The 122796-nt window shown below is 48.1% G+C and overlaps 17 protein-coding genes and 2 long non-coding RNA genes across 29 annotated transcripts; 5 read left to right on the forward strand and 14 right to left on the reverse strand.

The window, feature by feature from the left end:
* Positions 1–14136: 14136 nt before the first annotated feature.
* Positions 14137–26652, reverse strand: LOC137610099 (integrin alpha-3-like). The gene is made up of 29 exons (XM_068337548.1): positions 26534–26652; positions 25938–26101; positions 23754–23881; positions 23139–23224; positions 22427–22563; positions 22254–22360; positions 22066–22158; positions 21932–21991; positions 21691–21844; positions 21428–21621; positions 21266–21354; positions 21054–21187; positions 20902–20979; positions 20742–20809; positions 19436–19569; positions 18923–19066; positions 18751–18848; positions 18403–18583; positions 18041–18127; positions 17879–17958; positions 17606–17683; positions 17421–17523; positions 17177–17353; positions 16913–17041; positions 16725–16835; positions 16374–16472; positions 16137–16262; positions 15849–15991; positions 14137–14275 (listed from the first exon to the last, which is right to left on the reverse strand). The coding sequence occupies exons 2-28, from the start codon at positions 26087–26089 to the stop codon at positions 15881–15883; spliced, it is 3138 nt and encodes a 1045-aa protein (XP_068193649.1). The 5' UTR covers positions 26090–26101; positions 26534–26652; the 3' UTR covers positions 14137–14275; positions 15849–15880.
* A 1615-nt stretch (positions 26653–28267) lies between these two features.
* LOC137610119 (globoside alpha-1,3-N-acetylgalactosaminyltransferase 1-like) lies at positions 28268–34589 on the reverse strand. 3 transcript variants are annotated; one of them, XM_068337580.1, is made up of 11 exons: positions 34453–34589; positions 33906–34026; positions 31598–31627; positions 31294–31338; positions 30290–30343; positions 29854–29886; positions 29645–29779; positions 29429–29561; positions 29153–29348; positions 28819–29038; positions 28268–28735 (listed from the first exon to the last, which is right to left on the reverse strand). In XM_068337580.1, exons 1-11 carry the CDS (start codon positions 34514–34516, stop codon positions 28594–28596), a joined length of 1173 nt encoding a protein of 390 aa, XP_068193681.1. In that variant the 5' UTR covers positions 34517–34589; the 3' UTR covers positions 28268–28593. The 3 variants fall into 3 exon arrangements, 2 of the variants coding, with proteins under 2 accessions (XP_068193681.1, XP_068193682.1); XR_011038414.1 differs by having other exon boundaries at positions 28596–28735; positions 28819–29064; XM_068337581.1 differs by lacking the exon at positions 30290–30343.
* Positions 34590–37232: 2643 nt separating this feature from the next.
* On the forward strand, positions 37233–40344 carry LOC137609324 (interferon alpha-17-like). Its single transcript, XM_068336295.1, has 6 exons — positions 37233–37364; positions 39047–39226; positions 39313–39405; positions 39504–39665; positions 39933–40004; positions 40237–40344. Exons 2-6 carry the CDS (start codon positions 39101–39103, stop codon positions 40342–40344), a joined length of 561 nt encoding a protein of 186 aa, XP_068192396.1. The 5' UTR covers positions 37233–37364; positions 39047–39100.
* A 1928-nt stretch (positions 40345–42272) lies between these two features.
* Positions 42273–45412, reverse strand: LOC137610136 (synaptogyrin-1-like). 3 transcript variants are annotated; one of them, XR_011038422.1, is made up of 5 exons: positions 44922–45402; positions 44066–44303; positions 43844–43989; positions 42979–43229; positions 42395–42506 (listed from the first exon to the last, which is right to left on the reverse strand). XR_011038422.1 is itself a non-coding variant. In XM_068337608.1 (4 exons), the coding sequence occupies exons 1-4, from the start codon at positions 45021–45023 to the stop codon at positions 42360–42362; spliced, it is 633 nt and encodes a 210-aa protein (XP_068193709.1). In that variant the 5' UTR covers positions 45024–45412; the 3' UTR covers positions 42273–42359. The 3 variants fall into 3 exon arrangements, 2 of the variants coding, with proteins under 2 accessions (XP_068193709.1, XP_068193710.1); XM_068337608.1 differs by lacking the exon at positions 42979–43229 and having other exon boundaries at positions 42273–42506; positions 44922–45412; XM_068337609.1 differs by having other exon boundaries at positions 42273–43229.
* A 311-nt stretch (positions 45413–45723) lies between these two features.
* On the forward strand, positions 45724–54749 carry sgf29 (SAGA complex associated factor 29). Its single transcript, XM_068337595.1, has 11 exons — positions 45724–45848; positions 46362–46448; positions 46523–46598; positions 46681–46753; positions 47533–47597; positions 47662–47791; positions 47874–48020; positions 48085–48120; positions 48241–48403; positions 48488–48882; positions 54731–54749. Exons 2-10 carry the CDS (start codon positions 46383–46385, stop codon positions 48602–48604), a joined length of 873 nt encoding a protein of 290 aa, XP_068193696.1. The 5' UTR covers positions 45724–45848; positions 46362–46382; the 3' UTR covers positions 48605–48882; positions 54731–54749.
* Positions 48923–54023, reverse strand: spns1 (SPNS lysolipid transporter 1, lysophospholipid). 3 transcript variants are annotated; one of them, XM_068337570.1, is made up of 13 exons: positions 53835–54018; positions 52239–52453; positions 52042–52107; positions 51546–51682; positions 51322–51473; positions 51162–51228; positions 50948–51090; positions 50697–50849; positions 50433–50622; positions 50269–50334; positions 50091–50189; positions 49798–49966; positions 48930–49710 (listed from the first exon to the last, which is right to left on the reverse strand). In XM_068337570.1, the coding sequence occupies exons 2-13, from the start codon at positions 52444–52446 to the stop codon at positions 49640–49642; spliced, it is 1521 nt and encodes a 506-aa protein (XP_068193671.1). In that variant the 5' UTR covers positions 52447–52453; positions 53835–54018; the 3' UTR covers positions 48930–49639. The 3 variants fall into 3 exon arrangements, with proteins under 3 accessions (XP_068193670.1, XP_068193668.1, XP_068193671.1); XM_068337569.1 differs by having other exon boundaries at positions 48923–49966; positions 53738–54023; XM_068337567.1 differs by having other exon boundaries at positions 48925–49966; positions 53835–54022.
* nfatc2ip (nuclear factor of activated T cells 2 interacting protein) lies at positions 54165–58366 on the reverse strand. Of its 2 annotated transcripts, XM_068337584.1 has the most exons (9): positions 57930–58366; positions 57138–57236; positions 56924–56984; positions 56720–56834; positions 56553–56633; positions 56226–56472; positions 55983–56127; positions 55020–55138; positions 54165–54935 (listed from the first exon to the last, which is right to left on the reverse strand). In XM_068337584.1, the coding sequence occupies exons 1-9, from the start codon at positions 57939–57941 to the stop codon at positions 54774–54776; spliced, it is 1041 nt and encodes a 346-aa protein (XP_068193685.1). In that variant the 5' UTR covers positions 57942–58366; the 3' UTR covers positions 54165–54773. The 2 variants fall into 2 exon arrangements, with proteins under 2 accessions (XP_068193685.1, XP_068193684.1); XM_068337583.1 differs by lacking the exon at positions 57930–58366 and having other exon boundaries at positions 57138–57394.
* A 533-nt stretch (positions 58367–58899) lies between these two features.
* On the forward strand, positions 58900–62836 carry LOC137610134 (uncharacterized). The gene is made up of 13 exons (XM_068337605.1): positions 58900–59037; positions 60096–60196; positions 60282–60309; positions 60411–60439; positions 60791–60845; positions 61043–61104; positions 61216–61248; positions 61355–61400; positions 61477–61541; positions 61615–61650; positions 61742–61807; positions 61878–61919; positions 61983–62836. The coding sequence occupies exons 2-13, from the start codon at positions 60103–60105 to the stop codon at positions 62099–62101; spliced, it is 675 nt and encodes a 224-aa protein (XP_068193706.1). The 5' UTR covers positions 58900–59037; positions 60096–60102; the 3' UTR covers positions 62102–62836.
* A 95-nt stretch (positions 62837–62931) lies between these two features.
* atxn2l (ataxin 2-like) lies at positions 62932–69228 on the reverse strand. The gene is made up of 22 exons (XM_068337551.1): positions 69044–69228; positions 68653–68716; positions 67672–67728; positions 67524–67595; positions 67273–67444; positions 67078–67196; positions 66910–67001; positions 66571–66771; positions 66181–66491; positions 65985–66068; positions 65744–65884; positions 65530–65607; positions 65389–65450; positions 65036–65304; positions 64884–64953; positions 64568–64808; positions 64310–64476; positions 64088–64220; positions 63897–64006; positions 63632–63814; positions 63396–63546; positions 62932–63260 (listed from the first exon to the last, which is right to left on the reverse strand). The coding sequence occupies exons 1-22, from the start codon at positions 69058–69060 to the stop codon at positions 63202–63204; spliced, it is 2853 nt and encodes a 950-aa protein (XP_068193652.1). The 5' UTR covers positions 69061–69228; the 3' UTR covers positions 62932–63201.
* Positions 69229–71565: 2337 nt separating this feature from the next.
* Positions 71566–79479, reverse strand: sh2b1 (SH2B adaptor protein 1). The gene is made up of 9 exons (XM_068337553.1): positions 79169–79479; positions 75496–77504; positions 74814–74915; positions 74619–74710; positions 74304–74542; positions 74014–74225; positions 73757–73931; positions 72373–72463; positions 71566–71729 (listed from the first exon to the last, which is right to left on the reverse strand). Exons 2-9 carry the CDS (start codon positions 77185–77187, stop codon positions 71708–71710), a joined length of 2625 nt encoding a protein of 874 aa, XP_068193654.1. The 5' UTR covers positions 77188–77504; positions 79169–79479; the 3' UTR covers positions 71566–71707.
* An 11-nt stretch (positions 79480–79490) lies between these two features.
* Positions 79491–82886, reverse strand: LOC137610130 (ceramide synthase-like). The gene is made up of 6 exons (XM_068337597.1): positions 82758–82886; positions 82123–82206; positions 81436–81661; positions 81229–81324; positions 80444–80553; positions 79491–80322 (listed from the first exon to the last, which is right to left on the reverse strand). Exons 1-6 carry the CDS (start codon positions 82874–82876, stop codon positions 80148–80150), a joined length of 810 nt encoding a protein of 269 aa, XP_068193698.1. The 5' UTR covers positions 82877–82886; the 3' UTR covers positions 79491–80147.
* Positions 82887–83219: 333 nt separating this feature from the next.
* Positions 83220–89430, reverse strand: nlk1 (nemo-like kinase, type 1). Its single transcript, XM_068337575.1, has 12 exons — positions 88742–89430; positions 88241–88637; positions 88022–88151; positions 87871–87926; positions 87670–87776; positions 87308–87393; positions 86956–87165; positions 86779–86880; positions 86478–86564; positions 86198–86396; positions 86007–86100; positions 83220–85896 (listed from the first exon to the last, which is right to left on the reverse strand). The coding sequence occupies exons 2-12, from the start codon at positions 88546–88548 to the stop codon at positions 85848–85850; spliced, it is 1428 nt and encodes a 475-aa protein (XP_068193676.1). The 5' UTR covers positions 88549–88637; positions 88742–89430; the 3' UTR covers positions 83220–85847.
* Positions 89431–89715: 285 nt separating this feature from the next.
* LOC137610147 (uncharacterized) lies at positions 89716–90870 on the reverse strand. The gene is made up of 2 exons (XR_011038429.1): positions 90801–90870; positions 89716–90411 (listed from the first exon to the last, which is right to left on the reverse strand). It is a non-coding gene; the product is annotated as an uncharacterized lncRNA (long non-coding RNA).
* A 29-nt stretch (positions 90871–90899) lies between these two features.
* Positions 90900–94586, reverse strand: LOC137610116 (myc-associated zinc finger protein). 2 transcript variants are annotated; one of them, XM_068337577.1, is made up of 7 exons: positions 94445–94586; positions 93678–93828; positions 92185–92570; positions 91816–92072; positions 91663–91726; positions 91331–91502; positions 90900–91248 (listed from the first exon to the last, which is right to left on the reverse strand). In XM_068337577.1, the coding sequence occupies exons 1-7, from the start codon at positions 94475–94477 to the stop codon at positions 90917–90919; spliced, it is 1395 nt and encodes a 464-aa protein (XP_068193678.1). In that variant the 5' UTR covers positions 94478–94586; the 3' UTR covers positions 90900–90916. The 2 variants fall into 2 exon arrangements, with proteins under 2 accessions (XP_068193678.1, XP_068193677.1); XM_068337576.1 differs by having other exon boundaries at positions 91657–91726.
* Positions 94587–94604: 18 nt separating this feature from the next.
* On the forward strand, positions 94605–96000 carry LOC137610146 (uncharacterized). Its single transcript, XR_011038428.1, has 2 exons — positions 94605–94741; positions 95131–96000. It is a non-coding gene; the product is annotated as an uncharacterized lncRNA (long non-coding RNA).
* A 351-nt stretch (positions 96001–96351) lies between these two features.
* Positions 96352–99071, reverse strand: LOC137610138 (CDP-diacylglycerol--inositol 3-phosphatidyltransferase-like). The gene is made up of 6 exons (XM_068337612.1): positions 99014–99071; positions 97423–97557; positions 97199–97352; positions 97038–97119; positions 96837–96918; positions 96352–96510 (listed from the first exon to the last, which is right to left on the reverse strand). The coding sequence occupies exons 1-6, from the start codon at positions 99054–99056 to the stop codon at positions 96377–96379; spliced, it is 630 nt and encodes a 209-aa protein (XP_068193713.1). The 5' UTR covers positions 99057–99071; the 3' UTR covers positions 96352–96376.
* A 313-nt stretch (positions 99072–99384) lies between these two features.
* LOC137610137 (CDP-diacylglycerol--inositol 3-phosphatidyltransferase-like) lies at positions 99385–102662 on the reverse strand. 2 transcript variants are annotated; one of them, XM_068337611.1, is made up of 6 exons: positions 102536–102662; positions 101145–101279; positions 100801–100954; positions 100641–100722; positions 100464–100545; positions 99385–100207 (listed from the first exon to the last, which is right to left on the reverse strand). In XM_068337611.1, exons 2-6 carry the CDS (start codon positions 101236–101238, stop codon positions 100074–100076), a joined length of 546 nt encoding a protein of 181 aa, XP_068193712.1. In that variant the 5' UTR covers positions 101239–101279; positions 102536–102662; the 3' UTR covers positions 99385–100073. The 2 variants fall into 2 exon arrangements, with proteins under 2 accessions (XP_068193712.1, XP_068193711.1); XM_068337610.1 differs by lacking the exon at positions 102536–102662 and adding an exon at positions 101830–102013.
* Positions 102633–104983, forward strand: dcp2 (decapping mRNA 2). The gene has a single exon (XM_068337582.1). The coding sequence runs from the start codon at positions 102792–102794 to the stop codon at positions 103872–103874; it is 1083 nt and encodes a 360-aa protein (XP_068193683.1). The 5' UTR covers positions 102633–102791; the 3' UTR covers positions 103875–104983.
* A 148-nt stretch (positions 104984–105131) lies between these two features.
* taok2a (TAO kinase 2a) lies at positions 105132–119805 on the reverse strand. Of its 2 annotated transcripts, none has more exons than XM_068337546.1 (20): positions 119345–119805; positions 115854–115994; positions 113978–114049; positions 113761–113862; positions 113639–113684; positions 113459–113555; positions 113180–113293; positions 113008–113099; positions 112836–112929; positions 112447–112528; positions 112183–112353; positions 111870–112079; positions 111660–111788; positions 111297–111533; positions 111088–111216; positions 110797–111000; positions 109680–109919; positions 109381–109593; positions 109007–109189; positions 105132–108932 (listed from the first exon to the last, which is right to left on the reverse strand). In XM_068337546.1, exons 2-20 carry the CDS (start codon positions 115983–115985, stop codon positions 108048–108050), a joined length of 3432 nt encoding a protein of 1143 aa, XP_068193647.1. In that variant the 5' UTR covers positions 115986–115994; positions 119345–119805; the 3' UTR covers positions 105132–108047. The 2 variants fall into 2 exon arrangements, with proteins under 2 accessions (XP_068193647.1, XP_068193646.1); XM_068337545.1 differs by having other exon boundaries at positions 109372–109593.
* Between the last annotated feature and the right edge of the window lie 2991 nt (positions 119806–122796).

Consider the following 122796-nt stretch of genomic DNA (forward strand, 5'->3'; position numbering starts at 1 on the left):
GTTTGGTTTTTGTCTTCAGTTTTACACTTATGTTTGCTTAAGTTGACTCACAAATAAGGCAATGAAGGAAAGATGAACATGAAATAAAATATCGTGACTTTTGGCTCTGTCTTTGTGCTTCACTGTCCAAACACCAGGGGGCAGTACGAGGCAACCGTTATAGACTATTGTTGCATCCTAAATGTACTTCCAGGTGTCAAACTCGATAGACAAACATGTCAGCTGTTTGACTTTTGTGTACTTTTGTCTTGTTATTGTAAATTAAAAGATCTCACCTCAAGGTACTCACCTTGACGATCTGGATCGCTTTCAGAACAACCATGGCACATTTACTGTTCACCTTTCAAGGAGAACAGAAAGCCATTGTGAGTACAAACAGCTGATTCATGGTTCAAACAAACCTTTTCTGTTGTTGGGTTCTCACTTCTCGGTTTATGCTCAAGGCTCCTACGCCGTACAGAGTTTGGGAGACGCTGTTAAAGAACGAGTCAGAAGCAGCCACATAAGCCATGTGGTTATCTTCCGGGATTTCTAGATTGTTCTCTGGGTTACCATCAGGAAGATTTCCATTCTCTGGGAATACCAAGCCCTGGAACAGATCATCTAGAATCAGGACACTCAGCTGGTGAAGTGATGTGTGCACAGCAGGTTGTTGGTTCCTCACCCTGAAGGGGATGTCGAGGCTGTGGGGCGTTGATGAGATTCTTCCAGCCAGAGAGAAGTCCATGTTGATGTTGAGGTCTGTGTATACAGTCGTCACCATGGCAACATTCTCCAACTTTTGGTTCAATTTAGGGAAGTAGTACTCAGCAAACTCACAAATCTGTAGACACACAGCTGGATGAGATGCTTTGGATTTGGATTTGTAACAGGTCAATTTAAGAGACGGGATTGCGAATGCAAGAAATGGAGAAAATGATGACTAGCGGAGGGCTGCTCACTACAGTCATTTCTAAACTACGGTGGCTCTTTTGGGTTCTGTCATGCATTCTCATATTCATCAGGATGGACTGTGAGAAAGAATGAAGGAGGAACATACCAAGCTGTTGCGCAGTTTGACGGCAACATTGACAACATTTGTTGCCCCCCTGCAAAAGAAAGAAAATAACACTGATGGCTGAACCACCTGCAGGTTAAACACGCCCTACTCATGTGAGGGGGGAGCCACCAGGTTACCACAATAATCCACTTGAGTCTGACGTTAGCTCCACGCCACTGACGCTACACTTCATCTCCATGGCCAAGTGGTTTTGGTTGCGTTTGAGTGTGAAACTGATGCTCAACTTTTCTGCCTTTCCTGTATATACAAGTGGTTTTCCATCAACACTGCAACACAAAACAAATGGTGGACATGTTTCTGATTCGGAGACACCAGAAACAACCAGCAGCATCACAGTGTCCATACGTACAATGCTTTCAAGTCAAACATCATGTCTGTGATGTCAATCTTCACAACTGAACCCTCCAGGGGAACGATAGAAACCTGATCTGAATTTAACTTCAGGTCCCTCAGATGACACCTGAGGAGAAAACAAATCTTTATTTTAATTCACGTGCTTAAATTTACTTTGTACTGAAGGGTTGTCTAGAATTTTAAATACATCATCATACCCAGGTTTAACAATATCTCCTTTATATTACTCACAAACCAAACTGGTCTGTTATGATTTGGCTCAAAATGGTAGTCCTCAACATACAAACACAATTGGTTCTGAGACATTGTTCATAACCTTAATCATTTGTAAGTTGTTATTTATTAATTTATATCTGTAAAAACCATTTGAGGTCATTTAAATGTCATTACTACTCAAAACACTAAAGTACTATTCCCTATGACTTACTGGAAACAATTACAGGACATAAAAACAACATATAACAAATATACTTTCAGGTTGTTTCCCGTTCAGTAGTTCTTGATTTTATGTACAAAGCCTGATGCTTTGAGATGCTCATAGAGACAACAGACAACAACAAGAGGGAGAGACGAGTGTCGGAGCTATGAGAACGCAGCGGTGTTGCCCCTGCTGGGGTTGGGGTAGAAAGGGAAACTGCAGGACAATAGTCGGATATGGTGAGGGGTGGGGGTTTTTTTTGTAACTCTGAATGTTCTTATTTCGAATGTTATTAAGTTGAGGACTACCTGTTTCATTTGATTTAATTTAAGTTTGATGACATCACTGTGAACTCGCCTTAGTCGTGGATGAAAAGGTTTCATCATTCTCGTCTTTGTTCATTCAAGTGACAAAATGAAAGTGTTGAGAAAGGAGATGTGGCATCTTACCCCGTGATGTGTTTGCCAAATAATTGAGCAGGTGCAAAAGGTTTGTTGATCAACGCCTCCAAAAACTTCACTGTGACATCTTTCACTGCAACAACACAACAAAACACAACACAACACAACTGATGCTCCACAAAAAACTGTTTCCATGCTGTTGGTATTTCCCATCAATGAAAATGTGGAGTTCAGGTCTTACAGGTATCCAGCCCTTTGTCGGTGATTCGGAATAAGATGCCGGTGGGTTGGACGGCAGAGACGGAAAAACAGACGACAACAAAGAGAGTAAACACACAAGAAGTCATCCTGATGTCCCAACCTGAAACACAAGAGGAGGTAGAACTATATTCAATAAAATCCAAGTCAAATAGAAAAGCAATCATTTCAAAGAGCAGTACTAGAACACTTGTCATCCAAATACGTTCCTTACTAATTTCTAATTACAATTAAAGTTTGCACCAGTTTTTTCTTGTTTTTAAATTTAATAAATATCGAAAGAGCTTTACTCAGTAAGAGTGTCAATCCAGAGTTTCGAATGTCTCAAGCCAAAAGTAGAAGAGGATTTACCTGCTCAGTGTCTCCGGTTGCTGACTTCCTCTTCCTCCACCTGTTCTTATACCGACAGGTGGATTCATGCAAACCACCAAACATTCACGATTGTCCAACGTTTAACTAAATATGGACATGTAGTGTGTAAAAGAACTGTTGTCGGTCCAACGGCCGCGGTTTATCGCTGATTGCTGATCATTTGTCGTGGACAAAGAAACATTCAGGGATCAAATCAGGTTTTTATTTCAGTATCAGTTTAATTTTTGTACGTTTAAACTCAGACAGACACATCAACCTTTGTAGAAGGGTATGAGTTTATACAAGGTTCATTTGTTCAGGTCAGAGAACCTAACAAAGAGCCAACAAAGAGGGTCAAGTGGACTCCTGGACAGGTTGGTATCAGGGACCACTGGTCAGCAGCAGGTGTCTGACAGAAAGAGATAAAATGCAACCTTCATGACTGGCCTGACGTGAGAGTATGAAAATGAAGGTGATTAAAGAACAGGAGAACGTAACCTTCATGCAAACCACACTGAAACAATGAGGTCCAGTGGTTCAGGTTTCTGAGATACTGAGGTAATAAAGTACTGTGACTATCAGCACCTCCAACGGATGTCCAATTTGACATCATATCAACACGTAAAACACTGCCTCCAAGTGTAGGGCATGGATCCATCTAAGCCCTAAGTACTCCCATAAAGAGCAGACCCACCTGAGCCAAAGTACCCCCAAAGACCACTGATCCAACTGAACCCAAAGTATCCCCATAGAGTGCATAACCATCTAAATTCAAAGTATCCCCATAGAGCACGAACTCAATTGAGCCCAAAGTACCACCAGAAACCACAGAACCCATCTGGACCCAAAGTACCCCATAGAGCACAGATCCATCAGAACCCAAACTACCTCCATAGATCACAGACCCGTATGAGCCTAAATTACCCCAGAAAGCATGGATCCATCCAACCCCAAAGTACCCCCATAGGGCACGGACCCCTCTGAGCCCAAAGTCCCCCATGGATCACGGACGCATCTGAGCCCAAAGTACCCCCACAGAGCACAGACCCATTTGAACCCAAAGTATCCTCACAGAGTACGGACTCATCGCAATCCCAAGTCCCCCATAGATCATGGACCCGTGTTAACCTAAATACCCCCATACAGTGCAAACCCCTCCAATCTCAAAGTATCCCCAAAACTCGCAGACCGATTTGAGTCAAAAGTACCGACGTCAATGAGGTTTCAATAGGGCCTCATTGTCCAGATATGGTTCACCATGTCCAGACATGGTGAAGCATGTCTGGACAAGAACCAGTTTTCTCTTAATGTACTGAAACATTAACAGTTTTCAATAAAACCAGACAGAAACACTGTTGGTTTTCTTTCAACAGATTTCAGTCCAAAACTGAAATTAAAAAAGCAGATTACTGTATTTTTTTACATCAGAAGTGTAAACACAGAAGGGTGCCAGACCAACAAGAGTGCGACTAGCATTCCCTATCCAACATATTGTATTCATCCAAACAAGCTCCAATGTGATGACATCATCAGTTTGTTGTGTCTCAAATACAAACGAAAACAGACAAACCATGAATGTGTTGTGGCCGCTAGCGTACAGATGGGTCATCACAAAATATTCTACTGTCATCAACATACAGGAAGCACACAGTAAGGACAAACACCACGTTTGTAAACTGTTTACAAAGTCAAGTCAGATGGAAAAACATTGTTACATTCAAAAGAACACAAAATATTAACAAGAGATTTTTATACATATTAAATGGCAGTGTAATGATCTGTTTTGGTGATTTAGTCCATTTGAGGATGTCTTGGTCTGGTTGTTTTAGTTCAGGTTGAGTTCATCTGGTTTTGTCTGTTAAGTCTGTGTAGTACAAGTCTGGTTTATTTCAGGACTTATGCTGGTTTAGCCCAATTCAGAATTGGAGTTTATAGTGTTTCAGTGAGACTGTCCTTGAAGAACATTTCCATGGATACCATCACCCACACCTGAACAGCAAATGACATAGATGTGTTTGATAAAGTTCATTAACTGCACCCTGAAGCTAAATTCCTTTACTTATTCATCTTACAAACATTACATTCATATTTGCATATGTTTAAAAATGTATGCTTCTTGCTCAGTTATGATACACATAAATCCATAAATTGTCAGGTTATGTTTTGCTTTACGCTGCAAGAAAAGTCATGGAGGACTCAGCCACCATACATCTGTATGTTATGGCCTGTCTCCCTATTCCAAACCCATCTCCTGCAAGAGGACCTGGATCTGGAGCTGATTTAAGCCATGGACAAAAACAAGTTCAAGGTTGTCACGAGCATGGTCAATACATTATCCATCCTGAACACGTTCCCAAACAAAGCTTTTTGATGGATAATGCAATGGTACATTACCAGAGACATGTGGCAGGTACTTTTTGCATTTTGTCCTTTTTTAGTCGAAGGACAAAATGCAAAAAGTACCTGCCACATGCCCGCTTTTCCTCCACGCATTGCATGGACACCATCTGTGGTTAATCCGACAAACTTTACACAGAATTCACGAGGAAGAGTGGGATCTGACCGTCTCATAGAGGGCTGTGACAGAGATGCATTATGGGAAACATTTTCTCTCTGTATGTTGGACTTAACTGTAGTCTGATAGGTTGTTTGTCCTCAATTGTGAGCCATAACACAAAAAGACGAGACCCAGTGTGTCAAGTGCAGCGGGGTATGGACCCAAATGCAGGACACCAAAGGCAAAACTGTCATCCATGATTTAATCAGAAACTCAAAATTTAACCAGACAGAGAAGAATTAGAAAAAAACAAGACAGATTACCAGGAACCAAACATGAGCAATGAACCAGCTCTCAGCTCTCATTGAGCCAGGCTTAAAAAGCCTTAGTCATTAGCTCAAAACAAGTTCAGGTGAGATGATCACCACGGTGTGTGGATGAGTCTCAGGTGTGGAGCCGTGGCTCCACCCACCAGCTTGGCCTCTCCCTGCCACACAGCAGCATTGCCACGCCGAACCGTGACACAGTGATGCTCAAGACTTTTATTGATGAAACCAAAAATGATGTCAATAAAGTTTTGTTTTATATATTTATTTGTCTGGAACCTCTACTGTTTGGATTCTGATAAATTAAACTTGGAGTTGAGTTGAGTTTTCAAACACGCTGCTCATCAGCTTGAGAACGCCACCCACCACCACCTCCATCATGTCAGGGCCCAACCACATGCTGCCGCCGCCCACCAGGTAGCCCTGCAAACACAACGCAGGTAGATGGTAGGAGGAGACAGGAAGTGGTAGGAGTGGACAGGAAGTGTTAGGATCGGGCCGTAGGGTGAGAAAGAGATACAGAGTTCAATGAGACTTTAAATACAGGATGGAGCTAAACAGGAATGGGTCAGAAGGTGATGGGTTCTAAACTCACGTCTCTATAGTAGATGTCTGACAGACTGAGGCCCAGTCCAAAAGGCAGTGGGATCTGTAGTCCTTTATGGAAACACATAGAAACCACAAGTTATTCATCAGGAGTCCGGTTAGCTCTGCCAAAACTTGCTGAATAAGAAAGAACCAATCAGTGCAGAGGAGGTTGCTTATTGGCAGGTCAATCAACCAATCAGCATCAGCTGTAACTGTAGCTGGACCTGAAAATGCTGACTCATGGAAAATCATAATCAGTCGAGTAACCACATGAGTCAGAATAAAATAAAGACTTGGTTTCCATTGTGGGACAGGTGAGTCTGGTGTGAACGACCAATCAGAACTTACCGTAAATGAACTCCTCAAGTTTCCCTGATGCTATCGAGATAACACCGTTAACCTGCAGGTGAACACCTGATTGTAAGTCTTATTATAAACAGACAGAAAAACACACACACACACACACACACACACACACACACACACACACACACACACACACACACACACACACACACACACACACACACACACACACACACACACACACACACACACAAGGGTTCTTACCACTCTGCCTGAATCAGGAGCTGTGCAGCTGAAAATGTAAAACGAGTTTGTTTAGCATGAATGCAGTATTCTAATGCAGTTTGTTTATTGACAAGTTTTTAGCAGCTAAACTTTATTTTGTGTCTGAATCAGAGTTACTTGAAAAGGTTATTGTGAAATTATTATTAATTTATTATTACATTGTCAATAGCACTGTGTTGGAACAAGACAGAGATTCACGTTTTAGTGAAAGAATAGTTGAGGGTGTGTGTGTGTGTGTGTGTGTGTGTGTGTGTGTGTGTGTGTGTGTGTGTGTGTGTGTGTGTGTGTGTGTGTGTGTGTGTATGTTTACCTGACATCCACATGGGAGAAACTCACACATCTGCCCGCCACATAGACTTGTACTTCAGTGTGACACGTCTGTTGGAAGCAGACAGTTTGATTGGACAAGGAAAAGAGGAGCAACCGACTTCTGGATGGATAAATAGATGGTTGGATGGATGGATGGATGGACATACCAGTGAAATGGACATTGAGACCAGTGGTCTGTCACTGGTTGGTGTCTCTGACGACACGTCGCCTTTGACTTTGACCATGATCATCATTCCATCCGCTGAGATGTTGATGGACGGTGCCTCAGTGACCCCTACTGAACCATAGAGGGGTTTTAAGAGATCCCAGGGGTTGCTGTGGAAACACAGCATTTTTAGTTAAATTAATAACCCTACATGTAGATATTGCATCCGGTATTGATTACCGTAATTTGTGGACTATTGACCGCACCTGAATATAAGCCGCAGGTGTCGAGGTGTCGGAACATGAGATTTTACAGAGAAAGATTTTTAAAATGTTGGGACTGTCTGGAGGAACCCTCTGTCAGTGAGGTCTTCAACTCCCACCTCCAGGAGAGCTCCTCCCAGATCCCACAGGAAGTTTAGGACATTGTTCAGAGTGGACCATGTACTCCACCTTTATTGTTGAAGGGGCTGTTGGAGCTGTGGTCAGAAGGTCTCTGGTGCCTGGAGGTAAAAACACAGGTTTGGGAGGAGTTCGGGAAGGTCATGGAGGAGGACTATCGGTCTTCCTTGAAAAAATTCTGGCAAACCGTCTGACACTTCAGGAGGTGAATGCTGTGGACCACCGACACTGCTTATACTAGAGGCGGAGAGCTGCTGTCCTCGACTGAAGGTATTGTCGGGCGGGGAATGAATACTTCAAGAATCTTCTCAATCCCGCTACCATGTCTTCCATAGAGGAAGCAGAAACTGGGATCTCAGAGGTGGACTCATCAATCACCAAAGCTGAAGTTACTGGGTGGTTGCCAAACTCCTTGGTGGAAAGTCACCGGGGGTGGATGAGATTCGCCCCGAGTGCCTCAAGTCTCTGGATGTGCAGGGATGCAGGGATTGTCTTGGTTGACATATCTCTGTGACATCGCATTCTGGTGGTGGTCCCTCTTTTCAAAAAGGTGGACTGGAAGTTGTGCTCCAAATATAGGAGGCTGACACTCCTTATCCTCCCACAGAAAGTCTATTTCTGCGTACTGGAGACGGGGATTAGACCTATAGTCCTGGTAACGTAACACTGGACCAACTCTACACGGTCCATCGAGTGCTCAAGGGTTTGTGGGAGTTTGCCCAACCAGTCCATATGTGCTTGGTGGATCTGGAGAAAGTGCTCCACCATGTCCCTCAAGGTATCTTTTGGGGAGTGCTTCGGGAGTATGGGGTTCAAGGCCCTTTTCTAAGGGCTGTTAGATCCCTGTATGACTGAAAACAGAACTTGGTTCAGTAAGTCAGACCTGTTCCAGGTGCATATTGGATTTTCGCAGAGCTGCCCTTTATCATGGTTCTTTTCATAATTTAATGTGCAAAATTTCTGGGTGCAGCCAGGATCCGAAGGGAACCTGGTTTGGGGACCAAGGGATTTGATCTCTGTTTTTGGCACACGATGTTGTCCTGTTGTCCTCATCAAACTTGGACCTTCAGTGTGCACTGGAGCGGTTTGCAGTTGAGTGTGACACAAATGGGATTAGGACCAGCACCACCAAACCCGAGGCCATGGTTCTTAACTAGAAGACTTTCCAGGTTGGTGGAGAGTCTTTGCCCCAACTGGAGGACTTTAAGTATCTTGGACTCTTGTTCACAAGTGAGGGAAGGATGTAGGATGGGAAAACTGACAGAGGGATCGGTGAAGCTTCTGCAGTAATGCAGACGTTGTATAGGTCTGTCATAGTGAAGAAGAGCTGAGTGGTAAGAAGAACCTCTTGACCGGTCAATCTATGTTCCTAACTCACCCATGGTCCTGAACTTTGGGTCATGATCGGAAGGACAAGATCTTGGATACAGGTACTTGAAATGAGTGAGTGGCTGGACACACCTTTAGAGATAGGGTGAGGAGCTCAGTCACAAGGGAGGAACTCGGAATAGAGCCGCTGCTCCTCCACCTCGAGTGGAACCAGCTGAGCTGGCTCAGGCATCTGTTTTGTAAGCATCTGTTTTCTCAGTCATGTTTCCCGTTTGGTTTTTGTCTTCAGTTTTACATGTATGTTGTCTTAAGTTGACTCACAAATAAGGCAATAAAGGAAAGACGAACAGTAAAATAAAATACTGTGACTTTTGGCTCCATCTTTGTGGTTCACCCTCCAAACACCAGGAGGCAGTATGAGCCAACCATTGTAAACTATCGCTGCCTCCCTAAAGTACTTCCAGGTGTCAAATCGGATAGTAAAACATGTCAGCCGTTTGACTGTTATGTACTTTTGTGTTGTTATCATAAATTAAAAGAACAAAACTCACCCTGATGATCTGGATCGCTTTCAGAACTACCTTGGCACATGTACTGTTCACCTTTCAAGGAGAACAGAAGGTCATTGTGAGTAAAGAGCAGCGGATTCATGGTTCAAACAGTTTGTGTTGTTGAGCTCTCACCTCTCGTCTTATGTTTAAGGCTCCTGTGTCGTACAGAGTTTGGGAGGCGCTGTTAAAGAACGACTCAGAAGCTGCCACATAGGCCATGTGGTTATTTTCCGGGATGACAAGATCGTTCTCTGGGAAACCATCAGGAACGTTTCCATTCTCTGGGAATACCAAGCCCTGCAGCAGACCAACTAGAATCAGGATGGTCAGCTGATGAACTGATGTGTCTACAGCAGGTTGTTGGTTCCTCACCCTGATGGGGATGTCGAGGCTGTGGGGCGTTGATGAGATTTTTCCAGCCAGAGAGAAGTCCATGCTGATGTTGAGTTCTTTGTATATGGTTGTCACCATGGTAACATTCTCCAACTTTTGGTTCAATTTAGGGATGAAGTACTCAGCAACCTTACAGATCTGTAGACAAATAGCTGGATTAGATGCTATGGACAAGTTGTTCTATTTACCAATCCCTCCATCTATATCCTCTGATTTTTAATTCATAAAGATGTTGAGGTTCTGAACTGTCAGAGTAATATACAGTAGTAGTTCAGTAGTACCTTGAAATATGAGTTTAATCCATCTATTAATGAACTCGTAAGTTAAACAAAGTTTAACCTTTCAAAAAAATTCCTTTTAATCCATTCCAGCCTTTCTAAAAAAGACCCAACCCCCCTAAATTATGAAAAGAATTTTTTTTTAATCAACCAATAGACATGCAGACTTTACCTGTGTATAATTATTTATAATAATTTATGTAAGCAATGATAAAGAATGAAAAGAAACGCAAAAGTCAGGAGATCTGGTCTCAGCTGATATTGCATCCATCCGCCAACTAGTGGTGGTGTATTGAAGCACGGTTCGTATCTCAAAATACTCAAGCAGCTCGTACCTCGAGGTTCTACTGTACAACAATAGACTTTATATTTGTAAAGATGAGGTCTTTGTTTCCATGGTAACATATATACAGCTCAACTGAAGAGATGGACTGTTGCGATGCAAGGAAAAGAGAAAACAAGCAGAGGGCTGCTAACAACAGTCATTTCTAAACTATTTAGGCTCTTTCGGGTCTTAAAACCATCAAGTGTTCTCATATTCATCAGGACTGTGAGAAAGAATGAAGGTTGAACAAACCAGGTTGTTGTTCCAGTTGACAAATGCATTGGCGACACCTGTCACCACCCTCCTAAGGAAAAGGAAAAGGAAATCACATTTATGGCTGTACCACATGTTAAACACGCCCTACTCATGTGAGGGGAGGAGCCACCGGCTTACCTCATAAATCCATTTGTTTCCGAGCTCAGATGCACGCCACTGATGCTACACTTCATCTCCAAGGCCAGGTGGTTTTGGTTGCGTTTGAGTGTGAACCTGACGCTCAACTGTTCAGCCTCTCCTGTATATACAAGCGGTATTCCATCGATACTGCGACACAAAACAAATGGTGGACATGTTTCTGATTCAGAGACACCAGAAACAACCAGCAGCATCGCAGCATCCATACGTACGATGCATTCAAGTTGAACATCATGTTTGTGATGTCAATCTTCACGACTGAATCCATCAGAGGAACAATAGAAATCTGATACGAATTTAACGTCAGCTCCCTCAACTGAAACCTGAGGAGAAAACAAACGTCATTTTAATGACACTTACAATTCAATCCCTGAGGAGAAGAAGAAAAAAGACTTCACAGAACTCTCCACCAGTTTTTAACATCATCAACAAAAATAGTGAGAGTCAGCTGTGGATATTGATGATCCACTGTACGCTGCTGTAGGGTATAGCATGTAGATTTTCTTTAGAGTGAAGGAAGAGGAGGAGGGAGGAGTTATTGTAGGTCATAGTCAGAGTTGTCATCTGAGAGATGGTCACCACAAACACTATTTTCCTTAGTCTTTGCTTTATCATCCATGATAAACAGACCGGTGTTGAACAAGATGTGGCCTCTTACCCAGAGATATTTTTGCCTTGAACTTGAAAAGTTGCAAAAGGTTTGTTGATCAGCGCCTTCAAAAACTCCACGGTGACATCTTTCACTGCAACAAGACAACACAGCTGATGCTCCACAGAAAACTGTTTCCATGCTGCTGGTACTTCTCAGCAGTGAAGATGTGGCATATAGGTCTTACAGGTATCCAACCCTTTGTCGGTGATTCGGAATAAGATGCCGGTGGGTTGGACGACAGAAACAGACAAACATACAATAACAAAGAGAGTAAACGCACAATAAGTCATCTTGATGCCCCAACCTGAAACACAAGAGGAGGTAGAACTACATTCAATAAAATCCAAGTCAAAATAGAAAAGCAATCATTTCAAAGAGCGGCACAAGAACATGTGTGGTCAAAATATGCTCAGTACTACTTTCTATTATCTATGAACTCTTTTTCTGGACTGGAAAACAAATTGAAAATCGAAGGTTGCACCAGTTTTGTCTTGTCCTGTTTTTAAATTTAATAAATAACCAAAAGCTTTTACTGAATAATCCAGAGTCTAGAACATCTCCAGTTGACAGTAGGAGTTACCTGCCCAGTGCCTCCAGCTGCTGACCTCCTCTTCCTCCACCTGTTCTTATACCAACAGGTGGATTTATGCAAACCATCAAATGTTCACGAGTGTCCAACGTTTAACTAAATATGGACATGAAGTGTGTAAAAGAACTGTTGTCGGTTGAACGACCACGGTTTATCTCCGATTGCTGATCACCCGCCGCGGACAAAGAAACATTCAGGGATTAAATCAGGTTTTTATTTCAGGATAAGTTTGTTGGAGCTTCAACCTCAGACAGACACGCCTCGGGTAGAAGGGTAAGAGTTTATACGAGGTTCATTCATTCAGGTATGAAAACCTGGCACAGAGCCAAAAAGGGGGTCAGAGGACTCCTGGACAGGTTGGTACCAGGGACCATTAGACCATTGGTCAGCAGCAGGTGTCTGACAGCAAGAGATAAAATACAGCCGTCACAACTGGCCTGATGTGGGAGTATGAAAACGAAGAAGAACAGTAGAACGTAACCTTCATGCAAACCACACTGAACCAATGAGGTCCAGTGAGCACCTCCAAGAGATGTCCAGTTTGAGGTCCGATCAACACGTAAAACACCAAGAAGACTGTCTCCAAGTATAGAGCACAGACCCATCTGAGCCCAGAGGACCCCAATAGAGTATGGGCTCTTCGAATAGGACTTTAACGATGGTGGACCATGTCTGGATGAGAACCAGTTCCCTCCCTAATGGACTGAAACTAACGGTTTTCATTAAAACCAGGCAGAAACACTCTGAAGGATTTCTTTCAAAAGATTTTAGTCCAAAACTGAAATTAAAAAAAGCAGATAAATGAATTTACTTACATCAGAAGTGTAAACACAGCAGGGTGCCAGCCAGGCATGAACGCAGCTAGCATTCCCTATCCAACACATTTTTCTCAACAAAACCCAACATGATGATACTATCAGTTTGTTGTCTCAAATACAAACAAAAACAGGTGACCCTGAATCCATCGTGGCCGCTAGTGGACAGACCGGTCATCACAAAATTTTTTACTGTCATTGACATACAGGAAACACACAGTAAGGACAAACGGCATCCACAAGTTACAGACAGACATGTGTTGCATTCAAGTACTGTTGTAAATATCACAATGATACAAATTGATTTTAAAAAAGGCTGAAAAGGCACGCAGAAAGTAACAACAGTCATTTGACTAATTTACAGTTAAGGTTTTTTTTCCCTCTAGTATCAGTTTGGAACCTGAAGGCAACAACATTTTATTATTGTCAACAGTTACAAAGAACCCTAAAGGCAACATAGAAACATGACATCACGTTAAAGCTGATGGCACTGTGTTCATCTTTAAAGGAGCATAACAAATGTTTACATGTAGCCCTTTAACTAGAAATCCTCCAACAACTTCCTGTTCGATTTGTCCAACAATCTTGAAATGTAATCTGACTCAGAGCCCTGGAGGATGGGGGGAAATATTGTTCACACACAAACAAACACACACTGATATAAAACACATTAAAAAGTAAATATTTCAAATAATAAATGTTCCGTAAGAATATTAAAAGCACTTACAAAGACAAGTCAGCTGGAAAAACATCTCCACGTTCAAAAACACACAAAATATTAACATCAAGAGATTTCATAGATATTAAATGGCAGTGTGTTGGTCTGTTTTGGTCCCATTTTGGACTTTTTGGTCTGGTTTGGTCCATTTAAGGATATCTTGGTCCGGTTTGGTTCAGTTCAGGATGAGTTTGTCTGGTTTTGTCTGTTAAGGCTATGTTGTACCAGTCTGGTTTGGTTCAGGACTTGTTGGGTTGGTCTAACCCAATTCAGAATTTGTTTCCGTGGATACCATCAGTCTCTCAGTGTGTCTCTGTCCAATAGGTGACCCAGTGTTTGGGTGACTTCCTGTTCCTGGATGAAGCGAATTTGTCTTGGATCAGGAAACCATCAGCATCTGTATGCTGCTGCTGCTGCTGCTCTTTACCCATAATCCTCCCCTGGTGGAGAGCCGCCGCCTGCCACTCCCTCCGGCGTGCGAAGAAACCACACTGCAAAGAAAGACATAATTCTTTTTAACAAAGCAACTGGAATGAAGACTGTAGAGAAAGGTGTGATACCCATCCTAGTCATGTCTTTACCAAAAGAATCCAAAGAACGAAAGGACAAGAAAAAGTACAGCTAGCAAAATACCAAAGTGCAATTTTGTAGACATGAGGTTCAATTAATTTTAGTAATTTCAGAGAGTTCTGGGTCTCTTTCAAGTTGGCCAGGAACTTCTGAAAGGAGGCCCCAGGAGGAACCGAACCTGACGTTTAACCACCTCTAAAACTCTACAGGGAGTTGAAAGACTGGACTGGGTGGGACCTCGACCCAACCCAGACCCAACTCCAGTTGGCGATACCTGAACTAGTCCCTCCAGGCATTTACTTCCATATGAGCTGTTCTCTCTAAATGGATCTATTACGACCTGTCATTGATGAACCAGGTCTAAGATTTCCACATTCACTAAATTTAACAACTTCAAAGTGTTAACAAGAAGCTGAAGCAACTGATCAATTGGCTGGCAGCAACTAGATTATTACACAAATACCAGGAAAATCACAAAGGATGGAAGGAGCACAACTGTAGCTGCTACAGTTGAAAAAACGTGTAACATAAGATCAATAAAATAATCATTGACAAGCTGATCAGCAGATGCAGGAAGTACAGCTGGAAAGAAGGAAGGAACGAGAGATTGGAGAGTCAGTTAGCAGTCAGTAACAAACCGGTAACTAGGAAGTGAACCCAGTAATCCGGTTTGTTCCACATTACAACAGGTATTCTCTCGCGTCCATCATTCATGTCAACCAATGGGATTCTGAACAGCCCAAACGGACCCATCAGGTTTCATCCTACCAATTTTCTAAAGTATAATCTTCTCTAGAAATGTCAATACCCAATGAGGAAAAGCCTCCTCTGATTTCATTGGCCAGTCATCTTTCCTAATTGATATATAATGGCCCTTGACTGAAGTGATGCTCTCACAAAATGCGCAATAATTTCTTGTTATTTAAATTGGCAGTAATCTGTTGTTTTTCTTCATGGACTGGGTCAACATGTATGATACTTAAAGTTGTGGGCGGTTATTTGTTTGAAATGGAAAAATGGCGGAGAGGAAACCTGATCGAAGGTGAGGGCAAAGAGTTTGGTCGGCGGTCAGATAGTAGATGAGATGCTGAGAGTCACTGATTCCATCAGACTGATCAGATCAATATCTGATGACGACGACACAAATGGTTCAGAAAAGAGTCTGGTCTGATGTCAGTTTGAGACCTGGAACACATTCTGATTGGCTGGTTTATTTAGAACCAAGTCACAGAGCCGGGATTCTGATCTCTTTAAAGTTTGGAACCTTCAGAGGAACCAGATACTAGACGGTTCCGTCTGTGTTAATATTGGCTCTTGAAGCCAATATTTTACATCATAGATTTGCAGACAAGTGTGAGCCTGGTTTAATAGACTCTCTGATGATCCTAAAGTTCTGCAGCAGTGAGGATTATCCCGTCTGGGGTAGGAATGCTTCAAATGGAGGTTTTGCGGTCGGGTTTCAGGTGGTAACAGTTAAAGTCAGCTGGTCCTTACGGCGGGGCGCTCTGGCAGTGGTCTGCCCAGTCTCAGAGCTCCTCGTCCAGCCTGTCCTTCTCTGAAGGCTGGGTCTTCACATGGGCTTTCTGGGTCTTTGCCTGGTACAGCTCTCTGGTGTTGGCTCTCCTGAAGAAACCACACTGAACAGCAAGGGGCAACACAACTGTTTACCAACCAGGACGCGACAACAACACTAATCAATGACTTCATGGAACCACATTTGGTTTGATCCTTGGAGTTGATCCTGAATATCAACCGGTTAGGAGGTGTTCGGTTCTCAGGTACCTTCCAGAGCATGAGGCATATCACAGCCAGCAGTAGGACTCCAGCCAAGACGGACGCCACGATGATCCATACCGGGGCACCGGAGTCCGCTTGCTGCCACAGCTCAGGGTAAATCAGGACGTTCATCTGCAGAAAACGTTTTTTTAAAAGCTGCGATTCAGAGAGAAACTTGATAGAGGGTGGATGTAATAAAAACTGAAGCCTCAAGAGGATGCTGGCCCTAGCTAACATTAGCACCTCTGTCGTTTGAGACTCCATGTTGATTGCTGGCTTGTCCGTTTGCAGCTTCAATGTCACCCGGCCTCGAACCAACACACTCCTTGCATCGCTATAATCCTAAAGAAGACGGAACTTCGAGTTAGCTTCTCTGCTAACAAACTCAAACAGAATCTTAGTAAATTAGCAGCATTAAAAGTGTGGCTAACATGTTAGCAAGCAGTTGTAAATCATATATCATCATTCTCATAGTATGTTTTAGTCACTTGATGAAACATTTTGAGCTTCGTTTTTGGTCGCCAATAACGTCAGTGTATGTAGCCGCTAAAGCTAAATGCTACGTATGTTCGCTAGCTAGTGTGTTTGATTTACCTCAATCATGGTGGAGTTCCAGAGTCTGGCTCGAACAGTAAGAGTTGCTGAGTTGTTCATGTTGACCAGCGGACACACGAACGTCACACAATTAGCCCCGCCCCCACAATTCTGTAAATACAAACCATAGTTAACAATTATTTTCTATGGACATCTGCACGACCCAACTGACAACAGCATGTTCACACCAAAGTGTAAGACTTCTTCCTCTGTCCCCAAAGGTGGAGGACAGGTAGAGTTTTTTCTCCGTGCACATCATTGTTCTCCGTTCCTTCCTCCTCCAAGCTCCTCCTCTTCCTCTTCTCCTCCTTTGACAGCTGAGCAAACAGGAAGTATTAGCGACTCACAGCAAAGCAGTTGCACAAGATCAAATTTGCAAGCCCCAACATGGATGTGTCTGCTGAGGTGGGTTGTGGTTGTGGGTTTTGTGAGGCAGCTGTTGCCATGGTTACCGTGAGGCTGAGAGGGTTGATGATGTTTCCTGATGGAACACAGTGAGGTTCTGATGTGCCATTCATTTGGATCTCCGTGAGGTACAGCAGCCATTTCCCACTGGCCGCCTCGCTCGGCCAATCAAACTCCACCTGCAGGTTACCTAGGCGACCCAGTGGCTTCCCATTCAAATGCACCTGTCAAAGAAAGTAGCATGTTCACACGTGGTGTAAATTCCGTGAAAAGAGTGATCTCTAGACCAACCTGAAAGGTGAACAACAACAGACTGCCAACGTCTTCAGTCGTCTTCATCGCCGACTCACCGATCACATGACCGCTGAAGAAGGTGGGGCCAGACTGGTGGATTCTATCATTGCATGAGAAGTAAAAGGAAGTGAGGTAATCTTGTTAAAGGTCAGAGTTCATAGCCTCCATGGGGTGTTACCTACAGAGACAGAGACGTCTGCAGAGAATACTCCACCAACATGGAGACCAAGATGGGATGGATTTCTGACTGATCACTGAGCCTGAAGACACAAAATGACAACTCAGTACCTGTGTGTGTGTGTGTGTGTGTGTGTGTGTGTGTGTGTGTGTGTGTGTGTGTGTGTGTGTGTGTGTGTGTGTGTGTGTGTGTGTGTGTGTGTGTGTGTGTGAGTGTGTGTGTGTGTGTCCGTGTGTGTGTGTGTCCGTGTGTGTGTGTGTGTGTGTGTGTGGCTCACGTGGACAGCTGCAGCAGCGTCTCAATCTCTCTGCTGTCTAAACTGATCTCAGACATCTGAAATATGATTGACACCTGAACCTGAAACACAAGCGAAAATGACTCGACGGATCAGAACACTGTACTCTACACACGACGGTACGAGCAGTAGTACTTCCTGTACCTCCTGGTTGCTTCTGAACGGGTTCCCCAGCTCACAAAGAAGAACCGCACCTTCAACAGAACACTCGACTATCACCGGGACGACACCCTGAAACACAAACGCATGATTGATGGGAGAAGAAACTGGGCTCAGGAAAGTTTCGGTTCTGGTACCCTAACCTTGGTCTAGGTGAGTCCAGGTCACATGGTCTCTGGGGATCAGTTCAAGTACCGACTCAAGCCATCAAATCACAAGTCAGGTTTGTGCTTCATGCTTGGGTACTGGTTGTTTCCGATTGTAGTCTGGGTCATATTGTACCACTACGTCCCTCCCTCTATGCAGATGACACTCTGCTCTACATCCCTTTCCGTTTTGCCTCCTACCTTTAGCTTAGCTTTTGCTCGAACTCCAGAGTAGATGAGCATCGGTGGGACGCTAATGTTCAGAACAGCATTGTGAGCATCCTCAGCTGGTTGGCCCGGCGACGGTGTGTTGCTAATGTTAACCTCCAGAAACAATCGACTGACGCTGCCTTTGTAGTAAAAAACCTGCCTGTCTTTCAACCTGGACGCGAAGACACATGCAAATAGAAAATACGCAAACAAACTTATGATGTGTAGAAATGATGCAGAGAAATAATTTTATTTTTGGAAGAAGGAACAGGAATCAAGAATTTTTTCTTGAGGCGGAATGGACCGACAAAACTCTTAGAGGACCAGGGGTTCACTAACCTTGGGAAAGGCGTCTGGTTCTCCTCAGTAAACTGGGCTGTCATCTGTAGGTTACTATGGCAACGATTATCAGAACCACAAGCCTTCTGGAAGTGGATCTTTGAGACAAAAAGTTGACATGTCAAAGGGGTCCGCGAGTTTGGGACAACTGTAAGTTCTTCCAAGTTCTGACCTGGGTTCTGATGGGTTGGGGGGTCTGGTTCAGGACGGGGTAGCGTCTCAGATCCTGAACTGCGTTCCTTCTTTTGGGAAGTTTTTCGTGGAGCGACACCTCCAGGGAGAACACCAGAGGTTCCACTTTATCTCGAATCGGACTCTGACGTACAAAGAACACACAGAGCAGGAAGTCAGCAACAGTTGGCATACAAGGGATTAAGGTTCTAATATTCCTGATGTCCACAGGTGTCTCTTGAGCCGCTGAGGACGGAGGCTCAAACTCCAGAGTGTCCTTGAACGCACCAGCGATAAAACAAAAGAGTGCAAGTCAAGCGAATCCATCCGCAAGGAAATCAGGCGTGATGATCCGCGGAATGACCGTCAGGAATGTAGAGTAAATTGGATTTAACGGCGTTTCGCCACCGGGCCTGATGGGACACGCGTGAAGCGTGACATCACAGGACGTCCACGCTAGCAAGCAGAAGAAATGTGGCAGAACGACAAACATTTGTCCTTCATGGCGTCTCACCCGCAGTCCGACTCGAAGGGTTTTGCACCGCTGTCTCGGCACGGACAGGAAGCCAGAGTACGCGTTCTGCCCGTTGCTATGGAAACGGAGGCGGGGGTTGAGGGCAACATCGGCAGTCACGGTGAAGTGGACGGCTGGAAAACGGAGAGTTAGTTTGATTTTATTGATCGGGCAGGTAAAACTTGATCATCCTGAGAAAGTCAAGGTTTTGTGACCGTTTTAGAGCCTGAAAGGTGTTTCTCACTTTTTAAATTTACCAAAAATCCTGGGAAATTTGTGCTGAATTTAATTCATCATTTAAAAAAGCACTCAATATTATTTTTTAATTTGTTTGCATGATTATTATTTTCTCGTTCAATAAGTGCGACTAATTCATATTTTCAGTTTTCCTCTCTTCACATTAAACATCAAATCACATCGACAGTGTTTGTGTGTGTGTGTGTGTGGGGGGGCTCTGGTGTCATAGCAACAGTGAGACCTTGTCTCTGATTGGTCACAGATGTAATAATATCAGTTGGTGTAATGTGATTTATAATTCAGAAAAACACAGAAGACAAGGACACGAGGACATACAAGGACACCCAGTGATGTGTGTGTGTGTGTGTGTGTGTGTGTGTGTGTGTGTGTGTGTGTGTGTGTGTGTGTGTGTGTGTGTGTGTGTGTGTGTGTGTGTGTGTGTGTGTGTGTGTGTGTGTGTGAGACTTCACTGATTAACTGTTGAGGTTAATTGACAGCTCTGTCCTGTCAATCAGTCAGGCTGTCCAATTAGCTGAGAGCACGCACACACACACACACACACACACACACACACACACACACACACACACACACACACACACACTAATGATAATTAACACTGGTGACCATAAACAGACTCGTTAGCATCAAGCCCTCTTAAAAACGCCATCTGTCGGGTTAGCCACATGCTAACAAGCTGCTCGCTAGTTTGGGCTCAGAGGATGACTCGAGTCGTCCTGAAGGTGCCTGATTAAAATAAAGGCTAGGAAAGACCACAATTATCTTTTAATGTAGATAATATTATATGTTTTATATCTCTATATATCATTATCCTACGGCATTAAGGAACACCTTCTGATTGGTTTATTCTGAACCACGCCCACACGGCTAGCAATGCAGGCCTCCAACTCGCTTAAAGTTGGACATCAGGTTGAGACGTTTCAGCCTGGAGACGCTTCTCCAGATAGAACCGGACCCTGAGGGACCTGGTTCTGAAGAACCTCCAGAGGAACCTCCAGAAGGTTGTAGATGGTCCCTGATCCACCAATCAGAATGATCGATTACTCACTGACATTGTCTCGGTCGCTCGTCTCTCCTGTGGTGAACGTGTAGGAGAAACATACCTCCACCTGAACACTGGACACACACACACACACACACACACACACACACGGTGAATCAGCCTGTTAGCATGTAGCGTGTTAGCAGGTGACGGGTTTAAATCTCACCAGAAGTCACAGCTGTTTGGGTCGACAATGTCCGGAGAAACTCCGAGAGTCTTATGGAGTTGGATGACTGGACGTGTTCTAAGAGGAAGAAAGTCAATCAATCAATAAATCAATCAATCAATTACTCATGAAGTAGCAGAAATATCAGGTACCTGAGCAGAGCGACGGTGTCGTCCAGCGAGCCCACCAGCAGGTCGGGGTATTTGTTCCCGTCGACATCCAGACCCCCGGACAGCGAGTATCCGAAGGTGCTGAACCTGGAGGAGACCCCGTGGCCCCAGATCACCTGTGCGGACAGGAAGAGGAGGAGTCACAGGTGTGATCGACACCGGTGTCTCACACACAGGCGCGCTCGCTGCGAGACCTGGCTCGGTTCCGTGGAGACGCCCTCGCTGCTCCCGCTCCAGATCATCACGCTCCCCGCTTCATGGAACGGAGCTCCGACGGCGAAATCTGAAACGGACACACGTCAGGGCGTCGACCCGGCGGGCGTTACCCTTCATCTTCGTCTTCATCAGGTCCTCACCCTGGAAGCCATCTTGGTTCAGGTCCCCAGCGGCAGCGACAGACATGCCGAAGCCCGAACCGGCGGGGCCCCTCAGCACCACGCTGGCCCCGGGTTCAAACGCACCTCCTGAGTTCATGAAGACGTAAACGGCCCCGCCCGCCTCCTGCTGACGCCGGAAGTAAAAAGGAGCGCCCACCAGCAGCTCGTTCCACCTGAAGGAGACAAGAAGTCTCAAATCTGGCTGTTTCCTGTCTGACAGGAAGTGACGTGAAAACCGTTACCCATCGCTGTTGAGGTCGGCGGTCGCCACGGCGTTACCGAAGTACGAGCCCGTCTGTTCGCCACGCAGGGTCTGCTGAATCGTCAGTTTATCCGCCCGTTTGACCGCCAGCAGCACCGAGCCACGGGCATCTTCTTTACTGTCCTTAGGGGCTCCTGCCAATCAATACACCAATCAATCAATCAATCAATCAATCCGTCAATCAGCTGATGAACCGATTGGATCTTATGTTCGTCCTTCACCTGTTGCTATGGTTTCATAATCCTGAGAGAGAAGACCGCGAGCCTGCGTGACCGAGTAACCTGCACAGACAACAGAAGGTGATGACATCACACACCTGAGAGGGAGGGGTGGGGCATTTAAAGGGCCAGCGCACCTATGTAGATGTTTCGGCGCTGCAGGTTGTTGAAGGAGCTCGTCTGGGTGTCGAACTCCACGTCAGGGTTCATCCAGGAGACGTGGACGTTACCTTCAGCAGACACACACACACACACACACACAGGGACATCACCCAGTCACGAGGCCGCCGCCCATCACACCGACAGGTGAGCAAATGAAGCGCACCTTGCCAGTCGAAGCTTCCCGGCGAGCCGACGATGACCTCGGTCTGAGTGATGGAGGCGGAGATCCCCATGTTACACATGACCTCACCGCTGACGTCGCCTAGGTGACTGAACACAGAAACACGTCACCACCGCGGGTCACATGACGCGTCGGACACACGTCACCTGACCCACCTGCAGGGCTGGTCCAGGTTCTGCCAGTGGAGGTCGCCGTCGTCAAACTGGAGGTCGTTTCCACGGAGATAACAGCGGCCAATCATCTGTCTGAGTCTGAAAGCTCCGTAGAGTTTAATGAAGCGGTGACCACACGCCTGGAGGGGGGGAGTTAGTTAGTTAGTCAGTCGGTTAGTTATTTAGTCGATCAGTCAGTTGGTTAGTAAGTCAGTTAGTTAGTCAGTTACTTAGTGAGTTAGTCAGTTAGTTACTTAGCTCAGTCAAATTTATCTATTAGTTCATTTATTTAGTCATCATTAAGTTAGTGAGGCTGGTCGATAATTCAGTAACATCATGTGGTCAGTTTAAATGTTAGTTATTTTAGTTAGGGTTAGTTACCGCGTCAGTCAGCGAGTCAGTTTGATCAGTTTAAAGGAGCACGATGGAACAGAATAAAAGGAAGTTTCTTTTTTTATAAGAGACACTGAATACCCACACGGATCCTTATATTTATGATTTTTGTTGTTGTTGTTGTTATTGTCGGTGTTGTTGTTGTTGTTATTGTTGTCGTTGTCTCTGGTCCAGTGATGATTGTTTGTCATTTTAAGAACTGGATGTTTACTCGCCTTCACATTAAAAGCATTCCACTGATAAAACACAAGCCGACCTTTATTGTGGAAAGGTGTCGACATGTCAGCGACAGCAGGATCAGCCAATCAGAGAGCAGACTCACCAGGACCCTCCCACCAGGCCGGCCCTGACTGGCCACTGAGACGCCCAACCACATGTCTTCAATCAGGTCCTCATCCAGGTCCAGGTCTGAAAGAAGGCGGGACAGGTAGAAAGGTGAGTGACACGCCGCAGGCCGGGTGGGCCGTCCTCCCATAAGTTGCCACGGCAACACCTGATGACCACTCAGGACATCTTTATCAGGTCTTGTCTGATAAGACAGAAACAGACCGCAGCTGTCACTGCTTACTGAAGGATGCACTACCCATAATGCATCAGGGCAGCGATAACATCGCTGATAGGCCGAAGGCAGTGGGACCTGAGTTGTGACTGCCAGGCATCACCAGACGACAATCAGGTTAAAGAGACGACATGATGTCATCAGGAAGAAGTGGTTCTGGTTCTGGTGTGGAGTTGTGAAGAGGATTTAAAAAAATACACGAGAAAATAGAAAACTTTATTTAACCTAATAGCTGCTGGATAGCATGATGCTAACGTGAAGATGTTTGGTTCTAGTCCAGATGAGATTCAGCTGGAACCAGTGTGTGTGTCGGGTGTGTGTCGGGTGTGTGTCGGGTGTGTGTCGGGTGTGTGTCGGGTGTGTGTCGGGTGTCTTCACCTCGGCCTACGAGCTCCATTCTCCTGCAATCTGACTGGTCAGCGGTGATCGGACAGGCGTATACTCCTCCTGTTCGATTGGCTGGGACATTAGGCTCCGCCTTCTCCCTGGGCGCTCCAATTAGCAGTCTGTCAGGACGAGATGGGCGGAGCCAATTAATAATGGTGTGAACTTAAAGGAACCACAGACACACACACACACACACACACACACACACACACACGCATACAGGCATGCACTGTGTGAAATGTTTCCAAACAGCTGTGAATTGATTTAACACCTTGGTGTGTGTGTGTGTGTGTGTGTGTGTGTGTGTGTGTGTGTGTGTGTGTGTGTGTGTGTGTGTGTGTGTGTGTGTGTGTGTGTGTGTGTGTGTGTGTGTGTGTGTGTGTGTGCACGCAGGTCTGACTACAGGACAGGAAATGAAACTCATTTAGAGAGCATTACACACACACACACACCAGTGTCTCAGCTGAACACACAATAGTTGATCCAGGTCTCTGATCTGATCTCAGGTGTGTCACCATGGCGACGGCTCGTAGGCGTCATTTCAGAGCTCTGACTTCCTGTTTGAGGTGATCTGTAGCCCTCAAGGACTTCAAAGACACCTGTTACTTTCTCAAGGCCACAGAACCTCGAACCTTTTAACATTCAAGGACCGCTGGAACCTTTCTGGTGATTATTGATCAAGTATGGATGATCAATCACAGAGGAAGAACCAATCAGATGACACGATGACCCCACGGCTCCCTGGGGAACCACATTACGTGTGTGGTCCATTAACAACCAATCCAATTACAGAACATAAAGAGACGGTTGCCATGGTGACACAGAGATAGACAGCTGGGTGACCTCTGGGTGACCCCTGTACCAGATGTTTCAACACTGTGGGACAGGGGAGGAGGAGGGAATGGTCATGTGACTTTGGGGTCATGTGACCTCAGGAGACAACACCAGCACGCACGCACACACACACATAAACACACACACACACACACACACACACACACACACACACACACACACACACACACACACACATACACACACACACACACACACCTTCCTTGAACATCCTCCATTGAGCTCCAAAATGTCTGCAAGGACTGAAAAAAGTTATTCCAGGAACCCTGGAATTTGGAGTAGCCTTTCCAGGACCGCCTTCAGAACCACTTCACACTTCTCAAGGACAACTCAAGGACCCTGGAATCTCCTCAATGACTCCCTGAACCTCCTTGAGCCCAAACATCCAGCGGTGCCTGATGTTTTCTCAGCCTTGAGGAGATTCTCTAAGCGTTATTAATGCTGCAGGGCATTCGCCTCTGTGTGTGTGTGTGTGTGTGTGTGTGTGTGTGTGTGTGTGTGTGTGTGTGTGTGTGTGTGTGTGTGTGTGTGTGAATTCCTCCTGTGTAACAGGTTTAAAGTATTTTTCGTTTAAACTTGTGAGGTGAACCAATGATGATGATGATGATGATGATGATGATGATGTTCGGGTCACAGATTCTGGTCATGAAGGTCCAACAGTCCTGATAAAACATCCCAAAGAAGGAGTTCCATCAAAGAGCTCCAGAACCCCTTGAAGGAACCAGAATCTCCTTCAAGGACACCTTGATTCTTCCAGACCTCAGACCTGGAACTCAAGGACGCCTGGAACGTCCTGAAGGACCTCAGAGCTGTTTCTTTGTTGTCGCTACATTTGTGGAATAAATGAGGGGCCGTCTGAAGGACGGAACACACACACACACACACACACACACACACACACACACACACAGAGGACAGGAAACAGACAAAGACACACAGAGGACTTTCCTGTCATTAGGTCATGTGACCTTCAGCTCTGATGAGCATCCAGCGTCTCAAAATGACCAGAGCATCTCAGACGAACGCTAACAGGCTAACATGCTAACAGGCTAAAGCTGGTTTGAAGGATGAACAGACAGGAAGTGAGGTCAGAGCTTCAGTACGGTGGACACACGCTACCGACACACAGACTGCCTCAACCACTGCTGGTAACAAGAGACGGGAGACAGGTGAGAGACAGACAGGTGACAGGGAGACAGGTGAGAGACAGACAGGTGACAGGCAAACAGGTGAGAGACAGACAGGTGAGAGACAGACAGGTGACAGGCAGACAGGTGAGAGACAGACAGGTGACCGGCAGACAGACGGGTCTGTACTCACTGGTAGCTGTCTGTCTGCAGGTCCTGGTGCAGGGCGACCGACAGCCCAAACAGACTCTTGTCTCCGCCCGTCTTCAGCAGTGGGAACGACGTGTCGAGGTTCAGCGCCGCGCACACGCCAACGCTCAAAAGCACCAACACGCCTGTCGCCATGGAGACGCACACCTGACAGGACGACAACAAGCAGCTCATGAAGGGGGGGTGGGGGGAGGTGGAACGTCCCATACATCAGCCGTTGGAGGTCACGTGACCTGCTGATTACTTTGATCATCAAACCACCTGAAGATGTCGACAGTGCCCCCCAAGGGAAACACATGACCCACGTGAACCCACGTGAACCCACGTCACGTTGGAACCTCAATGATGATCGCAAACTATTAAAACCTCACTGCACAGAGCGCTCCGTGTTACAACAGAATAACTGTCAGTGAACGCATCACAAGAAAACCATGATGATAAAGAGGAAATAAAACGTCCAGAATTCACCAGAAAATGTTTCTTCTTAGTTCGATTGAAATAAACTATTAATACAAGTAATAATTCCATTAATACTACCAATAATACTATTATAATAATAACAGAGCTGAGACATTCTACCTGGTTCTCCTGATGTCTGATGAGCCTCCACAGGAAGTGGCCTCGCTTCTCGTCTGTCTGCTCGCCGTCGGTTCTGCACGCGCTCAGTTCTGCCTCTCTACCGCCGTCCTCTCCCTCATTCTCATTCTTCAGCTGTGCTCGCTCGCCCTGAGATGAAATCATGTCTCTCTCTCTGCGTTAACCCGCCCACACGTCTCACACACACACACACACACACACACAAGTCAAATGGATTCAGGACGTTTGAGTGTGCGAGGGCACCTTGATTGTCTCTCTCTCTCTGCACACAATATATGTTTGTGCGTGTGTGTGTGTGTGTGTGTGTGTGTGTGTGTGTTTGACTAACATTATGAGGTCTGAACTTTGACTGCTCTCTCACACACCCCTAGTATCAGTTTCCTGTATTTGTGGTGTTTTTGTCTCACACATACAGGAACACAATCACACACACACACACACACACACACACCACACACACACACGCTCCATCTGTTAGCAGAAATTCAAACATTTGTTTGTTCCAAAAATCACAGGAATTAAAGAAAATGAAATGAGGATGGATCGACCCCGCCCCTCACTGAGGCCCCGCCCCTGAGCGTACAACATGACCATAGTCTGGACTTCCCTGGGCTAAACAGAAGAAACCCCAGTTTAAAAGACCCTCTAGGGGGCGTGGCCTGTGGGCGTGTCCCACTGAGAACAATGACAAATCTTTTTAAATTGAGTCACTTCCCAGTTGCTCCATTTCCATCATGTTGACATGAAAAGTCTGTCAGTCAATCTGTGCTGCTGCTAGCGATGCTAATCTGGAAGCTAACAGATGTACACTTCCTGTTCAGGGAGGAACAACAGGAACTCCAGCCAATCAGCTCCATTTGAACCTGGAGCTGATGGAGGAAAACAATCAGAAGGTGGAATGGTCACATGTTTAATTTCATCCAATCAGAACACAGATCTACTCCTCCTGGTTCTGCTCCTGCTGCTATTGGACCAAAAACCTAAATATTTGAGTAAAAAACAAAACTAAGACAAAAAGAAACGACTGCGGCATTTCTTCCTCTCCAGTCGCCTAAAATCAGTTTATCTGATTCTGCCAGGTCCATCTACAATAGCCAATCAGCATCCACCATCTGCCAACCTGAAACAGTCAAAGGGAAGGTGATTAAAGGCTTCCTGTCTTTCATTACAAGCTGCACTTGAATGCATCACGAACCAGCAGGACTTAATTTAACCATTTGTTGTCCGTTTGCTGATTGGACGGGAAGCCAAGGCTAAAAAAGTTCCTGCTGCTGGAAAATGAAAACAAACTGGGGATGAATCTGATTGGTTGGGATGAACAGCCAATCACACAGCTCGTTTTTAGAACATAACATCCTTAAATCTGCAGACTCGTATTATCTGATCCTTTATCTGCTCAATTTATCCTTATTTAAGATGTAAACCTTTGATGTTTCACCGGAGAACGCGACGACACTGTTCACACGTCAAAATAAACATTAAGTTTATTACATTTCTTTAATTTACATGCAGAAACACCATTTAGATAATCACATGACCCCTGAAGGCATCACCACCAGGACTGATTCTGATTGGATGATTCTAACGACACAATCATTAAAGTTTTACGCTCAGCGCAATTATTAGAGAACAAAACCCTTTTCCTCCAGTTAGCAGAAATTTCCATAAAAATTTAAAGTGCAAAAAAATTTCAGATTTATTCATAGTGGAATAACAATTACAAAATAAATTCAATTTTATCTCCTCATATTTATATTTATTCAATGTATTTGTTACAGAAAGGCACCATAAGTTTTAGCTTTAGCCTAGCCTGCGGCTAACTCGCTAACTACGTCCCGTTAGCACGCTAACTATTCACGTGCGACACATTCAAGTGCAGTAGTAATTCTGAGTTCCATGAGTTTGCAATCGTCAGCCAAACGAGAGCTGCACATGCCAGGTAGAGTTACAGGTTAGCTGATGTTCTGGACACTGCTGTGTACAGGTGTGAGGGCGGGGCTTCTCCAAACCCTCGTTCCAGTCTGATCCGGTTCCATCCGGACTCAAACGTTGGGTCGGATGTCGGCGTAGTTTTTCACGACTCCGGAGAACCTGATGATGTGCATTTTGGGATCTCTGGGGTGAAAGTCCTGCCACAGGTACTCAGGCGAGAGCACCTTGGTGGGTTTGTGGATCCACATGTACCTGGAAACACAACCAGCAGAAGATAAACCCCTACCCCCATCTAGGTGAGGCCCCCCCCTCCAGATCAGGTGGACACCACCTACTTGTTCAGGTGACTCTCCTCCTGCCACGCCGCCTCGATGCCTTCCCGGGCGTCGGCCTCGAAGTTGTGGCGACAGGTTTGGGTCAGCAGGAGCACTTCCTGGACGCTGCCTCCGAACGCCCCCCCGCAGTAGTAGAAGTCCCCGTCTTCGGGGGCCATGTAGGCTCTGGACTGGGGCCGCCGCTCATACGGTAGCCGGCTGCGGCCATCCTCGTAGTACCCTGAACGCACAGGTAGGAGGGGTTACCTGGACAGGTCAAGCACACTTCAGACCCAGCAAATCGATTTCAGAGACTCTGATTGGCTGAGGACGGTGCAGCAGTGTGTTGACTGACCGGGATGCAACACGGCGACCAGTCCGCTCAGTGACTCCGCCCCCCAGCGCCCGTGGAACTTGGAGTCAACGTCCAGGCAGAAGATGTAGTCGGCATGGGCGAGGAGCGTCTCCTCGATCAGCGCCTGGATCAGCTCCATCCGGCGAGCCGAGATCTCCTGCCAGCGGTTGGAGCTGGGCACTGAACGCACCGTCAGCTGGACCAGGAAGAGGGAGGCGGGGTTTAAAAGTCTACCAGCTCCTGACATTCTCTGGTCGCGACCCATCACCCGTTTACCTGTCTGCCATCGGCGATCCGGACGTCCGGGATGGCGTCAGGCTGATCGGTGAACACGTAGACGTGCACGTCAAAACCGACGAAGAAGAACTGTTCCGCCGTCTCCAGGAAGTTCTTCAGAAACTGGACGTACCTGTCCAGGTTATCAAAGAGTGAAAGCCGGAATGTTGCGTTCAGGTGAGCGAGGAAAATGCAGCTTCGTGATGTCGTACTTACTTCCCGACGGCAAACACGGTAGCCGCGATGCTAACGTTCTGTCGCTGGTAGATGCTGTCGATCAGAACTGGGTAGAAGGTTCCCTCCCAGACGACGGGCGCCAACCAGGGCGTCACCGACACCACGTCAGTACGACTGCAGGGAGGGACACAGAGTGGAGTCATCGACAAACAACAACAACAACAACGACAACAAGAGGAGACGCTCACCCGTGAACGACGCTCGGCTGTTTGTACCGGAGACTGGAAGACAACAGGTTTGTCATCAGAACAGGAACGCAACACTGGAGTACCAGTAGCATTGTTAGCATTGTTAGCACTGTTAGTAATGTTTGACAGAGGTTTTATGTTGAGGGCAAGTTTGACGATGTGATTTTGCTTAAATGGAGACGCTTCATGGTGGTAAATCATCCCTCCCAGAATCTCATGGAGGCTGATCAATAATCTATCACTGGGTTCCAATCGATGGTAGGTAGCTTATCAATAATCCTGTTTGTTTAGCTTCATATTTGTTCAAAGTTTACCTGATGTTCAAATTAAAACAATAAGTTAACCAACTGACACTGGATGAAAGGTGATCGAGAGGCTCCGCCCCCCTCGGCCTCACCCGTCTGTCACTACGAGAGAGGATGATGAAGATACTCACTGGTCAGGAGCGATCAGCTGGACGTCACAACTCCTAGACTGTGTGTCAGAAGGTCTGCAGGACACACACACACACACACACACCATTGCTGCCAGCAGGTGTCACTGATCACACCTGAACGTCTCCTGACGTCTCTGGTTTTTGTAGTTTTGAATAATTTTTCACAAGTTGAGGCTAAACATTTTGGTTTTAAATGAAATTAAAATTTTTTAAAGGTTTTAAATGAGAAAAAAACCCATTTGCTCTTCTTTTAGTTTCAGGAATAATTTTCATTTCTTTGTCTTTGACTCCCTCTGCTGGAGGGAATCTGAACGAGCACAGAAGGAAAAAAAAAAAATTCCAACTGGAAAAACTAGAAGAACCTTCAACTTGTTCTGCCCTCTGAATGACCTTCAAACATTCCCTTTCAATGTCAACGCCACACCTGAGGTCAACAACGACAACAATACAGACAACAGGTCACACAAAGGACGTCACACCGTCAGAAAGACACCACTGTTCTCCTGTCTGCTAACAAGAACACTGAGAGCATTCAGAGCAACATGATGGATCATCGGAGACCAGGAACCAGTCCAGGTTCACGGAGTGAAACGATCCGGTTTCACGGAGTGAAACAGTCCAGGTTCGCACAGTGAAACAGTCCAGGTTCACACAGTGAAATGCTGAGCAAATTTTTGCTACATCAAATCTAGTCGTCGTTCAGATGTTAGTTGTTGTTAGCAGGATCCAGTTCAGTGGAATCCCGTCTACTGATATTACTTGTGCAGACGATCTAGTGATGTTCTCACTGCTGACAGAACTCTTTACACATTTCAAAACACAATTTATGCATAAAAACTTCTTGCAGAAGATAAAAATGAGTTGATAAAATCATTGTGAGGAGGGCAGCCGGTAAAGTATCCCTCTGTTTTCCCACTTCCAGCTCGTCAAATCAGTGCTGGTGCTAATGCTAATGTGGAAGCTAAGATGTACACTTTGTGTGTGCGTGTGTGTGTGTTACTAACCTGCTGTCAGCTGATATCTTAGTCTCCTCCCCCAAAGACTCGGTTCTGAAACAACAGACGACCGGGTTCAGTTCCGTCTCGTTTGTCCGGGCAACCGTAGGATTCAAATGATTCCAGTCTCCTCTGGAGGGGGGGACCGGCTGTGCAGGACGTCGGATGCCTGTGGTGTCCGACATGTTGGACGGCGATCGACCGGTCGGTCGTAGAGGTCGTGCCCTACGCCATCCTACCACCACCGATCAAACAGCACACGACCCCACCCCGACAGGGGGCTAGTGTGTGTGTGTGTGTGTGTGTGTGTTACCTGTTGGACAGGGTGTAGTAGTGCAGCACTCTGTGGGTTCAAACAAACACAATCAAATGTCTTTATCAAGATTTCACATTTTTTTACTGATGAAAAGAAAAGCCAGTTTTATTAGTTTTTAGTAGCTTTAACTAGTTACAGTAACTAGTTACAGCTACTAAACTAGTTAACCCTCTCTTTCAGCTTGCTGCCAACCGCTCTCTAATTTTCTGCTTCAAGTCACATGATCAATCGAATGATCGATACGTTATTAATGGTGAAGGGAATTATGGGAGTCAGCCCTTCCCTGTCACCTCCACCTGGCTTATCTGGTAAACATTAGTTGCCATAGTAACATAGTGACAGAGCTGTGATGAATTTGCGGGCTTAAGATGAGCAAACAGAAGGCGAGTCAGATTAACCTGGAATAACCTGGAGTAGACTGAAATAATCTGACACCCTTATCAATTTTCTATTGATTGGTGACTGATTATATTATATAGCAGACGTCTTTCTTCTGTCTCCTGTTGTCTCTATCTCTCTAACTCATACCCAGACTGACTCTCACTTATTCTCTGCAAAATGACGAAACCAAAAGTAAAATCAGAGGATACTAAAGACCAGATGGTCTCTATGAAAGAATTAAAGGGTGAGTTAAAGAGCAACTTTGATAAGTTAGGGAGTGACTTTGATAAAAAGTTAGAAGAAAAGCTCAAACCAGTGCTAGACGCCTTGGAAGAAATGAAGGACAAAATGAAGAAAATGCAGAAAGACATGGATGGAAAAGACCGAAAAATTGTTGTCTTGGAACAGGAACAACAAAGAATGGATGATTTGGAACAAAGCATTCGTATAAATGATGTGATTATCACTGGAATCAAAATCAAGCCGAGGAATTACAGAAATGCTATGGCTAGCGCCGACATTGAATCTCTGGAGCAACAAGTGAGTTCTCAACTGAGGGATCTGGAGATAACTATAGATCCGGACCAGATGGAGACATGTTACCCATCACCATCTGGAGGTAGGAGACCACCTGCAGTGTGATAAAATTCAACAATCGTAAACACAAGATACCTCTTCTGAAACAAGGCTTCAAACTGAAAGGAAAAAATGTCTACATTAATGAGAATCTCACTAAAAATAATGCCGATATTGCCAAAAAAGCTCGACAACTGAAGAAGAATGGACTGATCGACAACACCTGGACCAACACCTGGACCACCACCTGGACCAACACCTGGACCAACACCTGGACGAACAACTGCAGGATCTTCATCAGAACAAAGGGGCTTTCTCCAGACCAGATGAAAACAATGGTGATCAGGAGAGCAGAGGAGTTGGCGAAATACGAGCAATAAAGACGGACAAGAGTTGTTACTACACCAGAGATCAGTACAACAGAGTCACTTCAATAGTGGAGCTCTACGATTTTGGACACGTCAAGTATTTCATAGAACAGTCAAAAAATCTACACCATTGATGTCAGAAACATGGATTAATGAACAAAACAACAACATGTATTCATGATAACATGGGATAACATTAACTTGAGACCTTAAAGAGCATGTTGATATCTTCTGACAATATAATACCATGTGGAACTGTTAGCGTGTAACAAACTGGTTAATTCTTGTATAAACACTGTCTGCTGAGGGAGGTTAATATGATCATTATATTCTTGTGGAGAACACTGGTAAGGTCAACGTCTAGTTTTGACTATCCATGATGTTAACAAACCTTGTGTTCCTAGGAAGAATGTAAACATGGTTATACTCTAGGGTAAAGGCTAATGTCTGGAAGTGGATAAGGGTATGAACGTCTGTCGGAAGTCAATGTATGAGCTGGTTGAAGACTTTTAATGTCTGAGTTTGTTGATTACATATTCTAATGACAGATGTTTTTGTTGATAATTTAGGGGACGGGAATTTTACCAGCCAATGGCTTCTACCCATTAACCCTTTTTTTTTCTTTTCGGATGTTGCTGATGATGTTTCAACACTGATGAAAGTGAAATATGTTGTAATAACATGTCTGGAAAGAAGAAAAATGAACTGAATAAATAAATAAATAAATAAATAAATAAATATTAATTGACAGTCAAATGTGACTATTGCCGTCTGCGTCCTGTTTGGTCGATAGTGGTGTGTTTTATAATCTAATCTGCAGCTGACACCCGTCTCACACTTTAATCTGACTGTATTTACTGAACCGGTTCAAAACCACCTCAAAGCACGACGCCAAAGTTCATCCGCCCCCTGTGACTGGGTTAGGTTAATTTAAGTTCTGGTTTAAGTTTAAGTTAGTACAAGTACTAGCGTGAACTCACCCGAGCAGCAGTCCCGCCAGCAGGATCACGGCGACGGCCTTCCTGGTTACCCTCTCCATCCCTAACCAACCCCTCAGCTCTGGTCCAGTCAGCTGATCATCAACCAGGAAGTGAAGGTGGGCTACAGGTGGGGGTGGGGGTCGACATCCCATCAGTGTGATCAGATCAATACACTTCCAATCAATCAATCACACAACTCAACCCAGTCTGGTTATGGAGGAACCCGATCAGTGTCAGATCAATAATATTAATATGAGACTATCGATTCATCAGAGATCAGTCGGTAATCGATGCGTCTCGTGCGGCTCCGGTCCAATCAGAGGACGTTACACGTTACCGGACAAACGTCACACCCCATCAGGGATCGATCGTGGACCCTGGCTCGAGGATCTCTCCTTGACACACACACACACACACACACACACACACACACACACACACACACACACACACACACACACACACACACACACACACACACACACGAAGTCTTGACGGTGGGCACGAGACGCACAAACACATCAAACACACCGAGCATCAGACCCACCTGGCCGCGTGCCGCTCCTCGCGCGAGCTCGCTGTGACTGGACCACCACGGGCTCGCGCTGCATTAACGGTAGACAATCAAAGGCAGGTGCGCGAGTGCGCAAACATTTATGCTCTGCCCCTCACCCCTCACCTTCCAGGTGACCACCACCGATGACGTCAGTGAAAACGTCTCCTTAATGACTTCTGATGGGCGCGCGCTGTCGCGCCACAGCCACAAGGTTCCGGATTGGAGTCCTGCATGTGCCCCCCCCAACCCCACCCCCACCCCTACCCCTACCCCTACCCCTGTGACGTTTACGCGCGTGTCGTGTGAAGATGGAGTTATTATCTCTGATAATCAATAGTCAATCATTAATCAGGTTCTAGGATCTACTCCTCTCCTGACATTTGAAACTAATCCACTCCCATATCTGATCGATTAGTTCAAGAAACGTAAATGATGTCAAACAAGGTGAAATTATTTAACAAATATGAAACTATGAAAACAAATCCTGACGTCCTCTGATTGATGATGACGTCATCGGGAAAACTGTCTGGAATCTGTTGGAATCACGATCAGGATCGTTCTCCGGTTCATGATAAGATATCTTCAGCATGTTTAACCCCCCCCTCCCGACCCCTGACCCCCCCCCCCCCCCCCCCAACGCCTGACCCACCCAACGCCAGCTGAACCAAACCACGGAGTGACGTCACAAGGCGACCAACTGTTTCAATCCTGGTGACCGTTAGCAACGCCTGGCGGCGGTTTGAGGAACAGCAGGAACCATCCATCATCATCCATCCATCCGTCCATCCATTCATCCATCCAACCATCCATCCACGGATGAGTCAGGTTGACCTATCTGGCGGAAAAGACGGGTGGATGGATGGATAGAAAGAGGGATGATGGATGATGGATGATGGATGATGGATGATGGATGATGGATGATGGATGGATGATGGATATTAGATCAGTTCTTTGATTATGACTTGAACAAATAGGGTTAGGGTTAGGGTTAGTTAGGGTTAGGGTTAGTTAGGGTTAGGGTTAGTTAGGGTTAGGGTTAGTTAGGGTTAGGGTTAGTTAGGGTTAGTTAGGGTTAGGGTTAGTTAGGGTTAGGGTTAGTTAGAGTTAGGGTTAGGGTTAGGGTTAGTTAGGGTTAGTTAGAGTTAGGGTTAGGGTTAGTTAGGGTTGGGGTTAGTTAGAGTTAGGGTTAGCTGTAAAATTCTCTTGATCTGATTTGTTAGTTTTTTAACTGAGTAATTTTTAAAATGCAGAACACACACACACACACACACACATCTGAACTACAGGAGGATGAAGTTCATCTATCACTCTATTTGTCAATAGAAACATCAAAATAAATAAAACTTTATTTCAGAGCCCAGAAACAAAACAAGAGCACACAAACAAACAAACAAACAAACAAACAAACAAACAAACAAACAAACCAACAAACTCAAACATCTCCAGAAGCGTTTCAGTTCTGACCCGGTTCGGTGTGACCGTGTGTGACGTCATGACTCTGACGACTTGCTGATGCAGCAGTTTCTGGTCTGCGGAGCTGAAGTGGAAACTGATGGCGTCTCCTTCTGTTTCTCTTCAGGCGGGAACCGAACGTCCCGCACCCCCCCCCCCCCCGGCGGGTCACGTGTTTCCGTCCGCGGTTCGGATCCTCGACTCGGATTTCTTTCTATTCTGTCTAAATGCAAACTGAGCCCAGCTTCCGTCTCCGCTCATCGTTCTCCGTAAATGTAAACCGAACCTCAGGGGGTTAAACCGCATCCTGAGTCAGGACGCGTGACGTCACCGGCGCTTCGCCTTTGAATCAAACAGAAAACAATAAAGATGCGTGAAACGGAACCTACAGCCTCTGTTTGAGATGAAGTGGAAACGTCACCGAGCTGAAGTCACAGCTTCAGTCCGGTGTTTCCGACCGCATGAAGGCAGAACCACAACCTGTGGCCCCCCCTGGGTCATCTGTGGCCCCCGCTGGGGCATCTGTGGCCCCTGAACCGCAGGCTGAGACCAATCGCCAGCTTCCTCACAAATAAATGAGTTACTTCAGGATGTTAAAGTATAATAATGATGATGTTAAATTATAATAAATAATCATAATAATAATATTAATAATAATGTTATACTTTTGCTTTTTTCAAACATGAAAAACTGTTAAGAGCCCGAAAAAATCTCAATTCAAAATCAGCGTCCAAATACTTTTGTCTAGTTCATGTAGCAATTACTAGCTAATAGCAATCAGCAGGTAGTAGCAATTAGCAGCTGTTATGAGGTAGTAGCAATTAGCATCTAATTCAAAGAAGAACACAGCCAGGAGTTACTTTTCTCCGTCCACACAAGTCGACATTTAAGATGTTGTTTGTTCAGTGTAAACAAACAAAAAAACAGACTTCCATTGTGACCTTGAATCCTATTGGTTGGTCATTCTCAAACTTCTGGTGGCCATATTGGATTTAAAGTGTGTGTCCACATACTTTTGGCCATTGTCTTCCAACGGCAGGATGGTTCAGGGTTCAGGATGGTGCTCAGGTGTCCACATACTTTTGGACACATGGTGTCTGTTCTGAAACGGTGCTGCTCGCCTCGTGTTTGTGTCACCAGTCATACTGAGATGCTCACAGGGAACCCACACTCTGTGGGGGTGGAGGCTGCGACGAGTGAGGGGGGGGTGAGGTAGGGGCCAAAAAGGGAAATTTCCAAATTTCATAGAATTTCTTTTTTTTTTTTTAATTTGTTTCGAAGGCATCAGAGTTTCATTTTCTTTCCATTCAGGATGAAGCATTATTTAAAGGACAAGACAACAGAGATGCTCATCAGAACCAGCCAGGAGCAAAACCTCCAGGACCACCAGGACCACCAAAACCTAAAAAGACCTCCAGAACCTCCAGAATCTCCAGAACCTCCAACAGAAGGTAAGGCGGTTTCATCTTTTCACGTTCTGATGGGATTTTCAATCATAAAGTTGACTAGAGTCTAGAATTTCACGTCGTCGTTCAGATTTAGGTACAGCAAATTTTTAGGTTACGTTTAGAAATGAACAAATTTTAGTTGCAAAACTGTCCAAAAATTTCATTTTTTTAATTAACGAAAAACAGATGGAAGAGTTGATTTAAATCTTAAATCTTAATTTAGGCAATCTGCAGAAATGTTGACTTTTGTTTTTTTGCTTTATTGTTTATACAATTTCCTCCGGGATTAATAAAGTATCTATCTATCTATGAATACACGACTCATCAAATCTGTTGATTTCTGATAGAAAACAATTTTTTAGGGATCGCAAAATTGTGCCTTAAATTATACCTCGAACTTTATCAACACTTTCAAACATGTAGGATTGAATTCCAGTGTCTTCATACTTTTGGCCACGTGGTTTAATTCAAAGCAGGTTTCAGGATACTTCTGGCGATGTGGTATTTTAGGAGCAAGCGTCCGTTTACTTCTGGCCACGGCGTTGAGGACTTTTCTGTGATTATATTTCACTTTTTATTCTCCTTCTGCAGTACTTTTACTGTGATCGAGTAAATTCACATACTTTAAATACACTGAATACTTTTTATAGTCAGAAATAATCAGATCGGTTGAATTCGGACCCAGATGGCGACGGCCCGCCCTCGCCGATAATTTCCACGCCGTTGCATTTCCTCGCTCGCCACGGTCGGAAACATCCGGCACATGTGGAAACATCCATCGACCAATAAGACGAGAGACGCGAGCCATCAGCTCCGCCTCCGCAACGTGAAACTCTGACCGCTGCCGATCTGGAAAACCGAACGCTGCGTCACGCTTTGAGTCGACCGATAGAATCGCAGGGCGGGGTCACAGCGGTGTGGAGTTCTGACTCAAGTGATGCGTCTGAGGTTCTTGTGGTTTTAAATGTTCGAGGGTGAATCGTCGTGTCGTCATTGATGAACTCATAAATTCCGTTTTGGTATATTTAGTCAGTTAACGGCTCGATAGCTAAAGTTAGCTAAGCTGAGCAAACTGGTAGCTAGCATCATCAGCGATTCAGTTCAGAAACCTTCTCTTTGGTCCGACACATTATTTAAAGCTCTTTTCATCTGATTTAGGTACAGACCCAGTTGGGTGGCAACCAATCACAGACAGACAGGAAGCCCCGCCCATATAGAAGTCTTTAAACTGGACCTCCAGACAGGGTCCAGCTCTTCATCGCCATGGAGATAGCTGTAGCCATCGTCATTAGCTAAACTAGCTTTACCTTCACTGACCATCAGGCTCCTCCCCTCCCTCCTCAGCCAATCACCTTCCAGTAACCCTGTGACCTCATCCCAGACTCCGTTCTGTCTAAATAGTTCGTTCAGGCTGCTGGTTGGACCTGAATGAACCTGCAGGGACTCGCCCGTCCCGGTCCAGGTTGTGGATCAGAGCCACTGTGGTTGGATGATTCACGTAGGTAGATGGCCTCTGATTGGCTGATTGGTTCTGACAGCCAGCCAATCTTCTGCTCACTGGTTTCCAGGTTTCCTGAACAAACCCGTGGCTCCGACTCAGGTCAGACCGGTGCCGGGGCTGGAACCAGAACCTGGGACAGGAAGTCTCACCTGTGGAACTTTCTCTAACATCGAGTCTCTTGCAGAACCTGAAGAACCGGGACCAGCTGAGGACTTCCTGAAGCACCAGAACCACAACGATGCTGCTATCATTGGTACCCATCATCCTCCAGGTTTGCATCCTCTCGCTGACAGTGGTTGCTATGCCGACCTGTCAGCTGCAGGGGGACCTGGTCCAGTCCGCCCATCACCTGCTGCGAGATCTGGTAGGTTCTGATTAGCTTAACATTAGCCCGCTAACCCCGCCCTGCTACGAGCTAGCTGCTGAAGGTGTTTTCTGTTGGTCCTGAAGGGAGGAGACTTTCCTGTCCACTGTGTGAAATACAACGCCAACATCTCCATTCCAGGCTCCGCCTTCCCTGCTGCAACAGCCAATCAGCCTCAGGTAACCCTCTGACCTCATCACATACTCCAGCTGTGGTTTCACACTTTGACTCTTGACCTGTTGGTTGGAAAAACTGACGTCTGATTGGTTGTCTGCAGTGCCGCCAAGCATTATGGGTGGTGTATGAGTCGCTGTCGGAGGCGGGGACAGTGTTTGATGATTATGAAATTCCTGTTGGAGAGGGCGGAGTCACCTGGGACGAAAAGAAACTTGAAGATTTCCAAAACCTCCAGTACCGACTGCTGAAGCGAGCAAGCTGCGTGAGTACCTGTCTGTCTGTCTGTTCACCCGTCTGTCTGTTCATTTGTCTGTGCATCTGTCTGTCTGTTCACCTGTCTGCACACCTGTCTATCTGTACACCTGTTTGTTTACCTGTTTGTTTGTTGACCTGTCTGCTTACCTGTTTTTACCTGTCAGTTAGTTTACCTATATGTTTGGTTGTTTATTTACCTATCTATTTATTTACCTGTTTGTCTGTTTGTTTACCTGTATTTCTGTCTGTTTACCTGTCTGTCCTCTCCCTCCAGCTGGCCCGTGTCGACGGTTCGGGTGTTTTGTCGTCTTACTTCAGAAACGTGACGTCTCTCCTTCAGCAGGAGGTAAATCATTATAACCTCTAACTATAACATCCAACTTAAACAATATAAACTAATAGACCAGTGGGGGCGTGGGGGAGTGTCGACCCTGGGTCTCGTCTGTCAGGTACGACATGCTAAGCTAAATTCCGGGCTGTTAGTTTGGTGGGGCTGGACGCTGCCTTCTGGCTGATGTGTTGTGGTTCTGATGGATTCTGTCAGACTGAGTGGGCGTGTCTCTCTGTGTGTCACTCAGGACAGCGTTGCCTGTGGTTGGACGGTTCTGAGGCGGGACCTGCTGGAGGTTCTAACGTTCACGCTGCAGAATCATCGCAACTGCTACGTCTGGAGAAAGGCCCAGTGATGGATGACAAAAAATATATCTATTTATAACTCTATTTATTTATTTATTCTTCCACATTTGTAGTTATTTTCATATATTTATACTTTCATATTTGGTCAAGTTTTATAAATCACGTCCTTTCCTGCTGTAATATTTTTGATCAGATTAAAGCATCATGAATCGTTTCTGGGAGTCTGAGTTGGATCACCAATCTGGTTCTTGTAGTTCTGGTCTGAAACACTCAACACCTCACAAAAGACTCTCAAACTGATTGATGACAATTAGATTTCTAGGCTACCATGTTAGCGAAGGATGTTTTTTAAATTTAGAATGCTGGAATAAACTACTTTCTAACCTACCATGGTCATGTTGGCTATTTTCAAAAGGTTAGCGTGGTAGATTGTTTTCAACAGCCTTCAACAAATTATTTTTAAATGCTAGCACACGCACACACACACACACACAGTATATAACCCTGCTAAGCCCGAACAGTGAAAATCTGAGTTATGACTATGGCAGAAAAATCGTATTTTTTTAACCTCATTTAGATTTTAATTTTTGTTCAGACACAATGAGACTGTAAACAGTGACTCAGTCAGTTGCCTTTAATTCATAAAGTCTGAGTCAGACGTTCAGGTACAAGTAATCCATTAATACCACAGAGTCAATTCATTCCTTTGTTCATTCCTGCTCTGAGTCAACAGTGGAGAAAAAAACGAGCTGGACTCAAACGTGTCAGCAGATTCTGATAATTTACTTCACCAAAGAATAAAAGATAGATACTTTATTAATTATATATATATACTTTATTAAAAGACAAGATGAGAGGTCATCCCCACCCCCTTTGGGCATATTTTCACCATATGTTAACATAGAAACGTGACTGAAGTTTATACTGGTCACCAGATATGAGACCTTTTATTTTGACATCAACAACTTAAATCAACAAATAAAAAGTCACAAATTTAATATGCAGACAACAAAATCATCTACAGTGCAGCTTCTTTAAACCAAGCTTCAGAGTTTTCATTTCTTTCATTGTTAAAACTAACAGAAGATTCTTCACTCAGGCTGTTGTTCACACTGTTGTTTTTGCTGTTTATTGTCAACTACAGTAACTTATCCACATACATCTCCAGCATTCTGTCCTGATATTCCATCAACATCAGGACCAGATCCACCAATCAGAGACTTTCTACACCAGAGTGAATTTACTAGACTCGATTTGTCTCTAGAACATGTCTAAAGTTTCCCCTCCAACCAGCAGGAGACGCTCCAGCTGTGATGATGAGGAAGCTCTCACTTATCTACGTAGTAATATCAGGACACAAAACACATGGATGTCAAAGTATAAAATGGTAGCTGTTAGCATCAGCTTGAGCATACATTTTCATTTGACACCAAATTTTGTCACTCATAGCCATTTAATATAAAAAAAAACACAAATCAATAAATAACTCATAATAGTGTAAAATAATGATGGTTTAAGCCAAATAGTTAGCATTTAGCATGGTGAGTTTGAATTCAGTGACAAGTTATTATTGCAATTAGTTAGGGCAGCTTAGTTAGCTAGAGAGCTACTATAAGAGTACAATGTTGCTAAAAAGCAAATTATGCTAAGTAAATTTTGAAGCACATTGCTAACAAAGCTATTTACCTATGGTTAGTTTTTAATAAACTCCACCCTTTTCAGTTTGTGTAGATTCTAAACCATCCATGTCGTGATGTCATCAAAGGTTCAATCAGAACCAACTGGACTTCCTCCAGTCCAACTGAGGAAGACTCTGGGATGAATGGTCTTCACGCACCAAACTGAAGTCCAGTTGCTTGTGATTCAATCTTCAAAGCGTGCACCTGTCTAACTCCTCCTCTAGATTGTGATTGGCTGCTGGTACCAGGCCTTCTTCTGGACTGTCAGTGTGTAAAACTTTAGTAAATTCTAACTTTAAACCCGACGTCCCTGTGGGTGGCTGGGATGAGAACCAGTTCATGAATGCACCTTTACAGCTGAATGGGAAAAAACTAGACCAGGTCCCTCACTCTGAAGTCCCACCTGTCCAAGCCTCAGGGGGCGGGACTTCCTCCACAGCTTCCTGCTGGTTGGGGTCAACGTATTCGTGGCTAAACGTGACAGAATCAGCTCCCAATTTAAATTTGTAGACAGCCAGCAGACATTGGACCGCCTGAAGATACAAAGAACAACCAGATGACAAAGTTTATCCTGTTTGCCATCACCTCCAGTTAAAAAATATCAGTTAACAAAGATAACTGTGCTAGCTACAGTGGGAAAAAAAGTTCTATACCACGTCTTTAACACAAGCTAATGTTAGCTGATGTCAGTTATGATTAATGTCAGCAAACATCAGCCATCGTAGTCAATGTCAGCTGTCATGATTAATGTTAGCAAATGACTAATGTTACCAACATCAGACATCATAGCTAATGTTAGCTGTCAGAGAAAACTGATAATTCATTGGAAGAGTTTACAACTTTAATCTGCACAACCGTTTCATTACACATCATTGATGAAAAAAAGAACACCAACTGAAACGTCATGACATCATCACAATTATAATAAACAATAACAATAATAACAATAATAATAATAACAGCGACACAAAATAACACTGAGAAGTTTAGTAAATTAGCTCCAACCCATCTGAGGAAGAAAAAGGTCACTCTGTCACCGTGGTAACAGTAAGGCACTTTTGGCACTTAGAGCAGCCAATTGGAATGAACTGGAAAACAGAAAGCAGGAGAAGGCTGGTCTGTGATTGGCTGAAGGAGAGAGGTGGCGTTAGGGATGCTCGTGTGTCTCAGGCGACCGCTGGGCTGAACAGTTTGTTGTACTCTTCCTCAAACGAGACTCTCTTCAGACGCTCCAGCGACAGCAGAGTGAGACCTCCCTTTACACGCAACATATCACACACACACACACACACACACACACACACCAACACACACAACACACACGTGACACAAACAGGAAACTGTTCAAGTCAAACTAATAAAACACCACAAGCACATACAGTCTGCGTTTGTGTGAGCTAATCTGCTACAGCTACAAGGGAGCTAATTGCTAATCATGACACAGGTTCACGATCACTGGTATGAAAGCTATTGATGCTAGCAATATTAGCAATTAACATCAACCTGAAACCACAAGGTTCAGAAAGGATTGAATCAAGTTGACCAGCAAACAGAAACACTGCAACTGATTAGCACAGATATCTATCTAGAGTTATTATCTAGAGTTATATATCTAGTTATCTATCTACCTAGAGTTATCTATCTAGAGTTATCTATCTAGAGTTATCTATCTAGTTATCTATCTACCTAGAGTTATCTATCTACAGTTATCTATCTATCTACAGTTACCCATCTCTCCATCTATCTATCGTCTATCCATCTATCCTCTGCATTCAGAAGCTAACATGCTGTGGAGGGCTAACAGCGCCTCCTGCTGGGAGGAGGTGTGACTGCACCCTGGTGAAGACAGGATGGAGGCTCAGCGACTCACCCAGGTGAAGACAGAGATGAAGGAGAAGACGATGGACGCTCTGGCGGCGTCGGCACCTTCGTTCAGGGGGTTGTCTTCTATCTTAGAAACCTGCCACTGATTGGCCAGAAAACAGAAACCCACGAACCAGACCAGAGACCAGAGAGCTGCATTGAACCACAGGTTACAGTTAGTAACTAATCAACCAGGAAATGACAACACAGCCAGGGGGCGGAGTCTCACCTGACACCCCGATGTCGGCCATGACGGCCTTCTTTCTGTCCTTCACGCCGCTGATCTGAGGAAAGTAAACGTCCAGCACTATGAAGGCGGTGCAGCACAGGAAACAGAGCGTCCCCATGGAGACGGCGTATGTGCAGGCATTCTGGTTGCGGTTGAAGATGCAGAACTCCTCGTCTTCCTCCGGGCGGTTGGTGTAACCCTCGTTGGCGACGCAGCCGAGGATCACAATGGAGAAGAGCTGCAGACAAACAGCAGCTAGCTCATGCTAACAGACACACAGGTTCTCAGTAGGAGAAGCTAGATGCTAACATGGAGGCAGAACATGAAGGTTCTAATAACCGGAACAGGTTCAAATCACACAGAAGAATCTTTGTTCAGTTTGCAGATGGTGAATCATCCAATCAGGGCAGAGCTGTAGGGTCAGGAGGAGTCTTGTGTTGAACCTCAGGAATGTTAAGGCTAGTCTCGTGACACACACACACACACACACACACACACACACACACACACACACACACACACACCACAGCTAACAGAATGTAACTCAACAGGCTGACCATCAGATGAAGTAAACAGATGAGCTAGGGTTGATTAGCCAACACTAGTTAGCGTACATTAGCCTCAGAGTAAATTAGCTAACCCCAATGCTAACCAGAGACTAAACTAACATTCATCAGACTACACAAACCCACTGGTAACCAAACATGAAGCGGACTAGAGCACAGCCAAAATAAGTCTGTGATTAGCAAAGCCAGCCAGCGTTTGCCCATAATCAAACCCTGGGGTCACCTGTGTGACCTCACAGGTGGGTGGTGATCTATTAGCACCACTAACCTGTTAAAGGTCACCAACTCACCCAGCAGAGGATCCTCACGAGGGTCTGAGGCTGTCTGAAGAAGGTCATGGGGTCAAAGACCCCCCCTGCCTTGCCTGCCCCGTACGCCTGGAACCCATCCATTCAGCTCAGACCAGTAACGACCAATGAGGAAGTGAAGTTCTACAAACTGATCCCAGTCCAGGATGCCCAGTGCGCCCGTCCCAGTACATCCAGTTTGGTTGCGTTTGTTGGAGTTGGTTGAGGAGGTGGTTCTGGTTGTGCTCTCTTCTTCTTCTACTGCTGTAACAAACTATAATCTGTTCTAATCCTCCTCATCCTCCCTCAAACACTGTGGATAACTTCCACCCTGAACTCTGTCTCAAAGGCAGCGGTCGGCCTTCAACCAGCTCCACCAATCACGTGTTTTCATTCATCCCTTGGGGGTTCAACCACCTGAAAGACTTTACTGAGGGATGGGTAATCTTTAAGCCTTAAACTGTACATTTATTTGGTTTTGTCTGATTTGTGTTGCATAAACTCAACTTTAACTCATTTACTGTTGAAAAAAACTTTAAAGAAAATCTTGAGAATTAAAAATAAATAAAAACAAGAACATTTGTGCAAGAAATAAATTTCAAAAAATCATAGTCCAATAGAAATTCAGTCGGCACAAAAAGAGCAGAATAATTCAAATTCACAGGTTAAAACTGCTTAAGTGAATCAGTGAAACCTGCATTAACAGAACTAGTAGTGGGGTCAGGTATTTGTGGGTTAATCCCCCACTAACTGTAGTCCTCTTTCCCTCCTCCGGCGCCTCTCTATATGCTGTTGCACACCGTGACCACACGGAGGCGGTGTTTTACAACCGGCGCGTCCGCTCCTAAAAATACCAACGAAGAAGACGACGACAAAGCTAACCAGCGTAGTTAGCTTGTCACTTGTAATTATATAAGAAACACGAACACGGTAAGTGACGCTCTGGAATATAAAACATATATTTATTAAAGTGAGTCGTTAACGTGGAGATATTTGCAACTATTGATTTAACTCGTTGACCACAGAATTCATCGTTTGCTTAGCAGCTTAGCTAAAAACAGCGAAACAAGCGAACCAGGTGAGCAGCGGCTCAGCTAGCTGCATGCTAATAACGCTCATTATTTAAATAAAGGTAGCATTAGCGCTTTAGCCCTCATGGCTACCATAAACACTGGCTTGTTTCCACCGGTTAAAGCTAAAATAACGTGTTTTGGCGTTAACCTTGAAACGAGCCACCCTACCGTAAACAGAGCTGACACAGAAGTCCATATGAAAAAGCACAAATTCAGCTAAATAATGTGATTCAGCGGCCATTAGAAGGTAATAATACTTTATTACAGTCTATTAGGATCCCCTTTTTTATTCGGCGTTCGTACAATGAATGATTCAATTCACTATTAAAAGTTTTAGCTGTTCAATCATTTCCTGACTCCTGATCACCAGGTCTTTGGTCTCTGACCGGAGATGTCGGCTGATACTAAGATCGCAGAGCTGCTCACGGAGCTCCACCAGCTCATCAAGCAGACGCAGGTAAACCCCTCCCCCCCGGGAAATACACCTGGACAGGTGAACGCATGATGATGACGCCATGTCTGTCCTGACAGGAGGAGCGATCCCGCAGCGAACACAACCTCCTCAACATCCAGAAAACACACGAGAGGATGCAGACAGAGAACAAAAGTCCGTCACCATGGTGATTGTATTTCTAAACACTGATGAAGATGATGGTCTGTTCTCACTGTTCTTCATCCTTCTCCTCCAGCGTCGCCATACTACCGCACCAAGCTGAGGGGGTTGTACACCACCGCCAAGGCCGACGCAGAGGCGGAGTGCAGGTGGGTCATCCCCCCGTCCCACATCGGAACCAACACAGGGTTGTCAATTTCATTTTTAAAAATGAAACTGTACAGGGTTGAGCTTTTATTTCTGGATACAGTAGAACCTCGAGATACGAGCCGTTCTGTTCATATTCTTGTTTGACATACGAGTTGAAATCTGAGATACGAGTCGTGCTTCAGGACCACACCACGTGTTGGCGGATGGATATGACATCAGTGAGACCGGATCTCATTATTTACCACGTGTTGGCGGATGGATATGACATCAGTGAGACCGGATCTCATTATTTACCACGTGTTGGCGGATGGATATGACATCAGTGAGACCGGATCTCGTTCTTTACCACGTGTTGGCGGATGGATACGACATCAGTTGAGACCGGATCTCGTTCTTTACCACGTGTTGGCGGATGGATACGACATCAGTTGAGACCGGATCTCGTTCTCGTTGGTGAAGACGTAGCTCGAGTGTTCTTGTGAATTTTGCTTTTTTAATTTTTCATGTAACTTATATATAATTAATTGTACAAAGGTAAAGTCTGCGCATCTACTAGTTGATAAAAATGTTTTTTTTAAAGAATTTAGGGGGTTTGGAGCTTTTTCCAAGGCTGGAACAGATTTAAATGATTTTAATTCTTTTAAATGTTTGACTTACAACTTTAACCCGTTCTGTCACTGAACTCGTATCTCCAGGTTCTCCTTTAGGTGCTCCTGTATATTTCCTGAGGTTGTTCTGTGTTTAAGGTGAACATCTAGTCGTCTTTCTGTCTCTGCAGCATCCTGCGACACGCTCTGGATAAAATCGCTGAGATCAAGTCTTTGCTGGAGGAGAGGAGAATCGGTGAGTCTCTGGGATCCAAACACCATCAGAACCGAACAGATTTAGTGACTGATCTCCTCCACAGCTGCTAAGATGGCGGGGGTCTACAGCGACAGCGACCCCCCCAGGAAGACGATGAGGCGCGGCGTCCTGATGACGCTCCTCCAGCAGTCGGCCATGACGCTCCCGCTGTGGATCGGCAAACCCGGGGAGAGGTAGCAGCTGCTTCCTTTCTGATGTCCAGTCAAAGCTGGTGGCGCTACGGCCGCTAACAGCTGTGTGTTGCCCCCCCGGCAGCCCCCCCCCTCTCTGCGGGGCAACCCCGGCCAGCAGCGACTATGTGGCCAAGCAGGGCGACAAGGTGGCAGCAAGGGTGAAGGCCGTGGACGGAGACGAGCAGTGGATCCTAGCGGAGGTGGTCAGCTACAACCACTCCACCAACAAGTGAGTCCCAATGGGGGGGGGGCAGGAAGTGACATCACAGACCTGACTCTGCCTCTCCCTCCAGGTACGAGGTGGACGACATCGACGAAGAAGGCAAAGAGTGAGTTTTGTGTCGTCTCAGTCGTTTGCTTTTCATTCGTCATCCGTTAACGGATTGGACGCCGCATGTGGGCATCGATCACATGACCATCACACGTAAACGCCATTGGCTCCTCCCCAGGCGCCACACGCTGAGCCGGCGGCGGATCATCCCTCTGCCTCAGTGGAAGGCCAACCCGGAGACCGACCCCGAGGCGTTGTTCAGCAAGGACCAGCTGGTGCTGGCGCTCTACCCCCAGACCACCTGCTTCTACCGGGCCCTGATCCACACACCCCCACACAGGGTAAGACCCCGCCCCCTGCCACCACCGTCTGACCTGTGATTGGTTCTCGGGACGTCCCGCTAACCTGGCCGTGTCTGTCCGCAGCCGCAGGACGACTACTCGGTGCTGTTCGAGGACACATCGTACGCCGACGGATACTCGCCGCCACTCAACGTGGCTCAGAGGTACGTGGTCGCCTGCAAGGAGAACAAGAAGAAGTGACCGCCGTCTGGAGCCACACCCGTTCTGAATGGTCAACCCGCCGTGACATCAGAACGTTTTCTACGGTTCTGTGTCGATCAAGAGAAATCCATCCATCCTGACTGAAAAATAAAATCCTCGTTTAAAAAGGAGTTCAGCGTCTCTACCGACGGTTAATGTGGGACACATTTTACCCACAATGCACTGAAAGAAGAAAATGATAAACATCGATGTTTTGCTGTCGACTGCAGATGTAGCATGTTAGCATCCAGTTAAGCTAACGCCGCTTTTCCGTCAAGGTTGGTTTATTTCCCTTTTTTTTTTTTTTTTTGATAAAACATTTTAGGTTCAGGACAGAATTTACTTTTTGAAACTTTTGGCAAGTTTTAACATTTTCATTTCTTTTAACTCTGAGACTTCAGTGTTTTATTGATGATTGACCTTCCTCCTGGGGGTCAATAAAGTTTCAGATTTTACACACTGATTTATTTCATGTTTTCAGGTACAAACAAACCTTTTGACAACTTAACTGTTTATTCAGAAAAAAACAATTCAAGGTCAAGAAACAAACTGATTTTTAAACATTTTTTTAAAATCCTGATTTTGTTTATATTTTTATATTGTTTATAAGTTTCTGTCAATTGAGATCTAAAACCCGTTAGTAACAAACACCTGTGAACTGGGAGGAAACCAGTAAAAGCAGCACGAACCCTCTGGAATAGAAAACGGATCAGGACTCACACTTTTTTGTTCCGGACGTCGGGAATGTCGGCGTTCCGGTTTAAACCGGATCAAAAATAAACGTTTTGGTAAATCTCCAGTTTGGGTGGTGAACCTGGATGTTCGGCTGATTCCAGATCCGCTGGAGGTGAGAAGATCCCTTTAAGTCCCAGATGAACGACGAGCGTCGAAAACCGACAAAATCAGAAAAGTCAAGTTTCTGGGAAAATATCAAAAATTACATAAAAAACAGCCCAGAAGTCGTCGGTTCTGTTCTCGTCCTAAAAATAATTTAAACAACCACAGGTGTAATCAAACCCCGGCGGCTCCCCGGCCTCAGATCAGGACGCTGGACACCGACACTCGGGTGGACCGCCCACTTTTGGGCACAACGATCGGCTCGTCGTCTGTCAGCGGAAGAGAGAACAATGGATTCTGGGTCAGAATGGCATCAGATCGGTGAACGTTTTCAGCCGCCGTTCGGCTGGTCTCACCTGTCGTGACGCCATTCTCCGCCCGGTGGCGGTCCCTCTCGATGTAGATGGCGGTGGCGAGGAAGAAAGCTCCACCCGCCACAGACACGAAGGCACAGAGCAGCAGAGAGAACTGCAGCGAGCGGAAACGCCACAGGAAGGAGTTCCTCTTCCTCAGGGAGTCGGAGAGCTGGAGGAGAGAGACGGACGTCACACGGAGGCCCACGATTGGTCGAACCAGAGCAAAGCGAGGGGCGTGGTCACAGCAGAATCACGGACCAATAATCAAATTCAACATTAACAAAAGCACGTACCACTCCGATCAGGTAGGGACTTCCTGCGTCTCCCAGCAGGTGTGAGATGACGATCTGCAGCGCCTCTGCAGTGGAGCGGCGGGTGGGAACGACCACGTACTGACAGACGGACACAGGCGTGAACGGTTACGATGTTAGCAGGATGCTGCCTGAGCGTTAGCACAGAGGCGGGACTCACCAGCAGAATGTCGGCCACGATGGCCCAGTTCATGGACAGGAAGGTCTCCCCAAAGAAGATGAAGACCTGGAGAGAAAAGAAACGACCGTCAGATGTCCCGGCGCTCAAATGGTCACCCGCAGCGCGTTGTTAGCGCCGCTCAGCTGCTAGCCGTTAGCGCTCACGTATGTAGCGACAGTGCTGGTCTTAGCAAACACCACGGCGAGGTAGAGGAACGGCGCCGACATCAGCAGCCCAGTGGCGCAGACCAGTGGGTCGGCGCGGGGCGTCCTCGTCCTCAGCTTGCGGCTGATCATCACGCCGCTGGCCACACCCAACACGCCCGTGATGCAAGTGATGATGCCGAAGATCAGGCTGTTAGGAGAGACAGCGTGAGGGCGGGGCTCCCGTGTGAAACGTGATGGCGACGAGGCGGATGTGGACGTTACCTCTCCGAGGAGGCGCAGTTGCCCTTCTCGCAGGGGTCCTTCACGTCGGCGAAGACGGCGGCCCGGAAGAGGAAGGTCGGCGCCCAGAGGGCCAGGGAGCCGGTGACGAACGCCACCGCCGTGAAGCCGAAGGTGGACAGCACGAAGCTGTAGCTGCACGGGAATCAAAGGACGGGATTTAAACTCAGGCGAAAACAAGTCGGAGTTAAGTTTCAGTCAGCGCCGCCTTGCTGGCGGGACGCTGGACCTACTTCCTGCTCAGAGCCTGCAGGTCCATCAGCCAGCTGGTGCGGTGCAGCTGGTGCTCGGGTCGCGCTTCGACACCGCCCCGTTTGGGCTCCTGAACCACCGACAGCAGCAGCACCACGGCGACCAGTCCGAACCCCGGGGTCACCTGACGACAGACACCTGTCAGACATCGGCCACGCCCACCAGCGCCTGCCAATCAGCGTCTGGCTCACTCACCCGCAGAGCCCAGTGCCAGTCCTGAGCCACGCCCCCCACCTGGGAACCCACGATGTAGCCGAGACCACTGGGGATAGAACCAGAGGTTAGCCACTGGCTAGCAGCTAGCATTTGGCGTCAGGCGCCAGCGGCTGGTCGCGCCACAGGAAGTGGAACCCACCTGCCCACAGGAATAGCGAAGTAGAAGATGGAGAGCATGTTGGTCCTCTTTTCCTTCACGTAGAGGTCGGCGATGATGGTGGGGGCGATGGTGGAGTAGCTCGCTTCTCCCACGCCAACGAGGCCGCGAGTCAACAGCAGCAGCCAGAAATGCTTCAAGACAGAAAGAGTCGAGTGAAATGTTTGAAACAAGGTTAAATCCACGGCGACGGGGGCGGAACTCACTCCTTGTGGCGTGTAGGAGCTGCCCAGAGTCACCACGGACCAGAACAAGATGCCGCCGCTCATGATGTACTTCCTGTTGTACCTGTCGCCAAGGTAACCAAAGACCGGCGCCAGGAACATGTAGCTGCAGATAAAAACTGGAGGGAAACAAAAAGAGGAGGAGTCAAAAGGGTAAAAACAGAAACGTCGTAACCCGATCGTTCTGATAAACTCGCTAACGGCGAGTCATTCGGCATCCACAGCAGCAGGTGGCGCTGTGACTCCGTCATAGCACATGACTGGTTGATCATCGCATCAATGAATAAGACACAAAACACAAGTTTACATTCCTGAACTTTATAAGCGCACAAAAAAAAAACAAATTAACCACAAAAACAAAAATTACTGCAGAAAAAATTCTAAATTTCATAAGTCTCATCTTTGGGTCATTTACATGTTTCTGATGTTGACTGAATATTAATTCTATGATGCTGACAAAAGAGGCGGAGCTTCTCACCTGTTTGCAGTAAACCAGATTCCCCGTCCTCGATGCCAAAGTAGTGTTCTATTCCAGGAAGAACACCTGAGGGGTGGGGGGGGACACACAATCCATTAAACCTCGACTCGATCTACTCAATCCTTTCATTTGCTTCCTCTCCTTCCTGTCTGGAGGTCATGTGATCAGCATCTCAGGCTGTGATTGGCAGATGGTACCTGCCACGGTGAACCTGTCCATGTAGTTGAGCAGGTTGATGTAACACAGGATGGCGACGGTCAGCGTCGCGCGCACGCCGGACACCCCACTGCCAGACTCCTCCCCCGGCCGCTGATTGGCCGCCATGGCGCCCTGCTCCTCTGCCTCCGCCTCGCTGTCATCGGAGAGGAACGGCGCCGAGTCGGATGTGGGCTCGCCGGAAGCCATGACGCCGCTGGGGGGGGGGGGTTAGACATCACAAACATCTCCTTTATTAGTTTAAAATCAAACCGATTGATCAGAGTTGAACAGATTCCCTCCATACACAAACATAAACAATCCCTCTGATTGGTCGCCGTTGAAAACTCTACACAATTTATTAAACGTCGTTTTTATTATTATTATTATTATTATTATTATAAAGAGTTATTTTAGATTGATTTTATTTAAGTTTGTGATTTATTTTACTCATTCCTGTTTTATACAATCATTATTCATTCAGTCTTCATTCGGTTTAAACGTCGACACGAGTTCACCTCAGGTGAACTCACCGTGAACAGAGTCACGCGGGGACGCGGTTCATCCGGTTTTCTGAGATCAAGCGAGACTGATGGAGAATTGAACACATGACCAGTCGATCTGATGATATCAACCTCCGTATCGTCATCTGTTGGACGTACGATGATGACGAGGAGGAGGATCCGTCTGCAGGAGACGTGAAAACTGATGATTCTCACAAAGGAAGAGAAAGGAGAAGCAGCGATCACATGACCGAGTGTTAGTCATGTGATCACAGAAGTATTGACAGTCTAATCAAGACAAAGACGTCTTTCCTCCACGCTGGACATCGTGTGAGGAAGTCCGTCTGTTGACAGAACTGTCTGGTTCTCCTCGTCCTCATCAGTAAACTTCAAACAGAGGCTCCTCCATGACTCACCTGATGATGGGTCATGTGATCTGTTGTGGGTCTTTAAGAATTGTCACGTCTTCACAGATTCCTGTGAGACATTGTTGATTTAATCTTAATCCAGTTTAGAAACAAACTGATTAGATCTAAACCCGATCGGTGGCTTCGGTCCTGAATGTGATTCAATCAGTCTGAACAGGAGGAAGTGGAAAGCTGCAGCATGTCAATTTAAAAAGATTTAAAAATAAATAATAATGTTTTTAAATTATATATTTATGTTCATTTTAAAACTATTTAGATGTGACGCAAAACATTCAAAAAAGGGTTAAATCAAAACAGAATTTTGATCGGTTTTCAGCTAAAGCAGCAAACAAACAAATAATCGTCATCATAATAAACATAAGTTTATTTTTAGTTTTAATAATAAAGATTGGACAGAAGGAGTCACGTGTCGTTCAAAGCATCTGTCGGCGGGGCTCGTGAGCGCCGCGCGCGCGCCAGGGGAACAAAACAAAGTTTGACGTTTACGTGACGCTAAAATTAACGCCGAATTCGAGATTAATTGAATGACGTCATTTGATCCAAACACATAAATCCCCACGTTTTACTGACCTGTGGGACAAAACGCTGACGTCACACTCCACTGTCTTGCTAACAGTTTATGCTAGCTGTCGCGCGCCGCCTGTTAGCTTGTTGTTGACTTGTTTACCTGCAGGATGAGTCAGACCGTCGCTTCTTCCTGCTTCCGGGCCGCCGCTCCAATCACAGTTCGACCCTCACTCGGTTCTCAAAGAAGCTCGAATCCCATCATGTTGCTCAACGGCTCAAAGTCCCCCCCCCTGAAGTTTAAATGTCTTCACTCCAGACCTCCTCCCAAATAAATACCGAACCGCGCCGCCATGATGGAATCGTCATGATTTACCACGTGACGTACGAGCCAGTCACGTGACGCGGAATCGAAATAAATCAGTCTGCAGTACTCTTTTAAATTTTTATTTATTGAAATTCACAATAAACAGTTAAAAGAGTAATACAAATGTGTGACCAACATAATGGAAATTACAAAAATTAAAAAATAATTTTTTTAATTGTATGTCAGGGCATGTGGGAGGAGCCATCTTCTAATCTGTAAACAAACAAATTCATTATATTCCAAACATTTTTCAAATCTGGATTGAGGTAATAATCACTAGATTTTAGATGATATCAGCCCATTCCCCATGTTCTGGAACGTTCCTGATCAGACGGTTCTGAGCTACTGGAACCACGTTAGAGGTTCCGACCCCTGCAGGGAGCAGGAGGACATCCAAACCTTCAGTTCCATCTGATCGCGTAAAAAATGACCTTTAGGGTCATGATTTTGACGTGATTATTCGCCGTCATGGAGATGTTTGAAGGAGACGTTCTATCAGAACAGGATTGACGTTTGTCAGCAGACAGAACAAACACCCAACGACCTTCTGCTCAGGTTGGCGTGAAGGACATAAGATCCATCTCCCACCTGCTGGGGTATAAATATTATCTGGAAAATTTTTGTTCAGCTTTACAATTAATTAGAAAATTTCAGTGTAAAAAGTGCAAAAATATGACGCATCCTCTCCACAGGCGGATGGTCGGCGTCTTGATTCCCGTCGGACAACATCAGAGCTCAGGTCCAGACCTCGATGAGGTCTCCGTCCTCCATGTCCAGCTCAGCTGGCGTCTGACTGTGTCTCACTTGGGATCCATCGAATTGGAAGCGGGCCGCCATCCCGGAACCGGCAGACATGCTGGACACATACTGGGAGAAGATGGAGCCCAGCGGCGAGTCCTGAAACACAAAGGGGGGTCGATGACATCACGGGCGGCGGACGCAGACACAGATGATGGAGGAGGAAGAGGCGGAGCTACGAACCCTGAGCAGAGTGAACTCCTGCAGAGATTTCCGGTCTTTCCCCTGCAGCCTGACAGTGATGCTGCTGCTGCTGGAAGGAACGGCTTCAGCTTTATCCTCCGCTGCCATGACAACACACTCTACTCAGGGAAAGAAGTCAAAGGTCAGGCGTGAGCTTTGATGTCATGTTGTGTGAAACAACGATTGCTGATCCACTAGTGACTGTCATGAACCAGTGAACTGTGTTGCTCCATGAAATGCTACAGAGAAAATGGAATTTTATTCAAGCGATGAACACATTTTGACCATTTCAAACTCTTAAAATAATTTAACAAACACTCTGAATTAAATGTCTCTTTAAAATGGAATAAAAAGCTGAACTAAAACGATTCGTGAAGCAAACAAAAGACACCGTTAGAAAATCATCCACGTATCGCCTCTGGGCTTCAAGAGCGTGTAGCAGAGCCTTGACCTGAGGTTAGAAAATAAATTGAAACGAAAAAAAAACTCTATATGACTGAACAATGAAAAATAAATAACTGATAGATATCTGCATAAATATTTCTTTTACCTGGTTAATGGGACTTCTGCTCCGACAGGCTTTCAGCTAGTGTGACGCATATTTTGAGCAAAGGCAATATATTTTAATGTTTCAAGATCACTATAATCTTCCAATTTACAACTACAAAAAAATTAAATTAACACAAATAAAATACATGTATTTTCCCAGGGCATGCTGAGCCGCTGCATGATTATGAAAGGGCTGCATGTGGCCCTGGAGCCACAGGTTGCCAACCCCTGACCAAGAGTAATAATCCAAATAGTAAATAACTGATCTTTTCTAAGTTGCTGCATCTTTAAAATCCCTACTTCACTTTTTTCTGGCCAGCTATCCAGAGTTTGGTTTTGTGATCAGAACAGAAACATGAAGCTGGAGATGATTTCTCACCAAGAGAAGAATTCCTTTTTGGTCATGTGACTCACCGATGATGTCGGCGATGCCGATGCCGAGCTCACTGATGGTCGAGTCTGTCGGAAGCTCCATGTCTTCCCTCATCAGCAGGAGGCGAGGAGGAGGAACGCCGAGGATGAGCGACAGCTGGGAGACGACGTCCCTCAGAGGCACCGACTGAACACACAGATCAGATCAACAGACGAAGACGAAGATGAAGATGAAGACGTCACGGCGTGGAGCTGAAAGCTCAGCCGGTTTTTAGAGCGACGCACCGACAGCACCGGAATCTTGTGGATGTCCGCCCGGCAGCGGATCTTCAGCGGGATCTCCCGCGCCACAGAGCAGTACGGTGAGGGAGGCGTCACGGCAACCGTCTCACCACTATCACTAGGGGTCATCACGATGACATCATCATCACCGAGGTCATCAGAAGAGAGCGGAGATGGGCGGAGTCTGGACGTGTGCTGCTGTTCAGGCGACAGGAAGGAGTTGAGCTCCTGGAGTCTTTTGTCGACCTCCCTGAAAAAAAAAAAACTCTTTCAGGTCAAAACGTTTAAGAAATCCAGAAAACTGCGAGAGGATGAAGAACCCAGACTGACCTGATCTTCTTCTTCACCTTTCTGGACTGTTTGGTGACCGGACTCTGAAGAGGCGGAGGAGACGGACAGCGAGGACTGTCCCTGATAAAAACCAGACATCAAATAATTTAACTCTTTCACATTTAAGTGTTTTCAGGATGAAGCAGCTTCCTGGTGTCACCGCTTACACGTCTGTTTTCTTCGTCATACGCTTTTCATCCTCCTCAGAGTCACTGAGGAGGATGACGTCCGATGGATCTCGAGATGAAAACTGAAACCACAGACTCTCATCAGCAGCGTCATCTGTTCAGAGACAAATGATCAATGAAGACAAAAAGGAAGCAACGGCACAGGTTTAGAGCCAGACGTGATAAAAAGTCTTCAGGCTCTACCTTTGGGTTCCTCCTCCATGAACGCCGCTGCCCGCGGCTTCAGCTGCAGGCTGCTGCTCACCTGTAACAACCACAGGCTGTAAACAGTCGTCGAGCAAAAGGACTCATCTCTTCTGAATCTGATTGGTTCCTGCTCGACAAAGAGACGACGCCTCTTCCTTCCTCTGGGGTTTGTGTTGCAGAGCAGACAGAACAAACACCAGGATCTGTTTACCTTGTTGGAGTACACCGGCACCGGGACGATGGCTGAGGGGTCGAGGATGCGTCTGCGTTTGGGTGGGGGTTTCACCGGCTGTGCCTCACCGTCACACACCTGCGGAGCAGACAGTGACGTCATGTTCAGGTGCTGGCTATGTCAGGTGGTTTTAAGTGGACAATGACGGATGGAATTCTTCATTCAAGGAGGTTACAATGGTCAGAGTGGTGTCAACACCGCGTCACATTAAGGCGTTGTTACCGTTCGATGACGACATAAGTAAATAAATTTTAAACATCTCAATTTCATGTAATTAGCATCAAAACAACAACAAATATGTCGAACTAGTGAGAAATTTATAGTAAATTTCTGCTTTGATAAAATGCAGTGATTCAGTTTAATGTTTTTTAAATGGTGAGAGCGGAAGTTAAGATTACAAGTTAGTTAACTACGCGTTAACTACTACTTTTAACGATCCACTTGATTTGATGGTTAAATTGGTTATTATACGTTGATAGGTCACTACCGTATCAAAACTAAAGTAAAACCTGAGCCTAAACTAACCGCGATCGCCTCTCGATTCATTCCGGGCTTTTATTTTGAAGAACAGTTGAAACAAGCTAACATCAAACTGACGCTAACGTCCGTTTAGTCTCTCTGGCGGAAGTTTTAAGTTATTTTTCTGACTTCCGGCTCAAACTCTTCTCTTTAAGTTTTACTACAACAGTTATGTACTTGAGACGTTTTGTTAAAATGACCATATTCATGGTTTTTAAAACGATTTACACAACAAATTCAAAAAACACTTACCGGGTCAGCCATATTTGTTTCCTTTCCGCACGCCTGACCAGTGTTACATTAACTTCCGTCCGTGCGAAACAACAACTAGCTAAGAACCAAAGTACGTTGTAAGGCGCAGCAGTTAGTGTTCCCCAAAATATCGATGTGGAAATTATTGCTATGTAAAATTGTATTTTAAAAATATTCAGTAAACGAAGTGTATTTATAAAAAAAGAGAAAAAAGTCAACTAATCCTATTGTTGAATAATAAATTAATACTTTATTTATCCTGTAGAAAATGGAATAAACCCTCTGCTCACAGACATCCACACATACCACGGAGAGCACAACAATGAATGAACAAATAAATAAAAAATAAACTTGTGAATACACAAAAGGACACAGGAAATACAATAATTACACTAGAAATATCAACTTCAACCATCTTCAAACAGGTGGACAGAACTCCATCTGACGCCTGTCCTTCAGTGATGGGGAGGTTCTCCGCTCTGCCCCCCCCCCACCCCCCCACCTATCTCCTCTCCCCTGCTGTTGTCTCTCGACAGAGGGAGTGAAGAGGAGAAGGAGGCTTCCTCTTCTCGGTGTGGTTTCCTGTTTGTAGGTGGGAGGATGTTGAGACGGTTACAGTGTTCTCGACACCCGGTGGAGCTCTGAGGTGTTCCATCCCCTGATTGGTTGGAGGTGTTTGTGTGAAACTGTTTCTGGGCCCCCTCTCTAATTTCCTCCACCAGCTGCTTGCGAGGAGGAGGAGGACGGGTTGATCAACCCACCGGCTGGTTGGTGAGTCACCGTGATCTTTGGTTATTGATCATGTGATCTATCCAGTTCTGTGGACGGAACATCTGAGGAACATCTGAGGATCTGAGGCGACCTGAACGCCGGCGTCTCGCCGTAGAAGAAAGGGAGGGAGGAGACGGAGGAGGAGCTGGAGGTGCCGACACCAGATCAGATCTCCAGACAGGAAGCGCCACACGAGGCAGCGTCCTTCAGACATGGCAGATGTTTGGTGACAGACGGCATCTCATGTGGACCCGACGCCTGCCCCCAACATCCATCCATCCTCCGTTGTCCTGCTCGCTAAGCAACCGCCCCTCCCGTCACCGTCGCTTCTCCTCAGGTGAGTTCACATCACGTTAGTTTGATTTCATGACCTGATGGAGGACACTCAGAGGGTTCCCAGCATGCACCTGGGGGGGCAAAGGGGGAATATGTGTTCATTTTGAGATGAATGTTTTACGCCCCACGGCGGGCGAGCAACGACACGTGGGCTGGAGGAAAAGAACCTGAGATGATCGAGGATCCCGTCCAGATTTCACCTCAGAAAGAAGAAGAAGAAACTTGATTTGTCAAAGAGAAGTCTGAGGTTAGGGTAGATCCTGAACGCATCGCCATGACCTTTTTGTTAATGGTGGGGGGGAAACCAGAGGAAACCCATTCAGACACAGAGATGCAAACTCAACCGGATGGAAATGAAGTGAATTCACTCTAGAATTCAGCTTAAAGGAAGAAGTTTGCTTCGGTGTGTCGAATTAAGTTAGAAACCCTTTTCTAGATTCTAATTTTAACTTCATGAAGGGTTTCCAGGGCGATCAGAGGTCGTTTTCAGGTCATTCTCTCTTTATCTTCTCGCCACACGTCCTTCAGGAGACAAACCCACGCTGGCGGGTCGATCAGGATGAGTTTGTTTGTGTGAATAAAGTTTAAAGGCGTTTCCGTCCTGCCGGGTCAGAACACGACTCTCGATCTCTGACGATTTCATCTAGAATGTCAGTCCATCAAACCTTTCCTGTCCCACTTCTTCCACGCGTCGGATCCTCCATCTCAGACGCCTTTCTATTGGTGGGTCGCCTCCAGTGAGACGCTTCTCAGAGTTTTGGTTTATATTTTGGCTGAACTGAGGAGGTTAGACGTAAGATTTCTACGTGAACCTTGTTTCCAGAGTCAGGCGCTTGAGGCTCACGCGTTACTTCCTGTGTGACGCCGCTCTGCAGTCGATTCTGGTCGCGTTCCGACGCCTCAGGAAAGTAAAAACCAGATCTTTAAGAAAGTAGGGCGGCTTGGCTTTCAGACATCCTGTATGTTTTTATCTTAGCTTGATTTTAACCTCCGTTCTGAGTTGTTCTCACCTAAACTAATGGATTAACCTGTGTTTGACTCCGCCCCTCCTGTCATCAGGTGAAACATGGCCGTCAACTGGCTCCTCGTCCTCTCCCCCGCCGCCATCTTCATCTCCATGGTGATCCTGGCTGTCGTCTGTCTGCGCTGTAGGACCAAAGGTGATGATGATGATGATGATGATGTTTACATTTGAATTCAATTAATTTTTTGTTTGTTAATTTGTATGTTTGTTTCCTCCCTCAGTCTCCATCAGACAGGCACATTCAGACGGGTCCGTCTCCTCTCGTCCAGACGGGTGAAAGTTAACCAGTGAAATAATTCTGCTTCCTGTTTTCAGTGAAATTAAAAAAATTTTTGTTTCTTCTAAATCAGATCCAGTGAATTCCGAGTCGTTCATCCCTGTAAGTCAGAAACTCCTGAAACCATTAGACGAACATACAGCTCCATGTCAGCTCTATGTCAGCTCTATGTCAGCTCTGCGTCAGCTCTAAGTCAGCTGCATGCAAGCTCTATGTCAGCTGTATGTTAGCTATGTCAGCTGTATGTCAGCTATGTCAGCTTTATTTCAGCTGTATATCAGCTATATGTCAGCTGTATGTCATGTATTTAAAATATTTTAATACATCCAATAGTTTGACTTCATATTTATGGTTGTAACCATGACTTTGTACTGATTTTGACTTGTGTTTATCTTGATCTTGATGATGATGATGATGATGATGATGATGTCTTATTTCTGTCTTGAATGGCAGCCCAGCTGACCCTTGACCCCTGTAACATGACTCCCTCCAACCTGCTGTCATCTTAGTGAGTCACATTCACACAAACGCTCAGGCCTTCATCATCATCACTGTTGATGAAGGTTCAGTTAGTTCCAGCGCTCTGATTGGACGAACTCTTCTCTTTGAGGCTCTCACTTCCTGTTTTTCCACCGTCAGTGGATTCAGGACTTGTTTTTCGTCGCCTCGCGTCGGGTTTTGATTTGTTCTTTATTTCCTGCTCAGCTCACCTTCAGACGATCCAGCAGCTCAGCGGAGACATCGCTCCTTCACCCTGACAGAAACCGGTGACGTTTTCCTTCCACTTACATTTATTTAGTCAAATTAATCGTCAGTCAGGATTTAATCCGTATTGATCATGTATTGATCATTTCCACATGATTTCTTCCGTCCTGCAGAGAGTAATCCCAGCTATGAGAATCCAGCTGATGGTAAGATGCATTCCAGGAGAACCTCGACCGCCTCGATGTCCTCGCTTCTGTCGCTGCGTGACGTCAGCTGGTCGGACAATGGTGAACGGGTGTTTCTATTTTCCAGGATCTGATTCCATCCACGGCGACAGCGACGCAGACACCGGATACATGTAGGTTCTCCTCTGGACCAACGAGGAACTGTCGTCTCGTCTCCCGTCTGTTCATCCTTTCTTCTTTCTTCTGCAGACACGTTCTTCCTGGAGACGAACCTCTCCCGACCAATCAGAGCCGAGCTTCCACGCCCAGTTCAGGTACGAGTTGAAACCAGTCGTGACTTTGAACACCTGGAGATCGTCGATAGAAACCGTTTCCTGTCGTCCACAGACGTTCGACATGGATATGAAAATGTCCCTCAGGACGGTGAGGATCCATGATGGACGTCACGTCTTTCATTTTGATTGACTGATTGATTGATGCTATAATCAATAATCAATCCGTCCTGGTCTTGCAGACATGACTCCGTCCGACCCGTCATCCGTCCGCCAGAGCCCCACCCGCCTGCCTGCTGATGGAGAAGGTGATCCGTCACCCCTCAGGGGTTCTTCTGCCCCCCGCTGGTTGTAACGTCTGTCCTTTTGTCTCCTCAGAGGACAAAGTCTACGTCAACGTCGACCCCAAACACTTCCCCGGTCAGTTTCCTGTTTCACTTCCTGTTTCATTTCTTTACACAAACTGATTGATGTTTCCATCAGGAGCAGCAGAGTCGTCGTCGTCGAGCGACACAGACGATGAAGACGACGACGTCGGGAACTACGTCAACGTCCACGATGGCGTCTGGACGGATCCTCCGTCCACGATCCTCCGCCTTTAACTCAACTTTATTTAAAAGAGCTGACGGACTGAGAAAAGAACTGACTGGCTTCTCAAGGTTCTGCTGAGGGACCGGTTCAGGTGGGAGATCTTCAGGTCGTTCAGGAGTCTGACCAGAAACCGTTCAGTTTCCATCGATGGACGTTCTTTAAAAATACATTAAAAAAAACAACCGCGGACGGCGGAACTGAAATTGAAGTCACGACAGTCATTTGAGGTCGCCTCAGGTAAACTAGTACCTCGAGATACAAGTTTAGTTCGTTCCAGGCTCGTAAAAAAGCCCCAAATTCCCTACATCGTAAAAAACAAACATGCAGACTTTACCTGTCGATCATTAATTATATTTAAGTTATGAAAATAATGATAATGAAAAACACAAAAGTCACGAGAACACACGAGCTACGTCTTTACTCCACCAACGAGAAAGAGATCCGGTCTCACGGATGTCGTATCCATCCACCGGTGTTAGAATTCGTATCTTGAGGTACTACTTTAGCATCAGCTGCTCGACTCTGAACTATTTCACTTTATGAACCTGGACTAACTCCGTTCTGAAGCAGCTCCTTCCCTTTTTAAACCGTCAGGTTTTCCTTTCCTACATGTTTGAGCTTTACTTTGACAACTCCTGAGAATTTTTTCTTTTAAATGTGTTTAAGCGTTGTTAGTGTTGCCATAGTTACCGTCTGTAATCCATTTATTGGACTAGAAATCCTACAATTCAATTAAACTTGAACAAAACCTCCATCCGGACTCGTTTTTCTTCCTTCCAGCTGATTTTGTTGAACCGATCGGATGTTGTGACGCGGCGGCAGAACAAAAGCAGCAGAAACATTTTTGGTTTTTCAGTGTTTTTATTATTAATGAACCGACTGGTCTGTAAAACGACAGGCTGGGCGGGACGAACGGTTTCCACGGCGAATCGCCTTCAGTCCAGCGTCACGTCGACGAGTGGAAACCGTTTGTCAGGACTTAAAAGCTTCCGTCTAAAACATGGAGGGTAAAAACAAACGCGGCGCTCGTGTGACGACAGGAAGGGGAATGTTTCCTGGTTCTTGGGGGGGCGGGGTCATCACACGTTAGCGCCCCACTTCCTGTCTGCTGTCAGTTAGCCGACGGGTGGAAGGACAGCTGCTGGGCGGGGTGGGCCTGGACCTGCACAGCTGGGGACATAGAACCCGCTTTAGCCAACTGGCTACTGTAGCTAACGCTAGCTCATGCTAGCTAACAACAGCTGGAGGCGGAGCTAAAACCGGCCCGCCGCTCCCATTTGGATTGCGGCTGATGGAAAGTCTTACCTTGAGGGGGGCCGATGTAGAAGTGCTGCGGTGCCCCCTGCTGGGGGGTGGAGCCACTGCCCTGCTGGGACGGGACGTAGTGCAGCATGACGGGCGGCAGGCCGTGACCAGCAGAGTGGTGGGGGCCCGACATGCCCCCCGCCACGTGAGCCTGCGAACGGAGAACACGCCGTGTGAGAACCGGATCCAGATCTGAATTAGGAACCAGATCCAGATCGGGGGGGCCCCGGGTTCACCTGTGACAGCTGGCTGATGGACGGGAAGCCGTGGGACAGCGCCTGGTGGGCGGGGAGGCCGTAGCCCTGCATGGCATAGGACGCCTGGGGGGAGCTGTGGCCCGTCGGCAGGTTGGGGGGCGTGGGGGCCGACAGACCCCCCGAGTGGAACATGGACGGGGGCTGGGGGCCCGTCTGGCTGGACTGAAGAGACGAGTTCGACAAAACTTTATTTAGAATCAAATAAAATCATCATAAACTCTACTCTAAGCCCCGCCCCCCTCACCTGGGTGTGTCCGGGGCTGGGGGCCGTGTGCTGGGGGGGCTGACTCCCGGTGGGGGTGCTGGAGGGCTGGGGGTGGTGCATGGAGGCTGAGTGGTGGGAGAACGACTGAGCTGCAGGAAGAACGTTCAGACGACCTTTCAAAATAAAAGAACGCCTTACAAATGAACCTCATTGGACGTCGGTTCTCTTACCATACATGGCCTGTTGGGGCCCCGGCTGGCCCTCAGCCGGACCGGGGTACTGCGGCCCCGGGGGGCCCATCGGCTGGGGGGGGGCCCCGGACGTCAGCATCCTTGGCCCTCCCTGCAGCATCGAGTAAACGGCCTGGGGACGAAAAGAATTCAAAAATTCAGAAACGTCCTGCTTTAACCTGTGAACCTGAAGGGGGCGGGGCTTCCACAGGAAGGGCTCACCTGTCCGTGGTAGTGGGGGGACATGGCCGGGATCACCTGACCGTACTGCAGGTAGGATTGTGGGTAGGGAGACGCCACCAGGGGGGGCCCCGCGGCCGAGGCAGCGGCGGACAGCATGGGGGATGCGGGGGAGGGGTGGTGCTCCGGGCGCGGCCCCACCACCGGACCTGAAATGGGGTGGGGGAGACGTTAGGTGGGCGGGGCCTCCCGAGACTTCCTGTCGGGGGGGGGGGGGGGGGTGAGTGAACCTGAGCTGACCTTTGGCCCGGGGGAACTTGCCCTGATTGACGGTGGACATGGCGTACTGGTACATCTGGGGGGCTTGGAGGGGGGGTCCCTGGATGTGGATGGGGGAGACATAGGACAGGTAGTGCCCAGGGGGGTTGCTGTAGATGGCTCCGCCCCCTCCGCCACCACCTCCTGGCTGTCCAGGGGGAGGCAGCACCACGGAGGGGCTGGGAGGCGTCGGCCGGGGAGGCGTGGGTGTCGGCGCAGGTTTCTATGGCGACAGATCATATGATGCGTCAGAAGCGGGTGGGCGTGTCAGGCGAGCGTCGGGCGGGGTTGTACTGACCAGCGCGGCGTTTCCTTTGACGGGGAGGAACTCTTTGGCGTTCGGATTCAGCGTCGAGTTTTTCACCTGCCTGAAAAGACAGAATATGAATATTAATGAGGACAGGAAGCTCATTAGCATATTTAAATCTCAGCTGAGTTTCCAGTTCTTACGCCGCCGCGGCCACCTCCGACCGCTCGCCGCCCTCTGGAGACGCCTCCTCGCTACTGCCGGGGGCCTGCTGGGGCCCCTCCGGCCCCAGGGGCTGGGGGCCGGGCGTGGTCGCCCCCGGGGTCTGCGGTGCGTCTTGGGCGGGGGCAGGGAGGGGCTTTGGCGGAGTCGGGGAAGACGAAGAGGAGGAGGAGTCTGTGGACGAGGGGGAGGAGTTTTGGGGAAGATCTGCAGAGGTGGGGCTGGCGGAGGGGGAGGAGCTTGGCTGCAGCTGGGGACAGAAATAACTAATCAGAGCGAGCCCCACCCAACTTCCTGTTTCAAAATAAAAGCATCAGAATGTCGTATTTTTTACCCGGAACTCTTTGCCGAACTTGCGGAGCTCCTCCAGCTGAGACCTCTGCTGGGCCGAAGGAGCTGAGGAGGAGGAGGAGTAATCTGATTACCAGATATCAGGATTTGAGCAGGAATAATCAACAATCGATCAATATCTTACGTTTTGTGGTCTTTGTCTCCGGTGGAGCCACCAGACCGTCGCTTCTGTCTTTAGCCGCCGTGTTCAGGATCTCGTTCACTGCAGACGACAAAAACAATTTAACAAAAAAATGTATTTTATTTCACTACGAATTTAAAGAATCTTTAGATAAATTTGGAAATTTTAAATAAATAAAATGTAAAAAATAAGGTTGTGGATGTGCAGGAAGCCTCACCATCGATAGGGAACAGCGGGGTGGGGCCGGATGGTTTGGTGGTGGTTGCCGTGGTGACAGTGGAAGGGGAGGAGTCCAAGAAGGCGGGGCCAACCAGGGGGAGTTCCTGGGGAGGGGCGTCAGGTTTTGGAGGACGGGAAACTGAAGGGTGGAGAGAGAGAGAGAAGACGTCCTCATGCCAGCCAAGGCTAGCTCAAGTTTACTGTTGCTAGGCAACAGGATCTAAAGGGGGTGGACCTACCGGCTGGGGACGACTGGGAGTTCAAAGGTCGCTGGTTCCTGTTGTTCTGGAGCCTCAGAGCCTTCGGAGACGTTCTGGATGGAACTGAGAGAGAACGCACGTGATTGGCTGCTGTCGTTAGCATGCTAGCTAGCACAGCTAACTCAAGCTGTTGTGGGCGTGGCCACATTCTGACATCACTCGCACGAGACGGTACCTCCGTTGACGGGGGGGCGCGTGGCTTCGGCCAGCGCCTGTGGGTGGGACAGGGAGTGGGGCAGGACGTGATTGGTGCAGGGGGGGCTACTGGCGGACGGCGAGCTGCTCTGTGATTGGTGGGGGGAGTAGGCGGTCCTGACGGCCAGCGGGCTGCTCCTATCGGACGGCTGCTTGGGGGAGGACGAGCTGGGGGGGGCGTGTCTGGAGGGGGCCTGCGAGGCGTTCCGGGCGGCGCCGCCGGGCCTCACGCCGCCGCCGGGGAGGGCGCCGTCTCTCACCCGCTGGGGGAGGGGGATGTATTTACCCTCCCTGGAAGACGAGGAGGAAGAGGCGTGAGTGTGTGTTTGTGTGTGAGACGGTGACCTCAGGGGGCGGGGCCAGAACCGACCTGCCGCCGGCGCCGAACCCGGGGCTGGAGCGCTCGTCTCGCACCACCGAGCTGAACTTGTCCTCTTCGCTCCGGCCGTCGTCGTTCTCCAGGGAAACCCGCCGGCGGTACTGCAGGCTGCCCTCGATCTCATTGGCTAAACGGGCGGCGCGCGCCTCCCGCTGGCGGTACGCCTCCGAGGTGCCTTTCTCTAGAGGCATGCTGGGAAATCAGACGAGAACAACCACACGGTCAGAGTCGCTTAAAAAAAGGAAGCGTGTTCACGCCGTCTGAGACGACTGGGGGGGTGGGGGGTTTGATCAGGTGACCTCGGTCGTGGGGGGGGGTCACATGACTCACGTGTACATGGAGAGGCTGGAGTCGTAGGTGGACTTGATGCCGTACGCCTCCTCGTTCAGCCGGAACATCTCGTTGGCGTCCCAACCGTTAGACTGAAAGGACGGACGGAGGTGAGAACACCGCACACACAACCTGTGTGTGTGTGTGTGTGTGTGTGTGTGTGTGTACCGTGTCTGACTCCAGATCAAAGTTTTCTCCGTTCCCGTTCCCCTCCCACCGCTGCAGGACCTTCTCCCGGTGCTCGCCGTTCACCCGACCCGAGCTGATGGCCGTGTCGGTGAATGTGTCTGAGCGGAGACACAAACACAGATTGATCACAGATTGATTACTGATTGATTATAGATCAATGTATCCCTCTCTCACCTCTGATGGCGAAGCTCAGGTCGACGTCACGACAGGTCATGGTCACCAGGTCGGACGGGCTGAAGATCATGGTGTCGGTGATTTCCTCGATCCTGGGCGGAGTCGACCGGTTCCCTCCACCTCCCCCATCTCCATCGCTCTGCTTGTGAACGGCGTCCACAGCCAGCTCACACTGCCCCACACACACACACACACAGATCACTCCGGTTGCTTTGAGAGCGCTGATCGCCGATCAATAATCGCATTTCTACCTGTGAGCTTAAAGTCTTGAAGACCCCCTCGTACGACGAGCCGTTTTTCACCCTGATGTCACACGTCGAGCCCTTCAACGAAACAAAAGTCAGCGTCTGTGAACCGGAACGCGACCACAGATGGACAGACGGACGTCCGACTACTCACCACCACGGCTGTGAGGAAGTGAAGCATTCTGGCGTTGTTGTAGACGCCTTCAAACATCTGCAGACACACGAGAAAGAGGGGAGAACTGTTGTCAAACCTCCTGCTGTCCAAACAGAATAAATACGTTGAGTTAAAGGATTCAAGCAGAGCGTCTTCTTCAGGGGTCAGGAGTAAAGACAGAACACCAGCGCCCCCAGTGGTCAAACAGGAGAACTGCAACATCCCCAAGTTTCTCTCAAGATCCTCTTCAAGATGTAATTATAACTATACAAAATATATAGACATATTCACACAACCATATACTGATCAACAAATAACCCGTATTACTGATAAATTACTCATTTTGATAGATCATTTCATGGTGTTACACATTTTCTTAATTTATTAAAGGAACGGGCTAACGGGGACCTTCAGAGAGGTATTTTGTACTGTCCCGTGTGAAAACGTGCATCAGCATGACGACTAAAGATCCAATTCTGATTCTGAATGTATAAAAGTAAATCATATGCAATAACTTGACCCAAGCCTGCCCAGATGCCCATAACATGACAAAAACTACAAACACTCATATTTGTGTGTGTGTGTGTGAGGGGGGGGGTATCCGTCCCGAACCCTCCCCAAAAATCTTTGCAGAAATCTTGCTGATAACCAATAAGATTAACAATATTAAGCTTCAAGTTTAAATAACAAATAATAATAAAAAAAATGGTTCAGGAACATCCGGGTCTTTCTGGCTCAGGTCCAAACCCGCTAAACTTTGTCCTGTTTGGTTCAGGGCGTCCAAATGAGACAAGAATCCGGATTAAAAACAGCATGACAGCTCTTTAATCCGGATTCTGATCCTGGTTCTGGTCCCGGATAATTACTGGAAGCTGCTTCCACTTCCTCCCGGACCAGTCACGCACTGATGCGTGACCAGCGGGGGTGACAGCGGCCACACCTGTCCGAGGACCCCCGTCAGGTGAGGCGGTCGGGTCTCACCGAGCTGCTGAGAGGAGCGGACTGGTTCTGGTTCTGGGACGGCGGCTTCATGGTGCTCCTGGTCCTGCAGGGGAAACACAGGTTTAATGGTTCCGCCGGGGGGGTGGGGTGGGGGGGACAACGAACACCGGCCGGCGGGCTGCTTTCTACGGGATGACACGACGTGGAAACACCGGCGTGGAGGTGAAAACACCGGAAGACTCTCCTTCTCGGTCCGACGAGCTGCGCGTCGCGCCGCAGAATAACAATAAGCAGCTAGCTGGTCGGCTAACGCTGCTAGCTCAGCGCAGACGTCGAGTTGTATCACAAGACACTTCCGACGCGGCAGAAACGATGTCGTCATCACCCCGGAGAGCGACGCGTGGAGCGGCTGGCGTCATTAAAAACCTACTTTTTCGTCATGTGCATCACGGTTCGTCCCGTCGCGTCGTCGCGGTCGAAAGTCACTCGGTTTGACAGGCCGAACACGACACACCGCTGAAAAACAACAAAACATGCGAACAGGGGCGCTGGATTCACTTATTAAGGGGTGCGAGTATCACGTGATACAGGTTGGCTCCGGCGGGCGGGGCTGTATCCAATACAAATGACGTGTTCGTGTGAGCAACCCGGATCAGCCGAGACGTAAAATGAACAACCCTTTAGTAAAACCCGCCTACTACTGTACGGCAAACTCTGATTGGCGGATTAGTCTGTCAATCATGAATAATCTGCTTCTTCATTGGCTGGATTGGATGTATGTCATTTATGCCGCTTCCCCAAAGGTCATGTAAGGAAACAGACGCCGGGGTTGGTTTGGCGGAGAAACTACAAAGGAAGAGAAGCGTTCTGAATAAAATCAGATTAACACAACACAATCCGTCTATTTACGACCTTTTCTAAAGAAATTACAAATTATTTAACACATTGAAGTTTTTTTTTAACACATTTTATGTGTGATGTCATCATTTAACAATCAGCCTCTCCTATGTCGGGAAGCAATTCGATCACAAACTCCTTTATTTCCGCCGATAATCCAATCAATTGATTACATGCGCCTTACTGTGTTGGTCACCAGGTTTCGATTAGGTATTGTGTTTGATCACTTTGTAAAGATTGTAACTGGTGTGTCAATGTGATCTGAACCCAGGCTGAGGTCCACTGTATCACTGTGTGTGTGTGTGTCCTGATTTGACACCAGTCTCCTTATTTTACCACCTTTTGTTAGAGTTGACTTTATAGCAGATTCTGATCACTGATCACAATTATAATGACTGCAATTAGTGCATTCAATAATTATGACTTCCCCTGTTGTTGACCTTTAAGGCTACACTCAAAAACATGCCCCCCCCCCACCCCAGGGAAAAAAAATACCACACAGCCTCCAGTATGTTTCACTATATTTATATTATATCATTAAATTCAACGTAGTACCTGAAACTAACCACACGTGGTGGACAGAACTCTGCCCGCCCTCGACACAACGGTCCCAGCAAAGAGAGAAAAGAGACAGAGAAAGGCACAAAGAGTTCTGAAACTGAGAGGACACAACATGATGATGATGACCGGGGGGGGGGGGGTGCATACAGACAAACACATGAGCAAAAAGAACAGACCGGGAGGTGAGCTGGCGGGGGGGTGAAATGGACGAAGACACGGATGCAGGCGGATCGACGATGGACACAGAAAGGCACAAGTAGAAAAACGTTTCCTCATTTCTGCTAGTTGTAGACGTGACAAAGGGGGGGGGGGGTGAGGAGGAGAGGACAGCATGAAGAAGACGCCGTCGCCTTGACAACGAGGCCTTTTTGACAACTCATATTTTTCCTTTTCTTTTTTTTAAATCCTAAAAATAAAAAAAAGGCACAAACACATATTCCTTTTTTTTGACTGAATTAACAGGATGGAGTCGGAACAAAGTCGTAAGAATACGAAAGAAAAGAGGTGTCGTAAAAACAAATAAAATTAATACTATTATTCTGACCGTCATTATTATTATTTCCATCAATATTATTTTATTGGTATCATCGATAGTTCCTCTCTGAATGAAAGTTCAGTTTGTGTCAGAGAGAGAGAGGCTGAGTGTCTGAGGTATTTGCATCCGACCCGATCCGTCGTCTGTTGCGCTGAAACGACGACTCGACTCCGTTAAAAAAAAGCAGTTTGATTTGAATCGAATCTTTAAATCCCTTTTTTAAAAACCAAAAATCTGCTGTTGCTAAAACTTTAGAGTTTTTAATGCCAGGAAAGTTTTAAAAATGCCCAACAGTTTTCCCAGGGCTGTAGATGAAAGTTTAAAACCGGCGTCGTCGGAGGAGTTCCCCGTTTTCAGATGACGGACGTCCTCGAACGCACCGTCAGGGTGGAGGCGGGCTTCTGGGCGAACTGCTCCAACAAACCTTTTTTAAAAAGGGGTGTGTCGTCGTTTCTGCGCCAATCAGAGCGCGGCGTTGCGGGTCTACCTGCCACAGTACTGTGTGTGTGTGTGTGTGTGTGTGTGTGTTTGGCTGTGAGGTATTGGGATCGCTGGTCGGACCAGTTTTAACCGGTTTGGACTGGGTCCCAGCCGGCGCCTCCTGCGGCGAGGAGCGCCGACCAAAACGAAGCTCAGCTGATGAAATGTGTACCGTTAGTGTTCTGGCGTCTGATTGGTCGCCTCTCTCTCCCTCCTGTAGTGTTAGTACCACCTCCTCCGCCTCGCTAACGAAACAAAAACACTGGTTATGAATGGCTATGACGAGCGCCGTCTCCTCCAATCGGGCGCTCCGGGCCTCGGCGCCGTCAGAAGAAGGAGTACTGGTTGTCGACGGCTCGCGGCGCCCTCGCCCCGTCCCTTTCCTCGCCCTCCGCCGCGTCCAGTTGGCGGAGGGGCGTGTCCCTGTCCCTCTCCTCCCAGTCCTCCACGCCTCCGGCGCTCCCGCCTCCGCTTCCTCCGCTTCCACCTCCTCCTGCTGTTGTCATGGTTACCACAGCTCCTCCTCCTGCTGCTGCTCCCGCCTCCGTCTCGTTCCCCCTCTCCTGCGGGGGGGTCGGCGGCGGCGGCCTGCCCGGCGGCAAAGGAGGAGGCTGAGGGGGGCTACGGGGTCTGCTGGTCAAGTCTGCATGGAGGATAAACGGATGGGAGGAAGAGGAAGGACGAGGAAACGAGAGAAAATGTAAATAAAAGGAGGAGGAAGAGGAGGAGGAGGAAGAGGCACAAAGTTCAGGTGACAGTGCAGTCGAAGAAGGGAGGGGTGAGTGTCGGGAGACAAGAGAGAATGACAGTGAGTGGCCGGTTAGGTGGGAGGAGTCTGTCGTCATGGAGTCCATGGGAGTGATGGGGCGGTCCGACCCCGGGGAGCACGCACGCCGTCTAACGCCGACGGTAACGACACTGCAGCACGCCTCACACCATCACACCCACCGCAAAATATTATCAGTTACCAATCCGTCGTTTAAAACCTCACATGTATATATTTGTTTTTATTTTAATTGTATTTTTTAAATATTTGATTGTTTATTTTTATTTTCTATATATTATTCATTATTTTATTTATCTTAAACATGACTGTTAGTATCATTTATTTCACATTAAGGAAGAAATCTGACCAAAAACTACTTTACCAACGTCTCTTCCAATGAAACCCGCTCTGATTGGTTGGTGAGAGTCACATGATCAGAACACCCCCCCCACACAGCAGCAGACACTTCCCCACGCAGATCCGTTCATTCACCCACTCAGCCGGCTCCGGTCTCACTTACACACAGTCAGAGATGGGGTTTGATGGAGAGTCAGGATGGCGCGTGGTGATGACATCACAGACTGTGGGCCGACTGCCTGCCCTGTCGCGGCCTGCAAGGAAGGAGCCAACGGATACAACAACAAGAGGTCAGAGGTCAGAGGGCGACGGAGCAGTGAGGAGCTTCTGACCGACAGTTACTGCAGCTGCTTTGACTCATGACATCATCACTGCAGCTGCTTTGACTCATGACATCACCACTGCAGCTGCTTTGACTCATGACATCATCACTGCAGCTGCTTTGACTCATGACATCACTGCAGCAGCTTTGATTCATGACATCATCGCAACGGCTTTGACTCATGACATCATCACTGCAGCTGCTTTGACTCATGACATCACTGCAGCTGCTTTGATTCATGACATCATCACAACGGCTTTGACTCATGACATCATCACTGCAGCTGCTTTGACTCATGACATCATCACTGCTGCTGCTTTGCCTCATGACATCATCACAGCTGCTGCTTTGACACATGACATCATCACTGCAGCTGCTTTGACTCATGACATCACTGCAGCAGCTTTGATTCATGACATCATCACTGCAGTTGCTTTGACTCATGACATCACTGCAGCTGCTTTGACTCATGACATCACTGCAGCTGCTTTGACTCATAACATCATCACTGCAGCTGCTTTGACTCATGACATCACTGCAGCTGCTGCTTAGACTCATGACATCACAACTGCTGCTTAGAATCATGGCATCATCACAACTGCTTTGACTCATGACATCAAAGCTGCCGTTTCAGCAATAGCGAAATTTAAATGTTGAAAACAGGATGACTAAAAGAATCAGGTTTTCCCGTTTCTTGGTGTTCAAACTGAGATGTTTTTATCGATATCGTTTCGTTCTGGTTCGATAAACAACGGGTCCAATGGGGGACGAGTCAAATCCAGGACCTGGACTCTGACTCTGCTGTGAGGCAGCAAGAAGACACGACCCCGAACCTGAATCTAGCTTTAATGGAGGTCCAGGTTACCACGGTGATATTATGGTCTGTCGGTGGTAACAGGTTGACAAATGACTGATGTCGACTGATTCCACCTTTGAGGCTTTTGTCCAATCAGATGTTTTGAAACCAGCAGCAAATCAGAACGAAGATAAATTCAGGTTGAAAGACGATCAACGATCAGCCAATCAGAGCAACGGATGAAGAGTCAAAGATGACGTGATGGGGGGAGGAAGATGAGGCTGACTGTTCAGCAGCTGTAAATGTCGTGTGTGTGTATGTGTGTGTAGCAGCAGCTGGCAGCACACACACACACACTCTTACAGAAACACACACACCGGAATCAGGCTCGCTGTGCCTCTTCCTCCTCCTGATGAGGGGCGGTCCTACCTGGCTGGCGGATGGCGGTGGCGCCCACGAAGCTGATGAGGGTGACGTCGGAGGCGCCCCCCGACTCCAGCGGGATGGGGTGAACCCGGAAATGTTCCAACATGTCGAAGATGGACTGGAACCACAGGTGCTGCACACGGCACTGCCCGTCCTCGTTCAGGGACAGACGCAGGTGCTGGGGGGGGGGGGTGTCACAGGTCAAAGGTCATCGTAAGGCGACCTCTCAGCTCTGGCTGATCCCCCACACACACACTCACCTTGGCTTTGCCCTGGAAGTTGAAGGTGAGGACGTACTCCCCCCGCCGAGTCTCGCTCTGACGCACCAGGAAGACGCCGTGGCTCGCCGGCCCTCCAGCCAGCACCAGCTGCGCCGCCTTGAGGCGGGACAGCGTCCCATGGAACCACTGGCACTCGCTGAGGGGGTGCTCCACCGCCTCAGCGGCGGTCGTCTCCGAGAACAGGAAAGAGCCTGGGCGGGGGTGTTACACACACGGTTGGAAACGGAAACGCTCGGCGGCGACGAACCGACGGGAGGGGGGGCTCTCACCTGTGGCGTCTGGGGTCTCGGCGAAGGGCGTGCCCAGACTAGCCCCGCCTCCAACGAGGATCCGGCCGTCCGGTTCGTCCAGGGGGGCCCGCGGCGGCAGCTCCGGGGGGAGGGGGTCCATCAGCGGCGAGGAGCCCCCGATGCCGCCGTAACACACCTGAGAGAGACGGTCCACCATCTCCGGCGTCCCACTGATGTCCAGCGGGGCGGCGCTCATGCCTTCAGCGTCATCCTGTTCACTGCGGGAAAGACAGAACCCCCCCGTTAGAGCGGCGTCACGTCACCCCCCCACACACACACACACGTCGTCTCTACCTGAGGCAGATGCCATTCCTGATGTCGCTCAGCCAGGCTCGCATCTGAACGGCGTCGCGCGTCTCGATCACGTACTGCGCCGACCCGTCCAGCTGGGGGTGGGGGGGGAAAGGAGGGTCAAGACGGGACGACTCGTCCCCCTTCCCACCAACCGGTGAGGAGGGGGAGGAGCCACAGCCTAGAGGGGGCGTGTACCTGCAGCAGGAAGGTGTTCTCCTTGTCGGGGACCTCCAGCGCCGTCGTGCTCCGAACGTCCACGATGGAGCAGCAGGAAACCGTCAGCCGCGGCTTCGACGCCTCCAGAGGCATCATGGGAATGATTAGATTAGAATTATTACATAATTACAATAATTATTATAATTATCATTCAAACACAACTTTATACGCACACGCGACACGATCTCAGCGCCATAACTTTACAGTAATTTAAACGTTCATGAACCCCCCCCCCCCGCCACACTGATATTAAACCACCTCCTATCTGTATGACCTTGAAAACACTCTTATAGACTGTTTAAAGCACTGTTCTATTCAAGAAAAGTTTCTTTAACCCACGGTAGTGCTCTGTGTTCCATGAGTGTCTGAACGCAGCGCACTACTGGATACCGTCAGCCAATAGAATGCGTGTACGGTATCACATGACTACATAAATCAGAATAAAATACATAATTATTAGCCCCTAACAGTAACAATATAAAAATGTCATTGTACTATTTGTAAGACGACAATTAAAGCTTCTTAATCTTAATGAAGTCAGTTTTACACACACACACACACACACACACACACACACACACACACACACACACACACACACACACACACACACACACACACACACACACACACACACACACACACACACACACACACTTACTTTGGGTGGGATGAAGAACTCCAGGTAGTACTCCTCCCCCCTCTCGCCCCCCTCCCTCTCTCGCTCTCGGAGGACCAGACGACATTTATGCCAGCGTCCCCCCCGCCACGGGACGTTCCCGCCGCCGGCAGGGGGGGGCGCCGTCTGCGCGGCTGCGGCGTTGTTGTTGTCCGTCCCATGATGCAACAGGCCAAAGGAGAAGCCGGGGAAGGCGTGGCTCGCGCTCAGCTCGTCATTGGACGAGCTGACGCTGACCCCGCCCTCCCGCACCAGCTTCCCCACCTTCCTGGGGGGGCCGACGGCGGCGGCACTGCTGGGCGGCAGCGAGGAGGAGGGGGTGTGGATGCCGACGGCGGTGGGGGTGAGGACGGGGGGGGGCGAGCGCGACAGGCGGAGCTTCTCCAGGCGGTGGCTCCACTTCTCCTTCTCGCCCCCCTCCCCGTTGCTCCGCCGGCGGTCCCGCGCCGCCGCCTCCGACAGCGACAGGGAGGTGGCGCTGCTGGACGAGGAGGGGGGCAGCGAGGACGAGGACGAGTGGGGGAGGGACAGCGGCATAGACAGCGACACGGGCATGGAGGAGGAGGTGGGGGTGGGCGGCTGCGTGCTGGAGTTGCGTTTGGGGGCGGGGGCCGCGGCAGCGGCGTCCTGGACCCCCGCCGTGTAGCTGTAGCTGGAGGGGAGGGGGCTGTGGGCGGAGTCACTGGAGGAGCTCCTCCAGTGCAGGATGCCGCGGACGCTCCCCCGCACGCTGCGCCCCACGCTGCGCAGCGAGAAGCGCTTCTTCAGTTTGTTTTTGGATGGGGGGGGGGCGCTGCTGCCGCTTTTGGCGCCGGGCGGCGGCGGAGTGGCCGAGGAGGGCGGGATCTGAGGGCCGTGGGCGGGGTCCACCTCCGCCGATTCTCCTTCCTGCTCCTCCGGTTCCGCGTCCTCCCCCACCACGGACGCCGTCCCCCCTAGCCAGCTGTCCTCCTCTTCCTCCACGGGGGCCTCGCCGTTGCCCGAGCCGATGGCGGCCCCGCCCCTCTCCTCACGCCGCCCGTTGTTCCCCCCCACCGAGGAGCAGCAGGACGACGAAGACGACGGGGGGAGCGCCTGTCCGTGGGCGTACGAGTCCTGGAACCGGTCCCCCCCCCCGCCGCGGGTCTCCAGGACGAGCCGCGTTGGCGCCGGTTTGGACGCCGCCCGGGCGGCGTGGGTGACCCCGCCCCCGGACGCCGACAGGGGGGAGACCGCCTCCTCTTCCAGGGAGGTGGCGTCCGACTGGGGAGCCCAGCTCACCAGGTCGTCCCTCCCGGGGGGCGGCGGCGCCCCCTCCAGTTCTGTCTGGAAGTGGCGCACGAAGCGGTCGGTGAAGCGGCGGCAGAAGGCGGCGGCCGAGTCGGGGGGGTAGTGGGGGTTCTCCAGCAGGAACGCCCGGAAGTGACGCGCAAAGTCGCCCGCCGCCACGCGGGCGTGCAGCTCGCAGAACTCCGTCCAGCTCAGGCAGGGGGAGGGCGACGGCGTGGGGGTGTCGGACAGGGAGGATGGGTGCGCCTGGGGCGGGGGGCTCACCAGCGGCGGGAGGGGAGGGGGGCGGGGCGACAGGGGCAGCAGGGAGGGGGAGGGAGGCGATGGAGACGGGGAGGGCGAGGGCGGTAAAGGGGAGGAGTTAGCCGCCCGCGGGCTGGGGGGGGTCAACAGAGAGCCGTTCATTCTCCTGACGCGCGATCCAATCAAACGTGCGGGGGGGCCCGACGGGGGCAAACACGGCACATGGGGCAAATAATCAACAAACCAGCGCGAGCTGGTGGCTTTGGCCCCGCCCCCTCTACGGTGACGAGATGACAGAGAGATCCGATTGGCCGAGCAGCCGCTACATTATTTTGTGGAGTCGAATCGTTTCGGTGCTTCAACAGGAAACCAGGAGATAGACGCGTCCGAACGACGGTGTGGGGGTCAGAGGTGAGGAGCGGGGGGGGTTGGCCTCGTCTTCACCGGCTGTCAGACATCCGGGGGGGCGTGACCTCATCCTGTGGGGCGGGAGAAGGTTATTGGTGGATGGAATTAAGAATATAAACGTCTAAAACACATGTGTCAAACTCAAGGCCCGGGGGCCAAATGTGGCCCTCCACATCACTTTATGTGGCCCGCGAGAGCATAAAGGGTCAGAGTGTCTGAAAATGAATAGGTCAAAAGTGTGCTTTGAGCAAAACTACATTTCCCATAGAGCAGTAGTTCAGCCCATTTTAACTCTGACTAAACGTAGTGAACAAAGTTAATGTCTTAACTTGTGTCTGATGTTATTTTTCTTTATTGATTGATAGTTTGATCCTTGATTGATGGAGTTCTGTGGGTTTAATAACCTGACAGATTAAAAGGATTTATGTTAGAACAGAGAAACAAACAAACGCGTTTTTTCTGTGCATCTGTGATGTTTGTAACTTGAATAAGTAATAAATTCAGAGTTATTAAACATTAAGGAGTAGTTACATTTAGTTACATTACATTTAGTTACATTTATTTACATTAGTTACATCTGGCCCTTTGACGACAGTCATGATGCTGATGTGGCCCTCGGTGGAAACGAGTTTGACCCCCCTGATCTAAACACACATTTATAACCAGGACTGATGTTAAAAGAACAGAATGAAGTCACTGATGATCTGATGTCAAAAGTTCACATAGAAACACGTGATGATGTCACACAACTCATTATGATTCAGGGTTTATTTAATCCCACCATTATGACCACAATGACCTGCAGCTGCATCATGATGGACATTAAAGGATCAATCTGTACTTCGGTGACAGAACACACTGGAAATAAGTAGTACGATACATAAAACACAGATGAAGGGATTCTTCAGGATCTGTTTCAGGAACTTCAGATAAATGTGAGTCCTGTTTCAGCTCCAATCGGATCCCTTGTGAGTCTGGATCATCTGTGACACACCTGACAGATTAAACACACACTCCTCCAGTAAACATGTCAATAAAATCTGTCAACATGACATATGGGGGGGGTGTTAAACTCCAAGTATCCTTAAATACTTTTACATCGTTTGTGTTTCCACTTTTATGATTTGGATCTTCTTTCATTCATCACAAATCGAACATTTATTCTCTTTAAAAACATTTTTCTATCTCTTATATTTTGTACTAAAACAGCTGCTTAGTTTTATTCTGAGGCTCCATCCTGTTTGTTGTTGCTGTTGTTTGGATCAGTCATTATCAGGCACGAGCCATGTAAATAAAGTCACGAATTAAATAATAATTAACCAACTAATTATCTTAGTGAGAAAATCAAAAGTAACGTGAGAAAAATACGTTACTCCAGGTAAATCCTCGCCCTGCACGCTAACATGCTAGCATGAGCTAGCAGCAATGTGAGTCCGGCTCGTTCGGCTTTCTCCACGGACGCGTATCGGCTGCTAGCGAACAAAAGCTCCGGATCGTCCACGTTCTATCGAACCTATCGATCCGCATCTTCATCCCATCGTTAATTCCGTTCGACTCCCGCCAGCTGGCGATAACAGCTGGAAGCTTTAGCCGCGAACATCGACCCATCCGACGGCAGCGACCAGCAGAGATTATTCGTGGGCTATGCTAACCGTTAGCCAGCTAGCTAGCTATTAATAAACCTGCTAACTAGCCATCAATTGGACTTTCCGGCGGCGCGGCGGGTTTTCTCTACCTGTTTATCGAGGTTTCGTGTTTCCATCCGCGTCTTTCGGTGGGAACGGGACGCGTTTCTTCACGGTTTCGGGCTACATAACGGAACCACCGTGAACGAGGAGGTTGTTGTTGTTGCTAAATGTGAATATTGCTATGTCTTGCCTGGACCCGTTCTTCTCGCACCACTCCAGTTCTCGCGAGATTTCGAGGCCCGGAGCCCGAGATCTGGAGCGACTATAAAAAGTCCTGTTTTCAGGAATAACGGAGGAAGAGAAATGGATCAAAATACACGGAGTCACTAAAAATATCCAAACATGCAGAAACAAACAAAGGGTCGGGTAAAAGCAAGTTTAGTAGATCAATTAAATCGATTGATCAGATCAATTAAGTACATTTGACACAAATATTTTCGAGCAGTAAATAAAAGTTTGCAACCATTTCATAGATGTGATGAAACCATTCTAGCCATTGATCCTTCTTCCAATCAGATCAGCGGTTTATACATCAAACAAACAAATGACTACAAGAGGAAACCCAATCACCTTAGGAAAAGTGATTAAATATTGATCAAACAGTAAATAGAATTATTTTAAGGTAAGGAATATCAAACCATAAATACATCTCCTGGATTGCCATCAGGATCTACAGATTATTCCCTGAGAAATTTTCTGAATTTTTCTGTTTCCTACAAATAAAATCTAATCAGCCTGTTGAAAACACAAAAAACAGTCTCTGTTGTTTCAAAAGTGTTGGAAGAAAAACATTTTGTGTGTCGACGTGTCAAAGAAATTCATTTTTAAACACTGATTTCTCTCAGTTGGTAAAACTTTTCCACTTGTTGATTTAAAAATGTTGCTATCATTGATCCTCTTCAGATTGTTGGAGGAAGGTTCACTTCTTGAGGAGGGGAACCTCTTTCGTGTGAAAATCTTTTCTCTTCCTCCTTGCAGCTTTGCATCTGTCAGTCCGTCCGTCCATCCATCCTCCCGGTGAGACGTTCAGCCGTGACAGTCATCTTTAGGGGCGGATGAACGTCCTGCCGTTAACTGGCGGAGGGCCCCCCGGCAGATCAGTGTGAACCAGTAGAGCTGGAGGGGCCACAGCAGGGCGGCCCCCAGGTTACACTGCCAGGGGGCCACAAAGGGGACCGAGTAGACCGGGATGGAGGCATACCTGAAGCACACAGGTCATTACACACATGTGTAAAAAGTAAAAGAGTCCCCAACAACACTGCAGTACTAGGTACTGAATTACTGGAGTACTGAGTTACAGGAGTACTGAGTTACTTAGTTACCTGCTGTAGGCGTAGTACAGGTAGGGGAAGAGCAGAACCCGACAGGTGAAGAAGCTGAGCAGCATCAGGCCTCCGTTGACTTTGTGTAGCAGCGTGTGCTGCTTCTGATGCTGAGGTTAAAAACAAGACAAGAACAAACATTTAAAAAACATCTTGTTTTTCTCAGTATATTGAATTAAATTAGTTGATATTGATATCATAATATTATAAGATATCAAAAGTTACTTAAATGTAAGTTTATCCTGTTCGTATTTTGAGGTTTCAAAATAAATGTAACACAATTATATAATGTGAACAAATAAACATAATTTATTTTCATAATTAAAAAAGACATTTTTGTGATAACAGTAGAAAAATACTTTGAAACATGAGATCTGAGCCTGAAAAACAAAATCAAGATGTTTCCAACAAAATATCAAAATGTTAAGAAAGCAGCTTAATTTTCCTATTTAGTTTTTTTATTTTAATTAAACCAAACCTCTTCTTCTTCTTCTTATTATTATTATTATTATCATTATAAAAGATTCTGTCTTATTTCAGGAGATGTCATTGTTAATTTCAGATCAAAGGAAACAGTCCAGGTTCACACAGTGAATGCTGCTCTGGTCGATCAGTGTTTTCTTCTATGTCAGTTGAACGTCAGTGACTTTGGTCAATCCTTCCTGTTTCCACTAGAGGGCGCACCTCAGTAACACTAACATGGACCCACAGGGGGACGCGACGCTTTGTGTCCAGCATGAGGTCGAGTCCCATTCAGCTAAAACCTAAAACGTGAGGACTCTTACCCGGATCAGGACTTTTCCCAGGCAGACGAACGGCGTGCTGAGCTCAGCAAGAAGCAAAACGCCCTGGAAGAAATCACCTTTCCCCTGCCGCCACAGCTGACACACACACACACACACACACACACACACACACACACACACACATATCAATCAATACATCAATTCATCATCTATTCCAGTGTAAACTATCTCCGTTGCCATGGTTACCAGAGAAGCGGGGCAGCAGAACAGCACCATGAAGACGTGATGCAGCACCAGGAGCATTTCTCTGCGGAGGAACCCCACCACAGCCCCCCCCATTGACCTGACGGCACCCCCCTCCTCCTCGTGACCTTTGACCTGCAGCTTGTGCCTGTAGCACAGGAACATGGCGTAGATGTCGTAGGCGAAGTAGGGCGTGGCAAACAGGATGTAGGCGTCAGTCAGCCAATGCCTGAGCAGGACACAGACCGAGACAGGAAGTCAACGTTCGGTTACCACATCACCAGCTGGCCTCCCACAATCCTTTGCTGCCAGGTCACTGATTTGATAAACAAATGAGTGTCAAACAGACGTTTCCTCCGCTTTGACTGGGAAATGATGCTGCAGGACGAGACCTGGGATTGAATGAAACAACCCCCCCACCACACACACACACACACACACACACACACACACACACACACACACACACACACACACATACACTCATCTTCATCACCTCAGCCCCCATCATCCTCGGCGTGGAGGATTAGACATCTGTGGAGCGTCTTAGAGACACAAATAGCTCCACTGCTGCCGGCGAGTTGGGCTCAGATGGGTAATTAGATTACAGCCCCCCCTGCCCCCCCAAAAGAAGGGAAGCCGAGGTGAGGAAGAGTAAAAAGAAAAGTGTGTAGAGAGGAACTCACTCACCGGTCCTCCATGACGTCCCTGCAGGACCAGACGATGACGCCTCCAGCCGACGTTGCCATGACAGCCTGAACCGACGAGACGAGACTGAAGACAGAAATCAGTTCAGGAGGAAAAGAATCTGTTCATCCTGAGAGCCGGTTGTGTTTATTTATCACAATCATCAACTGGATTCAAAAAGAAAAATGTTCAGCTCGACAGTTCTGGAATAACAACGGTGGAAAAGGAATAATTCAGATTTGAAATTATTTTTAAACATCTGAACCGTGAATAAAAGTGTAGCTAAAGGAATCCAGACGATGGATTGTTTTCATTGTAAAGTTGAATTTAAAGAAATAAACTCCACAACCTGAAAACACCAAGCTGCACAAAATTTTATAAATTTTGTATTTGAGTTGTTTTATTTTTCCCAAAGAGGATAAATAAAGTAGATTTTAATTTTTCTTTAATTCTTTGCACTGTGTTGACCCCTCCAGGCCACCATACCTAGATCCCAGCATCACCATGACAACAGCTTCCTTTTTGCATCAGTAAAAATTTTAGGAAATTTGAAAAATTTCAAAATCAACAAAGTTTGTAATTTATTCTGGGATGTTTCCGGTGACATATAAAGGCATCGGCTCTGGTGGGGTTCTTACCGCGTGGCCGTGATGGCGGCGTCCCCCTCGCTGCCCCCCATCAGGCGCCTCAGCCCCCGTTTGGACACCAGGTAGAGACCCGGGAAGAAGATGGAGCCGACAGCCGTGAGGGCCGACATGGCTCCAGGGCATCACCTGAGCGACTGAGGGTGGGGGGGGAGAACGGACTTCTGGGAGCTCAGGGGGAGGGGGGGACCAGGGGGGAGGAGCCTCCTGACACCACCTGACAGGAGGCGGAGCAACGGCAGGACGAACACCGCGGTAGGAAATGAACTCCATCGTTCTGATCATTCAAGATCTGATAGTAAAATCAGACATTATGGGATGTCTGTGCTTCAGCTCTCTGGTCAGACAGCCTGCGTGTGTGGCTTAACATGCTAATGAGCTTAAACCGGCCCCTCCCTTAGCAGGAAGGGGGTGTGGCTTCCACAGGTGAAAGATGAGGAAAGCAGCAGAATCGTATCCAGTGTCCATTTATTCATCATCCACTAATTTAAGTCTAAACAGTTTTTAAGAAATTCAAGTATTTGTTGGGAACACAAGTCAAAAAAAACAAAACAAAAACCTGTATGCTAAAACGAAGACAAAACATCAGTTTAAAACATCATATTTAGAATAAAACACCAAGTTTCTTTTCCACAGAAGAAAAAAATGCGTCTAATCTCTACAGAGCTTCTGTTTCTGCTTCGCCTCGTCCTGCTGAAGCAGAAACGGAAGCTGATCTGTGAACAGTGTCGGGAGAAGAGCTCACCTACAGGGTGTCACCGAACAACGGAAGAGAAAGAAAGAGTCCACAGGTCCGACCCGTTGTTCCCTAAAGCCACGGGTTCCCTCAAGCTTTAGTCTAGAACACAAAACCAGTCAAACTAACACCCTCCGTTTAAACAAACATTTACCAATTATGGGATATTTCGGGATATTATGAGCATTTTTTAGGGAAATTTGACACCTGGATTCAAAAAGAAACATGTTTAGCTCAGCGGTTTTGGAGTAACGACGGTGGGAATAAAACAAATTTTAAATTCTTTTTAAACTTCTGAACCGTTAATAAAAGCGAAGGTGAACGAATCCAGATCGATGCTGTTTTCACTGTTTGTGGTCATCAGTGAGATCCGGACCCAAATATGGATCCAGACGTTTTCCATCTCTGAGTTCTTGTTCCAAACTATAAAGGCTGGGTTCCATTCAGCTCTGATGTGATTATTCCCTTCCTGGTTCAACCAAATTCTGGATCCGGTTGATTCCAAACCAACAAACAGTGGGAACACGACGTCCTCCATGGAGGCAAAGGGTTAAAAAAAAAAAGCCACTATACATAAAAACAGATCTGATTTGAAGCGATCCGATTCGTCCGTCTGGGGACCAATCAGACGCTGTCGGCTCGCTTTAGGGAACAACCATCACGACGTTCTCTCGGCTTCCTGTTAAAAATCTAATTAATCACAACAAACAGAAAAAAATAAAAATAAAAAAAAGCTTCTAACAAAAATCACTTCCTAAAAAGAATTTAAAAAATTACCACAAAAATGTACGTCGCCGTCGACAAACTCAACCATTGCACAGCATTCAAAGCCAAAACGCTCTCCTGGGGTAATAAATATACACATGCAGATTATACAAGTCGGGGGCCCACACCCACCAGATGGGGGGGGGACGGGACGCTGGGATCCCGTCCGCTGGAGGTTCAGGTCATGTACAAGAACAAAAAACAAGCTGAAGGACCCAACGGTTTCCTCGGGGGGGTGTTGGTGGTGGTGGTGGGGGGGTCTCCACAGAAAATAAACAGCGAACCAAAAAGTGGATCAGAAGCAGAGACGAACTCGAGGAGCCCCCGGGGGCGGAGCCACAGACCTCCTGGTTTTACTCGTTTAATCCGATCGATAAAAACTGATTGGCGCAGGATCTCGAGACGGGGGGGAGGGTCGTCTCGAGGGTCAAACGGACGAAGAGTTCGACGGGACACCTGAGCCTACGACTACGACACAGCAGCAGTTCCTCCCCCCCAGCGCCGGTCCGAGAGCCAGGGGGGAGCTGAAACCAGTCCAGAGGAATGATGTGAAACTGGAGGGGGGGGGGCGTTCAGACGGCCCGTTTCTGTTTTCTTTTCTTTTCTCCAGGCTTTGAGGTAACTAAGGGACCTGCAGAGGAAACACACTCGCCAACACACACGCAATAAGTTAAAAAATAAAAACACACATCGCCGTCCTCCTCTCTGCTGGGGGGACGAACAGGTGGCGAAAAAGAAGCGCGCCCACAGGGGGGGGGGGGGGACAAGCCCGATGGGGGGAGGAAGAAGGAGAAGTTTTTCCAACATGATTCCAGACGCGAACACCTGCTGAGCGTGGAAGAGGTGACCTCTGATCTGGGGGTCAGCCGTTGCCATGGAAACCAAAACGTTTAAAAAAAAATAAAAAAATTCAACGGACACGGGCTGCGGTTCAGACCTGCTACATCTGCTAAGTTGCATCATTTATCGTTGACGCCGAGCGGCGAAAACACAGTGAGAGATGAGTTAAAAAAAAAAAAAAAAAAGGTCTCGGAGGTTCTGGCAGGTTATCGGTTCGCCCGGGACACGCCCACCCGGGACACGCCCACCCGGGACACGCCCTGTCCCCGGCACGCCGCCGTCATTTACCCATATTGAACAGAGCTGGAATGACTTCAACGATGGATCGGTTCAAGCCGTTGTTTGGGGGGCGCCTCCGTTGTTTTGGGGTGGGGGGGGGTGTGTGTCTCCGTCCGGCACTGAGTTCACGTATTTCTCTTCAGCAGCATTTTGTTTGTTTTTTATTCAGCACCGAGGACGTCTCGAGCGGCGGCGGCCGTCTGGAGGAGTTTTTGTTTTCTGGGAAACAACAGGGAGACATTTTTCCAGGAGGAGATCGAGGCGGGGGTGGGGGGGGGGGTGGTGTCCCGTTGTGGTTGGGGAGGACGTTTCCTCCGAAGCGCCCAGAGGAACGGGGTTAAAAAAAAAAAAGACGTCAAAAATCCGGATTTTTTTTTTCAGGCGCCGCAGCCGTTTGGACGTCACAAGCCGCTTTCGCTCCTAGGGGGGCGGGGGCGACGGGGGGTGAGGAAGAGGAGGGGCGTTCATCTCTCTTCCTTCCTGGACACCTTGGACGAGTGCCACGCCGTCGACCTGCGGACGCAAAAGGCAAGAAAAACGATGAAAACGCCACTTCCTGAAGTGGGAGGAGCCAAAACGACCCGATGAGCGCGGGATCAGGTCAGAACCGGAGTCTTCCTCACCTGATGAAGGTCTTGAAGGCGGCGCTCTGGGGGTTGATGCACAGCGGCACCCGTTTCCCCTGCTGGTGCTCGGTGATGAAGCGATGGATCAGCTCTGAGGGGGACAGGAAGTAAAGAATGAGATCAGAGGCGTTTCCGTGAGGCGATGGGCGGGGCTCGGCGGCAGCGGAGAAAGAGGGGGCGGGGCTTACCTTTCCCCTGCCACACGGACAGCAGGCTGTTCTCGTAGCTGTGGCTGAACGGCCGCTCGGCCACCGGCTCGAAGTCGCGGGTGTAGACGCGTCCGCTGGGGACGGAGTAGCAGCACTGACACATGCAGGTGTGGTAGCGCAGCCGCCCCTCGTCCAGGTAGGGGTGGGACAGGGCGTCGCTGCCCGAGATCCGCTTCGCCTGAAGGGGGAAGAGGAGGTGGGCGGGGTAAGCTGGAGACTCGTCGACACTTACGTGAAGTAGGGCGGGCATTAAACTCACCGGATCGAAGACCAGCATCCGGCAGAGCAGGTGAACGGCCTCGTGGGTAGCGCCGTCCGACAGCATGTAGAGCACAGAGAGCGACGGCTGAAACACGACGGAGGCGTTAAAAGGACGTAGCGATAGCACGCTACGAGCTAACACTTTAGCTTCATCCATCCAGTAATAATCTGAATGCACTGATTGTGGTTTAGCTCCTCTAAGCTAACAGAAGCTACGTTTCTGCGGTGGGCGTGATTCTGTTGAGCCTAGCCTTTGGTGCGTTTGGCGAAGGCGGACTCAGAGAGGCGGAGTCACGTACCGGTTTGTGCGGCCCCCTCAGGATGTGGGCTCTGGCCCCTTCGCAGGCTGACGCCAGGGCCGAGAGGGGGGGCGTTCCCAGCAGGTCGGTGATCAAATCCAGCTGCGACACAAAGAGAAGACGTTAAGAACGCGGTCCCGTTCGTTTGGCCCCGCCCACTCGGCCCCGCCCTCTCACCTGCTGGATGGGGCTCTGAGCCTGGAAGAGGATGCGTCGTCCCAGCAGCTCTGCGAAGATGCAGCCCACCGACCACACGTCGATGGCCGAGCCGTAGTGCCGGCAGCCCATCAGCACCTCCGGCGCCCGGTAGTACTGCGTCACCACCTCCTGGGTCATGTGACGCGACGGGTCGGGCTCCTCCACCCGCGCCAGGCCGAAGTCGCAGATCTGAGCGGAGACGAGAACGTTCAGCTCAGGGGCGTCGGGCTTCTGGTCGGGGAGATTCTTCGTGCTTCGACTCAGCAGAACAAGGGAGGTGGGAGGCGGCCTAACGGGGTGGGAGGCGGCCTAACGGACCGGCGCCGCTTACCTTCAGCAGACAGTTACTGTTGACCAGCAGATTCCCGGGTTTGATGTCCCGGTGCAGGATCCCGGCGGAGTGCAGGTACTTCAAACCTGAGACAACAAGGGGTTTGGTTGGTGTGACGTTACGAGGACGCTGCTAATAAAGTTGATACAAAACTGGATTGTCATTGGGGATCGCTGCGCTACGACACCCCCCCCTAAGGAGGCACACTGCATGATGGGATCAGAACCCGAGTCAGTTCAGTCAACAGACGAGACAAAATGTGTTTACATACGAGTATTTCAAAAAGAGAAAACTGACGCGTCACAATCAAACAACCCGAGGCCCCGACCGCAAAAGTTGGTCGCCGTGACGACGACGCTCACCTCGGAGGATCTGATAGAGGAAGACCTTGATGTGGTCGGTGGTGAGGGGTTGAGGGGACACGATCACCTTGTGGAGGTCGCTCTGCATCAGCTCCGTTATCACGTAGCTGCAGGGCCGCCGGCGTCAAGGAAAACTCAGACAGAAACACGGAACAGGGTCGCGACCCCATCGGTTCGTTTTCTCACGTGAACAAAGGATACATTTCCTCGAAGCAGTCGATCTGCGGAGGCTGCAGAATGTCCAGAGCCGACAGAACCTGCGTGGACACAAACGAGGAGAAACGTTCAGCCCGTCTGGTGAAACTCACTCGGCTCTAATCTCACGCCGCCGCCGCCGCGTCTTCGACTTTACGTTGTCGTGCTTGAAGAAGCACAGCATCCTCAGCTCCCTGAAGACCCTCTTACAGGAGACCAGGTTCTGGAAGACGTTGGGCATCTTCTTCAGGGCCACCTTGCGGCCGTCGCGCGGATCGGTGACGGACCTGGAAGAGTCACGATTGGTTTAAACGCGCATTTCCTGCAGAACACGTTCCTGATTGCCCATGATGCCTTTGGTTCTGATCTGACTCACCAGACGACACCGAAGGCGCCGTAACCGATGGGCCGGTCCGGCTCCATCTCGGCCGGGCTGGGCACCTCGCTGGCCGGGTTGCTGTAAGGCTGGGGCACCGCCGCCCCGCCGCCGGTGCTCCCACCCAGGGCCGTGGGGTGACGTGGGGTCCCTGCCGGGGCGGTGGGGCCAGTCATGCAGGGCGTCGCGCTGAGGCCCGTGGAGGGGGCCCCACAGGAGGAGTTGACACAGAAATACTTGTGGCCCAGCTCGGAGCCCGGAAACAGGTCCCCACACACGGTCTGCCGGCCTGCGCCGTGGAACGCCATCCCCGATCTCCGAACCCCCGAATCAGTCCCGTTGGTTCACAAGGAGCCGCCGCTGGACCGGAGCTCGTCACTCAGCATGATCCAGGAGTCTGGAGGGGGGGGGCGACGGTTTATGAAGACGTTAAATCAGTTAAACCAGCTGGTAGATCCTCCAACCTGAGGGACTAGTTAACCTTTGTGTTCCTCCACTCACCAGCCCAGTGAAGCTGTCAGTTCCTCCAGTCCACGGTGACTTGATCCACGATGACTGATTGAACGTCCCACTCGATGGTAACCACCAGCCACACGAGCTACAGAAGCTAACGGACACAAACGCTCCGAATCGGCGTCACTACTTTTCCGTGTTCACTTCTCTCTGTAACCATCCGCCATCGCCACCAGCTAGCAAGAAGCTAACCCTCCGCTCCAGCTTATCGTTAACCCACTGCTGCCTATGACCCACTTAACTATCATTGGTCGCTCACGGCGACCTCGCTGAATATTTCAGAGGGGAAAAAATATCCATAATCATCCAATCTGAAATAATATGTTCATTTATATCATATTATGACACGAAAAATAAAACGTTAAAGCGAAATTGTCTCAGTTCGGGGGAGCTAGCCGAGCGGGTAGCTAGCAGTGTGATGTAGCTGACGCGCTAGCCGCAGCTAGCTTCGGACCGCTCCCTAGCTCGCCTTCGCGTCATCATATCTCACGAACAAACGTCCCCTAGAGGGTTGTTCTGGTTCCGTCCGGGCAGCCGAGTCGTGTCCAGCAAGCCTGAGCGGTGTTCGAATCCCGCCGGTGTTCTGGTCGCGCTCCCAGCGACGGCTAGCTGGCTAGCTAGTGGAGGAGGAGCTGTTAAAGCCGGGTGGAGGATTTACCAGTCCTACTATGATGACGTCAAGGCCCTCCCCTTTCTGTCTCTGATTGGTTAAACCTGCTAAACGATGACCAATCATCGCCACCATTATCTAATCTGCCCAATCAGACGACCAGGGCAACAACTATTAACCAATCAGATGTAGAGTAGGGAGGAACTTGCCTTCGCCATAGTAGTATTGATTATTTAGCCACCGGGTGGGGGAGGGTCGACGCTGTTCGCACTGCTGTAAACAAAGCTAACGTTAGCTTAGCTTTGCTGCCTTTTCAATCATCCACACAAACATTAAAATGTGAACACAAATGTTGTTTTTTTACTGCTTTTTATAATACAGTCGTAACGAAGCACGATGCATCATGTACAGTCAGCCACAGAAATGTGTCACCATAGCAACGAATTACATGGAAATGTACCTTTTTTTTTTTTTTTAGGAATTACAAATCAGTACCCAGCAAAAGAGCAAAGCAGTGAAGTTAACCTAATTCAATGTTCATGGACAATATTTACAAACGGCAATTCATTTTCCTTTACCAACTATAGAAAACTGTATTCACACGATGAGTCTTCCATCCGTACCTCAGCTCTAAAGAGTCTTAAAATATTCCTCTGTACACCAGAGAGGACGTCCTTCCACGGCGTTGAGGTCTCCTCACAAGTAAACACTGATATCATCGATCTAAAAACAGCTTTTACAAATTCAGGACAGTTTGTGCAAGTCAGTTAAAAATTAAAACAATGACATGATGGCAAATACAAAGAGCTACCTGCTAAAGCCATAGGGATCAAAAATACATGTTCGTGTTTGTTGTCGTGAACGAGTCAGTCTCTTCCAGCGGTTTTGTCTCCAGATGTTAGACGCCACTGATGGAGCTGGAAGCTAAAAGCCTGTGGAACCAGTCCCGACGCTGATGAGCGAAGAACAACACCCCCCCCCCCCCCGCCGCTTCTTCATCTCTGTCCTCATTTGGCAGTTTGTTTGTTTTGTTTTTCTAGGAAAAAATCTGGAAGGTGACAATAAAAGCAGATGATTTCATTAAAACATGTGTTCCGTCGTAACAGTCAACACACAACACTTCCCACATTGATGCAGCAGAAACAGAGGTATTATCTTTGCTAGGGTATTTTTTATTATTATTATTATTTCCTTGCCCCTTAGGTTTTAATCTTTCTTCAACATATATTTTCCCTGTTTCTGTTTGTTCTGTGTGTCTGAATTCTGCTGCAACATTTAAATTTCCCAGTTTGGGATACGTAAAGTATATCTTATCTTACTTCCCACATTCCTCTTCATAAATCCTGCTGCCTACGTTACCCACAATGCAATGTAACCACCTGGAAATCAGCTGGAAGAGGAGTTAGATGCTAAAGAGAAGGTGAGGTTTGAACTTACCTGGAGGTTCAGCTCCTTCAGATCCTCGTTTGCCTCCGTAGCACAAACTCGCCCGCGTCCTCCCCCAGTCCCACCCCTACCCACCCCAACCACCCCTCCCCCGCCCTTCTGGAATGCTAGCTGTGGGGCTGGGGGGCGATGCTGGAGCAGTCAGTGACCAGCAGGCCCACCGTGCTGGGGCTGGACACGGTAACGGCCACGCTGGTGGTGCCCATGGGGCCCGAGCTGGTGGGGTTGGGGTTGGGGGTGGGGTCGCCTTGGTTGGCGTGGGTGCCCATGTGACCCTGGAGCTGCGTGGCCGTCTTGCACTGCACCCCACACAGCTGGCAGAGCAGCACCCCGCCGGCGCCGGTCCCCCCGAAGCCCCCGCGCGCCCCCCCGCTCTCCTTCCACTCCTGGCCGTGGTGCTTCTGGGCGTGAACCCGCAGGTAGGTGAGGGTGGTGAAGCCTGGGGCGACAGACAAACACAAACAGGTCACTGTCGTGACGCTGTGGCGACGTTGTCGTGATGCCATGGTGACGCGACTCACTGCGGTTGCACAGGTGACAGGCGTGGTGCTGTGATTGGTTGTGGACCCTCATGTGGTCAGTGATGTAAGCGGCGGACAGCAGCTTCCCACAGATGTGACACGGAACCTTCTCCTCGTGTCGGATCAGGTGGGCTCGGAGACGATCCCGCGTGGCGAACGCCGACGTGCACGTCTGACGGAGAAAACAAACATCTAGTCACTACAGGAATCACAAACCGACCAGGAGCCCCGCCCACTTGCTATCTGGACGCCTCTGTAATATGAAAGGAACCTGATGCTGCTCCAGACGCTTAAGAAGACCAGGAGGAGAATGAGAGCAACTGAACTGTTACCGTGCACTTGAAGGGCCTCTCAGTGGAGTGAACCTGTCGCACGTGGCTGTTCAGGTGATCCGGCCTGAAAAGATCGACAGCGAAAAACATGACATCACCTCGGCGGCGGTCGAAACCTGCTCTGCGTGGACCCGTGAGGCGCCCGGCGCGTACCGAGAGAAGGCCTTGGCGCAGTGGGGGCAGATGTAGGGCTTCTCCACGCCGCCCTGGTGCGAGCGCACGTGGTAGCTCATGCGGTCTTTCCTCTTGAAGCGCTGCTGGCAGATGGGGCACGAGTACGGCTTCTCGTCCGAGTGCGACAGGCGGTGGCGGTTGAGGTGGTAGACGTCCCTGAAGGCCTTCCCGCACGCCTCGCAGGCGTGGTTCTTCTTCACCTGGTTGGTGCTGGGGGGCGGGTGGGGGGCGGGGTTCTGTGGAGGAGGGGGAGAACGCTGCCATGACGCACAATGATCACACACACACACACACACACACACACACACACACACACACACACACACACACACACACACACACACACACCTGCTCCATAGAGCCCAACACCACAACAGCTGCCTGGATGGGCTGGGAGGTCGCGTCCATGGTTACGGTTGCCGGGGCGATGGACACAGAGATGGGTTGGCTCTCCTGGGTGGCGAGCTGACCGGGCTGCGGGAGGATTTCCGGCGCAGCGGTGGGGGCAGGGGGCGGCTGGGTGGGGAGGGTGAGGTGGAGGAGGGAGAGGGGCACCATCTGCTTCTCCACCCGCGCCGCCTTCGCCGCGTCCTCATTGCCCCGGCTGGCGCGGTCCTTCATCTTGATGCCCGTGTGCACCGACTGGTGCCGCCGCAGGTTGTAGCTGTTCTTGAACTCCTTGTTGCAGGTGGCGCAGATGTGGGCGGGGCGGCCCGGTTTGGGCAGCGGTTTGACTGTCGGACGGTTAACAGACACGTCAGATCGACGGAGGAACGACGAGCAGCAGAACCTTCAAACGGATCCAACGAGCTGCTGGATAAACAACAAAACTCCCCATTCTGTCCAATTCCCCCATGAGGAGCCAATCAGACGCAGGCAAAGCCATGGCGTCACCATAGTAGGTCCAGGAGTTACACAAGAAATACAGATAGTCCTCAACTTACGAACAAACGTGCCGCCATAATCGAATATCATCCTTCAGTTCCCTTTTCTGCCACCACCCTCGTGGGGGCAGCACCGCTGCGTCCACGCAGCTCCAACACCCCCCCCCTTGTTGTTTGTTGCTGTCTCTGTTAGAATCTCAGTGTCAGGCTTCCTTACTTTACTATTTATCATGATGATAAAGCAAAGCTAGTGAAGATAGTGGTCGTGATGACAACTCTGACTCTGACCCACAATAACGCCTCCCTCCTCCTCTTCCTCACTCTAAGGCTAAGCTACATGCTACACGCTACAGTACCGTATGGTGGATCATCAGATCAGATGATTCAAATTTATCATAAACTAATCTGGATAAAAACGATGAGGTGAATCACGAGTGACGCTTACTGGTAGGTATTAGAACTATACGTTCGTATTCTAATATGATCACACGTTTTTATTCTGATTTATTGTACAGTAACATATTAAGAGCTTTTAACAGTTTAGTGATTTTTAGAATCCAGTATCTGTGGTGAACAGATGTAAAGTCCAGTGAAATCACGTAAACTTGAGTTTTATTTTTCTGTGTATTTTCTTTGAAAGCCGATGTATAATCAAGACTGACTCAACTCTCAACGACCTGAACCTGTATTTTATTTCATTAAGTGGTCTTTTAATGTCCTGTAATTGTTCCTGGTCAGTCTTAGGGAATAGTACTTTAGTATTTAGAGCAGTAATGACATTTAAATGACCTCAAATGCGTATTATTGTTGTAATAACAACTTATAAGCAATTCAACTCACAAACAACCTCTTGGAACCAGTTCTGTTTGTATGTTGAGGACTATCTGTGACATCATTCTCTCCAGAACTCTACTGGGCGTCTGTCTTCATCCATTTCCTGCCCCCCACCCCCCTTACCAGGTAGCGGCTCCTCGCTCAGGGCCGCCGTGTCGACGGTGGACGGCGGCGTGACGATGTGTTCTGCTGGGGGGCTCTGAGCGGCGCCGGTCAGCTCGGGCAGCAGCTCGGCCTGGAGGGGGGCCTCCGGTTGGCTCTGAGTGGACGGGGTCTGCCGGGAGGGGGGGGGGCAAAAGAACAGGTTGGATCGGAACAAAACGAGGGTCCAGGTGAGGTAGAAACACCTCAATCCTGATTGGGATGTTCACATTAGTGCCACGAATGAGATGCGTGTCTGGATCAGGATCAAATATATAAGAGACTCAAGTGTGAGTCATGAAGCTCCTGAGCTGAGTCCACCAGGACCTGGTTCCAGAGGAAGTTCTGGATCCTGACAGAAAACCTCTGGTGGGATCTGAAGAACATTTCAGAACTTTAGAGGAATCAGGAACAGGAGTCTGGGTCTGGATCTGAATGGTCTGCAGAAGACCTGGAGGTGCTGGACCTCCAGACAGACGTCTGGCTTGGATTGGTGAAAAACAGTCATTAGATCCGTTTAATCGATTAATTTAAATGATCTGCAGGAGTCGATTATTGAAAAGACAAGATCAATAATCGATTCCATCAATAAATCAGGATGAAACAGGTGCAGAGAGGAACCAGAGACAACCTGCCAACCTCACCCTGACCCCTCAGTGACCCCCTCCATCCTTTATACCCCCCCACCTCCTCTTCTTTAACCACAGACATGTCAACCCCCCCCCCACCACCACCAGCCCAAGACTCACCTGAAAGAGGAAATTGCTCCAGGAGGTGTCCATCCTGAACGGGGGGGCTAACAGCGAACCAGACGGGGAGCCAAGCGGGGGGAGGGCGGAGGAGGAACGCTCCGAGCCCCGCTACGACAACGCGATCTGCGGCCTGTGCGGCTCGTCCCCACCGGTCCGTGGGGGGTGTTGGGGTGGGGATGGGGGGGTTCGTGGAAAAAACACGACACGTCTCTTCAAACCCCGCTAAGGATCCTGAGCTAACGGGGAGACCTCAGACCAGACGGGGGAGGTCATCTCTGCAAATGCGACAAAATGGTTCGTATCTCATGCTTGCTTTAATGGTGCATTTTAATAACATTTGCTTATGTCTACTGTAATAAAATTTGTTGAAATGCATGCAGAATATAGATTATTTTATACATGAGTCGGTGGAGCCGCGCTAATCACAGCCAGGAGTCATTCATTAAAGATATCCCCGAAAAGGCCGCAGCGTCGGATCCCCAAGCCTCGGCGTTGCATACAAGGCGTCCCCGAACTAGAGCACTCCTGCCCGGCCGCGGCCCGTAGCTCCGCCTCGGTGTTTCAATCGACAGGATGACATCTTTCTCTTTTTTTCGATTTCTCGCCCTCCCTCCCTCTCGGTCTTTCTTCCTTTTCTTTTTTTAAACTCCTCTTCGCCCCCTCTGCCCCTCTCTGCTTTAAAGGGAAAGTATTTGGAGCATGCACCCTCCTCACGGACCCCGTCTCGCCTCGGTGCGTCCCTCTCGCCCCCGCCGCCGCCGCCGCTTCACGGTAGGCCGACAGATAATGAAACGCGTCGAACCGGGCCGGACCGTCAGTGGAGCCGCTTCTCCTCCGGGGGGGAACCGGCAGCAGCAGCGCTGGAGGGCAGGCCGAGCGTCGGACCCGCCCGGGCCGGACTCGAACTCAGATAAAATGGTGTCGGGTTCAGCGGAATCAGGGCTCGAGCATCTTAAAGGTAACGACGCGCGCGCGCGCAAGTGCAAACAGCTGGATGGAGCTTTAAGAGACGGGAGAGCCAATCAGCTGCCGCCGAACCCCGTTCACAAAACCTACAATTACACCTTCACGTGGACTGGGTTCAAAAAAGAAAAAACAACAACCGGAGGAACCGCTTCTGATCCATTCATCAGGAGTCACTAAGTAATTCGGCAAGAATTTATTTTTAAAATATGCATCCTGGTTCGAGGAGGGAGACTTTCTTAGTCCGGAGACTGAGAAATGTTTCTGCAGCAAAGAGCGAAAGCAGGATTAAATATTTTGAGGGTAATAAATGAAAATCCACGTTAAATATTTAAGGAGTGCCGTCAGTCACGCTGGGTGAAAGAGGAACCCATAAATGACCATAAAGTGAACTTTTTAAATATTGTGTTCAGGTCGTTATTTTAGCTGTTTTCCATCCTTGAGGACTCGCTCTTGAGCGCCCTCTAGGTGAACTGCAGCCGATGACTGGAAAGTAAAATCCTGTTTTTTTGTTTGTTTAGGGCCAAAATCAGATCAAACATAAACATGACCCGACTACTGACATCTTTCAGCTTCCAAAGTGTAATTATTATTGAAAATAGATTCCCCCTCTGTTTAACACTTTGTATACCCATAACTTTGGCTTCCTCGTCTGTGTATCCTCTTTATGTATTACAAACATGACGTCATTGTTTGAGGTAAATAAACATCTTAAACACGTTTAACTGATTATTTTGTGTCATCTGTATGTTATTGACCCTTTTAAACAAGAACATTAACACATATTTGAGTCATAGTGGACCTCATTAAAATATGAGGACGATCAAGAATTTAAAAAAAAAATTTATTTAAATTTGAAATTATTTAAATCTTATTTAAATTTTATTTACTTCAACATTGCATGATTTCTTTTCTAATGGAATAGTGACTCAATCCTGATGACTATTTTATTGGGTCCCAAACGTCTCACTGTCTCTTCTCTCTGTCGGCGGCGTCGAGGGCTGCTATGTCCTGGGCGGCAGTGACGAGATGCATGAGGTTGATGAAGGTCTTGAGCAGGCAGATGATCCCACAGAGAGCCAGCAGCCAGTAGAACCAGGCTGCAACACACACACACACACATACACACACACACACACACACACACACACACACACACACACACACACACACATACACAAACACATACACTCACACATTAGAAGTTAATGATGAGTAACCCTTGATCCACAATCTGTTGTCTGGTTCTAATGATCTTGAGACCACAGTAAAATGTGTTTAGATTCAAATCTCTTGCAGTTTGAGCTAAGATGTTGACCAGGACTCCCTTAGAAGAAGAAATCTGAAATCTCCATGTGACGTTCCTGCTCTGGACAAAGTTAATAATCTTTTGTTTCAGAGTCAGAGGAGGAGCAGGAAGTCCTACCAGCAGGTTCCTGGAGGTGATGGAGGAGGTAGAGCAGACAGAAGAAGAGCTCGTTGCCGTAGCACATCACACACAAGAAAGTCTGCGAGACATTAAACAGTATCAGATCAATCAATCAACCAAATGGGACGGTGTGTGTGTGTGTGTGTGTGTGTGTGTGTGTGTGTGTGTGTGTGTGTGTGTGTGTGAACGCCCCCCCACCCAGCTGGTGTAGTAGACCCGGAGGACGGGGTTCCCAGAGAGGTCGATGGTCTTGTGGCTGGTGGATCCCTTGATGGAGGAACTGAGGAACAGAGTTGACACTCAGTGAAACAGGAAGTTCCATTGGGGGGGGGTTGAACGTTGTGGGACAGCTGGCGTACCTGTGCATGTATAGCCAGTGGCCGGAGATGTCCAGACACATGCTGAGCTGGAACAGGAAGGTGTAAGACGGGTAGAGGAGCGACAGGTTGACCAGCAGACACATGGTGGCGCAGCGATCCGTCAGCATGTCCAACATCGCCCCGAACCTGGAGCCTGACAGGAAGCAGACGGGATGAACACCTGGATCCGTCCTCAGGTAAGGCGAGGCCTTCCTGGTACCTACATTGATCCATCGCCCGGGCAACGGAACCGTCAACCTCGTCCAGCAGGAAACTGAGCAGGTAGCAGGAGACGGCGGGCCACGGAGAGCTGGGCATTAGGTAGAAGGACAGGAGCCCCAGAATGACCCGGATGTAACCTGCAGGTGGACCCAACCAGGGGGGTCAACTCTGAACTACTTCCTGTCTGAATGCAGCGCAACGGAAATCCATTTCATTCGTTTATTTCATAAATACATACACAATACCTTCAAATCCAATAATTAAGAACATTTTCACATAACAATCCTCCGTTTATTTTATTATTTTATTATCGGGCGGATGAAAGCAGCGGTAGTAACGCACCATCACCACAGGGGGGCGACAGAGGGACAGTTCAGGCGCCCTTTTCCGCACGACGTACAATGCACACCCAAAAGCATTTGATTTTCTCAAAAAACCCACAGTGCGCTTTATGTATGAAAAAGTTTTAAAACGGGCCATTCATTGAAGGCACACCTTACACTCCAGTGCGTCTTATAGTGCGGAAAATACTGTACTAAAAAACTAAAACTAAAAGCAGGTTAATCAGGTTAGCAGGTTAATTAAGGACAAACACCACCAATAGCCAAAGCCATCATTAATCGATAGTATTGATAATATTGGCCACATTTTTTAATTATGAAGTCAAATTCAAATTTTTAAAATTATATTTTCTAATTGCCCTTTGGGGATTACGGCAGCGTAGAGCTACCACACAAAGAAAATAAAAACCGGGACGTATCACGTTATTTTGTGATAGTATCACGTTATTTTGTGATAGTATCACGTTATTTTGTGATACGTATCTCGTTATTTTGTGATACGTATCTCGTTATTTTGTGATACGTATCTCGTTATTTTGTGATGCGTATCACGAAATAACGTGATAGGACTTTTTAAAGTGGTTTCATTTACTGTCTGCTGGCCATCAGTAAATCATGGCTCCTTTACATGATGCCATTGAATTATATTTCATGCTTGGCTTGAGACATGGTGAGATTTTACAGTTATTGGGTTCCGTGGATGACATTTATATAAAGATGCGTACCCTAAGACGACACTTGAAAAACATGGGGCTATACCGGAGGAAAAACGAGTCGGACCCTCTTGAGGGTCGTTCCTCATTGATGAGCTGGAGGGACACGGCCGGCTGCATGGATACAAGCTCCATCATGTCAACATAACATTCATTCATTCATTCATTCATTCAGTCAGTCATTCATTCATTCATTCATTCATTCATTCATTCATCTTCTAAACCGCTTAATCCGCAAACGCAGGTCGCGGGTCAACATAACATTTTATCACGAAATTCCGAGATACGTATCACGAAATTCCGAGATACGTATCACGAAATTCCGAGATACTATCACGAAATTCCGAGATACTATCACGAAATAACGTGATACGTCCCGGTTTTTATTTTCTTGGTGTGGCAGCTCTACGCTTCCGTAGGGGATCACAAAAGTATATAAAATAAAGAATTATGAAGAACCCAACGACGTTTGAGGAAGAGGACGATCCAGACGGAATTCCATACTTTTCCATGCATCCCAGAAACTTTTCAAAACTCACCGATTAAGTTCGGGGCGAAGAGGAAAACGTTCTCCTGAGCCATGGCTCTGTCCGATTCTGTCGGGAACACCGGGGGGGGGGGGGGGGGGGGGCTGTTGGGTTCAACTTGGTCCCGGGAGTCATTTACCTGTTGAGACGCAACCCCGTTTGTGACCCCGCCCTCCTGCTGGTACGGCGTGTTCTCAACTAAACCGGGTCACAACAGATTCTCCAGGAGGAAGAGGAGGAAGACGACACACACACACACACACACACACACACACACACACACACACACACACACACACACACACACACACACACACACACATAAAGGAAAATGTGTATTTTAAGACATTATTCAGCAGAAACTGTAGAGAAAAAAACCCAAATTTGTTTTTCATCTTTAATTCGTATATATTTATTCTCACAAAAATCCCATCAAATATATATTAACTCCGACAGTTTGAACACAAACCTGTCTTTGTTTGGACATTTCTACTTTATGACCCTACATTCTAGGAAACCATGAAACACAGAATCCTTCTATGTTCAAATTAAACACGGGATTACAGTCAGCAGCAAGTATGTGAATTAAACCACAGTTTAGATTAAGACCCGCTGTGCTTCCCTTTCATTTCTATGCAAACACACAAAACCTTCGCTTCAACCACAAATATTAAAAAAAACACCCAGCATAAAACAGTCAAAGAATTACAATAAATCAGAATACAAGCAGAAATCTTAATGAAAATATAAAATAAAAACAGCAAACCCACAGGACTGACGCCAGAACGAACCCTGAGTGGATCCAAGAGCTTCATAATTTAATTCAAATATTTATTTCTCATAGTAAACATATAAATTTTGGCTTCTGGATTTCAGGGGTGTAGCTTCATTTTAATATTTTTAAATCTAAACTATAATGATTGAACACTGAAGGTGGATGTAAAACAAGTCGACAGGGATTTGGTTTCCACCTCCAGCAGACGCTCCGTTTCAAGAACTCCACCCGTGACAGCCTCCCGTCACCTTCACGCGAACACCTTTGACTCTGTGGCTCTGCCCCCCTGATCCCCCCTCATTGGCTCTTCTCTCTCTCGGCGGCGTCGAGGGCCGCCATGTTCTGGGAGGCGGTGACAAGATGGACGAGACTGATGATGGACTTCAGGACGCAGATGATCCCACAGAGAGCCAGCAGCCAGTAGAACCAGTCTGCAACACACACACACACACACACACACACACACACACACACACACACACACACACGTCAGAACTTCAGAAGGAGGAACATGTGATCCACGATCTGACGATGGACTTGTGAAGAACTGATGTCATCAGTTCTTCACAAGCCAATCAGAGACATCCCAGATCAGCTGATCACGCCGCTAAGCCCTTGAGGCGAACATTAGCTAGCATACAGTTGTTACGACAGGATGTTGATCAGAGGAGGAGCAGGAAGTCCTACCAGCAGGTTCCTGCTGGTGATGGAGGAGGTAGAGCAGACAGAAGAAGAGCTCGTTTCCAGCACACATGACGAACAGCACCATCTACAGGAAGCAAACAGCATCCAATCAATCAATCAATCAATTGATCATTTAAGATGGATGAAGCTGGGTGTCTGTGTGTGTGAACGCCCCCCCACCTTGTTGGTGTAGTAGACCCGGAGGACGGGGTTCCCAGAGAGGTCGATGGTCTTGTGGCTGGCGGATCCCTTGATGGTGGAACTGAGGAACAGAGTTGACACTCAGCGAAACAAGAGTTCCATCAGGGGGGGGTTGAACATTGTGGGACAGCTGGCGTACCTGTGAAGGTGTAGCCAGTGGCTGGAGATGTCCAGACACATGCTGAGCTGGAACAGGAAGGTGTAAGACGGGTAGAGGAGCGACAGGTTGACCAGCAGACACATGGTGGCGCAGCGATCCGTCAGCATGTCCATCATCGCCCCGAATTTAGTGGCTGAGAGGAAGCAGACGGTAAACAACAACAAACACAACAACAACAAACACAACAACAACATCACCGAGGTTTAAGCTTCTGTTAATGAAGGAAAATGCTGACAGTGTAACAGTCAGAGAATTCAAGCAGAAACAATAAAAGCGATGGAGGCGGGGCCTCTAGGGTCAGGTGATCCCCTCCCGGTGCCTACACTGATTCAGCGCCCGGGCGGCGTGTCCGTCGAAGGCGTCCAGCAGAGCGCTGATCAGGTAGCAGCAGACAGCGGGCCACGGAGAGACGGGCATCAGGTAGAAGGACAGGAGCCCCAGAACGATCCGGGCGTAACCTGCAGGTGGAACAAACAGGGAGGGGGAGGGTCAGCGGGGTCACGATAGGTCAGCATGACCCGTTCAGGTGTAAGAACATGACTCAAAATACTGAATATAATCAGTGTTAACTAGTTAACGTTAATCTGGTTTCAAGCTGAAGCTGTTTCTTTTTGTGATTTTCAAACAATCCACAAGTTTTTTTCTTGATTACAGTTTTTATGATGTGCAGCCCATCCTCTTCATCATTTGCCCCCCCCATTGCTTTGCATTAATATCTCTACAAAAACACTTTTTAAAAAAAACAACTTTTGTTTTGACCTTCATGCTGCAAACAGGATATTTTAGATGAATCATAAACAGCAAACGTTCACATTTGTTGACTGCTGCTGCTTTAAAGGCTTTCAGACGGAATCCTCGTTCAAAATAAATAAAAATAAATAAATCGTTCATCTGAACAAATAAAAACCAAACAAACGTGTCCACAGATTGAAGGATCCCTCCTGTGTCTCTGATGTTAGCATAACGACGAGCTAGCTGAGCTACATGTTAGCAGCAGTAAAAACCCACCGATTAAATTGGGAACGAAGAGGAAAATGTTTTCTTGCGCCATTTTTGACGTTTTTGGAAGAAACGCGTCGTTTTGTTTGTTTTTTACTTCTCGACGTCCAAATTTCAGGGTTAGGGTGAGAAAAACAATCAACAACAATGAAATTCTGACGGAAACGACCTCCTCACAACTTTGCTTGTTTCCTGTTTCCGGGGGACAACAAGGAGTACTTCCTGTAAAGTTATTTTCAGAATAAAAATTTCATTTCGATTAAGACTATGTAGCTCTGATTTGGAAAAATAAATAAATCCATTACTTTTGAACAATTCACATGTTAGAGGTTCTGCACATCTGAAAAGGATGTAAAAACAAGCTGATAATCTAATAACAGTTGTAGAACTGGACAGTGATTGGCTGAGCGTCAGTATAAAGATTTACCGTATAAATTTTCTTAATTGTTTTTTTTCCCCACACAAATGCATATTACACAGGCACACACACACACACACACACACACACACACACACACACACACACACACACACACACACCCTGTAAAAATCCTTTACAATTGCTCTGTGCCATCAAAACATACCATTCTTACCAGATTTTATTTGTTGCTGATGATTAAATGTTAAGTTCTTAATGTCAGACGGATTGAAAATTCGTGCAATTTACTTCCATTATTGCTAAAACACAGTAATATTTAAAGTTTGGGATACTCACTCTATTATTATTCAAATGCGCTCGATTTAGGCTTTTATTTTGAAAGTCCCAGCACCGGATCCTCCCTCGGGTCTTCTATTTTGAGAACGGCGGCTGCTACTGCGCACGCGCCTCCCCATTCGGGCCCCCTGACTGGCCGGCCGCGCGTGTCACCCGGAAGAAGACGAGCCTCGTCACCGCCGCTAGCTTGTTGTGTCCCGTTAGCGTCACTCGCCGCTGAGTTTGAAATGCGGTCCTAGTTTCTCCCTCCGCCGCGATGTTCTCCGCCAACACGGAACCGAAGCGCGTGGACATCCCGTCCGCGGTGCTGGACGACCTGTGCAGCCGCTTCATCCTCCACATCCCCAGCGAGGAGCGCGACAACGCCATCCGGGTGTGCTTCCAGATCGAGCTGGCCCACTGGTTCTACCTGGACTTCTGCATGCCCAACACCCCCGGGGCTCCGCACTGCGGGATCCGGGACTTCGCCAAGGCGGTGTTCCATCACTGCCCGTTCCTGCTGCCCAACGGGGAGGACGTGCAGAAGGTCCTGGAGCAGTGGAAGGAGTACAAGATGGGGGTCCCGACGTACGGAGCCATCATCCTGGACGAGGCGCTGGAGAGCGTGCTGCTGGTCCAGGGATACCTCGCCAAGTCCGGCTGGGGCTTCCCCAAGGGGAAGGTGAACGAGGACGAGGCCCCCCACGACTGCGCGGTGCGGGAGGTTCTGGAGGAGACGGGCTTCGACATCAAGAACCGCATCTGTAAAGACGCGTTCATCGAGCAGAAGATCACCGACCAGCTGGTGCGGCTCTACATCATCCCGGGGGTGTCGAAGGACACCCGCTTCAACCCCAAGACCAGGAAGGAGATCCGGAACATCGAGTGGTTCCCCGTGGAGAAGCTGCCCTGCCACCGGAACGACATGACCCCCAAGTCCAAGCTGGGACTCGCCCCCAACCGCTTCTTCATGGCGATCCCGTTCATCCGGCCGCTGCGGGACTGGATCCACCGCTCCAGGGGCGACTCGACGGACAGCGACGAGGATTCGGGCGCCGCGTCCGGTAAAGTGTCGGACAGCGTTCGGTCGAAGCCCCGGCGCGTCGCCCCCTCCGCCGCGGATGGAGACAAACACCGGCAGCAGAAGAAGAGCCAGGACTCGCCTCACGTGAGGAAAGGCCCCTGTGACGTCACCGGGCAGGTGAGGCCCAGAGACGACAGGCGGGCTCAAGCCAGGCGGCTGCAGGACAGCTCGGAACGGGACGCGTCCCCCCACGGGACCGACCCCCACCTGTCATCCAAAGCCTTCCTCAGCTTCCGGTTCGACAGAGACGCCATCATGAAGTGTTTCGACTTCTGAAGCCGCGTGACGTCACCAAACGAGCAGGTGTTTCACCTGCTTTCCGTTTCTGGAGCGTTTACAACTCATTTGTCCGTGGTTCGTGAACACATCACGTCACCTTCACGGAAGCCCGTTCGTTTTCTTGAATGAATGTTTCAACCAAGTGTCTTTATAATGTGAATTTTTTTACTACGTTGGGAGGAATGTCACGTGTTTGTCCAAAGAATAGAAAGAGACTTTTAGGTCGGTGGTAATGGAATAAAAAAAACAGCCCGGGTGTCAAATTGATCGTAAATCTGGGTTTTAAGATAAAAAAAATTAATCAAGCGTGGATTATTGCTTCATCCCCTGTGAATATGGACCCTAAAATTAATTATTAGCTGTTATCTTTATTATGGAAAGTACCCAAGTTTTTACCCACGACTGTAGAATTTAATGACACGCTAATCCCGCATTGAAGTGATTTAAACTAAATACTCAAATTAACATGCTTAGAAATAATTTTAAAAAGCCATGAAAATTCGGATTACCAAACTGCTGAATAATTCTGCAACATGTTTGAATTTAAAATTGCCTTTGTGTCAGATTATGGAACATCAATTAAAAAAAAAAAGCCAAGATGTCAAATCCAATATTTGAAATTAAAGGCTGTGAATATAATTTCCTCCTGCTGTAAATTAAGCTCATGCGACTGCAGAGATAGAAGATGTTTCGCAATTGATTAACAAACATCCTGTCAATTTCAGAAGTTATGTAAATTTGTGGTGGTGCATTCAGGGACACATCGGACCAGTTCCATTTAAGGATTAAAACTCAAAAAGTTGCAACCGTACAGCTGTCTTGCCCGTTTCCACCCTTTGTGATGTGGTTGCCATGACAACCAACGCAAAGGCCCTCTATCAGTTGTTTTTTTAGAAATATTTAATGGTTTTTAATCAGTGTTTTAAAAGCGTTTTACAGTAAATAAACTACAGAAAAGATGAAGTTTCAACATGTTTTTTATCGACACCAAGAGATACAAAAACTGACTCATCGATCACTGGTGTCGAATTTGATTGTGATTGATCCAAGTTTTTTTCTTTCCTGTATTACCAACATATTTTGCATCTTCTCTCATTATAAGCACAATTCCTCCAGGAGAGAAAACAAAGGAACATTTTAAGTATAAGAAATTGTAAAATAATGAAATCAAATATTATTTTTCTCATCGAATTTGCTAAAAACAAAATCTGTCTTTAGCAAACCGACCTGGACCGCAGAGGGAAATCACAAAAATACTCGAGAAGTTTGTTTTTATTTTTCAGAAAATTATCCCGTTACATTTCTGTACAAGTCATCCGGAACTCTTCAAACATTTGACATTGAACCTGAAAGTTTAACTCCTGCTCTTCATCCTCACCCCCACCATCAGTTCGCTACCCATCAGCAGGACCACCTGGGGGTGGGGGTGGTGAGACCTCCTGCCCCCAGAGGTCGCAGTGAAAACATTGACCCATCAGAAACATTTTAATGGAACCAGGAAAAATATGGACCCTTATTCAAAAACCAACAAAAAAATAAAACTGCATTTTGTGAACTTTGCGAAACAAAGAGTGTTAATACTTCAAAGGAGCGCCTCAACAGCTTTCATGTTTGAATGTTATGAAAGATGAAATGTTCCAGTGGAAATTTCAGAATGCACCATAGAAGACAACTGAACATTTTTAGCTCTAAAATCAACAGTTATGTCATCAGCGAATAGAATTCTGGATAAAATTTACAAAACTTAATTTGGTCCCAAATTAAAATATTCTGTAAACAAACAATTGTTTGAAAAATGACCCGAATCAAATCAAATGTTTTTCCAATAAAGGAAATTTGTTCAAATGAATTTTCAGCCAAACGGAAGCTGCAGATGAGCGTTTCCCTAAAAAGGGGCAAATTTCTCAAAATGTTCCTTAAAATTGGACATGAAAACACAGACATCCTGATGTCCCTGAACATCTCGTGTGGCTTTAACTGAACACTGGAAACAGGATGATTCTCCTCCATCATCATCATCAGCAGAAATGAGAGGAATGATCAGGCAACAAACAAAAAAACCAGCGTTGGCAAAATGAAATCTCACAATCTTGAACGTTTTCAGTTTTTTTTTTTTGAAGAACCTGCAGAGTCCAACAGTTTCCTCCAGAGCGACTCGTTTTCATCCTAAACATCTCCAGTGTCTCCGAGTTTCGACCGACTCGGCGGAGATGGAGAAATGTTCTCGACTCCGACGCCGAGATTTCCTCCGTTCAGTCAACGCCTCTCATTTGCATTAATACAGGAAAAGAAACCGCAAGTTTACCCCAAGTCTTTCTCACCCAAACATTCTTTTTTACTATCAGTGCAAATGAGGTAGACATGAGGCAGCATCGGGTCACACCGAGGTCACGTGACCTACTGACCGGATGATTTCTTTCTACCCATTCGGACTGTGCAAAACGAAATGAGGCGTTTGCTTGAAATGAAAGAGTGGAGTAATATAATACCATAAATAATTATAAGATAAACAGTCACATGAATAACTTGTGTAAAATGTGAACAAAATGTTTTTAATTATGTTTGGTGTTAACAATTCCTTTGATTATTTCACCTATTGCTAGATATTTTATACTTTTTATTCATGTGACTATTTGTTTCATTTAAAATATTAATAGTGGCACCTTTGGCCTCCGTACTTTGCAGGTTTCAGTGTTTTCGGGACGTTTTCTGCATGAGTGCAAAACATAAAATGATTTTTTTTTTTTTAAAACAACAACATGGCACCAAGTGAAAAATTGTTTCTCTAATTCGTCAGCGGACGCTACGCTTTATAATACTGGCTCAAAATAATAATAATAAAAAAACAACAGAGCGCAGCCCCGCCTATGGCTGTCAACTCCTCCCCCTGAGACCCTCATAGGAATTCTGGGAAAGGAAGTCCTCTCGTTCCTAAAAACTAAAAATGTTTCATAAATGTTTTACAGCTCTCACAGTAACGTTTACTCCCCACCTAGTGGTCAAAATTGGCAATTACATCTTAAAAAAGAAGCAAACAACATAAATATTCCCACTGCAGTAGAGGTAATAATAATAATGATAGCGTCTATTTGTAATCTATTACAAATGGGCTTAACTCACGTGACAAAATAATTGTTATTGTTACTGTAAGTCCGTCTCCGTTAGTGCTTTATTTACACCGTCAGCGCGACGCAGTCCGAGTGTTTGGACAGAACAATCTTCAGTTTACCTGCGACAGGTAGAAACGTCTATAAATAGGTTTGTGCATCTCATCCACGCCAATGTACACGAGTCCCATCATGCACCTGGTGTCTATAAGGTCACATCTTATCTACAGAGGAGGCCAGACTGACTGACACACACACACACACACACACACACACACACACACACACACACACACACACACACACACACACACACACACACACACACACACACACACACACACACACATAAAGGAGCAGTACACTTTGGGAAGCGCCGGTTTAACTGGAGTCAGGTGACGTAAAAAAAAAAAACTGAAGGTGAATTAAAAAAATTATTTTTAAAAGGAGGAAATTGTTTCGGACACTAAAGAGCTGCCTGTGTGGTGCGTTCAAGTGTTCTTCGGAAAGTCCAACACTTACTTCAAGAGTGTTCCAGGTTTCTAACATGTTTGTTGTTGTTTACTTGTTGTTTTCCTCGATTCAGTCGGTTTGACCTAAACTTTTGCATAAACCTGTTGACCCCCCCAACAGACCTGAAAATAAAACGCTATCGTCTCCTGACTCCAGCTCAACCCCGAACCTCAGTCTTCAAATTGGATGGGGGGGGGGGCAGATGGCAGTGTGTGTCCAGTCTAATAAAACCCACGTGTTTCCTGCTCGACGCCGCGTCGGTGAAACAATTCACACAAAGATAGTTTACGTTATTTACACGGAGGAATTGAAAGCACCGCTGGCCGTGTGGACGTTTCCACGGCGACGCTCAAGCTAAAAACACAAAACAAATCTAATTAAACCTTCGTTTTCAAACGCCTGAAGGCCTCGTGGCGCCGGGGGCGGAGCTTCCCGCTCGCCGACACGTCTGGAGACGTTAAAATTTCAAAACGGGAATTTCTTGGATTTCCTTTTCTCTCGTATCCTAGCAACGCCCCGCCCCCTCCCTCACGCCGTCTCCCATTGGCTCTCAGGAGTAGGACAGGTGGGAGCCGTTGGAGATGTGGGAGGTGACCGACGTGCTCCTGCTGAGCCCCCCCTCGCTGCCGCCGCCCGGCCCCCCCGAGGCCGTCCTCCTCAGGGGCTGGGGGCTGTTCCTGAGCGCCATCATGCCGGGGCCCCTCACGCTCAGGCCCCCGCCCCCGTAGCCCCCCTGCGACGACGACGACGAGGAAGCGGAGGACGGCGGCGAGGAGGAGAGGGAGATGGGGGGCGGCGGCGGCGGGGGGGGCAGCAGAGCCAAGGACTGGGAGGAGCTGTGGGAGGAGAAGTGGTGGTGGTGGTGGTGGGCCTGGGCGTGGTGGGGGTAGTGCCCCCCGCCTCCCGCCGCCCACTCCCGCGCCCGCTCTCGCTCCCGGCCGTTGCGCTCGCCGCCGTCGCGGTAGAGCTGCGGCGTGCTCTGGTGGTGCTGGTAGTGGGGGGGGAGGTAGTGCTGCTGGTGGTAGTGGGACGAGGACGAGGTGGGGGGGCCCCGGCCGCTCTTGTGCGGCTCCCCGTCGCGGCCGAGGCCGTGCGAGGACGAGACGGACTCGGCGCGGCTGAAGCCCCCGCCGCCCCCGCCGTGGTTCTGGCTGCGCCACGACGGCGTGGAGACGGAGTTCTGGACGCCGTGGCTCCAGTGGCTCCCCGAGCGGGGGACGGGCCGCGACGGCCAGCCGCCGGGGCCCGAGGAGGGGCTGGGGGCCGGGTAGCCCTGGCTGAAGGCCTCGGCGGGGATCCCGCTCAGCGCCATGTTGCTGAAGCCCAGCCTCATGCTCTCCGAGTCGAACGCCTCGATCTCGTGCGCCTGGCGCTCCAGGAGGCTCCGGATCCGCTCCGAGCGCTCGTTCTGCAGCGACAGCGTCTCCTCCTCGATCTGACGGGACGACACGGGCGTTAGCCGCCAACCAGCGCTCGGCTCACTGACCTGTGTGGGGAGGCGGGGCCTACCCGCTGCTCCAGCAGCGCGCGGCGGATGGACACGCGCTGCTCCAGCTCCTTCCCCTCGCGCTCGTGCTGCGAGTCGGTGTGGATCTTGATCTTGCTCTGGTAGGCGTTCAGCAGCTCCAGCTCCTGCTGCAGCTGCATCCGCAGCACCTGGTACTCCGCCTCCTGGGTCTCGTCCAGCCGCAGCTGGGGGGGGGGGCACAACCAGAACATGGAGGATTTTTACTTGATAAGTCGGTTTATGCCTGGAGTTTGGAGGCGCGGGGATTGATTTGTGTGAACTGTTCCTTTAATGGTGTTTGATGTGTCCGCAGTGTGTGTGTGTGTGTGTGTGTGTGTGTGTGTGTGGTGCGCGGGGGGGTCCTTGCCTTACTCACAGCCTGTGTGGACAGCATGTCGTTGATGGAGTGGTCGTACTGCTCGGCCAGGATGGCCAGCTTACGTGTTTGCTCCTCCTTGACGCGTTTGAGGACCGCCTTGTGGTCGGACTTCGGAGTACTCTCCAGCAGGTGGTTCCTCAGTGCTTTGTACTGACGCGTCTGGATCTTACAGGTCTCCTGGAACTGACGCTTGATCTGCAGCTCTTTGGACTGAAAACAAAAAGAACCCGACGGCGTTTTACTTCCTGACCTTGACCCGATCGATCATCCTGATTGGCCGCTCCTCCTCCTCCTACCTTCAGGCTCTTGGGCTGCTGCCGCACCTCCATGGTGTGTTTCTGGCGCAGCTCCTGCTCGCGGCGCTTGTTGTACTCCATCTGGTTGGTGAGCTCGGTCTGGTGCTGCGTTCGGATCAGCTCGGCCCGCGTCCGCTGCACCGAGCCCAGCTGACGGAACTCCAGCTCCTGCGTGGACTCGTGGTGCCGCAGCAGCATGGCGCACTCCAGGTCCTTCTGGGTCTGCTTCTTGTTCAGGTCCTGGCGCAGCAGAGAGACGGAGGTGTCTCAAAAGCTAAGCGGCTAGTTAGCTGCTAATATTAGCATCAACATAGAGCTAATTTACTCATAAAGCCGTAAACGTTAACATTCGCGATGAAGATTTGACCCGTTAGCTGCCCTTAGCATAAATGTTTCATGTTTTTACTGTAACGATAATAATAATAATAATAATAATAATAATAATAATAATAATAATCCTTGTTGCTGCTGTGTTTGATACCTAAGACAAATTAAGGAAAGAAAAACCAAAAAATATAATCCTGAATTACAGTAATCCCTCAGTTATTCGCGCTTTACGATGAACGGCTTCACCTCATCACAGATTTTAGTTGGTAGTCACGTGACACCGTACTCGCATGCTATTGGCTGACAGCGTCCATGTGTGCGCTGCGTTCCAACTCACATTTCCTCCTCCAACTTCTACAAAAGTGCTTTAAACAGTCTGAGAGTGTGTGAAAAGGTAACACAGATAGAAGGTGGTTTAATATCAAAATTGGGGGGGGGGGGGTTCAGAAATGTTTCAATTACCGTAAATAATAAAATAGTTTGTCGCTCTATCGCGGAATTTCAATTCTTGCGGGTTGTTCCTGGAACGCATTAACTGCGAGGAACGAGGGATCACTATTTATTTTCCACATCTTCCTTATGTTACTCAGCTGTTATCTCTTCATGACACACAGACAAACAAATATTTGTTGCTACAAACGTTTCATTGATGTCTGAATGAACGCTCGTCTTCATTTTTAGTTAGCAGACACCTTCAAGCTAAAGCTAATGCTACGTTTGATCTGATCCGTCGACGATCTACAGTTTGTGGCGGTGCTATCCCACCCCACCCACACCCCCTGCCCCCCACCTCTCTGAGCAGGTCCTGCTCCAGGTTGTGGCGCGCCAGCAGCATCTTCCTCTTGTACTGGCGACACTGCAGCTCGTAGTACTGGCGCTGGCGCCGCAGCAGGCCGGCCTCCTCCTCCGCCTGCAGCTGCTGCAGACACTCCTTCTGCCGGATCAGCCACTCCTGCTTCTCGCGCTTCGGAGTCGACTGGTTCTCGTTCAGCTCCTGTTTGGTGAAGGAGAGGAGAAAGAAAAAAGGAATGGAACCCGATCGGGTGTCAGGAACAGTGCTGTCTTCGCCTGCGGGCGTCACCTCCTTCAGCTGCTCCTTGCGCTGGCGGTACTGACGCTTCTGCGAGTCCAGCAGGCCGGTCAGCTCCTTCTTCTGCTGGCCCAGGATGTGCTGCTGGAACTTCTTCTCTTCTGCCAGAGCCGCTTTGGTCTGCAGGAGAAGCAGAAAGCAGGTCAGTGCTGATGCTGAGGGTAGGGGGGTTCATCCCGGCGGCGGAGAAGGGGGCTCGCCTCTTTCTCCAGGATGGCCTGGTGCTTCTTGACCAGCTTGTCGGCCTCGGTGGAGAAGGTGTTCCTCTGGTTCTCCAGCTCCTTGTCCAGCTTCAGCTGGTGCTCGTCCATCTCCGCCTTCAGCTTGTTCTCCAGCCCCATCAGCTGCTTCTGGTGCTGCCGCCTCATGCGCTTGTAGCCGGACATCTGCTCGCGCAGCGCCGAGCCCTGCTCGTGCTCCTGGATCTGACGGGTCACCTGGAGGCGGAGGAGCAGCAGAGATCAATCCGGGATCAGTCAATCCAGGATTAGTCAATCCAGGATCAGTCAACCCGGGATGACTCAACCTGGCTGTAAATCTGGGATCAATGCCGCTCGACCCACCAGCGAGGCGGTCCTGATGGTGGCGAAGTGGTCACGGTTGCGGTAGTACGCCCGGCGGCGTCCAGCCGAGGGCGCCTGGGGCTGGTCCATCTCCGGCTGGTAGGGGTCGTCGTAGATGTTATCCGGACCCTGTGGGGAGGGGGGGCAGATGCCTCGTTAGAACAGCCAGCAGGTTTTTAACGCCTCGTTGGAACGGGCGGCGCTGGTTACCGGCGGCCGGTGGATGATGGAGCTGTTGGAGGTGACGGTGTGCTCGCCCTCCTGCATCATGGCCATCTCGCCGCCGCTGTCGTCGGAGGCGTCGGCCAGGCTGTTGACGGAGCTGCTCTGGGAGCTGGCGGAGATGGACATGCTGGGGACGGACTGGGAGCTCTCCATGCTGTTGACGGTGCCGGTCCTCAGCAGGTACGGCTCCACCTCCTGGACAAACCAGAACACGACGTCCGACTCAGCTCCGGGCGACGCCCACAGAGACAACGACCACATCCTAACGTAACCAACCGCTGCACCCCTCATTCCTCACCTCCTCGTCCTCCCCCGCCTCGGACACGGGGCCGTTCTGCTGTGTCTCCTGGAAGAGGATCTTCTTCATCTTGCGGTACTGCAGGTTGTCCAGCTCCCGCACGGCGTCCTTGGTTCGTGCGATCAGGTCCATGATGACCGTCAGCGGACGCTCGCGGCACAGGAAGCGATGCTGCGAGGCAGGAAACGGGCGGTGAGCGCGACAACGCTTTAACGTTTAGCGAGGGGGATACCCAGAGACCGCAGCGGCGGGGAGGCTCCTTACGTTCAGCAGCACGTCGGAGGTGGGCCGGTCCGGGGGAATCTTCTGGAGGCAGGAGTCCACAAAGTTACGGAAGGAGTCGGACCTGAGGAGGAACCAGATTCTAGTTCACGCCATGAAAAAATAGAACCTCTGTGCAGTTAAAACTCCACAATAGCAACAAAAAGCTAACACGAGTTGGGCGGGGGCAGGATACGACCTGGTAAAGTAGACCCGGTCTTGAACACGACTCGTACGTCAGATTTTTTGCTCGTATGTTGAACTAAAATGTGGGCGGAGCTATGGATCGTATCTGGAGGTTCTACTGAGTTCAGGTTCAGCTAAACCTTTGGGAACCCCATCACTGAGGGGGGGGGGGGGGTGTCGGTGAATCGTTGACCAGACTTCCTCACCAGTGGTTGGACTGCAGGACGGGGCTTTCGTTCTGGGCGATGTGATATAAGGCACTCATAGCGTTCATGTTGAACAGGGGGGGCTTCCTCTCCGCTGTGGAAAGAAAACAGCGACACGCCGTCAGTTCGACGCTCGCGTTCGGACCCCCGGGGGCCAAACGGCGGCTCCTACCCAGCTCTATGCAGGTGATGCCCAGCGACCAGACGTCCACCTTGCCGTCGTACTGCCCCTCGTCCATGGCGAGGATCACCTCCGGGGCCATCCTGAGGAAAGATCAGCAGGGGGAGGAGTTACATATAAAGAGGTGTGGCCGAGTGGGCGTGGCTAAGGGTTTCCATCTCACCAGTAAGGCGTGCCCACGAAGGAGTTGGCCGGAGCCACGATGGAAGCGGAGCCGAAGTCGCCCAGTTTGACCTGTCCGGGCTCCGTCAGCAGGATGTTCCCGGCTTTCACGTCTCTGAGGGAGGATCGGCAGAGGTCAAAGGTCAAGGATGGAATCAATTAAAAAAGTTCCGAAACTGCAGAAGGTAAAATAAACGTGATGCAGGATGGACAACACAGCGGATCGGCCACTGGCGTCAGCTGGACCCGTGTCTCCATCAATGGAGCGAAAAGCGTTTACCTGTGGATCATATTGTGGGAGTGGAGATACGCTAATCCCTGCAGTGCACCATGGGTAATGGCAGCAATTTCGATTTCCTGGAGTGGTTTTTTGTGGACTGCGAGGGTAGAGAGAAAGCGTCAGAAATGGGAAGGGAGGAAAAAGAATCGTCGTGTCACGAGGAGAGAAGACGCGTCGAACCTTCGAGGAGGTCGGAGGCGGAGCCGAGGCAGTACTCCATCACCAGCTGAGGACAAACAACATCATCATCAACAAACGTGACAGACGCACTCAAACACGTCGATCCTTCCGACGACACCTACCCACGCCGTGTGCTCCTTCAGGTAACACCCCCGGTACTCGATGGTGTTGGGGTGACGGAGCTTCTGCAGGAACTTCACCTCTTTGATGATATCCTGCCATTTCTGCTCAAAGACAAAACCAACGTCGTCACCGGAGGAAGAAAAGCAGATTTAACAGGAAAGAACGGCGTCGTCGACGGACGGGAGAACACAGAAGCACTGAGGAAACGTTGGTCACCTCGTTGGTCTGCTTCCCGCTGTACGACATCTTCTTGATGGCCACCACCTCATTGCTGCGGACATCTCTGGCCTGTTGACACGACAACAACAACAACCGTCATACGACTGAACACACACTCGAACCAGTGTGTGTGTGTGTTCTGTTTGCTGTGTTTTACACCGTTCATGAATCTCTAGACGTCAGTGACGTTTTCCAACAGGCTCATTGAAAATCAGGCTTCTAATGATGGAATTTATCGTCATGACGACTGGTCCGGTTATGGATCCAGAAGATGGAGAAGTTGTGGTAGCTAAAGTTTATTTATGTCAGAGGTCACCCGCGAGCGAACACGGGAGCAAAACATTATGGGATTGGTCAAGAAGAGACAGAATACACAGATAAACGTCCACCGAAGGCGATCGATCGGCACGAAGCACTGGCGGCCGATGAGTTAATACTGATCGTTGGTTCCGGACTGATCTGTTTGATTGGCTGGGCCAGCTTAACGTAACCACGACATTCAAGCCATCTTAAATGAAGCAGCGTCTGATTGATTCTCACGCCAGTGGCTTGAAATATTGATCACAAATAAATATTGATCAACTACTTCAGTTTGAGACCTGACGTGATGCGGTGAGCGGTGGTTTGAGGTCGCTGCCGCTCCGCCGCTCGGAGCAGCGATGCGGCAAGAAGCAGCGGCGCTCTCGTTACGCCGACGGTCTATTTTTGGATCACATCCCCGATGGCTGTGAAGCGCAGACGTTCAGAGGGAACATGTGGAGGTGGGAGTCTACCGCAAAGCCGCCAGAACACAAGGTGAAGCCAGTGTCTCACACACACACACACACACACACACACACCGCTCCCACAGTTTGAGGACAACATGAAGACACAGGCGTCGATTCGTACTTCACTGTTTTATTCCAGGATGTAGCCTGAGCCCAGATGAACCGGTGTGGTTACACAAGCCTCGGAAACGAAAATCCGTCTTCCCGTAGAACACAGCTGACATTTCACCGCGTGTGAAGACACTATTACATCGTTTTGTTCTGTTTATTTATTCTATACATAAACTCAGCGTTTTTACTTTATTTGTTGTGTTGCTCCGTTTGTGCCGTGCGCACCGATCAGGTAGAAAACGCAAACAGTTAAAAACAGAACATGAATGCTATCAGGAATAAAACACGACGCATCTCAGCTGCCCTGTTGCATTGTGGGGCCGCAGCACTCCCATTTATGAGCTCAGTGGGGTCAACAGCTGGGTCAGGGGTGACATCCAGTGGTGAACAGATCGACGGCGATGAAAATCGATCGCTTCAAGACAAAACCATCGACACTCTGCAACATCAAGACTTTGCAACATCGAATTTTGTAAAACGTGAAGATAAATTTGGCTTCTTTTAGTTTCAGACTCTCAAACCAAATTCCTCTGCACTGAAACAGAATTCTGTTTTCTGATCCAGATTCACATCACGTCTGAAGCCGATTCTGTTCTTCTGGATCGAGCTTCAGAACGCTGGAGATTCTGAACTGTCTCAGCGACGCGTCGCTGGGTTTCTGTGATTCTGAAGTCGTGACGTTTGTCTGAGGATCAACTTCAGCCCCTCCCTCATGAGGATCTGGATCAGCACATGGCCTCATTTCACCCCCACACCTCCATTACTGGCTCTTGATTCTTATCCAGATCAAAAAAAACCCCAGCGTGATGGATTTTCCCCCGAGCCACGCTCCTCAGCGTCACGTGACGTTTGTCTTTACTTGATGGATAATCCCACACACACACACACACACACACACACACACACACACACAGACGATGAAAACATCTCTGCCTCGTACGACCGACCCGTTGGACGAGGAGAGGCTGAACGCCACAGGAAGTCGTCCTACTCACAAAGTAAACGGCGCCGAAGCTGCCGTGGCCGATCTCTCGCAGGTCGGCGAACAGCTTCTCCGGGTCGTCTTTGCAGAAGAGATCCGCCACCTCCGGGTCCTTCAGATTCCCCGCCCGCGCGCTCGAGGGCATGGCCAGGGCCTGGAAGGTCAGAGAGAAGAGGTCAAAGGTCAAGGAGAAACACGATTCAATCAGCTGATCCACATTTGTTTGTGGGTAAGACATAAACCGTGAAGCCCGGCGGCTGAATTTGATCTCTTTCTGACAGCCGGTCAAACAGCATCATCACACCTGAAGGAGGAAGATTTATTTCTCTTATCAGCCGCTCGCACCTTCCTGACAAACATCAAATATTCATTTGGAGCTGACGAACTGAGAGGAAACGCATCACCGGAGGTGTCGGAGCATCTTCCACATCCACTGGAGGAATTATCATCCGGTTACATTTGGCTAAGGGATGAGACGCGTCCGTTTCCAGCCGAGCTGAACAGCATCCGGTGGATGTGGGGATCACGCTGCTAAACCTCTTCTTGTTAGGTGACCCATTTTTCAAAAAGTCCTCATGTGCACCGGAATCAGCCCCGTTTCTGAGCCTCGCTGATGTTCAGAACGGGCGGCGAACGTCTCCTCCCTCCTGTGATGTCACAGGACGACCACGAGAGACTGATTCCGATGTTCGGGACGCGACGCAAAACCACCGGTTTGGAGTTCTGTCGTTGACATGATGGGACTCTGACGTTTCTCCATTAAATATACAACAAAACATCCAGTGTTCAGTATTTCCTGCGTTCCCTTTAGTTATAAAGAGTGGGTTCTGTCTGGAAGACCCAGAACGTCCAAACGCGACGCTCACATCGAGTACATGAAGACCAGAGAGCGGCAGAGACTGACATATCAAACGCACACGTGGAGACACCACCATCTGAAGCCTGATCATCTGACTTCACCCCCCACACACGGAGCACAGCTTCCTGACAAATAGGTCCTTTTATCGTGGGGTTAATGGAGCTCCTCATCCTGGAGTGTCAGCTGGAGGCTGGAGGAGCGAACAGAACCTCTGATCGGGTGAATGCGTGAAGACGCCGCCTCGGGTCCCGACAGAGAGCAGGAATAAAGGAACAAACTCATCTGTGCTAGAAGACCCACCCCACCCCCCCGACCCACAAACCAGCGCATCTTCCTATCTCAGTGAACCATTTTCCAACTATTCCATATAATGTGTGGCTCCTCACGTGACGCTGAGCAGCACGTCACTGAAACACGACCCGTTTCTGCCTTTCTGCTTCAGCTTCCAGAGGAATCCAGAACAGTTTCAGGTCTTTCTACTCACTCACTCACTCACACACACACACACACACACACACACACACACACACACACACACACACACACACACACACAGATACACACACGCATCTTTATATCTGATAGAGAATGTAACGTCTTATCAAACATCTAGAAGGCTGTGTAAACAAAACCAAGACCCCCCCCAGGGGTCCCCAAGTTCTCAAAGTCAAATTCCAAACCAAGAAGTCCTGTAAGAACAGAACTGTTCACACTAACTGGATCACCAACGACACCAGTTCACTTCTACCATTTGGAATCCTGATAATAAAATCAGACGCTCCATAACGGTGGATCTGGGACGGGATTTTGGTTGAGATAAAAACAAAGCTTTCAGAGACACGTAAACCCATTGAAGGATTGAATTATGTCAGCTAACATGTGGGTCAGGGTCACATCTTTACCCCCTGCCCCCCCGTTACTGTGGCAACAGATCCAGCCTCCATCAGTGTGTGGATGATCTGGATCACGCCTGAATGTTTTAATTTGGATTAGGTTCTACTTTAATGAAGTGAGCTTTCTTTAATCTCACTGTTGAGAAGAGACGCTGGCGTCACGTCCAGGACGATCCCTAAGATTCATCAAAGCAACACCACTTTTTGAGGTCAACCTATGACCTCCTGCAGCTCGTGTAGGCGGAGGTGAACCAGACCACGACTGAACAGTCCTTACGCAGCTGAAATGCACTGACTGTCTTGTGGCATCTATTTTGGTCATTTTCCAAAGAACAGGGTTGTTGTCAAAGACTCAAACACACAACAACAAAACACAACGTTCACGAGGAGGAACATTCACAAGTTATATTTGAATCCTGCATCGGACACCAAAAAACAAGACAAGGAAACAGTAACAAAATTCTGGCCAATTGTTTGTAGATGTGAAATTTGGTGCGTCAGTGGTGCCAGATGACTGAGATCACATGGTTCAACCGAGGCTTGATTTAGACGCAGACCACAGAACATAGGAAGTGAATTTGTGTGTAACTACCTCTCACCATCTGCGTCAGTTACCAGGATCTCCTAAAATGTTCCCACAAAAATTCACATCAGTGGTTGACTGACAATGAACCTGAACAATTAGGTTTCAGCCCTTTTCACCGGAAGTGGTCCAAACTTTTCATCAATACATGGACATCACTTATAACAGTAAATACATAATAACTACACAAGGATCTTCTTCTTCTCCTTTGGGCTTTTCCCTTCAGGGGTCACCACAGCGAATCAGTTGCCTCCATCTAACCCTGTCTTCTGCATCCTCTTCTCTCACACCAACTACCTTCATGTCCTCTTTCACTACATCCATAAACCTCCTCTTTGGTCTTCCTCTAGGCCTCCTGTCTGGCAGTTCAAAACTCAGCATCCTTCTACCAACATATTCACTATCTCTATATATTCACTATCTCTAACTACACAAGGATACAGACTGCCAACTCAGTCCTATAATAAATCTCTCAAAGGAAGATATTACAATAGAACTAAATCAGTCCTAAGTTTTAATGGGGAAACAACGCTGCTTATTTCTTTTAATCTAAACTTACATCTACTTTAATCGTAACCTTAAACTGCAATATCAACGTTTTCTAGGTCACTACAGTCATAGATGACCTCCATACAACCCTGATCAACACATCACCAGACTGTCCGTTAAACTGAATGGCTTGGCCGGCCTGTAACATCATGTCAACCCGGGATGGAGACGAAAAATAAGCCTGTTGTGGGTTAAAAACATAAGATCCAATTCATAGAATGCAGCAAAAAATTCACTGATTAATCTGTGAACAAGCAGATGCTGGTGAAGGTTGAAGGAGACACAGCTAAGGTGGATAGCGATGGGGTTAGCCGATCGATCCCCAGATATAATCACTGTGATAATAAAGGATATTGATAAATCAAGATCGGAAACCTGTCAAAAAAAAAGAGTTTTGTTTTTTGTATTTTCACCAAACTGCGTAGGAAGTATGAATATTAGTGTTAAAGTTGACTGATCAAATGCAGATAAAAGAATCCCCAGGTTAAACAAATAAAACCTAACAAATTAATTTTGAAAATAATATCTTAACCTATAAAACCTTGTTTGGTTTAAATTTGAAAGCCTCTGGAGCAGCTAGCGTTAGCTAGCACCCTGCTAACCAGCACAGCGTTACTCACCGCGGCTTATTGTGGTTCCGCTCCGGAACGAAAAATAACGGTGAGCAGCGGAGCTAGCGAGCCGCTATCCGCATAGCCCGGGTCTCCTCGGTCTCTCGGCGGATGGTTAACAGGTCGTGTGGCCCATTTCCACGGACGTCCCTCCTGATTTTCCAGCAGCAGTGAGAGAGAAAAAAAAAGGGCTCGACTCGAAACTTGTCCCTTCCGTTCCTGGGCTGCTAGCCGCGGCTAACCGCCTAGCTTAGCTTCGGTAGGTTACAAGACAGCGTTAACGTGAGCTATCGAGCGGGGTGTGGCTGACGTTCTCCGCGGTGACCCACTTCCACGCATATTGCTCCGTCGCTCCTCACCTTTAGTGAAATAAACCCTTAAAATTCAGACCCACATCCGCGCCCCATCCTGAGGTAGCACTGGTTTCTGGAACCGTTTTTGTTCTTGCTAAAGACAAGATGGCACAGACTGACGGGGCGGGACCGGAGCGGCGACCGGAAGAGGATCTCTTCCATTTCCTGTGAGGTTTCTCAAATAAAAGGATATAAATAAATCGACCTACTTTTTTTTTTTATTATGTAGCACAAATGCTGGAAGGCTTCGTTTAATAACAAGTTTTCAAAGACCCAATTTAGCTTTCTCACAATTTATAAAAAAAATTGATGTTAACCCTTGGGCACTGTTTGGGCCCAAAAGGGACATTTTTGTTGTTTTTATGTGTTTCTCTCCCAATAAATCAGTCAATTAAAAGGCTAAATATATGAAATTTTACCAGTAATTTTCTTTCATCTTTATTTTCTAAAATCCTTAGTGCCTGTCATTGGAAGTGTATAGAATAACAGATTTTCACTGTCTACACACAATACCTGAGAATGTCAAATATGGTCCAATTGACTCCCATTATAACCACATATTTTTCATATACTATAAGCATATACACTATAAAGTGGCCGGTGAGTGTATATATACATATTATATATGTATATGATATATATTATTATATACAATAATGCTGACATGTTGTAATGAAACATGATCTTCATTGTTTGCAGCAAGACAATGACCCCAAAATCACCCCACAACCCAGACACAGACTCACTGTCTGTGTTTACACACCTGCAAAAACATTCATCCAATGGTTGTAATATCTTTATCAGAATGCTTCAGCTGACATGCTTTTTTAGTGATATCAGCAATCTTTTTAATAGAATTCTCATTAATGTTTAGGGCCTTGTTTCAGAAGAGCAATTTTGGACTTGCGGTTGTAGAAAGGATGGATGGTAATGGATGACATGTCTTAATCTGGTCTGGATTGATATTAATCTCCAGATCCCTCAGTTGAGAAATCACTTGCTGCTCCAGTCTCGGAGTCAGCGCTCTGCTCAGTTCCCTCTCCTCTGTCCACAGCATTTGCATAATTTCTCGGCTTGATTTTGATGCCGGTGATGAACACATTATTTATACGCATGCATTGTTCCAATTCATCCATTCTTTATTGTCATTGTTCTAGGAAAACTGGTCTTTGTTCTTTTTCATATGTGTCTTTCTGTATTTTCTTCACGTCTTCCATCATTTTTTCCATGTAATCTAGTACCGGTTTCAGCTTTTTTTCCAACTTCTAATCAAAGCCGCTCCTTAACAGATCCACAGAAGAGACCACCCGGTCTACAGCTTCTTTCATAATTTTTTGTCATACTCCAGACTTAAATCTGGTTTAACAATCATCTTTATTGCAGAGTCCAGCCACGTAACAACAGAAAAACACAGCAGCATTCATTATTTATGATACAGAAAAATAATAGAAAATAACACATTAAACAGACTCTATTTGAATATACTTGATTACATTATATCAGCAGGAATACTGACCAATGAGAGTTGCGAGCACGGTTTTTCCCCCGGTATGAATTCATAATGGATGTAGCTTTTGGATTTGAGCTTCTACTTTATGTCAGAACTTCTTCACAGTATTTTTTATTCGCTAATGCTTTTTTAAATGATGAAATAAAGTCCAAAAGATCATTTGAATTTTGAAAAATGAAAAAGTTCTGTCTCTTCTTTTTTTTCTTCTTCTCCTTTGGGCTTTTCCCTTCAGGGGTCTCCATAGCGAATCAGTGTCCTCCATCTAACCCTGTCTTCTCATCCTCTTCTCTCACACCAACTACCTTCATGTCCTCTTTCACTACATCCATAAACCTCCTCTTTGGTCTTCCTCTAGGCCTCCTGCCTGGCAGTTCAGAACTCAGCATCCTTCTACCAATATATTCACTATCTCTCCTCTGGACATGTCCAAACCATCTCAGTCTGGCCTCTCTGACTTTATCTCCAAAACCTCTAACATGTGCTGTCCCTCTGATGTACTCATTCCTGATCCTATCCATCCTGGTCCCTCCCAGAGAGAACCTCAGCATCTTCATCTCTGCTACCTCCAGCTCTGTCTCCTGTCTTTTCCTCAGTGACACTGTCTCTAGACCAAACAACATCGCTGGACTCACCACAGTTTTGTACACCTTTCCTTTCATTTTAGCTGAAACTCTTCTATCACACATCACACCTGACACTTTCCTCCACCCGTTCCATCCTGCCTGGACACGCTTCTTCACCTCTTTTCCACACTCTCCATTGCTCTGGACTGTTGACCCTAAGTACTTCAAATCCTCCACTTTCTTGATCTCTTCTCCCTGTAACCTCACTCTTCCACTTGGGTCCCTCTCATTCACACACATGTACTCTGTCTTACTGCGGCTAACCTTCATTCCTCTCCTTTCCAGGAAAACCTCCACCTCTCTAGCTTCTCCTCCACCTGTTCCTTGCTCTCACTGCAGATCACAATGTCATCTGCAAACATCATAGTCCATGGAGATTCCTGTCTAACCTCGTCTGTCAGTCTGTCCATCACCATAGCAACAAGAAGAGGCTCAGAGCTGATCCCTGATGCAGTCCCACCTCCACCTTGAACTCCTCTGTCACACCTACACACACCTCACCACTGTCTTACAGTCCTCATACATGTCCTGCACCGCTCTAACATACTTCTCTGCCACTCCAGACTTCCTCATACAATACCACAGTTCCTCTCTGGACACCCTGTCATCAGCTTTCTCCAGATCTACAAATACACAATGCAGCTCCCTCTGGCCTTCTCTGTACTTCTCTATCAACATCCTCAAAGCAAATACTTCATCTGTAGTACTCTTTTTTGTCATGAAACCATACTGCTGTTCACAAGTGTTCACTTCTGCCCTTAGTCTAGCTTCCACTACTCTCTCCCATAACTTCATTGTATGGCTCATCAGCTTTATTCTTCTGTAGTTGCCACAACTCTGCACATCTCCCTTGTTCTTAAAAATGGGCACCAGCACACTTCTCCTCCATTCCTCAGGCATCTTCTCACTATCTAAGATCCTGTTGAACAACCCAGTCAGAAACTCTACTGCCACCTCTCCTAGACACTTCCATAC

The sequence above is a fragment of the Antennarius striatus genome, chromosome 16, assembly GCF_040054535.1.
Source record: "Antennarius striatus isolate MH-2024 chromosome 16, ASM4005453v1, whole genome shotgun sequence".
Taxonomy (NCBI): domain Eukaryota; kingdom Metazoa; phylum Chordata; class Actinopteri; order Lophiiformes; family Antennariidae; genus Antennarius; species Antennarius striatus.

Coding starts and splice junctions, on each gene's coding strand:
- atxn2l (XM_068337551.1), bottom strand. Junction 65,608..65,743: donor CCCGCTGTTCCCTATCGATG/GTGAGGCTTCCT, acceptor TGTCGTCTGCAG/TGAACGAGATCCTGAACACG. Junction 63,547..63,631: donor CCATCAGCCAGCTGTCACAG/GTGAACCCGGGG, acceptor CTCCGTTCGCAG/GCTCACGTGGCGGGGGGCAT.
- LOC137610099 (XM_068337548.1), bottom strand. CDS start 26,089: ATGGCGACAGGCGTGTTGGTGCTTTTGAGCGTTGGCGTGTGCGCGGCG. Junction 20,810..20,901: donor CCAAACAGCTGTGACTTCTG/GTGAGATTTAAA, acceptor GTGTGTGTCCAG/TGTTCAGGTGGAGGTATGTT. Junction 16,836..16,912: donor GGAAGAAGTCTTACACTTTG/GTGTGAACATGC, acceptor TTGTATTTACAG/AATTGTGGGGGCGGGGCTAA.
- LOC137610138 (XM_068337612.1), bottom strand. CDS start 99,056: ATGGCTCAGGAGAACGTTTTCCTCTTCGCCCCGAACTTAATCG. Junction 96,919..97,037: donor GGGTCTACTACACCAGCTGG/GTGGGGGGGCGT, acceptor AATGTCTCGCAG/ACTTTCTTGTGTGTGATGTG. Junction 96,511..96,836: donor TCACCTCCAGGAACCTGCTG/GTAGGACTTCCT, acceptor TGTGTGTTGCAG/CCTGGTTCTACTGGCTGCTG.
- spns1 (XM_068337569.1), bottom strand. CDS start 52,446: ATGGCTTCCGGCGAGCCCACATCCGACTCGGCGCCGTTCCTCTCCGAT. Junction 51,683..52,041: donor ATCTGGTTTACTGCAAACAG/GTGAGAAGCTCC, acceptor GTTTCCCTCCAG/TTTTTATCTGCAGCTACATG. Junction 50,335..50,432: donor CCAGCACTGTCGCTACATAC/GTGAGCGCTAAC, acceptor TTTTCTCTCCAG/GTCTTCATCTTCTTTGGGGA.
- LOC137610137 (XM_068337610.1), bottom strand. CDS start 101,872: ATGGCGCAAGAAAACATTTTCCTCTTCGTTCCCAATTTAATCG. Junction 100,955..101,144: donor CGCCCGGGCGCTGAATCAGT/GTAGGCACCGGG, acceptor GCTTCCTCTCAG/CCACTAAATTCGGGGCGATG. Junction 100,208..100,463: donor TCACCAGCAGGAACCTGCTG/GTAGGACTTCCT, acceptor TGTGTGTTGCAG/ACTGGTTCTACTGGCTGCTG.
- LOC137610136 (XM_068337608.1), bottom strand. CDS start 45,023: ATGGATGGGTTCCAGGCGTACGGGGCAGGCAAGGCAGGGGGGGTCTTT. Junction 44,304..44,921: donor TCGTGAGGATCCTCTGCTGG/GTGAGTTGGTGA, acceptor GTTTGTCTGCAG/CTCTTCTCCATTGTGATCCT. Junction 43,990..44,065: donor GGCCGACATCGGGGTGTCAG/GTGAGACTCCGC, acceptor GGTTCAATGCAG/CTCTCTGGTCTCTGGTCTGG.
- LOC137610130 (XM_068337597.1), bottom strand. CDS start 82,876: ATGTCGGCCCTCACGGCTGTCGGCTCCATCTTCTTCCCGGGTCTCTAC. Junction 81,325..81,435: donor TCTGCTGCCCCGCTTCTCTG/GTAACCATGGCA, acceptor TGTGTGTGTCAG/CTGTGGCGGCAGGGGAAAGG. Junction 80,554..81,228: donor TGGGAAAAGTCCTGATCCGG/GTAAGAGTCCTC, acceptor TTTTAACCTCAG/CATCAGAAGCAGCACACGCT.
- LOC137609324 (XM_068336295.1), top strand. CDS start 39,101: ATGCTGCTATCATTGGTACCCATCATCCTCCAGGTTTGCATCCTCTCG. Junction 39,227..39,312: donor ATCACCTGCTGCGAGATCTG/GTAGGTTCTGAT, acceptor TTGGTCCTGAAG/GGAGGAGACTTTCCTGTCCA. Junction 39,666..39,932: donor TGCTGAAGCGAGCAAGCTGC/GTGAGTACCTGT, acceptor CTCTCCCTCCAG/CTGGCCCGTGTCGACGGTTC.
- taok2a (XM_068337545.1), bottom strand. CDS start 115,985: ATGCCCTCGAGCGCGCGGGCGGGGAATCTGAAGGACCCGGAGGTGGCG. Junction 113,294..113,458: donor TCCCACAATATGATCCACAG/GTAAACGCTTTT, acceptor ATCCTCCCTCAG/AGACGTGAAAGCCGGGAACA. Junction 111,001..111,087: donor GCAAGGAGCAGCTGAAGGAG/GTGACGCCCGCA, acceptor TTCACCAAACAG/GAGCTGAACGAGAACCAGTC.
- LOC137610134 (XM_068337605.1), top strand. CDS start 60,103: ATGGCCGTCAACTGGCTCCTCGTCCTCTCCCCCGCCGCCATCTTCATC. Junction 60,310..60,410: donor AGACAGGCACATTCAGACGG/GTCCGTCTCCTC, acceptor CTTCTAAATCAG/ATCCAGTGAATTCCGAGTCG. Junction 60,440..60,790: donor ATTCCGAGTCGTTCATCCCT/GTAAGTCAGAAA, acceptor CTTGAATGGCAG/CCCAGCTGACCCTTGACCCC.
- LOC137610116 (XM_068337576.1), bottom strand. CDS start 94,477: ATGGACACCTCCTGGAGCAATTTCCTCTTTCAG. Junction 93,829..94,444: donor GGAGCAATTTCCTCTTTCAG/GTGAGTCTTGGG, acceptor CCCTCCCGGCAG/ACCCCGTCCACTCAGAGCCA. Junction 91,727..91,815: donor TGCGCCAAGGCCTTCTCTCG/GTACGCGCCGGG, acceptor CGATCTTTTCAG/GCCGGATCACCTGAACAGCC.
- sh2b1 (XM_068337553.1), bottom strand. CDS start 77,187: ATGAACGGCTCTCTGTTGACCCCCCCCAGCCCGCGGGCGGCTAACTCC. Junction 74,226..74,303: donor CGAGACCCCAGACGCCACAG/GTGAGAGCCCCC, acceptor ACCCCCGCCCAG/GCTCTTTCCTGTTCTCGGAG. Junction 71,730..72,372: donor AACCCCATCTCTGACTGTGT/GTAAGTGAGACC, acceptor TCCTCCATGCAG/ACTTGACCAGCAGACCCCGT.
- nfatc2ip (XM_068337583.1), bottom strand. CDS start 57,260: ATGACGTCACTGTCTGCTCCGCAGGTGTGTGACGGTGAGGCACAGCCG. Junction 56,985..57,137: donor TGCCGGTGTACTCCAACAAG/GTAAACAGATCC, acceptor TGGTTGTTACAG/GTGAGCAGCAGCCTGCAGCT. Junction 56,835..56,923: donor CATGGAGGAGGAACCCAAAG/GTAGAGCCTGAA, acceptor GTCTCTGAACAG/ATGACGCTGCTGATGAGAGT.
- nlk1 (XM_068337575.1), bottom strand. CDS start 88,548: ATGGCGTTCCACGGCGCAGGCCGGCAGACCGTGTGTGGGGACCTGTTT. Junction 87,927..88,021: donor GCTTCTTCAAGCACGACAAC/GTAAAGTCGAAG, acceptor GTGTCCACGCAG/GTTCTGTCGGCTCTGGACAT. Junction 86,881..86,955: donor CTCAGAGCCCCATCCAGCAG/GTGAGAGGGCGG, acceptor TTTGTGTCGCAG/CTGGATTTGATCACCGACCT.
- LOC137610119 (XM_068337580.1), bottom strand. CDS start 34,516: ATGCAGCGCGAGCCCGTGGTGGTCCAGTCACAGCGAGCTCGCGCGAGG. Junction 29,349..29,428: donor GGATCGCCGATGGCAGACAG/GTAAACGGGTGA, acceptor TTCCTGGTCCAG/CTGACGGTGCGTTCAGTGCC. Junction 29,039..29,152: donor GGTCGCCGTGTTGCATCCCG/GTCAGTCAACAC, acceptor CTGTGCGTTCAG/GGTACTACGAGGATGGCCGC.
- sgf29 (XM_068337595.1), top strand. CDS start 46,383: ATGTCGGCTGATACTAAGATCGCAGAGCTGCTCACGGAGCTCCACCAG. Junction 47,598..47,661: donor GCTGGAGGAGAGGAGAATCG/GTGAGTCTCTGG, acceptor TCTCCTCCACAG/CTGCTAAGATGGCGGGGGTC. Junction 47,792..47,873: donor ATCGGCAAACCCGGGGAGAG/GTAGCAGCTGCT, acceptor CCCCCCCGGCAG/CCCCCCCCCTCTCTGCGGGG.
- dcp2 (XM_068337582.1), top strand. CDS start 102,792: ATGTTCTCCGCCAACACGGAACCGAAGCGCGTGGACATCCCGTCCGCG.